The sequence below is a fragment of the Platichthys flesus genome, chromosome 19, assembly GCF_949316205.1.
Source record: "Platichthys flesus chromosome 19, fPlaFle2.1, whole genome shotgun sequence".
NCBI lineage: Eukaryota > Metazoa > Chordata > Actinopteri > Pleuronectiformes > Pleuronectidae > Platichthys > Platichthys flesus.
In genome coordinates this window covers 14796900-14941078 of record NC_084963.1, presented here as the reverse complement: position 1 = coordinate 14941078, position 144179 = coordinate 14796900, and the positions used below count along the sequence as shown (strand labels likewise).

Here is a 144179-nt window from a genome sequence, read left to right as displayed (position 1 = left end):
CGGAAGAAACTTTATTGCAGAGATATTGAACCCCCCCCCCCCCCCGAGAGAGTTTACCACTGAATACAGGATGCGTTTCCTGAGAAAACCTCTATTAACAGAAGCTTTAAAACGGAAAGTAATCTGTACTTTTGTCAGCAGTTGGGAAAATATAAGGGAACATTTGCATAACACGGTTATTTGTATTGGCTTTGAGTGCTGTGTCTGACACTTTTAGCTGAGATACCTCGTGAATACTACACTATGGGATTATTGCATTGGGTTGGTGGTGCAGGGAGTGAGGGGAGGTGAGCATGACAAAGCTGATGTGAAATGCTGACCCTTGTAGACCTGCAGCACTGGGCCTCGACCTCAGGCTTTGCCGGTGGGCAGGACCAGATAGAGCTCAGGAATCCAAACACTCACTGAGGTGAACAAGAGAAGAAGAAAGAGAAAGTCTATGGATGCATTATAAAAAAAAACATTCTCTCACGGTGTTTGCAGCAAGAGATAAGAGACTTTCACAAGATTCTTTTTTTTTTAAGTCTGGTCAGACCCACCAAGAAAAATACAATTCTTGGCAGCCCCAATGTTTCCATAAATCAGATTTAATGTCATGTCACCTGACACCTAAATTGAGTGTCACCTACCAAAAGCTGTAGCTCAAAAAAAAAAAAGGCAGCGTCGTGGCCACATCAGTCCTGACCTCAGCTGCAGAGCAGGGATAAAGATGGACGTGATTTAGAGCCTGGTTTGATTCCAGAAGCTAAAAGTAGTTGTAGTAATGAACTTTTACCTCACACGGGTGCGGTATTCCCCCGTCATGTGCTAAATTTAAAAACAGATCTTAAATACAGTAGATGAAGGGTGGTTGTTCTTTTATCATAAACGTTAGAGGGTTAGGGTTACCACTTGTTTGTCTATGACATTAAACACTTAAATGCAAAACAGCCAAAGCAAAGATTGTTTGGGGAAAAACCTCCTAAGTTTTTATTTATTAAGAATTGGAAATTTACAAACTTTAGTAGTGATTGATTAGGACTGCTAGTGAGTGGCTTCATCTACTTTGCTGAAAGTCCTGGTAACATAAGCTAACAACCCAACAGCTGTCATCACATGTTGAAAACAAATGTGTTGTTACATAAAGGGCCATTTATGCCAAATTTTTGATAATATGAAAAAAAAAGCTCACTGCTCATTTCGTCTGAACTGGTGCACGCCTCTGAAAGCTTACTGGTACACGAAACAGATGAAATGCAGCAGTTCGGACAGAAATCTTGCAGGGGGCAGTGTAGCCAATACTTCAAGCCAGATGAACATAGCGCCCAAGGAAGTAATTTCAACAATGTCAGAGAGAGACGTTGCAAGTGAGTACAATACAAGGCTGTCCTTGCCTCTGTCTGAAAAGAAACATCACCCACTATCAACATGTTTGGTGCAAGAAACTCAACTCTGCACCACCCTACAGTGGATGTAAATTTTAACAAACACGCTGACATAAAGGGCGCATAATGCTGCTTCCCATTAAACCTCATAAGTTGCAACTGGAACGCCCCCTCAAGTTTGAATTTCGACTTGTTAGGTCGTAGGAATCTCACCACTCCGGACTTCAAAATGCTGCATAATGCATTATTGTGAACAGATTTTTGCTAACAATGGCTAGCTGGCTAACGTATTCATTGTTCCTGTGCAACTGTAAGGAGCTGATTGGGATCAAATAATTTCAGGGGCTTTCGTACCAAAGTCTCCTTCTTATTTAACACTCACACATGCACTAATGTCTTGTCTTCCACCTTTGCTTACTGATCAAGCCACTTTGCAGGTACCCACCATGGAATGTGCATGTGTTAAATCAGAAGAACCTTGAAATAAGATTTATTATGGAAGAGTAGACTTTGGCACTTAGACCACAGCAGGAAGTATAACACCATGGAGACAGTGCTATGAATGATGGGCTTTGGATCTAAGGAGACTTTCCCCAGAAGCCTCAACATTGGAGGGGATGATGAGGAATCAAGCACAAAGTTGGGAAGTCTCATGAAGGCTTCTGACCTGACGTCCAGAGTTGAGGTGATGTAAGGGTGGAGCTTAGTTCACCCAGTGATCAGAGTATTGAATGTCAGGTGAATGACAGGAGCAACATTGCCAGATGAGAAATGTTTAAGCGTCGTAGCTAAGAGGCTTAAAATATGCATATCTTGGGAATAGTTATCGGATAAGTCGTTTATCAAAGAAAGCGATCATAAAGCATAAACAATAACTAAATGTATAAATTATAAATAACTAATACTTTAATAGAAAACAAAGCAAATGTTTAAATGCACGAGTATTAGCTGGAAAGATGTCATGTTAGATCAGATGGGTAAAAAAAAGAGGCATAATCCATATTCACAGACATAGCATCGATAGCTTATTTTACTATACTGATTAATATAACTTACAACAATGTGAATAGAAGATGGAGTTATCGTATATTATAGAATTGTTTGTATTATTGATAGTACATTGTAGAAAGAGCAAAATTATCGTATTATCTGGCAAAACTGGAAAGGAGAGAAAGAGAGCATTTTAAAGTTTGACAGCTTACAGATGATAGGCTCAAGAGAAGCCTCTCAGGTTGTGATTGGATGAAAGGAGAGAACGAACTGGTGGAGACTATGGTTGACGGAAACTGTGCATGTGATGTAGGAGGCATGTGCAAGGTAAATACCACATGGTTATAAGAAAATCAAAAGAATGACATGTACATAGCCTACATTGATTGTGTGTATTGGCTGCAGGTACCTCAGAAAAAAATTGTCCAGTCTGAGCAGAGAATGATAATTAAATGTTCAACACAACATATGATCAAAACAATACATTCACAATAGAGGCCACATGCTGCCAGCTAGACAGTAGTATACAAGAACATGCCGTTCTCTCTTCAGAACCTCTGTGCTGCCTACAACACGCTGTCTACTCATGCATGCTTATATACGCCTCAGTGCAAGTCGGTTCAGTTCTCCTGTCGGGGCTCGACACACACAGACATCCCCCTTCAGCTACTGAAAGTAAAACAGGTATTTCTGATATCAAAGAGCTTCGACTTCTTCTTCCTCTTCCCCGTGGACATTCAGAAATTACAGTCTGATGCATTATGAAGAACATTTATCATAAAAAGGGCAGTCATGTGGTAATAACTTATTGGTTGCCACCACATTTAGCTTGTTTAAGAGGAAGTCTTGAAAAATGATGACACACTCTCGTAAAATGCTGCTTGTTTACATTCCCCCCTGGAATGAATGTTTCTTGTCCCAGAGACCAGAGGTGTCCTCCCTCTTTTTAGTAAACACCCGTGCAGCCAAAAAGTATACACTAATGAGACAGGCTTTAAAGAGGGGAAGCTGCCATTGAGCTACATCAGACGTATCTTTAACAGGTGTTACTCCAATTGATTGAACATCTATCGTCAGTCTGTCCATCATTATTATTGATACCGGTTTCCTCTCTGTCTTTAAAAAAGAAATTACAGTCCCACACGTTTTATTTTCAGAAATGACAAGAATGGGTAGAGATATAAGAAGAGAGGGACGTGGTGCGGAGGGATCTGGAAGGAGGGGACATACAGTAGGGAAGAAAAGAAGGGAGGGAAGAGAAGGAGAAATGAAGGAGGCAGGAGGGGAAAAAAATTGTCGGAAAGAGAAAACGTGGGAGCAGTGAGAACGTGAGGCAGGCGGAGCAGCGAGTGATGCAGAAGGGTGGGATGGAATTTTCGCAAAAGAAGGAGCCAAGGCGAATGTGCAGCTGTCAACGACTTTTGTTCACCTCAAAAAACATCAGTCTTTTTGCGACTTGTTTTAAAACACATAGGGCAAAAGCTGAGACTGTCAGGGAGGAAAAGAGAAATCCAGAGAAGAGAGGAAAGGAAAGGAAGGAAGGCTGCTTCATAGCAAATGGAAAACAAACAAAAAGGATGAGACAAGAGGCAAAATGAAGAGCAACAAGTTTGGTTAGATATGGAACGAGCTAAAGGTGGGGAGGGGAAAGTGGGAGATATTGTGCATAAAGTAAAAAGTGAAAAGAACATCACAGTAGAGAGGAACTTAAGGGGGGAAACAGAGAGAAAAAAAGGGGAAGGAGGACAAGAATTAATTGTATTTTTGCAGTGCACCATGTATCCCTCACCCTCCCTGTGGACCCAGGGCCTGCGCACATGTCAGCGCACCACTGCGCATATGTTTCTACTATTACATGATAGGCTGTGGAGAAAATATATGAAAACCGTATCTGTGTGTGCATTGGGAGGGTGCAGGGAGAGAGAGGGAAGGGGGTGGAGTAATATCGACAAAGCTGCCTCTCCAACAATGAGCTCCACCTCCCTCTGGATGTGTATCTGCTCGCCTGAAGTTTTCCAGTCATGGCTCCGGAGCCTGGCCCCGTCCCACCGCCTCTCCCCTGACTGCTTTTTTCTTAACAGTGACAGAATAGCATTACACATCAGTGCCGTTAACTCGTGTTCTCTCTCAGATCTTGACGGCCCGACCTGTCCAGACCCCAAAAAACTCATACAGAGTTAAAAAAGTTTATTTCTGTTTTGACAACATGTGAAATGTGGTTTAAGCAGACATTTCAAATGCCTCTGGGATGTCGTCAAATCCGTGTGAGAACAATTTAACCATCATTACACTGTACATCAACAGTGTGGTCCCGGGGTGAGGACAGCGTGGTGATGTCATTACATGGAAGCCTTTTTAGTATGTGTCATCCGCATGTCAGTCCCATGATACTGGTGTTTTTTCACTGCTGTGTTACAGCCCGTATGTATGTTGAGGTAAAGGAAAGACAAGGGGCTCACAAAAGTGCTGCTGTGATGTCATTCTATGAGATCATCTATGACCTTATGCAGTGGTTGAACAGATGTGTTGAGGGGGCATCCTGGTGCCGCAGTGGTAAAACACATACTGTAATCATAAAGCCCCCGTTTGGTCCCCAGCACTACATTCCTTTGTCGCTACACAACGTATTACCAAATTTTTACAGTAACTCAAACTAGTTTCCAATAGTTAACTTATATGAAAGTCCCCCTTCAGGGAAAATCAAGTTTAAAAACATTTGATCAAGTCTCCGTTGTGCTTTTTACATGATAAAAAAAAACGAGTAAACATAATTTTCATCTTAACATTGCAGTAAACAAATCCACGTCTGAAAAATGAATTCAGACAGTGAGGTTTCGTGATTCCACAAAACTAAGGGAACCAATCCTGTCAACCTATGGGTGGAGCTCAATATAAAAAAAAGGGCTCCTACTGCAAGTGAGCTTTGAGGGTTGGGAGATGGGGAGCAGGGTGGGGCAATAGTGGCATATTCATACATCCCTGTCACTTAATGAGGAGAGAAGGTGTCAAGTTACATTTCAGCCATTTTTAGGCCACGAGAGGACATTTTTAATGACAAACTTATACTTACTTTTGAATGTATAAATCTGAGGAACAGAGTTTTAGGGGCTGCTGGAGTAGGTATTTAAGTTACAGTAAGCTAAATCAGGTACATGTGAAAGAACGGATCGTTTATTTCAAAATTCTAATTACAAAGGTGCTACATTTGGATTATTAGACACAAACGTTATGTTCAATTTATACATTGTATTTAGTGTGTCCACTTACACATAGAGGTTCAACGGTACACAATGGAACAGACATTTAGCAAAAAAAGCATTCCATAGGAATCAGGACTGGCCATGATGTATTTAAGTCCAATATTTGAGTTTGACCTTGGTCTCTAAAAGGGGGAAATACCAGACTCTGTAGCTGCTAAATACTTCACCAGCAAGCCGGTTACTTCTAGCGTTTGTTTTCAGGTGCTAATCAGGTAGAATACAAAATGGATTGTAGATCTTGGGGGGAACTGTAGAGTCTCTGCAGTTTCCTCACTGCAAGCAACTTATCTTATCTCAAACTTTGGGTTTGTATATGTTAAATCATTAGAAGCAGCTGATCTTCAATACGAGGAATCCTTCACATCCGCTACAAGGGCTGAATATTCCAGAGGCAAAGGAGAGGAAATAATTGCATGCACTTGTGGTTGATGAGCCTGTCAAACACACTGTGTGTGGGACTGGATGTATACAGAAGAGTGAAACAAAAGTGTCACAGAGCAAGCTGCAGAGAAACGGAGGAATTCCAGATCTTGGGATTTATACTACCACAATATAGGCTTGTTGTGCAAGAATACACATTTATTCAACTGTATAAGCACAAAGAACTTTTCTATTAACATTTGAAAGTTTGAAATTTGGGTAATAAACATACTGAGCGTTAGTGTGAGTGTTTGAAAAGAAGTTGGCAAAGTTACTGGGGGACAGTAAAACAGAGCTGCATATTTGCACTTTTGTTGTTTTATTTTCTCCTCAGCTGTTTATATATATATTTAGATATATATACTTTATTTGATATTCTATTTTATACTATTTCTATTTTATTTTATTGTATAGGTTGTAATTACTTAAGCATTGTTAGAAGAGAGCCTGAGACTCAAGCATTTCACTGCCAGCGACTGTTATTGTTGTGCATTTGACAAACAAAAATCTTGAATCTAGAATCTTGAATCTTAAGGGTGTCCCATGTCAACGGGCTTTATATTAACTAGTACTTTGTATATAGTGTACAGACAGACCATCTTAAACAAATCGGAGCCAACTTCGCTATTTCTCTTCATCTGTCTTTCTCCTCCACCAGACAAGCAGCACAGGTGGAGTCTTATCATACGATAAAGGGCTTGTCTGATCTATGATTGTTCCCAGGGATGTTTTGGCTGTAGTCGGATCTCTCTGTCTTCAAAGGACAGACGAGCTGAAGGCGTCAGAAGGTTAGACCAAAGTTAAGGTGCAAGCAACCACTCCCGACATAAGGTCTCTACTGCATACTTTTAATGTAGCAACATATAGGCAGCAAAATTGCATCATCTTAACCACAAGCGTGTGAGGCTGGATTTAGGCTCAGTTGAAGCGGTGGAAGCTGTTGTTTAGAATTAAAAATTTAATTCCTTTTTTGACTCCATTTTGAGTCTATGACCGTTATGTTCACACTAGGTTTACATGGCTGACCAGTGCTGTAAGTACATAAAGTCCACTGCCATCAGCACGGATGTGATCATGATTTAAGTGGTGGTGAGGCAGAGTGTGCAGACTGACCGCGAGCTCTTTGAGCCAAAAAGACCACTGCCTACACACAGTGAGGCACACCGGCTTTCCACAATGTGTGTTCGCTGTTTAGAATCAGAACAGGCCTTCATACATGAATGTGTTCTATTTGACACTTTATATATACTTCAAACAAAACACTTGAAGCTTGTGGAGGCCAATGCTTAAGTCACAAGATGATGCATGGATTTAAAGGAACCGTTTGTTGGATGGAGATGGACTCATGCGTTTTTATTAAATTAAGCTTGAGGGTAGGCGTGTAACGCTTAGCCCCGGTTAGATGGTCCCAACAACAAATGAAGCTTCAAACGCATACATGTGGCTTCAGCTTTAGGCCATTTGCTTTCTTGTCGAGAGTTAAATGGGATCAGTGGCTTTCTCATACACACAGTATATGTCAGTTGCTGGCTGCGGCTATGTTTTTACCTTTAGACAGTGCCAGACAAGCTGTTTCCCACAGCTTCCAGTCTTTGTGCAAAGCCAAGCTAACCAGCAGCCAACTGTTGCTTCACGTTTAGTGTACAGGTATGAGAGCAGGTATGATTCTCTGGTCTACCTCAGCAAGAAAACTATTCTAGAGCAGTGTTCTTGTTCTCAAAAAGCAATGCAGAAACTATAGAAATTGGTGAAACCCTTTGTTTTGGACTTGTACCAGTTCTTGTAGAACCGATGCTTGCACTCATAGTGGATTTGGGTAGTGTGACGTAGTGGACAACTTCAACCACAATCATGGGAAGTGTCTCCGCAATGATCACAGCTTCACTTACTTCTTCTTTACCTTTGATCCAGGTCTGTCACCCTCATGGACGATGTGGATGGAAACTACTTCTCCCATTTTGACAAGCTATCTGCCATATTTTTGTGCAGCTTTGACCCTTCCATTTCTATTTGCACTTTACCGAACCAAACACCACTCACAAGGTGACTTCCTATAACATCCTTGCATGTAGTCTACAAGTAGTAGAAGCAGTTGGATACAACCACCATAGCAAGAACATGAAAACATGAGAGCCCTCAATTTGCCATATTTCCGTTAGCTTTCTGATATGCATTCCCACTCCACTCTTACAAACAAAAAATAATATACTCCTACTGAGGGAACCACCCATCCCTTCTGGCTACAGCAAAGCATTGGGACTATTGATCTTACTTTGATATATTGATTAAAGTGTCAGTTTATGTCGAGAAAACCTTTTGCTGAAATCTGGGCTGATAAAAAAAGGCCCGAAAAGTGAGGAGTCACAAGGTTGTGGTGCCAGACATATGGTTGTGTGAATAAACCGGTTGGAGCAGGAGAAAAAGAATTATCCAGTTGGCTATTGCTTTGTAATTCCTTGGTCCTCTTAATGCCATATTCCTGATGCCTCTATTGATTTTCTGCTAGGTTTGCTCTATTTCCTGCTGTTCCCAGCTGCCTTAGCAACAGATTCTACTTTTGACCGCCTTTGCTTTCACATAAGCTAGAATCAATGTCGGTGGCTATTTCAGGGTGATGGACCACCTCTTCAAAGTGACAATTGACACAGAATTTAGTGATCCCATCAAGAAAAAGCCGACTGATGCCATATCCTGTGCAAGAAGGGGGCTGCATTCCTCCAGCAGAGGTCCAGATGGTCAGGGAATCAGTGCCAGTGTGTGCTGCAGGTTTCTGGCAGTCACAGCGGCTCACAGTCTTATTAGTCCCCTTTAGATTGTTGTGGCTGTGAGTATTGTGATGGCTACCTGCTTGTGTTTAGATAATGTGGTGAGAGACACAGTTGTGTTGGTTCAGCTTGAGTTCAAAATTGTGTCACCAGAGTTTATTTGTGGGTCAGTTTTGTGAGAAGGGTCAATGTACCACATAGGAATGTGGACATTTTTTCAAATATCGCAAAGCAGGATCACTACAGTGCTTTTACGATCTAACTAAAGCGCCACAACAGACATCCTGTCACCCAGCACATAGCGGACATTGGATGATGAGTTGGTAAAGCTGTGAAGAAGATGAGCGTTGCACGCTTCACGTCTTTATCCCTTTAACTCCCAAAAGATTAGACTTTATATGCCAGGATAATTACGAACAGAGGTTTTCTCTTGGGTTAGCTAATCGGTGGTTAATGTCTGACGGAAAAAGGTTAATTTACAACAGATTTATCATCCGGGGGGCAGATAATAATGTGGGCCAGTCCCACAAGCACACAGTCCTTAAATTGGAAAAGATAGAAGGTGAAACGACAAGACAAATAATATAAAAAGGAACTTAACACAAATCTTTTTTAGCCCATATGTATCCTTGAACTTTCCCGAAACAATAATGTGGTTACTCTTGATAATAGGGAGACCCTGGTATGGACAACTTTCTTTAACACTGCCTTCTTTCGAAAGAACAAGAACATATTTCCCTACTCCTTAGCGCCTCACCTGCAAAGCACATGATTTAGAGAAGAATATCTCAAAACCTGAACACCAGTGTTGGGAGTAACGCGTTACTGTAATTCCACTACTTTTAGCGGTAACAAGCACGTAACAAAGTTTTTTTTTTTTAATCAAGTAACGCAGTTACAATTTCTGAAATTTAAATGAGTTTGTTACTTGTGTCACTCTCTTTTGTGAAAACTTGCAGACAAGAAGACAAGTGAACCAGATCCCCCGAAAGATTGTCGAGACTTAAACTGATGTTCTGGTCGTTTATTTGAGCCGTCCTTGTAACACCGTACACATTAATACAACTTTGAAAAACTTAGAAACACCTTACAACAACCACGGACACCGTAAGACATTGTGCCTCTTCGGAAGGTCGCTAAAAACATAAACCTTTTCCATAGCGCCTTTGTAGTCATCACAGGACTCTACCGGAACCGTTTCAAAATAAAATCATGTAACATTTTTACAATAAAACATTTTCACAATAAAATAACAGAAAGTAACTTAAAAGTTACTTTCCCTAGTAACTAATTACTTTTGATATACAATAACTGGTGAAGTAATTCAATTACTTTTAAAAGAAGTAACTAGTAACTGTAACTAAGTACTAATTTTCATTAACTTGCCCGATTCTGCTGAACACACACAAGCGAGACTGTGTGCATGTCAGGTGTCACTTAAAGGGTCCAAATTATCTGTTAATTAATAAACCCATTTTAAAATCTCTGACAATATTTTTACATTCTTGCTTTCTTTCGTATAAGTACATGGTAATGGTAAAGGTTAATAATTATGTTTAAATCTGCAACATAACTTATTCTTTGGCAACTAGGCATCAGCCGAACAGGTCCACACTGACATCACCTTTTGAGTTGATACGAAGGAGGAGCCACAGTCTAGATAGCCATCCGCAGATTGAGTGCGAGGTCGTGGAAAATCGTGCTTGATGAATCGTGTGTCAATCATGACGTTTCTTCCTGTTTTCATAACATCAAATAAGTAATGAAAGCAAGACTTGAACATTCATAAGTGTAACAGTAACTACTTTATCGGACAGTAACCATCTTCAAGAAAATAAAAATACTTAGGGTTAGGGTTGGTGTAATTTTGAATTTAGTTTGGTAAATGTCCCATTCATTAACATTGAGGAGGCTGGTTTTATCACTTATTCGGCAGCCTACCACCAGCTGGCGATCAAGTGCTTTAACTTCACTTTTAGGAAACCATCAAGTTGTTCTTCTTCAATCTGTAGTTTCTGTACCAACTCTTGGGGAAATATCTGGCTTTCGAGGCTAACAACACTGCTGCCTGGGACTGAAAATGGCGTTTTGACAATGGGTGAGACTGAACCAAAACAGTGAAGCTGTGGGCCAGTGGTTTATAGAGAGCTTCAGCTCTGGATGAACCCTCAAGTCAACAGGAGCTTGGCATCATAATTCTCTGCAGGTTTAACACTATGAGCAAACCTTTTCACATGGTTTTTACGAGTCACACAGTTTGATTGTTGTTGTCATAAAAAATATTGATTATAGCTGCTTTGAGGTCTTGGGTTAGGCAAATACAAACTCAAGACTTTTGGGAAAACATTCAGTTAATTGCAGGTCTGTGAACTCCCCTCTACTGGATGAAAGTCTGACTTTTAACTTGGCATCCAACATCTAAACCTCCAAACCTTTAATCTATGTTCTGCCTCTTCACACACAGCTGGGGGGATTATACTTCCTGCATTTGGACTGAAATGTTGGCCCTCATTAATCATGGATTGTGATTTTTGATACAAATGGTTTAAACATGGAATGACAGCTCATCTCCCTCCTTTTGAAGAGACTTGCTTTAGATGTTTCAGTTTGCCAAATCTACTGCATATAGTCTTTGACATGTTGATGAAAAGGGATGTTCTTAGACTGAGCCAAACTGGAGGTGGTGGCAGGGATTCATTTCTCAACAAAAAGACGGGCATGTTTGACTCAGTGACTCCCTCCCTTCATGCCATGCTGTCAATGTAATGAAGCTCATTCAGTTTCCAGCTAATTCCACTGAGGTGTGCCAGGAAGCACTTGAGGTACTGATTTATGCCAGATAGAATGACTCTTAAAACATGATACAACTGAATATTCAACTATATTTATAACCACTCCCGGTTGTCTTTAATTAAATCAGTGCCATCCCTTTTTTATTATCTGTAACTACACATGATTTATACTTCTGAGTCATCTCTGACTCATCAGTGTTCCACAGGGTATATATTAACTCCTTTATCCATTCTCCAAAACTGTGTTCTGACATCACATCACAACCCCTCAGTTGTGGGACTAAATGCTGACAGGCGCAGACGCCAAACTACAACAAAAATGACCGCAGGAAATGTTAAGTCATCTGAACATCACACACACCATTTTACCGCACACCCAGAAACAGCCAGCAGCTCCCGCTTGAGAAGACAAACCCTCATGTTCCCCTCCCTTTCTTCTACCGTCCTCCCACTCTTCTTGTAATTTTCGGAAGATTCTGGAAAGTGCTACCTCACTCTCTCTATAAACCCCCCATTAAACAGGGCAATGCATTTTGTGTGACTTGCAGAAATGTTTCCACCACTTAAAAAACGAGATTGTAAAAGACCCCTTTCATTTCTCCAACTCCAGTCCTGTGCTGAAGTTATTTTCCAACTCTTTTGTAGCAATGTCAGAGTTAACGTTATCAAAAGAGATGTGTAAGCCTTATCTTTACATCTGATCAAAAGTACAATCTATTTCTGTCTTTCACACACATACTCCACAGTGTGTACGTGCACACATCCAACATCTGCTTGGAATGTAGTGGGGGCCAGCGCTGCAACGAGGATGGAAAATGGCGTGAGGGAGGGAGAAGGGGCGGAGGGCATAAGAAGGGAAAAGAAATACATTGGAAGGGATTTGATTGGATGAAGAAGAAGACGAGGGATCTCAGTGCGATGGGCTCAGAGACTATAAACCCTGAGATGATGGTCTAAAAAAGACCTGAGGATCTGTAGTAAGCCTCGTCAGAGCCCCGCACATGTGCCCAGAGAGTGCAGCACGCATCACTGACACACACTTCAAATAACAGAGATCAGGCTGACTAGGAACAGTCTAGACACGATTGTCCCATCACACCATCCAGTCCCCTCTCAGTTCATTTTTGGCATCTCGCCGCCTCACTTAAATGTATTTATTTTCCATCTTTGTCCACTTTTAGACTGTGTCACTGCTTCCTGTCCTCAGTGACTGATCTGAATTATACTGTCTTGAAGCTCCCACACTTGAACTGGTCATGAAACAAGCATCTATGGTGCCGATTGTAGTGACTGCCAGTGGATAGTCTTAAAAGGTAAATACACAACCACCATGGTTGAAATAAACCTTATCAGTCAATCAATCAATCAAATTTTATTTGTATAGCCCATATACACAAATTACAACTCATCTCATAGGGCTTTAACAGGGTGTGACATCCTCTGTCCTTAACCCTCAGCAAGAGTAAGGAAAAACCCTTTTAACAGGGTAAAACTACGTAGAAACCTCAGAGAGAGCCACATGTGAGGGATCCCTCTCCCAGGACGGACAGAGGTGCAATAGGTGCCACGTGTAGGAGAACAATAGGAATAATCAAAGTCTCTAGCAGCATTTGATGAGGGTAGACATCCCGAAGGACAACCCCAACGTGACATGCCAAGCAGTACCGCTGCAATCACAGTCCATGATCAGCAACCATCCAGACCACGATCCACATCTAGACCAGACGCCACTCCAGTCCTCAGTCACCGTCCACCGCCGCCCACCAGGACCCACCACCCGTGCCCAATGCCAACGCGACACAGGGTCTGCCACCAGCACCACGATCAGCCCACATGACTCAGAATCCGCCACATTGGATCCAACACTGCGACCCCCGGTGCGCGATCCACAATCCGCAACCCATGGTGCGGCCACAGAGGCCCTGGATCTGCGGGTGATAAAGCAAAGGGATTCCGGGGAAGGGGGATAGGGATGGAGAAGAGGAAGGAGAAGCTGGAAAGAGAAGCTCCGTGTGTCATGTGTCATAAAATAGAACAAGTAACGTTCTGGCGCACTAATTAGCTCTAACTATAAGCTTTATCAAAAAGGAAGGTTTTGAGCCTACTCTTAAACGAAAAGATGGTGTCTGCCTCCCGAACTGAAAGTGGTAGATTATTCCACAGCCGAGGCACTTGATGGCTAAAAGCTCTGGCTCCTACTCTACTTTTAGAGACTTTAGGGACGACAAGTAGGCTTGAATTCTGGGAGCGGAGTGCTGTAGTGGGTTTATAAGGTACTAAGAGCTCTTTAAGGTAAAAAGGCGCTATATTATCAAGGGCCTTGAAGGTGAGGAGGAGAATTTTAAATTCTATTCTAGATTTAACTGGAAGCCAGTGTAGCGATGCTAATACTGGAGAAATGTGCTCTCTTCTCTTATGAAGAAACCATGACCTACTTCATCCCTAACCATATCCTCTAACCCCAACCCTGAGCCATAGGTCCAAACAAATACTAAATACGAAATATTATAATTAAATTTGGTTTCTTTATGGTAGAATATTCTATCATCAAGTGCGACACTCTGGTGTTTAGGGTTTGGGTCTGACATTGACGCTTCAACCATTAGTCGGTCCAATTGAAAACCATCCATGGAGTTTGATATCAAATTACTATTTCAATAACTGCATGCTGGCTAACCTTTGTACTTGGCATTCGCTGTGGGTACTTGATCCAGGAAGACCCACAGAATCTGCATCTATCTCTACAGCTTGTAGAGATAGATGTTGAGTGTACTAATTGTAAGTCGCGAGTGTGAATTGTTAGTGTACTAATGAATGTCTGTAACATATTTTGGTCAAAATACCACAAGGATCATTTAAAACAGCACCCTTTTTACCCTGTCTAAAACAGCCATCCTCAGATTGACCTGTTTTGAGTGCCACCCCTCCCCCTCTCCCCCTCCTCCACGAGATACAAGCAACGAGTAGAGCCCGGCCCGGCTCCGTCGGCACCATCTCCCAGGGGAGAGGGTGGAGCGCTCGCCCGGAGCGCTCGCCTGGAACACTAGCGACCTAGCGTTAGCTCGCTGCTGCTACCCGTCAGACATCTAAGTGGCCGCATAAACATGCAGATCGTCGAGGCGGAGACCCCGGGACACCTCTTAATGTTGACTCAACAGTGTGGAAGGATGCTGCTGCTGAGCCAGGCTTCGGCCCGGGGGGGGTGGAGCGCGAGCCTTGCTAGCGAGCCCGGCTAGCGTTAGCGCCCGTTAACTCGCGAGCTAATGCTAGCCGGGGAGCCGGGCCGTCTCTCCCTGGAGCCGGTGAGATGATGGTGGGGGGGGGGGGGGGGTCCAAGGCCATGTAGCGAGACTCCCTACGTGGGCATGGTTGGAACATGACGTATTTTTCGGTCATAACCCAATTCTACGCCATCTAGCGTATTGTTTCTGACAAGTTGTCTTTTTCCAGGGTTTTTGGGATGGTGGACATGCCAGATACCCAAATTAACGTGTAGAAGCACTACAAAAGTGGAATTTTCATAATATGTCCCCTTTAATATTAAGCTGGTTAAAAATTTACCATGCTCTCCATTTTGATTAGGGTGGTATCATATTAACGTGCTAATTACCACTGAACACAAAATACACATGAGGGTAATGTGAAGGTCATTAGTTTTTTTCGATTAACCAATGAGCACATAATGGAATTCTTGGTCCCTATTCTGAGGGTACCATGAATACCAGTAAAGAATTTCATTGACAGTTCATTCAATCCAAACCCCATAATTTCCACTTTATAGTGATGCAAGATGAAATGTCAGATGATCACCATTCTGTGGTTAATCATTTTTCCTCTGTAGAACATGAGTACCTTTACCAGATATAGCATTAATTTACAAAATACTTGAGATATTTCACGTGCTAATTAAAAACGTATATATGTTGAAAATTGAAGTCACAGAATTCATCATCTTGGGACCATAAATATCAGTTCCAACTTTCATGAAAATCTATCCATAAGTTGGTAATTCAGTCCATATCGAGCAATGGACTGACAGACAAACATGACCACCCCTTCTTCCCCACTGCTAGTTTGGCTAAATGGTAGACGTTAAAGCCCATTAGAACAAGACAGTGTGAAGGCTGTTAGAAAAGAAAGAGAGAGCAATGGAAAAGGGAATATAATGTACAAAGAGAGGATGAGTAGTTCCCAGTGAGCAGTGGGAAAGTACCACCTCTTCGTTCCTTCCTCACTGGAGCTCCACCTCCTCCTCTCCCCCGCCCACACCAGTGGTTCCGTTCCTGAGGGGCCTGGTCTGAATGGGAGCACTGGAATAAATCAAAGTAGGACTCAGCAGGCAGAACTGAACACCACCGACACTCTTCAGGATAGTGTTGACTCCTTTATGCCATTACTATTTTAACATCTAGTCTGTCTAGTTTATGGAGTAAGCTACTCCATTCTGTGTCATGCTATTGTCTTCTAGAATTATATTAGGAAAACCTTCAGGGAGAGTTTTTTTTCATTCTGAGTTTTTTGGTTTGGACACGTGTATTTGTCATCAGCCACATGACTCCTCCACCATACCTCCTCACACTGGGATTTCTGACGTATGCTTTGCCCCCACGGTGCCACTCGCTCTTCAGACCGGCATGACTTGTGGCTGTCTGCATATTTTCAACATCGTTTGTGCTCATCTGTGTTTGAACAAAGACGTAAAAACACTTTTAAACCATATGTGCTTTACCACTGAGCATCGTCCATCTTTGGAAAAACTATCCCCTAACAACCCCCCGAATGGCGGACCTCCTCTCTTCCCTCCCTCTTCTGAAAAAGGTCCTCCTCCCATTCCTTTTTTCCAACTTTGCGCTCGCCAGCAAACATCTGGATTTCAACTGCAGACCATTACATAGTAACTCCTACAGCGTTTATGATTTTATGGAGAGAAGTGGCAAGTAGCAGCCATTAAATGACAGACATCCAAGGAGTGGCATTGCTGAAACAGCCGTGTGATGAATGGACAAATTATGCCCCTTATGTTGTTTTCCTCTACACTTATAACTCAATGTTGATAAAAAATGTTGATTTAAAAATACACCAGAACGTCAAATTCACACATAAAAATCTGCACCGTGCTGCGATTCCCCTTCTCAGACATTATGCTACAATTCAGAGGAACAAGGACGCTTGTCTAAATGTGTTATCCCAAGAAATCCTTACTCTTCCTCAAATCTGAGTAGTTCATGTCCTCCTGTCTCCATGCAGCTCCATCTGGCTAGTACTGCTCTTTTTAAGACGTTCATCCCTGCATAAAATAAACACAATAAACATGGGATATTCACCCTCTCACCTCACTCCTCCTGTCTGCTTGAGGACTGAAGTGAGAGGGATTCCTCCCTTAGGCCTAAAACACCACAGGGAAATAGTTAGAATATCTCAGACGGGTGCTCCTGGAATTCAGAAAGGCCCCTTAACTGCAGCGGACATATCCGTATTACATATGGGTGGGGACTTTTTCTCGTGGTGTGAATGTGAACATCTGCCGGGCAGATCTGGGATGGGATAGGTTGAGAGGGAGGCAAGGCTCCATCTGTCCCTGGTCTCCATGTACTTTATACTTTTGGTAAAATTCGTTGCTATAGTCATATCTTATGGTGGAAGGTAAAAGTCATACATACTAGATTCAGTTTTATAGGCAGGGGCTTTCTTCTGGGGAGAAAGACGAGACAGAAATGTTATGTGGCATTTGAATTGTATATACAGGGTCTACATTCAAACCACGAGATTTTGCCGTCTTAGTCAGAGAAGTAACTGAACCAATGACTTCAAGACCACTTAAGGGAAAAAGGATGACCACAGGCTGCTTGAGTCAGCACATCTGTGTTTAGAGCATTTCCTGAATATCTTTCAAGGCTTGATACATAGACGTCTAATGAAGCTTTGAGTAAAAGGTTGAACTCTAAGCGAGGGGAATTATAAACAAGACCAAGCATCTACAGTCATGATAGTGAGTCTCTGTGAGGCTGCACTTACCATTTAGCATAAAGCACTGGGCCTTGATGTGAACTATCAAGGCCCAGTCAATCTGATGGTGCTAGATTGAAACATGCGATTACCATAATCAGACAGATTCATCCTCTGGTGACCATGCACTGTGAAAATCCATATTTGTATTCTGTAGCATGATTAAGGATTATTAGGTGTCTATGTCAATTTTAAGCATTAAAAGTTACATTCCCTAGTAACTAAGATTCAACACAAAAAAGAAAAGCCAATTGTGAAAGGTTGTGTTTATCTCATCAGCACATCCCATTATGCACTTTCTGTGGTTTTTATTTTACTAATTTGCAGAAAGTCTCATGGTCTGATCAAAAGGAGAAAACCTTGACAAGGCTTCATTCCAACCATCTCCTGTGGTCTTCCTTCAAGACACATAGCCATGATTAGTCATTATTGTTTTAACAAATCTTAGTGTTTTGAATGTCTGTAAGATTTCATGACAATCCAACAAATAGCGCCACAGATTATTTTAAGAATCAATCTGCTTTTACTTCAATTTTTTCTTCAAATTTGGTCTCTCAGAACATCAAAGATCATCAAAGCTACAATAAACCAACAGAAAATGAGAGCGAAAAAATATTTGATCCAGATTTCCCCTTCCTACTTCCAGGTGACATCACTAACACTTCAGTCCCACCACTTAAGAGATGTAATTTGGGCATTTTGTGCTGAACACAGTGACACCCACCCAGACTCCAGCTGGCCTCTGCTCTATCAACACTGTAAAAACGTTACTTCCATCAGGGACTATTTGATTAGCATATCCTGCTGGCTCCTAATTATTAAAGCCTGTATGTGATGTTTAATTTATGACATCAGTTCTCTAAAGACTACAAAAAAATGTGTGCGGGACAGAGAACAGCAGGACGTGTGTGAGCCAAGAACAGGGGCTGCATGCCACATGTGAGACCAGGGTAGGGTTCTCGAATGGTGGACTGCAGATCCGAGTGTACTCTCAGTTCAAGGGTACAGAAGAATCCAAGCTGTTGCTCGGCTGCTGACAGAGTCATCGGGGTCGTTCAAGTGATGCAAAAGTAACCTTGACATCCTCCAAGTAATTGGAAATTTTTTTTTTTTTATATTGGTCTTTGTTCAAATTTGTGTGTCTTGCACATATAATAGAAGTATCCGTCCCACATGGGCTAATAAAACACCAAATGTACCAAAGCAGCGGTGCAACAACACTTTTCCGCCAAGGACATAACAACTTGTATAAAACATGACTCTCCAAACAAAGGACTTTCTCTTCTCTCTCAAGCTCCACAGATATGAAGACTAAACTACAAGTCAGCAAATATAAAGGACATTTCACAAAAAATACTTAAGAGTCATGAAACATAACAAACGTAAAATGGAGATTATCCTCACCCAAATGATAGCAAATCAATTAAAAAATTATACAATGTACTAAATGAACATACATGAAAAGTATGGATAATTTGTGGTATGTAAAACAACCTGTATGGTGACAAGGGGGTCTAAGATTTTGAAAGCAGTCTACGAAGCAAAATGTGTTGAGTTAAGACACCAAAAATGAAGACTTCAGTGATGAGGTAACATTTCTTCCAGTTCATTTCAGTCTGTAAAACCTCATCATAAGTTGAATGCCCTGCTACGTTGCTTAGCATGGGCTCCACTGCAGCGTCAAGGGAGGGGTTTTCCTCCCGAGCGCAAACATCCCGGCAGCGGGATCCCTGCCAGCGGGGGATTTGCACTCAATTGATAAGTGGCAGCTGGTGAGTTCATGACAACGTGTCAAGTGTGTAGGTGGAGTGTAGATGTTTGTGTTGGTTAGGAGAGTGTGAGACTGCACGTTCGAGTCTGTCTGTAACCGTTTCTTTTATGGACTTGTCTTATGTCTTCCTCTCTTGCGAGCAGCTGCTGAAGACTTTCACATGCGCCCAAGTATTATGTTCTCATGATAATATTTACATGAGCTCAGTTCCAACTGTGGGTCAATGGAAACTCTCGGTGTCTTGTGCGCTTGTATCATCATCAAAATCTTTAAAAAAAATACCAAAGAAGGGGGTGTACATTTGGGGATTTTGTCTTTGCCCATAGGTGCCTTTGTACACCTTCGGTCATAATCAGCAATCTGTGTGTCTGCATGCAAGCAGGAGAAACATCACATTCTGCTTAATTCCTGCACTGATACTTATTTCCACACTCCCTTCACTTGTCACAAACTATTTAGAACTAAAGCAAACACTCTCTAATTATATACTAGCATAAAGAAGAAGTTTAAAATTCTAAGATGTAATTGTGTGTTTTTTTCCCATTTGATGTTACAGACATCAGCTGACAAAAGCATTTCAGATGGCTGGTTTGTAGGCTCGACATGACAGGAGGCGAGTCCTAACCAAACCACGGACAACATAGTGATTCTTTGCAAACTTTATTTTGGAGAGGAACCAGAGAGCAGAGGTAAAATACACAATCCCGTCTCACTTCAGTTGTTTTGTGAAGTATAATGTGCCAACTTTATGAAATAATATGCTAAAAGGTTTGCCTTCATTCACAAACATAAAAGATCCAAAATATATATTTGCCTGAAAAAAGGGAATATGCATTAAACACTGCAAAATTAGCTTATTTATATTAAGTTATTGTGGCTGCTCTAGTTAATCTCCTGAAGTTAACCAGAGGGACAGTAGTAAGCAGGGGAAGAATTTCTCCGGCCAGCGCTGAGTAAAAACTTGATAATGTCCGAATGAGCAAATGCAAGAATACAGCACCGGAAGGATGGGTAACAAAGGTTTCTAACACAGGACGCAAAAACCTTATCACCAAAGAGCATTTGGTGATAAGGGCCAACGCCTGTGTCGATGTGCCACATATAAAAACACATGATCCCAGCAGCGGAATGTTTACGTTACGTTATGCCTCCTACATGCTGCACCAGCCTTCACCTGAGTGCTCTGAAGATATCTGTGGTGCTGTTAACACATCTGAGCAGAGAATCTCTTGCTGCGTTGTTCCCATGTGAAAAGTAAACTGCAGAGAAAGTCCAGACTCGCTTGTGCTGACATTTCCTGGAGTTCATGTCTGAAAATGGCTTTTGTTAGTTTTTGCTTCACTTGCTGGAACAAGCAGCCAACTCTGCAGCCACAGCACTGCCTGCCTCTTGTCTGATGCAGTCTGTGTGCGGACGTAACCAGGACAAGATGGTTGGAGTCATGGCATTGAGCACAGGACACATTTTGGGTGGTTCAAAAGGGAAGAAAGTCTACAATGTCAGCAAAAATCTAAATACGTCTCATTCAGAATACATTTCCATGTTTTCCTTTTTTATTCAAGCCCGATATCGACTGACTGTGCCACAGGGTGCAGATCATCAAACACTGTGGGCTCCCCTCACAATGGCCGGTGGCTAGTTTCGAGAGGCAGCCGGCCTCATAAAAGACGACACTGACCCCGCGCTGTCTCGTTTGAATGCATCCCTCAAGCAGAGAGAATGTGGATGGATTGAAGGGAGATCTAACTCATGAAACAGCATATTGAGGATACTGTGTTATGTAACAGTCTACAAGTTACAAGCAGCACTTTGTCATCAACACATTCATTTAAAAAGGAGCCCCTGCATAGGGGCCCAAGCACAGGTTATAAGTTAATTTTCTCTTCTACTGCCAACGTGTGTGTGAGCCTATGATGCAATTGTACATTAAAAGAAATAGTTATTGCATTAAACACAAATTCATTGACAGATCTTAAGGCTTTTTGCAGTATTTTAATTGTCACAGAGTTTTTAAGAAGCTGACCAAGTTCGTGCCGGCTTTGGGTCCAAACCAAACATTTATTTTATATAGTAAACATATTTTTTGCATTATGGAAGAGGTGGAACATCAATGCTTATCATCTGTTAACTCTTATCAGTCTTATAAACTTATTATAATAATCATAACAACTTTATTTGTTTATCATATTAAAAGAGCCATTACACAGTGCTTCACAGAACCAAAAAAAATACTTAAAAAGGCAACAAGCTAATTAATACAGCAGCATTTAAACAAGACAATGACATCCAATGCTATATTTGGTTGGTTTTCATTTAACCTAAGTTTTGGAGCCCAAACAAAAATAAATTACAGAATACAACTTGTATTATTCGGATGAGATGTCAATCGTTACTTTGATTTGATGTGTTTCGCTACAGTTTAGGGCTCTGGTGTAAATTCACAGATGTTTGTAGAGGCTTCATGTGAGCTGCCAGGCCTCGCCCACTTTGAATTTGAGCTGCCAGGCCTCGCCCACTTTGAGTTTGAGCTGCCAGGATTCGCCCCCTTGGAGTGCGATCGAATGGGAAACGCTGAAAAACAAACTGGTCCACATTTTTCTGATTCTACTGCGTTGACAGAAATATGCCATATTTCAATTTCTAAGCGTATTTTTAGTTTCAAAGACAGCTTTGAGCCCTGAGTCAAACTAAAGATCAATTACTAATATGAATTTCAAACACTTTTACATAATCTTTAAACGTTGCCATGTTGAAGACACTCATTGAAGAATGTCTGGGTTCAAGCATTCTCCTGAGAAAAAAGGCTTGGCAAGTTCCAAAAAGACAAATTTTCAGACCCATGCATGGATGGATGGGTTCCCTTAAAGCCTCACTGGGCCCCTCGTCCAAACCCTGTGTATGAAGTAACTGTTAATATTTCTCATCTGAAAGTCATAATGCTCAGTTAAAAGACACCAAACAACCGGAAACAGATGGAAATCAAAAAAAGAGATGTTAAACAACCATAGATATTCAAACTACATTCAAGAGACAAAGGGAGATGATAAAGGACCAGGAAGGAACAGAAAACACCTACAAAATACATAATGATACACTAATAATAACATTTCTTTTTTAAAAGTCAAAAAACTTTGTTTAAAAAAAATAAAGAAATGACCACAAACTGATATAAAACAATACCAATGTAAAGGAAAACAGCTACAAAAGGTCCCAATGACAATTAAGACAAACAAAATGAAAAAAGTGATAGAAATGTCCACAGTAAGACACCACACAACTACAAAGACTAGAAGACCATGAAGAGATACGGAATGATGACAACGCGACACAGAACCACAGTACAACACAAAATGACCACAAACAGATCAAAATGTAGACAGAGATGGAACATGACAACACCTTGACTTAAAATACCAAGAAAGAGACAATAACTACAATACACTCAAAAAACTGGTCATGAAGAAATGACAAGACTAGAACACACACAAAGATATATAAGGTCAAAGAGAGACAAAAAAGTTCAATAGAGAAAAAAAGACCGTAAAGAAAAAACACAAAGACACACAAAGTAAATAGAAAGAGATCCAACAGGACCACACAGACTGAATATAGCAAGAAAGAGACACAAAACAACTACATATGCCACATCTCTTTCAATCTGTGGGTCCTTATATAGGAGGTTTTCCGGGACCCATTTAAAATTAATCAGTTCAAGCTTAAAAAGTAAACCACTGCTTCAGTTTTACAAGAACACCGTTTTTATATTAGTTTGTTTGTCGATCGATATAACAGTATTGTGCCTTTTACAAAACCTCTAAAAAACATCTCTACATGAACATAGACCAGAATCTCGTTTGCACAGTCTCACATTACGAGCCACCTTCAGCAGCAGTGAGAGAGTCACATAAGCAATGGGTCTTGTTGAAACACGTGGGTAAGAAGTGCCTTCCATAATTACAGCCACCACTACAAACAGCCGACAGGGTGGAGCTGAGCTGGGGCGGGCGGGGAAGGAGACATGGTTAGTTTATTCTTTAGACGACAGGCGACAACTTTGGCACTTTTGCTCCCACGGCTTAGGTTCGAGAGATTCAACTTAACTGAGCGTAACGTCTGAATCTGTAAAGAAATCTGAAACAGCAGTTTACTGAATGAAACAAACCTTTCCTCTTCCAAATGTCCCACAGTGGATGGTTAAAACTGATGTTTGGGGAAACCTTTGCCGGTTAGATTGTCCTCTTCATACTTGTTTTGATAAAAAGTATAATTTAATCATTATGTTATACATTTCTTAATAGTAGAACCCCCAACGTCAATTAGTACACACATCAAATCAAGTGTGAAGCCTAATTAATTCAAATGTTCTGCTCATCATCTTGAATGTTTTTGCAAATCTACCTCATTCGTTCAACAGTCGTCATGCACACAACGAGTCAGTGCTCTATAGGCATTATCAATGTAATCAGACATTATTAGTTTATAAATCTCACTGCTGTATAAACCTTGCAAATTCTAATGAAGCAAAACAAAGTAGGAAGTCACCTGATTGTAACCTTTATCCATCCATCAACTATACTGCTTTTCCATTCATAGGGGTCACTGGGCCAGTAGCAAATCACAGGGGACATTTGGCATAAGTTGTGGCAGATACCAGATGTACATGATAAAGCTGCTTTCAGTCTTGCACTGAACTTCCGGAACATTTCCTAACAGTCCATAAGTGAAATGTATGGAAAAAGTCTATGTGAGCCAAAGTGATATTAAAGGAGGAAAATGTCAGTGGGTGATTGGGCGTGTTAATGATGTGAGGGATGCAAAACTGAAGAAAATACCTAGAAGACAATATCTCAGGATTAGAAGGAGAAGCCGTACACGTAGAAAACACCAACAAGGACGCCAACTTGAAAAGACAACGAGATTCGCCGATGTTGATGTGCTTTCCACAGTGGAATTTAAATGTCATGTCCTGCCTCCAACCAGGCCCCAACTCCTCACCTGCATGTTGTGGACCATCTCCTGCTGTGTTCAGTTGTTAAAGGCAAACTTAAAACTTCATGTTTGAAAATTACTTTGGAGCCAACAACCGTTTATTCACATCAATGCTCAATTTAGAGTCCAATCAACCTGGCCAACAGGAGTTTGTACTGTGGGAGAACCCAGAGAAAACACATGGATACACAGGAGAACATGAATCTCCAAATGCGTTTTCCTGTGCTGTTCACTTCAGATGTTACGACAATAAAAAAAGTAATTGCCTCATGCCAAATGCAGCCTCTTTTAGAATATGGACAAAGGGCAACATAAAGAAAGAATGATGGCTGTCTCTTGAATCTACATCCTGAGCTGACCAGATATACTGTACTGCAAGTAGATGCTACATGTCACAAAGTACAATGTGGTTTTTCAAACCAATATTAATATTCCTGATTATATTAACGATATAATAACTATTAACATTTAACAAGAACAATATGCAGTAACTTCACACTGAGAAATAACCGGAATTTTTCAAAGAGGGTAAGCAGATGTTCTGCATTTCTTGAATAGCACAGGTTGTTAGACAGGGATAAGGTTGCAGCCTTGAACTCAAGGCTCGTGGAGAACACAGGCTTTTACCACATGGGTTATGAACTTAACTCCTTGCTGCTCTCTGACAAAAGAATGTTGTAGCCTCTGGAACAATGAGAGCATCCGAGCACCAGTCCGATGTTAGAACTGATTCAGTGTGGGAGGAAATATTCAAACATTTTATCTGAGTAAAAGTGTGGCAGTAGACCATGCCACGGGGCTCTCACCAGAGACGAAGATTTGTTGCTGCCGTGTTAGCTTTGCAGCTCAGTGTCTCTGTCTGTGCGTGTCTCTGAGTTTTCTCCAGTTAAAACACTTGTTGATCCTCCAGGGTAGGTGAAGGTGCTCTCCCAGCTACTTCCACAAAAGGTATAGACAAAATTGTACTCAAGTAGAGTAAATTTAACCGACTGACTTTTCTACTTGGCTAAAAGTACTTGCTTTTAATAATACTTAAAGTGTTAAAAGCAAATTTACTTGCAGAGTGGAGCCTATAGACCCTGAAAATAACAGCCCACTGTAATGGCTGTGGTTCTGAAAGTGATTTTCAACTCTTTGGACTTTTCCTCTTGTGATGCAATGCTGAATTATCTGATTGTAGCTGACATGATTTTCCTGTAATAAACATTTCCGTGTTAAAGGTGAGCTCCACCAATAACATACGTCTCTGTAACAGCTGAGGATTGTGGGTAGTCTAGTGCTTATCCAAGCGGGGATTAAATACAGAAATGTGGCCTCTACAGGAGCATTGAACATCATTTCATTCAAACTTGTTGGTGGTCTAACACTACCTTCTGATGTTGATTGGATCAATGGAACAATTCCTGTCTGATTATTGATCACTTTAAAAGAATATTTTAAAAAAACAATTTAATTTTTTTTTAATGCCAATTGATTGATTCATGTCTGGCACGACAATTTGTTGGCTTTGATTATCTGTACAGGAGGAAATATGTGCTTGCAAATCTTTTCCAGCATAATATGTCAAAGTGGGGAAGGGCTGCAGCTGGGAGCGTGAGCAGACAGGTGAGACTGACTCATTAACCACCCGAGTGTTTTTTCTTCTCTGATGAACAGGCACCATTTAGTCATGATCCTAAGTATACGTGGACTCGAGAGAATTTCATCCTCTCCAGACTCAACTCTCCTATTGCTGCAGATTTCCCTCCACTGTGCTGTGTTAGTTTTGCCATGAACAAAAAAGTACTGGCACATCCTGAAATGGAAAATATGGTGTCATGCCATCGTGCGTCGTGCCAAACAGGCTTTAACGATGCCACTGGGTTCATGTTCTGTCAATGGTTCTACTGCTTTCATCAAGATAACAAACACTCCTACTTAAAAAAATGTCAAGTTTTTACAACCTGCAGAGCTGTGATACCTCACTTAGAAAAACATCAGCGATTTGACCTGAAGAATTGATATCGTCTAAATTAAAAAACCCTTTGGTTGGGATTTCAGAGCCTAAAACTAGATTAGTCTGACTCATTCTTACTTTTTCTTTTTTTAGGAAAAGACAGTGAGCTCCTGGGTTTCCCCCTCGCCTCTTGCCTCTTTTTTATCGCAAGACTTGCGTCTGTGCCAGCACACAAAACAGAGAACAAGGCACGCAAATGTGCACGTGAAGTATACACACAACCACACACACACACACACACTACAGTAAAACATCCTTTGTTGCGTAAATGTCTAATCTGTGTTTGGAGCTGCCAGAAGCTGCTCCTCAGAGCCAGGATCCACAACTTATCTGGTCTTTTGGTTTCATGTTTTTGAATTTCCTATTTCTGGCACACTACGAAGCTATCATTTGAGAGAAACGAGACTTTACTCCATCACAGCACTGTTGAGCGATGTTTTGACGTAGGAACTGTGAGAAATTATTGGGTGTTGGGAATGATTGAAAAGGTTTAAATATGTATAATTCAGCATCTACAAAGTTTACAAGATCCTGACAAACAAAATGTTTTTGTTTTCAAGGAAGCTACAGAGGAAGTGGATGTGCTGATGCAAGCTCCTGTCTGTGGTTTTTCCTCCGTCTTGCCCACAAAATGAATCCCTCTGAAACCCACAATTGTTACTGTCAGATTAACGCAATACATTAACGTTTATGACATTTGTTTTTGTACAAAGAAATAATAAATATATTTCAAAAATACATTAATTTCAAGTTGATATTCAAAGTTTTAATACAAGGATTGTAGGCCTAATTGTGCTCCGATGTTTAAAAACACAACTCCCATATTTTGAGTGCTTTGGGGGGATGTAAACAGGAAGTCAAATCTTGCTGATCATTTATCTGTGGCCAACAAACTGAGCCCTGGAGCTGAGGGTAAGTATTTAAAATGTAAAAAAAGAGCTTTTCATTAACGCATCAGTTCCTTTGTGACAAACTGATCGCATCACATTCTAAATGTGATTGTGTTGTGCAATTGGTTTTACTGATTGTGTAAATCTATGAAAAACCAAAAGCTGACATACTGGGTGAATTTAGAAAACCTCTGGTGCAACAGCTCCTTTCTGGTTCAATTTGTATTTACGAGTTCATGACGAAGGAAATCATTGTGTATTACTATAAATTATGATTTACCATAAGTTTTTACCAATCAAACCAGCGTTTTCTAACCTTAATTTGCTGTTACTCTGACATCCTTTACATCTTTTACAGGTAATTTTACCAAAAAATCTGAGTTGCACCACTGAGTGATTGTCTCTGGCTGTCATATCCAGCCTGCCACTTGATGAAAGCGGATGCAGAAAAAAGGGCCTGAAGAAAGAGCACTGAGACAGAAACCCTTCTCGGCCTAAAGCTCCTTGTATTTGTCTCACTGGGGCGTCTTTAGTCAAAGATTATTCTGCCCCGGAAAGCCCTCATATGTTACAGAGCTGCCGGCTTCAGATACATCACCATGTTTATGGTTAGCCGACACTTTGAGGGAGCGAGGCCTCGTGCAGGAGTTGTTGTGAGATTAGTGCGGTGTAGGTAAAAAGCCACACTAAACACAGGGCTCAGGCCATAATTTGACCCATAGATCTGACCACGTAACCACTATATGGCTAAGTGGTCAGTTTAGAGTGGTGAGTTTAGTCTTGATGTAAATATCTTCTTACCCTCTGAGGAGAAGCTACTTATTTGGCATAATAAAATTGGAACACCTTTCAAAGTGTGCACATATGGCGATGAGGGTAAGCTGCACACAGCTGCACACTGAATGCACCAAAGAGGGGAGATTCTGCTGTGCTATTTCTTTTTGGTAAATGCTCATCACAGAGAGACGCCCCTGTATGAGTGTTACATAAGGATCTGTTGAAGTGTGAATGCTGATATGGACCATGTGGTGTCACAGGTGGTCTTCTTCTGCACGTTGTACCGACTTTTTAACAATTTTTCCAACTGACCACCAGGAGATTGACGAAGCGCCTCTCGACAATAGCTCACTCTGAACCAGCAAAGGTCACCGCCTGTCGTGTATATCCGAGACGGTCCAAGTTTACAGTAACCACCGGGCGTCCACGTTTAAACTCGTCTCTCACACAGTCAGATGTGTCCACAACCACTGTGGCGTTTGTTGACTGGGTTTAAAACTGACTTTTACTGGGCAGTTAATGGAAGTCTGCACCCCCCCCTCCCCCCCACACACACACACACCGGAGAAGCCATGTGACACATTATAAAAGCCATTTTTGTTTCTTCTTGAGACAACGGCAGCAAAGGGTAGGGTCTGAAGCTCACTGTGGATTGAACAAAGTTTTTATTTTGTTTATGTACATAATAAAATAAAGACGACAATTATGGTTGATTTAACAAACACCTGATTGCTTAAACAAGACTGTTCTTATATTCATATTTCCTTTCCTTAAAAAACTCAAGGTGCACATACTAGTTTGTGCAGACTGAATTAGTTCATTGAAGCTGAGCAAAACATCAAGTTATTAACTTAAGAATTACATTTCATGCTCAGCTTAGTAACATTTTGCCCAGGGACACAGAAACCACTCTCTGCTGGAATCACAATATTATTTTCTAATCATTATTATTTGTCAGCTCATTTGCATGGTATCAATAATTATTTATGGATATGGACCACAGCCTGAGACTGAGGAAGATATATGTTAAAGTGACACAGATCTCCTTTTTTAAGCATCTCTATGGCCAAAGGTATGGTAACATTACATGAATACATGATTATATATCATTTTGAATTTTTCTGTTTTCTTCTCCATGTAGAATTAAATTATGATGAGATGGCAAAACTAAAAACAAATGCTGTTGGTGACGTCAATTTTATCAATGCAGAACAAAATCACCAGGCGTTTTAATCGCTATGGCATTAACCCCATCTATATTTTATAGATTAATTCAAAAAAGTGAATGTATGTCGACCTGTGAGTTGTCCAAGGTGTCCTCTTGCCCATTGTCAGCTGATGTTGGCTCTGGGGTCCCACTTCACCCTCAAAGGATAAATGTTAGGGATAATGGACGGGTGGCGCAAATTCTCATAGCAACTTGTAAATTAATCAAGCACTAAAAACAGAACTCAAAAACACAAAAAAATCAAGAGAATTTATAGAGCTTTTGAAGGCCTTTGCGGGTCCGGGGGCTCAGCGACAGTTACCAGCACTTAAAATAAGATAAAATAATCCCTTAGAAGTTCCACAAATTAGACATTTGCTTATGACTAAATAAAAGAGAAGGTAATTATTAAAATCAGTTCATGAAAAAACAAGTAGCTATTCCACATTTTAAATAAATAAGTTTTAAGTACAGGCCTATAGATTGGTTAAACAGTGTTTAACAGGATGCTGGTTCACATACATTATAGCCACATTATATTTATATATAATTATGGGCAGGCCCCCCCCCAGCTTTGAGAAGCAGTGTTATCTCTGTTATCACCCCAATACATTTACTTCAGGACTTTCCCGCTCTGATCCTCCTCTGGTGAAACAGACTCCATGTAAAACCATCGAGAAGCAGTGAAGCTGGAGGCGTGAAACTTTCCCCAAACTTCTCCTCCCTCCCTCGGCCAATAACAGGGCTGCCTCGCGTGCAGGGCCTCCTCTGATTTGTCCAGGCCTCCTGTCCGCAGTGTGACTGACATCCCGGGGAGGGGAATACTTTTTTTTTGTGTGTGTGTGTGTGTTGCCCCGTTAGATTTGAAGCTGGGGGGGCTCTATGTGACGACTGAGGGAGGGGGCAGCACTTGTGATCGCAGGGAGCAGCGGTGCAGGACAGTCGAGAGGAGCAGAGAGGAGAGGAGCAGTGCGGGAGAAGACGGTGTCAACCATCCGTCAGCCAGCTGGAGGAACCCCACACTCACAAACCCCTTATGGCTGCTTGAGAAATAACGATACACCCCCCCTCCCCCTTTCTCTCTCTTTCTCTGGGACTTTTTCGGGACTTTTTTTCTTTTTAGAAGTTGTCCAAGAAGTTGTTGCGCTTCAAAGTAGTTGAAAGTTGAGGAAAACAGTGAATCCACTTGCCGTGGACGTCTCTGGCGGTCATGGATACCCATATAAGATGGAAAGTTAAACGGAGGTTAAGGGACGTCCTGATCACTTTAGCGGTGGTTCTGCTTTTTGTCACATCGCAAGCAAGTTCAGGTAAGACGCAGCTGGGGCGGGTTTGTGGATGCAGAGTGTTCTGGAGACGCGCTGCGCTGTGCGTAAAAGTGTGTCTTTTGGGTCACAGTGGACCCCCCCCCTCTCCTCCTAAATCATCTGTGTCTTTTTTAATGTATTCAACATGGTCTGCACCAAACCAGGGGGATGTAGTGTTAGTGTGAAAATACTGCAAGTTACTGGGAGAACGCTCTTTCTTTTAGGATTGAATTGGCTTCTTCTGTCTGTGATCATATGGAGCACCTCTGCAGGGGAGTGTGCATTTGCAAAAGGTTAAAAAAAGAAAAGATCTGCAACTGAATAGCTAAAAAAATCAACTTGCTGTGGCAAAGTTTACAAACATAAGAAAAGTTAAGTTCAAAACTTTATGGTTCAGCCAGACAATACAATGTATCTTCAAGATGTCACTTTTTCAACCTTTTTTATTTTTCAGTTTTTCTTTTCTTCTTTTAACTGATGAGAGGGATGAGCACAAGAGGGAGGGGCCAGAGCTTGTCTGAAGTGGCAGGGTGGAGCTGCCTTTAAGGACTCCGACACCAGGATCAGGACGCACAGCCTCTAGAGCAGTGGGCCCCTTATGCTAAGCCTTCAACAACCGCATATATCACAAATGTATTCTATAGAAACTCCACATGCTTCTCGGTGACGCATATGTAACAGAATATAAACGTAAAAGTTTGGAATTTGTAACTTAAAAAGAGTTCAAACCCAGTCCGAAGATAGGATTGATGGAAGAAGGGATTCTTAAAAACCATTACGTACTCGTGTGGGACTGTTGTGTCCCATACTTGCTCAGGGGCCAAGCCGTGCTGTGACAGTGGGGCTGGGGTCTGGCCTGCATGTATTATTAGCACCTTAAGACCGCCTGGCATGGTTGGTGGTCCGCTGTGAGTCTCTGACACAGGACTTTGAGGTGAACAGGTGGCTTCTTCGGTCTGTGCACGACAGTTTGAAAGTGTCTGTGCGGAGCGTGTAATGCTGCTGCCTGAAGCCGGAGAATTTGAAATAATTATTATGAAAAACAGATGGAGCTCAAATGGTTTTACTGGCTCATATTGTTGGTGCTGTCAAATGTATATGAGGGAATTTGTGTAGCTTGTTCCCACGTTGCCTGTAAACACTGGTTGCAAGCTGAGCAGAAACTTGTTGAGCATAAAAGGTTAACGGTTGGTTCCATTTTTGATGACAGGGGGGAGTTGGAGAGGAATATAGTTGGGACATTACAGAGCATGGAAATGATGTGATGCTCCAGGCTAGAGTTCCAGGCTAGAGTTAATCAGCTCTTAAAACTGACACAGAGCAGTCAGGGTCTTGTAAGTGATTTTCAAGGGGGCTGGTACACTTCCTGAAACACTTGATGACTGAGCTTGAGCAACGTGCCAACGACATGACAAGTTCTATGCAAACTAATTAAATTGAATGTAAATGAGCAAAGCTTTAAATATCATGGTGTTGGCTTGAATTAGAAATTGTATGCTAAATTTACACGTGTCTTCCCCATCATTGTGGAAAAAAGTAATTGCTTATTATTAGCCAGTTTGCCAGCAGTACAGATTCATCCAGACCCAAACCAGATGACCTCTCAGCCTCAGGAGGACCTGGATTTACTGTACAGGCATCTGTACATTCAGCCAGCCCATTTGTATATTATTGGTTGTATGGATTTGTCAACCATACAGTATATACGATTTAAAAGTATTGAACAGAGTATTATGATTGAATTAAATATTTTGCGCATTACAAAATGAGAGATTTGGCAACTCAAATAACATTCTTCATTTACTATATACTTTGTGTATTGGGTCCAATTATTAGTTCCATTATGGATACAATCAAAAATGGTCAAAATAACCAGTTTTGCTAGCTCCAAGTGTAACGAATGCCTCAATCAAAATTAGTAAGTTTAGTTTGTTTTAGCCAATTCAATTGTTTCGGTTGATTTATTTTTAACCACCCATGGCAGTAAAAGGAACTGAAAACCCAACACACAACTCAACACACTAAGCTTGAATTTACAGCAGAAATTACGAAACCTTATTGGTCATTTGGATTCATGCTTCCTTCAACCTATCGAATGTATAAATATTCACTCTCCTTTTAGCTCTGCTTTGGTCTCCACCAACTTTTTAGGCAAAAATCTCAAGGTCTGTAGTTTGCTAAATGTTTCACCGTGCTAAGACGCTAGTTGCTAACTTTGCCTGTACATCGTTTGGTGTTGGGCAGCTTGGGCACAGTTGGTTTATATCTGTGGTGAACATCTGCTGTGGCCCCGTCACTATGTCTCACTCATTTAACATCAAGCAGCCATTTATTAGTATAAAACATAGATAAGTGCAGTTTTAAGGTTGTACCGACCCTCAGAATGACTGACTGGTCTGCAGGGAAATGAAGCCGGGCCTGCTCGCCCGCAAAGTTCTAATGGAGAAGAATGTAATACTCTAAGATAGTATTTTTGCCACCGATAAGATAAATACTAAAAATGTGCCTCTAACACTAAAGCATATTCTCAAAGTGTATTTTTTGCACACAACCAGGTAGTTTAGAGTTCACAGCAACCTGAGTTCAGAGAGGATCCAGACAGTCTAGCTTTGTTAGAGAGAGTGAGGGAAGTCAGAGTCCATAGTCTTTTTAGGGAGGTCATCTGACTCTGGTATGAATGAGGAAATCTCATTTTAAACATGTGTGAAAACTGGTAATACCAGAAGGCTCATAAGACATGGAGGTTAGGAATGAAATGAGGGGTCGGAGTTCACAGGTGAAGGTCAGGACGTTGGTATTGCCACTGCTGTCAGGTTTACAGTTTCAGGGCCTGAAGATACAAATTCTTGCTGTAGCCCCTTGTGTCAGCAAATCCTCCTTTGACTGAGGTCAAAGAGAAAGATAATGGGTTGATTGGTTTTCTGTCAATGTTTTATTGTGCTTTGTATAAAACAGTCCCATTGAAATCAAGAGTTTTTAACTATATACCAAGTTTCAGATTTCCCAGTGTGGGACCTCAGTAGTTGAGTAGATTTACGATCAGCATTTCTTCTCTGGACCAAATCTGGCTTCCTTTTCCAAAAGGTTTCCTTCATGTTTCTACTGAGTTGATTTTCTCTTAACTTCTTTCAGATCAATGGACTCTTTTCACCAGTCTCGGAACCTCTGTTTTCATTCTTTTTTTTGCTGTGGTTTGTTATCATTAATTAACCAAAACTTTTTTGGATGGTCTTCATCCATTACAAACATTCACACAGGACCAGAACCTACTTGTATAGAGTACTTTAGTCATCAAAAATACTGAGAAAACATTCTTTGAATGCCATGTGCAAATGAAAACAAGGATGGATTTTGGCCAAAGTCACTGATGGTACGGAAGCTGGCATTAAAAAGGTACGCAAAAGAAATAAAAAAAGGGATTCCAAACTTTAGGAGTTGATATTTGTTTTATCCTCATGTACGTTTTAATGGGATAAACAGAAGAAAGCCTCGCTGTTTCACCGATCGCCTTCACATCTGGATTCGATGAGTTCCATTGTGCTGTCTGCTAAGCCCTCTAAAAAGCCAGAGAAATGTCTTCCAGATGTTTTCTTCCCATTCTTGGTGAAACAGGGGACCATGAAAGAAAAAAAAAAACGTTGCATTTCTCTAAAGAAAATACACCGTTCTGGGCTGGTTTTAGTGAAAAATTCCTAATCAAATAACATCTGCAGCCCTATAGCTGAGTTAGTACCTTTGCGATTCAGCCAGGTTTGCACACACACTTTCAGGGTCATTAAGAGGTTCTTTCTGTTGAAGTGGGTTGACTTTATGACAAGGTTAAAGGTCGGATACACCTGGTCCACAGCTGTTTCTATATTTACAGTCTCTTTATATCTGGACAACACTCTTTCTTAAGGAATTTATAGGGCTCAGCCAAGTCAGCCTTTTTTCGCCACCATGTGTTAAGTTCTTCATGTGGCCAATTTAAAAAGCTTAAAGATGTGATGCATTCTTACAGAGCTCACAGAACTTTCCATGTGCTAACATTTACTCTTCTTTTTTAACACAAAGCTAACAGCCAGTTAGCCCCAAATGATTTTGCAGAGCTCCTATAGTGAGAGGCAGACAGGGTCGTACCTTTGCGTTACCATTGCTTTCAGAGCCAATACTACCGTTGTTCATTTCTATCGGCAATCATCTTTCAGTCAGACATGTAAGTCAGTTGGTATTTCTGTGTGTGGTTTCTTAATCACCTTTAAGTGGCGATCCCGAGGTCAGGTCCAGCTCAGTCAGATAAGTGGTGTTGAGAAAAGAAAGTGGCGTCTTGTGTGTGCCTACATCGCCGTGGCTCTGAGGAAGGAATCGGAGCTCGCTGGACTGTGGAAAGAAGCAGTGACCCTGCAATCGCATGTGCCACTTCACCCTGCAAATGCAGACTTTGTGGAAAGGACTCTGTAAATAAGCCTCTAATGCCTGATAACAGCATTGGAGATTGAACAAAATATGCAGGACAAGGTTATGACCCCGTGTTGGAGTTGAGGAGGTTCTTTGTTCGCCACGAATAGTGCATTATTTGCCCTATCCTGCACAGGATATCATCTATCCCTTTCCAGACTCATTAAGGGTGAAATAATTGTTTTGCACTGCTCAATGGTCCTCTGTGCTCAAGACACAGTGGATTTGAAGCCAGGTGCAGATGGTTTTATCTAAAATGTGTTTCTTGCAAAAATCTTTATCTGCTAGAGACACTCAGACAAAGATGAATCATTTCAGCTTTAGAAAGAAAGGGCTGATTTGCTCTTTACCCTTACAAAAATGAACAAAATGGGGATCCCGTTTGAAATGTCAACACGGACACATCAGTGATGTAAAAAGTTGAAAGTGTTACCTCATGATGCAACTTCCATCCCTGCAGTTGATTTTTTAACAGTATGCTTTGTATAGAGTGCATGGCTTGAGTTAAACGTCAAATCTGGTCCTGGCTCACAAGCCGACTATTCACTTGAGCTGGGAAACAGTGCTTTTCTCTGTAATGGGGTATTATAATCATTGAGCATGGAAAGCAATGTATGACTCATCCTTTCCAACCCCATTCCCCCTTCCTCAGCCCGAGCTTAGCCACAGCCTGGGCAGCAGAAATCCTGAGTGTAAGCACTTTTTTCTTCCAAAGGGAAATACAATGGTTTCTGGTCAGAACTTTATTGAATTAATGAGATCTATTTATAATTGTGACTTTTGCAATTTAGCAATTAAATAATAATAAAACTTTGTAATGGTTATGTTTGCAGACAGTGCTTAGTCAAGTTTGGGAAAGACTGCAGTCTTGGAAGTTATTAGGATTTCTCCTGTAACATAGTTTGCAAAGTTAATCGTTTTTTTTTCTCCAATTTAACCTGGGACGTGGAGTCAGTGGCTCATTTCGATTTTGTCTCAGGTAAAGTAGACTACCGTCAGTCAAAATCATTTCTGTTCACCCACAGGGTTGATGTTGCTCAAGTTCGACACTAGTTAAAGTGTCAGCAGGAGATGAATTGATGGTTGACTAGGCTGTCACTGCAGCTCAGGCAGATTATTTTGCACTACAGGAGATGGTAAGCTTTTCCTACCCCCAGGGTACATTTACAGTGTCTGTTATCACAAGAACATTACCCTCCTTATGGTTTTTCCATTTCAGGGTTTCATTAATCTCTCCTATGGTTTGGGTTAGGGTTGGTTTCAACCCTCAGGTGTGCACACTGAGCTGATCAACATCTTTCATTGATGTCAGCAAGTTTTTCTGAAAGTTGCAGTTGAAAGAAGGTATTTTTGCTGGCTGAAATTAATTTCCATAAAGCATCGGCCTGAATTCCAGTATTACCATGTATTTTATGGACACTGTTGGAATAATATTTCATGCAGGTAGACTTAGTTGTTTCATCCTCGCCTGATAACATGCATACCTTTTGCTACTCTATGTTCAGTCTGTTTAAAACTTGTGTTGGCCTGCTTTTTTCCATATGAGAAATTTGTCAGGAATAAACAAGTGTAAGCAGTCATTTTGAAGCTTATAAATTCCCCTTGCTACCTTACTGGTTGGTTTATCTTCCCTTTAGACTTTGTGAGCATAACTATCTATATGCATCTTGAAATGATGTTGCTTTTGATGCTTGACTTGCATCGTCCATCTTTGAGTCTCAAGAAATCAGTATTCCATTCACACAAATCTAAAAGCATAACCTCCGTGAATCTGTTTTTGGATGTTACACTTTGACGGGGGATTAATTAAAGCATTTCTTTGCACATGTTGACAGGTCACTAATGATGATGAAACTTTCTTTGTCAGAAAACACTATGCAGTATTTGGATCTATTGCCATCATTAGCTAAGAGGCACAACACCTCAGTGAAAAAAATGGTTGGAAAAATGGTTGGAAAATGGAATTTGTAGGTTTGATAGGCCTGGGTGTGTCAGTGCTGGAATGCCTTAAACAAGGGGACAGATTCAGTGCTATGCAGGATTTTATATTCATAAGATTCAGTTTAATGATATTTTTTTGGTTGTCAGTGTGTTGGTGCTGGAATAATGGTTATCTGGGAGGGTGGTTGAGAGGAAATGGTTTTGTAAATTCAGTGCAGCAGGGCCTTCTTTTATCATAAATTTCTCAGCAGGCAGCCATCAAAACTATATCTGCTGTGGGAGAGACAGAATGAGGGAGAGGCAGGAAAAGATAAAAGAGGCAGAGGGGTATAAAGCAAAAGGAGGTTTTCAGATGAAGCTGGTACAAAAAAAAGACAAAGCCACAGAGGGTGGAAGGCGAGATAAAAGAAAAAGATAATGGTGATAGCACATTCCTAAAAAAGGGAGCATTTGGTGTCAAATGTGCATTCAGAGGTGCACCGTGGAATCTTGACTCGGTTTTTCCATCGTTGTCTGGTGGACGGCACACTGCGATTTATCATCAGCGCTGTGAGCTGCAGCGTGGAGACAGTGAAGTAAACCATCTGGTATTCCCTCTGTTAAAGCAATAAGACCTCGGCTGGAGCTCACAGAAGAGTAGCTGTGGTCAGAATAACTCTCTGTTCTCTGGATCATCTTTCACATCTCAGTGCCTTTCTTCTTGTGTCTGTGTGTGAGAGACGGAGACAGTACATCTGTGTGAATATGCGAGACTGTATCTGCAGATCATGCTGGGTACATTTTGTCTGCATGAGTCTCTGTCTGACTGACTGCCATTTCTCGGCGTTTCCTGTCATTTTGTGATTGGACGTTAAGGCTAATCTATCTCATCATCATGAGCTGGTCTTCAACGGGGAAATGAAGCCATTAAGTGCATAAACAAAAACATGTCCCTGTTTGCATTTCTTCCTGTGCTGCCTCTTCTTCCCCACTGCGGCGTTCACGTGCCGCTCTCAGTGGAGGTCACTGGTTAAGTGTCATGTAAAGTCGAGATGGAAGTCAGCCGATTAAATTAAACTTAATTGATAGTGGCACGTGAGGTCATTCACAGACTTTGTTTGGCTCATGCTGCTCAAAGTCGTGACCTAAAACTCGTTATTTAATCAGCGATAACTGCAGGCTTTCATAGTTATAATAATAATCTTTATTCAAATCAAAGCTGGGGACAATGTGATTACTGATAATGCTAATAGTTAAGCATGTTTGGAGATGTGACCTTTGTTAAGCTGCACCCACTATGGCAATAAGTCGTATTGAACCGACTCGTCAATGTCAGTTACATGGTAATATCTACATTTTAAAGTTGGTGTCATCGTTGCTAAGAAAGAGTGAGTGGGTTTTAATTGTAGAATTTCTATAAACTTTTTTTAAGAGTGAGTATGCTTAAATTCCTTTCAATCTCACTTCACACCATCTCCTCTCATTAAACCATATTCTCAGGCAGATCTGATTGCATTTACTCTACTCAAGATTGATTTCCGGTCAAATTACCGAACCTTGGTAGGGTTTTACAGATGTTTACTAAAGTATAACTCACTTACAGCCACTCAAGCCATGACTTTTTGCCGGGCTCATGTCCTCAAAGCTGTGCATATGTGTGAGCACAGCACGTCGTCCGTGCTGGTGCAGTGTTAATTCAGAGCGTGTGGAGGAGGTGGAGATTGCCAGGAAATCTCCCTGGCAGTTGTTAGGTAGTAGTCAGTAGATTTAATTAGGCTGCGGTGCTCAGGTGTGTGTGATTGCTTGCCATCTTGCCAACAAACGTCTCAGTGGCGCTTGCATTAGGTTACTCATGTGCGACGTGTCCAGTGGTACCACAGGGTCTCCATGCAGTGTATATAATGTGTTAAATCTAGCAAGCTTAATACCTGCGGTATGAATCCCAGGTCTGGTCACATGAAACCCAGATGCAACAACTCAAGGTCAGTTTTGATGAGTGTGTTATGAGAGGTTTTCTGCAGTAATAATCCTGGAGTGTAAACCTTGATGCTTTTGTATTTTTGCCAGAATTCCATTGTAACTCCACCACAACTGAAACAAAGACCTTTTCCACAGATTTGATAGATGCTGAAGCACTTTTATGAGGGGAGCCATTTACCCTTAAGGGAGAAAGGCACTATTTCAGATTATAAATGTCATGTATTTACAAAGGGGTCATCATCTCAGCTAAACAATCCTCCCTCCTGATGCCTTACAAACTTTTGTAACTTTTGCTAAACTGTGGCTATGGATGATTGGCTAATATCATGTGTAACAGTAGTGCATATAGAGATTGATCAGTTACACTGTGATATCAATATAACAGAGTGCTTCAGTTGCTTATGAATTCAACTTTTAATTGGAAGAAGAAGATGAAGAATGTTGAACTCATTCATTCCTCAGAAACTTACATAGTCTCGCTTTAAGTAATTAAAGTCAGGGCTTTAATGATAACCCGCTGTATTCACAGTGAGACTCCAGCCTCACAACAGTTGCCTTCAGTTAACTTTTTATAACAGCATCAGGTGGAAAGAAAAAACTCCTACACCCTCGCTGTCGGTGATGCGCTCTAGGAGGGGGAAGTCTTTCATTGGACATTCTTGTTTTTCAGCTGTGCGTGGTTTCTAAGAGAGGCAGGGTCCTCCTTATGGCTGCTAATTACTCCTTGTCCTCAGCACCAGGTCAAGCATGTGCCTAGAGAGTCAGGCCTCACCTCTGGAAGGGCCAGAGGAGGAGGATAGGGGGCAGTGGAAGAGGGAAGAATGTTAATCCCCCCCCCCCCCTATGTAAAAGTCCTAATTCACTGGTCCTACACCCCTCCTCCTGTCAAATGAAATGGTGCCGTTTGGAGTCAGTAAGCGTTGTTACAGACAGAGTGTGTGTGTGTGTGTATGTGCATTTGGGGAAATCAAGGGTAGATGGATGAGTTAGGGGAAGGGGATCCACCACAGTCTTGGCACTGAGCCGAACGCAGGATTATGAATCTGGCACTTGAGCTACTGTTCAGAGAAAGGTTGCAAAAAGGTAGAAAGAAAATGAAGTGAGGTAGGGAGGGGAAGATACTTGTAAAATCACATCGTGCCCACTTTTCTCTGTAACTGCTGTAATATAGTATGTTTCATCATGCTTTAAAAAAAAGTAATTCACATTTTTACGGCATGTTTTATGAATTCATTAGCCTTTACGGTGCTGTAACCTCATCCAGACCCATGTCTGACAAACAAACCCATAAAAGGCTTTAATCAAAGTTAAGTGCTCCTATTTTAGCACATCACTTCAAAGATACAGCACTAATTTCAAAATTACACTTACATTTTCCACTGCATACATGACCTTAGTAAAACCCTAACAAGGGGAGTAGAAGTAGATACCGAATACCAAAACTCGTGTATATTTAACGTATCAGATAACAAAACAAAAAATAATTAAAACCAAACCTACAGGAAAAATAAGCACTTGAAAGTACATCAGTGTGTTAAGAGATATCTACTATGACCAACAATAGTTGGTGTGTACTTTGACATTTTAGTTTGATGCATATCCCATCCATCAACACATGGGAGGCAGGGATTATGACCTGTAGTGCAGCCAGCCACCAGGTCGTGATCAAGACATTTTGGCTTCACTTTTGGCGAGTTGTCATGTCATCCATCTTTTACTAAAGTCAAGGGTTTGGACAGTCTGAGGAAGACAACTGTACTTCAACCAGGACAGGATGAGTGAATCCTTTGTTAAGTTTTTCAGCCAGACCCGATCCCCCATTTTCATTCACGAATTTTGATTCTTGCGTATTTGCAATTGTGTTGTAAATGAATTTCTGTGGACAGTAGACGGTTTGTGCATGACGCAAGCATTGTTGAAAAGTAGAATAGTGCCCCTGTCTGTTGTGCTGTTAATATATGGATTAAATGAGATTAAATGACATAAGGGGTTTTATTTATACATAAATGTATTTCGAAGGAATCTAGAGGTCAAAGGATGCTCTGTAATTACAGTATAACTTTTTTGTATCATGTTCCATTGCATGAGAGCAGTTTACGCAGCAGAGGAGGGGGGGGGGGCTGACCAGCGGTGTGCATATGTACACAAGGCCGTGCCATGTAAACAGCTTCTATGTACGTGTGGAGGACCTGCCATCGAGGATGTGAAGGGCTGTGGTCGCAGGGGAAAGTATTTTTAGCATCATGTGCCAGAGGTGTTGGCCTCTCGAGGGAACTGCCGTGTTAAGTGGGTAAACATCTCAGCTTAACAAGGTGGGACATAGACCCGCACCTGTGGCTTAGGATGTGGTCAGGAGGGCTTCCGCTGGAAGGTCGATTGCCGGTGACAGACGTCCATGAATGAAGGTGTGTGGGAAAATAAAAGAGAGGGAGAGAAATAACGTTTTATGGTTTTGTTTGTAACTTTCTAAAGTGTCCGATTTCCTTTAATAAAGGAGAAAATGGTTCATTGCTAAATCACGTTTGTGTGGAAAAACTTTTGGCTTGTGCGATAAAAGAAACTAGTCGGACTGTAAATTGTGTGTGCTGAACGGAAGACAGAGTCTTGGCCTTAATATATGCTGTCTACACTAAAAGCCAAAATATATGGTCAGTTGCCCAGAGAGGCTATAATTCGGATTCAGACGATAGCCAATGGGCTCCGAGATTGATTGTTTTGTAGTTGGTGTCTGGATACTGTATCATGCTATCTCTTCACCTTCCCCCTGCTAGCTGGCCCTCTCCACCCAGCTCATCTCTCGCTAAAGAAGAGGCCCTGTAGTTGCTTATAGGGCCTTGAACTCAACAGATTACACATGAGGAAAAAAGGAAATGAGAGAAGAGAACCGTTTGATAATAGAACTGACTGACCGACGGAGGGGAAGAGTGGTTAACAGGTGTGGAATGGGGGGGCATCCTCATGTCAATTGCTTCCTTCCTCAAAAAGCTGCTGATCTTCATGGGATTAGCTGGTGTCAGTGTGGATTAGCAAAAGCAACTCTCCTCAGCAGGGGTCGTGAGAGACTTCCCCCTCTTTCTTCCCTCCTTGTGTTGCTGTTATGATGATGTTGTTATTGTAATCGTGACATCCGCATTGTTATGATGAACTGCCAGAGTGTTGGCGGCTGCAGCCCAGAGGAAGAGCTTTGAATCATTAATCACTGTTTGTGTGTTGTTGTCATCTATAAACTAATAAAACGGATGCTGCTTGTTGGAACCAACTGATAATTGTTTACCAGTAGTCCCTGTTTGTTTGTGTGTGTTTAGACATTCTGGTGTGACGACAATGAAGTGATTGCTAAGGGCTAATGCGTTGCCATGTTGATGAATGAATGCGAAGTTGTCTAACATACAGGGATATAATTGTTGGCGTTATTACAAGAAGTAAGATTTGAGGCGAGTATTTGTTCGTGTCATCACCATAGTGTCAGGCCCCAGGGCAAATGTAAATTTGCGGTTGTGCGTCCTTATAAGGTCCTGGAGTGAGTGTGCGTGTGTGTGTGTTGTGATGAATTAAGAGGCGGTGGAAAAGGGATGCAACGGCTGGATGGTTTGTAACAGTCTGAGAATCACAGACTCACTCGTCATAAAAGCGAGCGTCAATGTGGCAGCTTGGTTCTAATCCGACCACTTCAAGCTCCGTCATTTGGGCAGTTAAACACTTCATGGCATTAACCAGTCCAGTCCTTGTATGGATCTCTGCGTAACTATCAGTGACTCAATTGATCGGTCCCACAAGGGATGATGTGAAGCAGGATGCTGGCAGGTTAGAGGGAATCACTGCAGCAACAGAGGTTGACTGTGGTTGTCTGAGAAAAAGGGCAACGATTAATAGTTGCCTTGATTACTTGTTAAAAACAGTATTAAATTAATGCTTTCTCTCTCTGAATGTCACTTATCGCTGCAAGGCACTAGCAAGGTGTAGTCTGCAACAGTGCAGTGTATAGAGAGATTTTACTTAATTAAAATCTAAGCTTCATAGCCTGTTATGTAAGAGTAGGTGCAGACGAGTTCCATCATATCTGAGCCTCATCCCACTAGGACAAATTACAGCTTGTTGAAACAACCAAGGCGTTGAGGCGCCTAACTGCCTACAATAAACTATCAAAAAGTGAATTGTAGGCTGTTAAAACGGTCTCTACAAGCAGTTTAGTTTTTGTTGCCAGTTTGATGAATACATATAACATGTTCAGTGCAAAAATGTTAGACGCTGTAATTAAACAGCCATAGCTCCATCTTGCTTCCCTGGTTGCTTGTCATGTCTTTTATCCTGAATCTTTCAAACCCTTCATTTCAGAATCATTACAACACAATCTCGTCTTTCCCCTGAAACAGGACTCCCTCTGCTTCAATTACTGTATCTCGATGCTCCGAGCTGAATAAAACACATTTAATTCAACCTTTCAGATGTTGATTTTAGGCATTGAGCCCTCAGTTGCTAAGAGACCAACTCTGCAAATAAAGAGAGATTTTCATGAGCATCCATTTTCTCATTTTTTAAGATTAGCTCTTAGTACCCTCCATTTGTAAATGATAACAATGCAGAACACAGATTTTGATTAATGGCAAAACTACATTTCCTAACCTCTCAAAGTGTATGTGTATATATATATATATACATTTTTACTGACCTTTAACAAACAGCAGCTTTCTTGTTTTGGCCTCTGTGGCCGTTTATTAACAAAGTTTTCCACAGACAACTGGCAAAACCACATTAGTTTGAATCCCTTTTGTTGCTGCCATCACCATGGTTACACAGCGCTCCTTACCGGAGTGAGTGACAGTGCAAAACTACCCATAACCTCACAATATGCTGAGCCCATGCCCAACAAGCTTCGGTGAATCATGTGAACGCATCCCATTTCCTGTGGTGCCTGGCGTGCTGCAGAGTTTTGGAACCCGGAGACTTGAGTTTGAAATGATGATGCTGTCACTCACACTCACTTCCTAATTGGCTCTCATCAGTCAAGCCTTGAATACCAGCTGTTAATGCAAAGCGTTGCTCACATTTAGTGTAAGTTACAGTTCCAACTCGTTGTTGGTCCAAGCAAAGAAAATTCCGGTCTTCGTTATAGTAATTTCTCTTTCTTGTTTGTTGCCAACATGACAGTAGAAAATCTGCTTCCCGTTTATATCGGCATGCACATGACTTGTGCCAGAACACTGGCTTTTCTCCAACTGCAGCTACACCCCCTGATCAGTATAGGGGGGCCATACTTAAAGAGATTACTTCTCCTGGCTCCAATAACACGATATTGCCAAGATCAGGTGCAAAATCAAACAAAATCGTTACACCTAATTATACTTCCTGGACTCTCTACGTCCAGAAAGAACTGCCTTCATTCTACCTAATTGAGGAGCTCATTAAGTGGACCTCTGTCATCATGGTGAATGATAGAGATTTTCTGGCCCGTGGTTGAGTTTCGGCCTGTCTCTTCATTATGACATGATGACAGACAGAGCTTTCTCTTTGTTTATACCCTTCACTTGCTTTAAAGGCTCTGTAAGCCCCTGGTATGCACATCCAGGAATATTAATGCAGTTATCTGTTTGACATGCTTAAAGGAAGGACTAGATGGCTTTTTTTAAACAGCTGGGTGTGGTGCTTGGATTGGTGTACTCTGATTAATACGTCCCCTGAAGCCATGTTATATTCTGCGGAGTGCCACGTTTGTGTCGACCTCCTGCATGAAGGAGGAAAAAGGCAGAAAGATTGAGATGAGATAGGAAAGCACCACTCAGCACATTTATATGAATAAATAAACTCTGTTCCGCTGAAAGAAATGTCTTCAAACTCTTGCTCCAGACTGCGATGGTAATATTTATGCAAAGACAGGTATAAACTGGTTGACCTTTGTGCACATTCACTGTGGAAAACGCGGAGGACACGCTCACACACAACAGAGTGAAACACAGGAGAACTGCTTTGATGCCACATATGGAGCTAAAGCTTTGAAGTCTGACGGTCTGCGTGGATGGTAAAAACCTTATGGACCATACCCCTATCCATTGTTTGAGTTGGATTGAATAACAGAAGAGATCTACATGAAACATAGGCGAAGAATGTGATATGTGTCAAGGATGACCCCATAAAGGTTTGGCGCAGATCTGGATCAGGGGGCGGATCAATTTCAATCAAGTTTTTCAATAGAATATCTCTTTTGGATTTCAATGCTCTCAGTAAGCTTTCTTTAGTTTAAGCTTAGCATACCCTTTTGATACGATAATAAATGCTAAATGGAGGAAGCTTTGTTTCCACAATTGCTGCACAGCTGTAGAGGAACATTTGCAGCCAAAGTGTTCTTAAACTGAGACCTCTGTCTAAGAATGTGGATTTTTTTTTTAATTGACCTGATCTGCATGTGAGTCATGAGTAATGACATCCAGCTGGAGGTGGCTGCAGGGCAGCGCACAATGTACAAACTCTGTTTTTTTGAGCAGCCCACTTGCCTTTCCGCTTTTCCCAGCAACTCTTTCACTGCCCGATGGATGGAGCTATTGAAAGTTTATTTCTTAACTTGTTGTGTGGTCTTTGTAGCCTGACACTAGCACTGCTGTACCTGAGTGTGTGTGTGTGTGTGCAAGCTTTTATACTTGGCCTTTGTTGCTCCACAGAACTGCACAAAAAACACCCTAAACTCCTGTGCCATAAAATCCCTTTATTGTCTTGTGTTTAGTTCTCTTGGACTTTAGTATTTGCACTCCTCAAAAGCATCCTTACGGCCCCTCCTTTTCCTTATGAGACTTGTCCCTGAAGATGTGACCCGTTGTCCTTTTCTGGATGCTAATGTGTGTCATTGTGCAGCTTGTCATGTGTGGTTTTGGCGTGCGATTGTGCGGTCCAGGGTCAAACCCTGTGTCACATTGTTCTGAACCAGTGTAGTCCTGTGGTGGCCTGGTGACAGCCGGGACGACAGGCCTGAAAGTGTGTTAATTGCACGGTTGTGACCATACGGAGGCAGCCGTAGAGTCAGCGTAGCAGAGGAATGGAGGGAAGGATGGGTTTTACTGCAGCTGCAACCCATGATCATGGTGATCTATAAACGGGCCCTACTCTGTTTAGTGTCTAAATGGATAACAAAAAAGAAAATTCTCTGTTAACCAAAATAGCAAAGTCTAGTGCTTCTGAGTCAGCAAAAGACAGTCGAAGGCAAACCTTGTTCATAATGAAAGCTTTTCCAATATGCATTTGGTCAAAATGTGGGTAATTTGTGCTTTAATGATCTTAACCTTTACTTTTCTTTGTGTCTCTTTTTTTTATTCCTGTAGCGGAACCAGCAGACCTCTTGAAGATTTTAGATTTTCACAGTTCACCTGAGGGTGTCACAAAAACAACGGGTTTCTGCTCACATAGGAGGTCAACACAAGGACCCGATGTGGCTTACAGAGTATCCAAAGATGCCCAGCTCAGCGCCCCAACCAAACAGCTGTATCCAGGTGAGCATGTGACTCGGCCCACATACCACGGCCTCTTTTTGTCTCTCTATTTAATAACATCAAAGGATCCTCAAAGCCACACAACCTTCTATCTGGTCAGCTTCATGACATGCTCTCACCTAGTCTGTTCCAACCCCACCCAAACCCCCAGCTGGAACAATTTATTGACTCCTACAAGTTGATTATTTACTGTATGTCATCTATACCTTTAGTTTATGGGATTTTTAGCAGGGGATACCTACCCCTGCAAGTGTTTCACCTCCCTGTTCATTCCCAACATAAACATATACAGTATGTCCAAATCTTTTAGCCCTGTAAAGAATTCAGAGATGAGCAGCACATCTGGAAAATTAGTCAGTCCTTAGTATCACACAATAAATTGTCAAAACAATAAAGATAATGCATGCTGACTCCTTAAACAGCAAACAATTCCAGCTCTTTAATATTTGAATCTGGAGGAGGAGCCAGACAGTGGAAAAAGCAGTGAAAATAGGGGTGGTAGAGGGGAGGGGAAGTCTGGGGTTCCACTTTCGCCCTTGTTCTATTGTGCTGACGTGGCTTTAGGCTGCTGCTCCGTTCTTTCCTCTGTCTCATCCCTCTGCTTGCCTTTCTCCCTCCTTCACGTTATTTTCCCTCAAGCGCAGTAATTTTCCCCTCTGTCATTGCTTCTAGACGGCTGCTGCTGCCTCACAGTTTACTTTTCTCCCTCTCTGTCTCTCATCTAAACAGTCTGGTGAGACATGCTGGGCTCCTTTCTCGGTACACTTTTTTTTTCCTTGCCCCAGTACAGAAACTCAAAACCATATTTCTGTGACAACCAATTTCTAGAATATAGATAGATTGGTTTCTCCGCAGCTTAAAGATACTAAAAAGTCAAAGAAAATAGATAAATACTCATGTGGTCCAGAGGGAGAAATGATAACCCTTCCTGTGAGCTAAGCTTCCGCAAAGCTTAGATTGGATGACGGCCCGTTCGTGGCTCTCTCAGACGTTGCACTGGCCTTAGTGGACCTTTCATCCATATCATAGCTCTTTTTTGGGGCTTAAAGCTGAGCCACAGGGCTGCTGCGGCCTGCGTGCCCTATCATGCTCTCCAATCAAACAAATACTGCTCCACTTTGAAGCTCTATGTCAGCGGAGCCCTCAGTTTAGATACACGTTCTATAATTACGCACATGCTACTCCGGATCATCCAAAATAACAGTCTGCATAAAACAAACCAACTTTGGAGGAGTTCATAACAGGCACTACATACTCTTTTGGTGCAAACAGAATAAGTTGCTGCCTGGAGCTCCAAGGCCTTAAAAGCCAGTCTAAGTGTCTGTGATGTGGTTCCCTCCCTCACGTCAACACTAAGAAAATGCACAGCTAATATATTCCAGAAGGCAGCGAAAAAGTGTGAGATCATTTTATCCGTCTCTTTTTTCCCCCCTAAATTAAGTTTGCTACTGAATTTTGACTCTGGCCCAAAGCCTGGGAGGTACAGTTCTCTCTCAATTATCAACCCAGCACCCTGTCTCCTGAGGGGAAACATATATTATATGAGAAAAACAAAGGCGTGTAAACTCATTCTGTTATGGCTAACTTCAGTAATGCAAACAAATATAAACCTGCAGTAGCTCCGATTGAGAACACACTGGCCCATGACCCCGTAACCACAGACAGTATGTGATGATGTGTTGGAAAACGAGCGAGTACAGACATGCAATCATTAGGCAAACATGTGGAAGGGATGATTCATGTGAAGCTACAGAGGCACTGAGAACAGAGGAGTCCTTTCTCACATTTATAATGTGAATGAGAACTAAAGAAACAGGGAAACGGAGACATAAGAAAGCTTTAATTTTTACACCACACACTTCCCATGGCTTAACAGTATAGCCTATTCTCTTAATACAGATAAGTCAATAAGAAATGACATGTAAGTGCTCATATAGTGTATACAAATACAAATTGCCACAAATTTGTACGGGGGTCTCTGCATTACCTTAAAAAGTATCAAATGTAATAATCCTTTAGTCTAAAAAGTGTTATATACGCTAAAATATAATGTGCTAGGTCTTAAATACATTTAGGTAGGTCTGTAAGTTGAACCGAAGTCTATTGATACCTACCATCTCTGTGTGTAATTATTCTCCACAAAGCCACCTCCCTTTATCTTTATCTTTTTATAGGAAGATATAAGTAATTCCGGGACTCAGATTCCTTCATATAAGTCAAATTTGACATGTGGTGCAATTTAATTTGTTATACTCCGAAAAAAGCTCTTAAAACAAATTGAACTTGTTGAGAAACCCTACTGTAGCTCAGACAATGTGAAGTTCAGAAGAGATTTCCTCTCCCGCTGTCTGTGGTGACGACTGCCTGCATCAGCCCAAACAGCAAGGAAAGATTGATGCAGCGTCCTCTCCCTGATTGAGGATATAGCTGTCACTTGGCATGTGTACTTGTAATCAGGGCCGCTGTGGCTCGATGACACTGGCCATGTGATTAGGTGCTTCTGCTTGCAGCATGCGGTGAAACTCAAACGCCCAAGCCGAGCTCAAGAGCTGTAGAAGCAATCTGGACATGGCTCACAAATGACGCAGTCCGTTAACTTCATAAAACCGTGGGTAATAATATTGATGTTATTTATCATTCGAGAGACTGTGGATGCAGAATATGCATCATGATATGTCAGTAGCAGGGAAACATGATTGTTCTGATATCCAATAGCCAGTCATTAGGTAATTCTAATGGTTATTTTAGCTGATTGAAATAATTATGGGAATAGATAATAATAAGAGTACTTTATCTTCATGTCTCTATACAGTAAATACAAGCAGCTCTATCCACTGATCTGCATGTATACAGATTAAATCCACGTTTAGTGACATCATTATAATATAACATAACTAATAAGATGTAACTCTCTTTTCAGAACTAATTCTATCAAATCCTATATTTTTGTCTCGTATCTTATCTTATGTCTTCAGGCCTTTCATTTAAATCTATCCTGAGTCCTATTATGCTCACCTACATGCAGTACACCATCCATCTTCCTCTCTGTCCATTGTCCAGGTATGTCAATGTTTTTGCACGCCAACAGTCAGCTACACATCTCTGCTGCAACGCACAATCCCACTGGAATGTTGCTTGTCTTAAACATAAGGAGGGATTTGGACATGGCGATGACTGAAAGACCAATTACTATAGGACACAAGACTTTCTACCTCATTTACCTGCACGCACACAGAGAGAGAGAAGATTGTGCCCTTTGCTCCCCCCCTGACTGCCTGTGTGTTCTCAGCCATATATTTGGTTGACGTAAAAGAGCAAATGAGGTGTAAATGTCAAATACCAGCGGTGAGAAAATTGAGAGGGGGAGGCAGGGCAGTCTCTAGAGCTCCTTTAACTTCTATATCTTAAAAAGTCAAATGTCTCACGATCACTTCTCATTGTTTACCTCAGATTTTTACAAGAGAAAATATAAACTGTATATCATACTAGATCAATATTTAATGGAGATACAAAGCCGATACTGAGGGGAAATGATGGATGTTGCCTCATTTGAGACGTTTACACTTGTTTTGGAGTCGCTGACATCCCCAGACCTTTGTAGTCGGATGCCAGTCTAAACGACCAGCCTATCCATTCCCCCACACACACACACACCAAATGAGGAATGAGTTATCTCTCATCTGGTGGCCTAAGTAGCAGTGTGAGAGACACATTCCAGAGAAACCCGAGCTTTTCTGAATGACCCCCTCCTCCCCATCCCCAATCCTCCACTCTGTTACAGGCTCCAGAGGAGAGATTGAAAGGGAAGGTTTTTCAAATTTTAATTCAGGGGCATCTCAGTCCTCGATGGCACAGGGGATAAACAGTGCCTAAGCATGACTCCACATATGAGAAACCTTGCGTTGTAAATGCTGCTACAAAATTGAGAGACAGTGTGATTTTGAATCTAAAACCACTACTTCAAATTTGGAAAAAGCAGTTCTCAATTTTAGTTTAAAATAAAAAAGTAAAATTACAATAAATTAAGTTCAATAAAAATATATATATAGTAAGTACATTCTCATTGCTTTGCTCTCCCACTTTCTCCCTCTGTGCCGTGGAGTCCCTTTTGCCCCTCAGCTGACCCTTGACCTCCACACAAACAGCCTGTCCTGAGCCAGCGCTGAGTCATTGCCTCTGCGACAGAATGGGACTCATGTGCAACCCGATGTAGAGACAAACGCTCACTCGTGGTTTCTCTTCTGATTCTCCCCACCTTTCTCTTTTTGCATCAGACAGTAACACGTCTGATGTTCAAACCCCTCCATGTTTCTGAAGGCTTTTCTCTTCTCCCCCTTTCACCGTCCCGCTGTCGAAGCATCTGTCAATTAGAGACAATGTTTTTCATATGATGCCAGGCTAAATTCCTGAGGGAGCACGCCGCCAAGGCATGTGCTCTCCGCATGATGTGATTCGGTGCCTGGCAATAATGAAGGGATGATGGAAAAGGCAGGAAGATAGGACAGGAAGGCAAACAGACGGCTTGATGCTGACCCAGTGAAAGACAGCAAGAAGAGAAGAGAATAAGTACATGGATAATAGTGGCAAAATATTTTTCTTTCCCCTTTTTTCCTTTTCCACTATCTCTAACCAACCTCAGCTTTCCACACCGCATTCCCTCTGAGTCGTCCGCTACATTTTCGGATTGGCCACCTAGTCGCTCCGATTTCACATTTTCCACCCCTACAGCAGAGTAAAAAGGGGGTTTAATGGCTGCGCGAGGTGCTACAAAACCACTGCAACCACAAACCCTGCCTCTCTTTTCCGGTCGTCTGGAAATCAGCTCCGTTCACTCTGAACAGCAAGGAGCTGCTGCTGGAGTCCCAGTCATTTCATTTATGTTAAAGATAATCCAGATAGCCGCCTTCTCATAACAATAGTGGTTTTGAAATAGTCAAGATCGCCTCTTTCGTAAAGATTAGAGAGCAGAATTTGCCTCAAGTGAAGTCTGACCTGGTCGCAAAGTCCCATACTCTTTCTGGGGTCCTGAATGCCCCAGCAAGAGAGTCTGTCTGGCAGATGTTCCAAACACCTCAGCAAAATGGAGGAAGTAGTTGAGGCTCTACCAAGCAAATGGAGGAAAATCATGTCTTTTTCATGTCTGTTCCTGTACCCTTTCATGTGTTTAAATACCAAATTAGGATTTCCATTACCAATTATGTCTTTACTTCTTTCTCCTGTAAAAAAGTTTCAATCATATTTCCTTTTTTCCTCTGCTGGAGCGTTTCAGTGTCTGTTAGATCGATCAGCTGAGGGGAGGGGTTTGAAGGATACTTCGACAAAGTCTCTCTGGATCACATGCTTTTGTCATTATGCTTCTCATCCTGCACTGTGCTGGAAGTGCTCCCACTTTGCATTTCTGCTTCAAACTTGTTTTTTTTCCTCTCTCTTCGGCCTTCATTTCAGATTAATCCTCTCATGTTACAGTCTCCGCACTTAACAAATAGTTTCCTTTCTGAGCTCAAAGGCATCACAGTTTTCCAATCTCAATTATCTTTGCTTATTTAGCAGCTCTTTCGATTAGAGGTAACAATAATAACTTTTATAGTTGCTCTTGATGCTGAAGAGCGCACTCCGTCTGCTTAAGAAAATTACACGATTACAACATTTCGACCAAATAGTCTGGGCCTAGAAGTATTTGATTCCTTTTATGATGATGAACAACTACAACTATGTCTCTAAAACATCTGTCTCTCTGTCCAACCCGACATCCGTCCTGCCAGGTGATGTGTTCCCAGAGGACTTTTCCATCTTGGCCACGGTGAAGCCCAGGAAGGGCAGCCAGTCCTTCCTGTTGTCTGTGTACAACGAGCAGGGCATCCAGCAGCTCGGACTGGAAGTGGGACGATCCCCCGTGTTCCTGTACGAGGACCACACGGGCAAACCCAGCCCCGAGGACTACCCCCTCTTCAGAGGAGTCAATCTAGCTGATGGAAAGTAGGTTCACCAGTCGCTGAACGCACATGAAGGCGTGTCAGGCTGTTTTTTTTCCTTTTGCATCTTCCCCCTGTAATCAGTGTCCAGGTGGATGTGTCGGGCTTTAATTAATGAACTTTTATGTTGTGTCTCTGGATAGTTTAGTGTGTTTGCACTAAACCCTATAATCCATCACCTGAAGCAGCTGTACCTGTTGCAATTTATATTTATGCAACATGAAACCTCTATTAGATATTACACATGATGTAGATTGCAGTATCCTCAAATGTGTATCTAGTGCAGAACCCATTCCTGTCCACAAAAAGAGTTCTAAGCTCCTTTTCTCCCCCACAACAAAATGGGATATATTTAGATTTGAAGCCAGACACAAAAGGGGCCTTCAGCCTGTTGGCGGTGTGTATCAGGGCAGCAAGTAACCCAGTAAGCGTGTGAATTAACTCCTCCTCCCTTTCTAGGTGGCATCGACTGGCCATCAGCGTGCACAAGCAGACCATCACCCTCATTCTGGACTGTAAAAAGAAGACCACCCAGAAGCTGCTCCGTAGCCCCAACCCCATCATCGATACCAAAGGAATTATAGTGTTTGGAACCAGAATACTTGATGAAGAAGTCTTCGAGGTAGGCATTGTGCTGTTTATCTACATGTTGCTGATAAGGTGCATTTAATCACCAGGCTATTAAAGGTGGAACGCATAATTCAATGTCGTAAATACAAGTTGCCGCCTCAATCTCCCCATTCACATGGCTCCACACATCAGAAAAGGGCCACGTCAAGGTTTTTGTTCTTCACTCAACCCAGAGTAGATATTAAATTACATCCGATTGTTTGGCAAACTTTCAAAACCTTGATTGAAATGGGTTTGCGAATCAATAACTTCACTTGCGCTGTTCTGATTCAAGCTAGCATAATAGCACAAAACATAGCAAACAAGCTGAAGTTATCGCTCAATAACCACAACGGCAAGTCGGCTTCTCTTCTTGGTCCTTTGGCCTCATTTATCTTTCACCAACAAATTAAATATCAATTCTTGTTTTGTTTCTTAATTTGTCACCTTCACTTATCCTCCTCTTCAATTCCTCCGACAACATCAACTTTGGTTTCTTCGGAGGCTCTGCCATGATGTCCACACTGAGAATGGCGAGTTGGCTCTTATTGCTAAGCTCTAGCTCTGGCTGCTAGTGTGCAATGTATGCTTAAAAGCAGGTTGTCATTTTCCAGCACTGTATACCAGAGTTGCAGTACCAGGCTGTGTCAGATGGTAAATAAATTATACATATATTTACCATTTATTTACCAAATAAATTATACATTTATTTACCATCAGAAGGACTTTGCTGTTGCTTGAAGGACTCTTTGTGTGTTTGCTTAGAGAGATTTTTGCCAGGTTCACCTAGTTTTCCAATCATCTTTGTCCATTTGGTTCCATGGTAAATTACAGGTGCCATAAGTGGGATGAGGGAACAGATTTATGATTTCATGACTGATGCATTTTTGTATTTCCCATCACATACTATCTAAATCTAAAACAAGTCAACAGTCTCTCTCGGACCAACTTGACTTTGATTTAAAGTCTGAAAGAAAATAAAATAAAAATAATTGTGATTCTTCTTTAAAGAACAGTACACACACATGGCTGTGGTGCAAAAGATGGTCATCACCAATCCCCGTTCTGTCTGTCATGGAGGACAGAATACGGATTATGGTGGCACCCACATCCTCCAAAGAAGTGTGGATTTAGCTTTTGGAGCCCCCAACATCTAATTCTACCCCTCGTACACACCCACACAAGATTGCAAATCAAATTTAATTTGAAGTGCCAGATATTCCACACTTTCCACAAAAGAATGTAATGTCCTGCAATTCTATTCCCTTCCCATCTGTGCTGCATTTGCATTTCAACTTTGCAGCTGTTGTTACGGTTTGAAGAGTTTTGCCTTATTGTGGCTCCTAAGCAGCTAAAAAATATTTCTCCAACTGTTATATTTCTTTTATTGTTTGTCTAAATCTTCTAAATGGGCAACATTTGTGTTTACAGAGCTTTTTAGGAAGTGATGACAGGTTTTGATTGTTCGAGTGAGGGGGTTTCCTCTTCCTTTCTCCACTTTTTATGTGTATAAAAGCTTTGTGGCAGGAGATGAGAGATTAATCATAATCTGACCAGACAGTACAGGAAGCCTTAACCTGATCTGCATCATAATATAAAATACAGTTTGCTTTTACCTAGTGTGAAGAATCAGAGTTTGTTTGGATACTGCCTATAACAAGCTTTTGTCTGTATATTTGTCGCTCTTTATCACGCACACATGCACACACGTGCAAAAATGCACAGAGAGGCAGAAGGCACAAGGAATAGTGTCGTCTTTGTCCCGTCAGAGTTTTGCTTGTTTAAAGGGGGATTAGTCTGTAAGGCTGAGGCCCTCAATAATAATTAGTAACAGAGGCTGACTGATGTGACTGATGCTGAGCCAGCTGACCTCTAACCTCACTGCTGCTCAACGAGAACAGACAAAAAGAAAGAAACATGACATCATCCCCTGTACAATCCCTAAAGTCGCTCTGCCAAGCTATAGGGGGACATGGATACATGATAGTAGACTAAGAATAAAACTTTCCCTGATTCATAACCATTAATGACAGACTAAATCCGGATTTCTACATTGAAATAAATGACGTATCTCAGTATGTACAATACTTTGTGTGCATACATTTTTCCCAAGTGTGAGATGTGGTACTGGAGTGAAGAAAAGAGGGGAATTTTTTAAGGTTATACAGATTATGTTAAAAAAAAAAAAATTGAAAATGTGGCATTCAACCATTTGATAACTTCTCGTTTTCACACAGTTTTTCTTCGTATCTACTATTCCGTATCATATATGGACTTTGTTCCCTAGTGTTCAACACACAGAAATGCATTGCGAGACTGGAAGACTTATTTTGTTGCTTTTAGATTACTGGTTTAAGCAAATTTATGTTGATAATATTATCAATATATCTTTTGATACATACAAATTCATGAATGTGTATGAATCTCCCATATCTATGTAACTTTCCCATTTATTTTTTTGTAGCAAAATAACATTATTGAAATTAACAATTTGTAAAACTGATTGCTCCTCTTTAATTATACAACTACGCAGTTTCGCTGTCAGTTAGTTTTATGCTAATTTTGTGTAGCACAAAGTGCACATGGTTTGTCCAAAATCCAACGCGAAAAAAAGGTCCCAGACTGAAAAAAAAACAGATGGGAGGAGCTTTACAACACATGAGATCACAGAGGTTGCCATAGGAATGCATACGAATTTGCATATGGACACGTTGAAAAAGGAGGCTTTAGGCATAAGTCCAAATTTGTATGCTTGTGCCATAGCTATTATTTAATCTACAGCTCTACTTTTTCCTCTAATTTTATTGTTGCCCAGAGAAAACTGATCTCAAAGTTAAGACGACACAGGAACACTTTAAATCACTAGGTAACAGTCCAATGGTTACTGTGGGAACAGACGAATATTTTGGGAGAGATGTTTAAAGCCCTCCTGCTGAGCGTCTGCCAATTGGGAGACAGGACAGGCTCCAGTGCGTGCACAAAATGGAAAATATGCCACATAGTTTCCAAATTATGCTCAGCCTGTACTCTTTTCACTCTCTCCTCCCCTCACTCCCTTCTCCCCTCTGTAGTTTAGTCGGATCCCATGTTGACTTTTGCCAGAGTCAGTTACCACCAGGAGGTGCTGAGCATGAAAACACACACACATGCACACACACACTAAAGAAAACACGTTTGATTTCACCAGCAGGCCGATTAGTTCAGTTGACTTGAGAGCCTGCAGTTTCCACTCAGTCTCGGAATGCAAAAGAGGAAATAATAAGACCAGACAGAAAAATAATATCTCAAAACTTCTCATAGAAAGAAGAGGATTTTCTGTAAAGAGGACGTACCATTAATAGTCAAAGGCAGAGATAAAATGATGTGACTTTACATCTTAGAATTGGAGTAAATGTAAAGTTCCGTCTGTTTGTGCATCTCTTTACTCGCCTGGGTCTTTTCTTTCCATACCGCAGTCAGGAGAGACGTATACTTACTGTATGCTGAGGGTGGTTTGTGGTGTGGTTCCTGACATGGTTTTTGTGGTCGCAGAGAGAGCATCTGGCCTCTAACTACCATAATGTTATTTTTCTTTCTTAGCGGTTTACAAAAGAGTAGTGTGGCTCGTGCCAGTGAAGATCCTAAACGTAATCAGAGCAGTTATTATGGGTGAAGACGGGTATTTTACATGGTAAACACTGCTTATATATTGCAATGAGATCCCAATTACTCCATTATTCTGTCTAATACCCCTAAAATCTATCCAAATCAGTCCTCAGACTTTAAAGCAGTGCTGCTACACCTCATGGATGTGTAGAGCTTGTGGGTTTATTTTTCGGTTGTTCAGAAAGTTGGTTCCTCTTTGACATATTCCATCTGCAGAACTTGTCCCCCCCGATTTGTCTGTTTTCCTGGAGAATGTGCCAAGAAAAACTCACAGAGAACTTAATGCCCATCCCTCAGTTTAAAGTGACGCTCAGTGAAACAAATGGCTGCAGTGGGTCTGAGGGAACACAAAAAGGGATGGACGAAACACTTGGCCTCACTCAGGTAATCTGGGAGGTGGACCTCCTTAAGCGAACCTGAGCAGCCGAAGGGGAGCCATGCGAACACAGCATTGTCTGGATCTCGAAAGTCATCCCGATTTGATATGTGTGATTCTATAGCAAAGTTTGTATTAGAAAAAACACATACATTTTGTATATTAGAGAGCTTGAGGATCAGAAAAAGGTCTCGGTGTTGAGAAAACAAGAGGTTGTGGTTTTGTAGCTAAAACCTTTGGGGCCACACTCTGGAAATTGTGAGGAGATATTTTCCCACTGATGTCAGACTTGGAACAGCACACATGCCACGTGACATCATCCAGAGGTTTCCTTGGTAGCCGCTGATAGGCCGTCCCGGGCCTGAAGCAACACGGGGGATGAGGTTGTCCGTGTGTCAGGGTGAGTGGGTGAGGATATAAAATAGTAGGAGGAGGATTGAGGTTAGATGTAGAGAAATAAGAGGATTAGAGATGGAATGAGTGTGGGGGAGTAAAGGCATTGAGATACGAGTAAGAGTTGGGACTGAGGCATTTAATGGGGAAGGGATGATGTGGGGCTCCCTTGCTGCATCCAAAGCCAGGAAAAAGTAGTAAAATCCAGCAACACGTGAGCTTGGTACTTGTTAAGAGCTGCGATGTTGGCATTTCATGATGAGTTTAACACATCCTGTTTTCTTCTCGTCTTTCCTGCCTCCCATTACTTCAATTTAACACGTTTCAGTCATCTAAGGTAAAGACATATTTACCTCAGTAGCTATTCCTGATTTAGGACTTGACAGTTGTCAAGGGGAATAAACTGCAGAGAAACCCGACACCACCTTGTTCCATTTGGACGGAAGATTTTTCAAATTCAGGAGCTAATTTAAGCTCATTTGGCTGAAGTCTCTGAGGTAGAGGTAGAAACAGTTTGGATAGTGTTGACTGGACCTCTGCTTTATTGTTGTTAGATACATTCAGTAACTTAAGTTCAGTTCAACTTTTTCAAATGTACCTGACTTTTCACCCATCTGTTTGTTGGCAAGATTTCAGAAAAACAGCTCGGATTTTCACGAAACTTGGTGGAAGGATGTGTTATGGCAGAGCAAGAATACATAACGTCTTGGTGTTGAGGGGGAGGGGGATGGATCCAGGGTGGTATTATAACATGCTTTCCCAGGGAATAATTTATCAGGTATATTTAGGGAACTGTTTTGCCTTGGCTGAGCACAACTGAGTGCCATAGTTTCCCTGCAATGTTTGTATGATTTTCATTCAGACTTGATTTTTCACAAGGATAAAATCCGCTCATGGGGGAAGCGATGCATCTGACATTAATTTAAGAGGAATTCAAACCCCATATGCGGACTACAATGTGTCCCATCTGGGAAATATACTGTGATCCAAATGTTTCTCGACGCATACCTTTTTAAAGAAAAGTCTGTAATTGATAGTGGGTTATTACAGATCCAAGTGGATTACCAATGAGGATTTGGCCATAATACATTTATTGTATTATCTTGTACAAGGCAAACGTCATGCTTCACTGTCAAAGCACACTCTATACATTTTAAGCAGTGAAGCAGACTCCAGTAGCCTCAGGGATGATGGAGTTTCCACCATGGATAATTAAGAGAACATCCCTAATTCATGTCAGATGTTTGTCTTTCGCCACCTTTATTCCCTCCGTTCCTCCTTTACCGCGTCAGCAACCCCTGAAAGTGTACCCTCAGCACTTCCGCGAACGGCCAAGCCAAACACTCATGAGACCACGTCTGCTAGGTGAGGTGAGCCGCTCCAATTTCCACCACCCCGAGGAGGACGGGAAATGGGAATATGGCCGCCCGTGGCCTTTGGAGGCTTGGGATAAAAATCTTACACAGATGGGAGCGCGATGGGGGGAGGGCAGGGGGAGAGGAGACCTAGACCGGGGTCCAAACACAGGGATAGCATCAAAGAGGTGAGGGGATGGTTAAGGTGCTGTGTAGTGGATAAGTGGGGTGGCAGACGGGCCTGTTGCTCTTGGCAGCTGCTCTCAGCGTTGGGATTGCACAACAGTCTAGAGGCGAAAGTGCATGTGGGTGAAAATGTACTTGAGGTCTGGTGAAGGCAATTATACATTTGTTGGAAGTGCACTTCACTTGTTCTCATGTGTGTGTTGCTTGTTTGTACTCAAACAGCTATGTCTACGATCTATTTTGTAAATGTAGTTTTGTGTGTGTTGGTGCTGATTTATGGCCCCTGTTCAGTGGGCTGACCACTGCAGTGTGTATTTCTGTGGTCAGGCTGGAGAGCGCGTAGGCACTGGGACTGCGAGTGTTCCCGGTGTGGGCTGGCAGTGGGACCGAGACCTGGCCCAGAGCTCATGGGTGTAAAAAGTATTTCTCCTTAAAAAAAGCAACTAGATCTTGGACCTCCCAGAGTCTTATCCTGCCCTGTGGGACCCTCCCGTACCCAATATCCCTCTGCTGACATCTGGTGAAATGATGACAAACTTGAGACTTGAATTTTCCTTCTTTAAACCGCCGTCTTTTTTTATTGTTTGAGGTGCATAAGGTAAACAGAACCTGTATGAGCTGTCTCTGGTTTGTTTCATCTTATGCTGCTCTGAGCCAGGAAAGTGCAACATTGACATCACCTCAAGAGCTTAGTGTAATAAAAAGGCCTTTGTTTGTCTCCTTTTACTTCACGCTTGAAATATGTGAGTGTATGAAAAGAGAGAGGAAGACAAAGATGATGAGTGTGTATGTGCATGTGTGCGCGTTTGGTTCATTTAGTTTCAGCAACATTCAAGGCCGATCATGTTGTGATGATCTTTGAAAATGCATCAACATTAGTGGCTCATGCATCATATCTTTTAATTCACAAGAGGGAACAGTGAACTCAGTCTACTCTACGTGATTGTGGGTCAGGTTCAGATGTAGACAGATGTTTGTCTCTGTGCTCACTAGAGCACTCTCCTGCCACCATTTGGACACAACCAGAACATCCAGCAGGGAGTGGTGTGTGTGTGTGTGTGGGGGGGGGGGGGGGGGGGGGAAACAGGGCGAGGTTCTGTGTAATATTGAAACGATAGATTGTTATTGATCAGAATCCAGTTGTTCTGCTTCGGTAATCTTGTTACAAGTTGCAACCTTGCAATCTTATATTGTGTCTTTCACATGAAAGTGATGTCCAGTGAAGTCTTCCATCGCTCGCAGCCACAGGTGAATGGCCTTTCTGCCGGAGTGCGGCATGAGGAGAGCACTGGCCAGGAGCTGAATCGTATTTCAGCAGAGTCCAGGGAGATGCTGACAGCCGCAGCCCTGTTATTGTCTGAAAATTCCGCCTTAAGCACCACTCTGATGTGCCACATGTCACTGTCCCTTCTCAAAGAGGAGAGCTGATTGGTTGTCTTTTATAGCTCCCCTCTTGGGTTTGGATGTGATTCTATAATTCCAGGGATTTGTCTTTTCTTTGCGTCTGCTGTGATTGGGTCTGGGTTTGCTTATGCCTGTGTATGATGCACTATGTATTTTGTTTGCACACCGGCTTCCATCTGGGAATTCTGAGGTGAAAAATAATCTATAATTTCCAGTTTTTTTTTAGCATAAATGTTCTGGTCACCCTTATCACATGCTGAATCCTTGACTCTGCAAAATATAGAAAGGTAGCTCCCATAGTCTCTAAGGGAGTATAATGCCATGCTTCAAATGTGCTGCTGTACCGTGTTGACCATTGACTGCCAGAAGACTAAATACTTAATAACAAATTAATATATTTGCATTAGTATGCAGTGGGTACCGTATAGGAATATTTAGTGTTTCCCTACATCTGTCAAACAGCATCTTATTTAACATTTTGGCACCACGGTCCGTCTAGCACCCTGCGGTGAAAGGAGCAGCTCTGGCTCGAAGGGAGGAAATCAGAAGCAGCTTCAGCGGTTGTCGGGTGGCTCAAGACTTCGACAATAGTTTCACTGTGAAGGTGTAGCAGCTTTCATTTGAACAAATGCACTGTAGCCTGTGCCTTTTATATCATATGTGTGAAGATGATGGATAGAAATGAAACAATCAGGGAAAACTGATTGACTACTATGTACTACTTTTGCATCTTTGCATACACTGCAGACTGCATCCTTCGGAGCTACTTCAGAATTATTCTTCCTCATTAGTGAGTCCTCCTCAAACACTAACTGTGGTGTTGTCATGTGTTTTGCTTATATAAGTTCAAATGATTTACTTAATTGTTGCGTTCCATCTACAGACAGAGACGTGTGTGGAATTAGTAGGTAAATAATATTTTTAATTATCTGCGGAAACCTTTAGGTGTACCATTGATTTAACCGCCTTTGAAAAGACAATACATTTCAACAAGAGAGAGACTGTGTGTGGAGGTTGATAGCATTAGCAATTAACATGAAGGGAAGCTCTAATGAAGAGTCACTAATAAATGACATTAAGGGAGATTAAGGAGCCCATGTTCTTGGAGATTAACCCACGTTAATTGAAAAACTGTGGATATCTCTGAGTCGGCTGCATCGATTTTGACCGATTAAATCCAAATGCAATCTTGTTTTGTATCCGTCTGAATTTGGTTTTGTGCAGTGTTCAGTTCTTTTTCTAGTCAAGAACTTTTAACAGAGCAAAACACCTCAGTACATTGTCTATCCAGCATTTTCTCATCCCTTTCCCCCCTTCTCATATACCTTCAGCCTAAGCCATCAGCTTTCCCAGCGTCAATATGACCCATATAACGCAACACTTCTTTCTTTTTCGGGCATCCGCTTGCCTCATTCCTTCTCTTGTCACACATCATTAAGCAAGTTCTTCCACACTGCTCCCAGTGTTCCTGGGATGTTCTCATTAATTCTTAGGTGTATGATTAATTATCTCATCTTGGTGAAATTAGGATCAAACTGCTTGTGATCAGGATCCACGCTGACATTCCCCCGGCCCCTGTGGGAGATGAAGAAAAGAAAAAAAGAGAGCATCGGGGAAAAATAAAGGCAGAAGAATGTTATGTGAATAGGGTAACAGTCGCAGACGGCAGGCCTGTTTTGTTGTACACGGGGCCTACTCCTAATTCAATGTGACCTCATTTCAAACATTGCACTCCCATCGTCCCCTTTCTGTGCAGCTGTGACACACGGTCGCGCCAGCATGAGGAGGACAGACTGTTGAAAATGATACCAAGTCTCTGGCCTCCTCACACATTGTGTTTTTTGGACAATTGGCTGAAAGGTAGCCATTTGAATGTTTCCTGGGAGCTCAGGAGTTCCTAGCTGGGGGAGTTGGGTAATGGCCAATCCAGCCCTTTGGGTCTCGGAGGAAGTAGTGGGATTTGTTTTCTTGCATTCACCGTAAAACCCCACTGATAACATAAGCCAAGGACGGAGCAGGAAACATCGTCTTGTGAACCGTTTTGCAAGCTTTTTCTTAAGGATGCCAGACACAATGTTTTGTGTGTTACCTCCTAGCGAAGCGCCAGGATTGGTTGTTCATTTATGAACTGTCACTGGTTCGACCACAAATGCAATCAATTTCTGTGTGTCAAAAAATACGAGAGCCATCCGTGGAGAATTGCAGCTGGGAAGACATGTTGAGCGATTTCAGACTCTTGGCAACAGCACATAATAAAAAACACTGCGAGCTCTGCATCGGGCTGTTCCAAGAGTTAAGCCGCTTCATGATCCCCCCCCCCGGACGTATATTCATTTCAGCTGAGTAGACCCTGTGATGATCGATGTGGAACAACATCACTGCATTTTTGAAGTGTGATCAGAACATGTTTGGAAAGATACATTACAGCGTTTTTGGTGCCATGAGCTTTCTGTTCAGAAAACATGTGGCAAACACACATACCCAGCTCCCCATGTTGCCCGGGGATCCTTCGGAGCCCTTTTCTCTATTTCTCAGTTGTTTCTTTTCTGTCGACCTCCTCTTTTCCGTCGCTTATTTTAAACCTCTCACCTCTGCTACTGTTCTTTCTCCCCCCCCTTGCACCTCCACTCAGTACACACACACACATTTAAGTAAAACGTCTCGGGTCAGATATCTGTATCTGCAGGTCTGCTCATGTTCTCCTTGTCACTTGAGCTAAGTTTATCCATTCGTCTCACAAAATCAGCTCGAGGGTGGAAACACTCATGTCCCATTCAGATCTCCGGCTGGGCTTATTTGTCTTGTTTAAACTCATTCATCTTGTTGAAGATCTGCTCGGAGTTTGTGTGTGTTTTATTGTGTGAGTTAGTCAGTTGTTCCATGTTCTGCTTGTCTCACTCCTGGACCTCGGACAAAGTTCTTCATCATGCAGTCACCCTGAGATTCCCCCTGCCTCGACCTAGTTTCAGGCCTGTTCTGGATGCGATAATGCTGCAGGCAGATGTTCTCCCTCCTCTTTATTTCCTTTTCTTTCTTTTTTCATCACCGCCCTCCTCCACTGGTGACCGATTGTGAGACCGCGATGTCTCTCACTAATGACTGTTTGCTTGTTTATTTACATGCATGACTTGTAACTGCGCCCGGCAAGTCTCTTGACTTCCTGTTCCCTTGTGATTTCCAGGGAGACATCCAGCAGCTGATGATTGTAGCAGACCATCGTGCTGCCTATGACTACTGTGAGCACTACAGCCCTGACTGCGAAGTGCCAATGCCCGATCAGCCTCAGGCCCAGGACCCCAACACAGATGAATATGTGAGTAAAATGTCTCATCTTAAGTTTAACTTCTTTAAGCTCTAAACTTAAAGTTCAGCTTTGTAAACACAATACAGACCATATAGATCAACAGTGTGGTTCCAGAAATAAAAACTCCATACATTTTCAGAATTTAGATTTTTATTATTAACCAAAATGTTTTGACCATCCAAGGTAGAATTAGCACAAGCTATGAGAATGTGAAACAAAGTTATGTTCTCCTGTAGAAGCCACAAGTCTGCATGAATACCGACAGTCGCGAAAGATTGGCTTCAATCGAATTGTTCTGTCACTACACAAGGTTACTACATTATATTAAACTCTATATGCAAACATAGAAGATACATATTACAACACTCTTTAAACAACGATGTTCAATTATAGGAAGCGTGTTAGAAGTCATTGGAAAGGTTATATCCAACGGCTTATGGGATGCGTAGTTCCTTCACTGTACATAGACTTGTACCTCTGATGTCAAGCTTAATCTGAACCCTAACCCAAACGGAAAATGTTTAATTGTCACGTTCAATTCATCTTGTAGCTGGTCAGCCTGGTTCTAGTTTTAGATGTGAAACTCTTTCTGAAATGGCAATAGAGAAAATCAATGGGACATTTATGTGAAGGTACTAGATGTAGTTTTGGTGAAATTTGCATGTAGCAAAATACAATACACTGTAAAGTCAAGATAAAGAGACACATGAGCACTCATGACTGACCCTGCTCAAGGAAGTTCATTTCCCTTAATCTATAATTGTCTCTAAGGCTCAGATCTTTGCCAGAGGAAAGAACTGAGTGGAAGAATGGTGCTCCCAGGCTTTGCATTCACTTAATAATGTTCAGGAATGATGACAGTGCCTGCCGAAGCCTGCAACGCGCTGTTTTCCACATTAAATACCAGCACACTGTGCGCATGCTAATTAAAGGCGTGTCAGAGAAGTGTTACAAGATGGACAGGAAGCTCTTCCTCTTCTCGTTTTTACTCTTGTGCTGGGGCCTGTCAATATGGCTGCAAGCTACACAAAAACTTGACCTGTTGTTTCCTTCTTTTCTAAAGATGGGTGACATATATACGTTTAGAAAAATTTCTGTGGAAAAGTAATTTGTCATTCAGTCGTAACATGTTGCAACAGGGAGATAAAGCATGAGGTTTCAGCATGTGTAAGGCATTCCTGTGTGCTACTGATCGATGGGCTGCCTGGTGCACATGCATCAGCCAGCCGGCAGCCGCAGAGCAGTGGATCATATTTAAGAAGTCGTGTTTTTAATAATTGATACTGATTCTTTCTCCCTCAGTCTCTTTGTCTCAACCCAAGTGTAATATTTTTCTCCTTTAGAACACAGAGGACAGCTACTATTATGAATACCCTTACTATGAGGACGTGGATGGCAAGCCTTACGAATCAACCGGCGATACAGAGACCACAAAAGAAGTCAAGGTAGTCTCCTGATGCACGTTTTGACCCAGATTGATTATTCTATTTAAAATGCACCAAAAGTAGCTGACAACAATATCATCTATGGCCCACAGGTGACAGGATCAGATGGAGACACAGTGGTGACCTCAGTGGAGGAGGCTCTGAGCGGCACTGGTAGTGGCATCGACCGCAAAGTCCTGACTGCCATCTCCACGAGCTCATCCGCTGGCTCATCCGCTGGTTCATCCACTGGCTCATCAGCAGGCTCATCCGCTGGCTCGTCTGCCGGCTCGTCCAGCAGCTCATCGTCCAGCTCGTCCGGCACTGCTGCCGGGGGAGGGGACGCCTACGGAGAGGAGACCAGCTACGACGGCTACGATAACTACGGGACCTACTACGACGAGGCCACGGCGACACCGGACGATGACAATACCCGACGCGTTACCGTCACCAGCATCGGCACCGGGGGTGAGCTGGATCTGGGCGCAGGCGGAAAGATCGACTTGAGCACAGGGGACGCCATCGAAAGTAGCGTGATCACCAGGGGAACTGCAGGCGCTACGACCGTCATCGCCAATGGGACAGCAGTAAGTTGACTTTAATGACACTAGGTTCAAAGATGTATTTATGTGTTCAAAAACCCATTTAAGATATGAGTTACTTTATTTTATCCTGTATGCAAGGTCTACCTGCACATGTGTTAATGTTTGAGATATTTAAGTGGAGCCCTTCATTATGGCAGTATGTATTTGAAAATCTCACCGTAGAAGGAATAAATGCTTGCATATAATTTCCTATTAAGTCAAACCTTGTGTTGCGTATGCTTTCATCCACTTATATTATCGTCTTCATTTTTATACTGTAATATTTTGCTTCTAAAATATATCTATTTTTACAGGTCGAAACCTCCTACGATAACTATGGCGATGGATATGAATATAATGTGGACGATTACAACACTGGTGGAGGTGGCAGCAGCCGTACAGGGATCCTCGATGGTGGTGACGGAGGCACCAGCAGCAGCAGTAGCACTGTAAATATCGGTGGTGGAGGAGGCGGAAGCAGCAGCACAGTCCTTGCCAGTGGTGGCGGCGGCGGCGGAAGCAGCAGCAGCTCTGTGCAGATCGGTGCCGGCGGGGGCAGCAGCAGCTCCACCATCAACATTGGAGGTGGCTCTGCTGGAGGAAGCTCTGTCTCTGTGGGAGGATCTTCCGCTGCTGGAGGCGGATCAGCCAGCGCGGGCACTGGAGCTGGGGGATCCATCGCCACCGGAAAAGGCCTTGGCGTTGAGGGTGAAGGAGACTACACAGACCAAGATGAGTTCACGGAGGAGCACATCAGCGACTATGATTTGGACAACTATGACACCAATGCCTATGGCGACCTGGATTACGAGAAAGGGCGCAAGCTGCCTGCTGAGACCGATGAGTATTACGGACAGGTGAAAATTTCATGGGATGAAAAGATCCTCAAGATGAGGAAGATTGCATGATGATGCTGACGAAGAGGAGAGAGGCTGATCATGTGTGTGCCTTTGTGTTTGGTGTGCAGGTCGATGGAGCGCGTGGCGAGAAGGGACAGAAGGGAGAGCCTGCTGTTATTGAGCCTGTGAGTAGATCGCTGTTTGAACAGCAGATGTAGGCTGCATATGGGCGGATGTTTATATCTCCAAATACATATGTGTGATCCCCATCTAAACACAAGCCACCCCTCACTTCTGAATCCCGAGGCCTAAAACCCTCACACAAGAACTTTCCCATAGTGTCCATGGGTAAGGATTGGTCATTGGGACACCAGCATAAACATCTCAAGAATGGCCATGCAAGGATTGTCAATAATCTCTAAACACAGAGTGGGTAGTGTGTAAACAGGAGAAGTCCAAGCCGAACAAAAGCTTTTTCCCCATCCTCTCTTAGCCTTTGTCTAAATACAAACAGGTGGGAAACATCCAACCCTCATTCTCACATACAGGTGACATTGTGAACATGGGGACTCTTTTGTGTGTTGCCAAACGTGCATCAGGCGCAGGAGGAATTTACATTTACATGCACAGCTACAGTATATACACAGCTACAGCTGTTTCACTTCAAACAACTGTCACCGAGCTCCACTGAGTATACAAGCCTCAGTGAGTAAGTGTCTTTGTGTTTATATGTGAGAGCAGGACGGACGGCCATATCCTCCATGACCGTTTGCTTATGCGTGTGAGTGTGTTTGAGGACTCCAACAACTTTGAGTTCACACTACCACCCAGTCTCTCGTCTCTCGTCTCTTTTTCCGCCTCCCTCGAGGTTCAGCCCATTTTCCCAGCACAGACTGCAGGCAAAATAGAGGCATAACCCAGGGAGTGTCAAAAAGATCAGATGGGGTAGGTTTTATGATGAAATCGCTCAAGGGTGCAGTAGAGCTTGGGGGTTGACTGAAAAAAAAGGAAGAAACAAAAGCTGAGATCACATAATTGACATGAGTTTGGATAATGTGTGGGTTTCTGTCCTCCATAACAAAGCAGGAAGCAAAATGTTACCACAAGCACAAACAAACAAAGCAATATGTCTGCAGCCGCAGAGCTGCGACAATGTGCCTGCAAGTCCACACCGAGCTGAGATGGCGTGCTGCGTTTCACTGCAGGGACCGTGCATATGGTGTAGGAACACTACAGTGAATGTATTTCACATAACAGGCACATGCATACACAAATTACTTACAGTATTAAACAAGAATGCCTACCTCTCCCAAGGCCCAACAGTCCCCTTATGAAAAACAATTAAATTCACTTCATTTGGATTTATTCTGCACCAAATTGCACACATTCATGTCAGTCCCCTAAACGTATTTCTTAAAATCAAGATCCATGAAATTCTCTATTAGAAACAAATGAAATGATTTGGAGCAGAGAAAGCCCCCTATCTTGAATTGTTAAAATAAGTGAAGGAAAAAAAATGTAATCCTGGTTCCAACTGCTGATCTAAATCTGCACCCACATTGTGTGGGTTTTTCCCTGACCCATATCACATCCAATCAGTAGTTTAATGCGTAATCCGAAGTGACAAACAAACACAGATGAAAACATCCCCTCTTTGGCGAGGTAACAAATTGTGCTTCACTTAGTTCGTCCAGGAAGGCGAGCTCCTGAGACCTTCTTCGTCTCGGCGTCTCTGCAGTCACTCTCCTGTTCTCCGTGGATTAATTGAGAGCATGAAACTGAAATGACAGGCAGGAATGTCTATTAAATCTGCAAAGACACAGAGGTAGAAAGTTGCCAGGCAGCTGTGTTGGAACACATATTCATGGTCATTTAAGGCTTTAACCGAAGCTGTGTGTTAATGGACAAGGGCAATGTTGAGGACATGAGAAAGTTTCAGGGAATTTTATGGTTTCTGATGATTTTTTTGGTGTTTTTTCTGTTTCAGGGAATGTTGGTGGAGGGTCCGCCTGGGCCTGAAGGGCCAACAGTAAGTCAATCTGTCACAAATTATGTCACCCTCAGCCTCTCCCTCTCCATTTCCTCTGTTTGATCAAATCCTTCTTTTTCCCATGTGTGCCTTTCAATCACTGGCATTTTCTTTGTGATCTGTGTCCATAAAATAAAAGCTGATAACAATTTACATCCGCTATTGTTTTAGACAGTTTACACATTTGAATTTGCAATTTCAAGTTTAAAGCCTTCCTCTGAAAGAAGCTCTGCCTGCCGGATTTCTCATGCAAAGGGAGTGGCCAAAGCAGTTTCCCCTGAAGAGATATGGACTTTCCGCAGATGTTGGAGGAACTTAGTTATTTATCTAGGAAGATTTTATTTTTTCCCAGACACAGTTGCTCCTGACACCTTGCAGATGGAGTCCCACAGAGGCGAGCCACTAAGGCATCGAGTTGTAAACAAATAAAAAAAGAGCGCCTCACAAAAGGATTTACAACTCGACAGGCTGCCCCACATTGCCTCATGCATTCCTTTCCCCCATGTGTGACCACTTTGCAAGATAAAGTCGAGAAATTTTAGCGGAGCGAATATGACTGTTCACTTATGTATGTATGGGAGTCCAATGAGATCTTTTGCTTGAAAATAGGGCCTGCCAGGACCCCCGGGTTCCTCTGGCTCACCAGGCAGTCCTGGAGATGTTGGAGAGAGGGTGAGTTTGAACTGTAATGTCTCACAGATTTGCAGGGTTATTAAAATACAGAATTCTTTGTCATTTCTTTCTCTCCATCAACCTCTGTGTGTGCTTGTGCTTGTTATTTTCCGGCCTAGGGTCCTCCGGGTCGTTCCGGTCTCCCTGGTGCTGATGGTCTGCCAGGACCCCCTGGCACTGTCTTGATGCTGCCTGTAAGTAAATTACAGTTGTTAAAAGTTGGTTTAAATTAGCAAAACAGTATTCCCACTCTATTATTAGAGTGGGAAAAAGCTGAAACATTTTTCATAGTGGTTTCATATCCTTGTTTGGCTGTGTTCAAAGCATTGTATGATGCATGCTTCTCTGTTTTATCAATAACTCTTGACTGTGGTATACACAGTCTCCTGGAATGAAGGGAGGCTTCCTTTGAAATCATTATTGATGGATGTTCATGGCTGTGAAAATATTGTGTAATGTAAATATGTACTTAAGCGGCCCCTTGTGGTGTGTTTAATAATTCACCTATAGTGTGTTCTGACTCCATCTATGCAAATCTACATATTATGTCTGTTTTCCACATTCCTCAGCCAAAATTTAAGCTATCAGGTGGCTTCAGGAAGTTGTCGAGCTTTAGACAGGAAGCAAAGCAGCGCAGTCCTCCGCAGCACTTACACAGACGTCCTAACTACTTCCTATGCCGTCTGCCTTCTTGCTCTTTTCTTTCTTGGAAGACTTGACACCGTCGCTGTCGGGCCTGATTAGTTGTGCAGATTTGAAGCTGGAGTTTCAGAGCTGCACGGAGCTGTCTGGCCCGAGCCATGTGGCGGGCTCTGTCTGGACAGGAACTCCAGTTGTTCTGGTGCGTCCACTGGCAGGGAGTCGCGACTTGAAACCCGATTCCTTGAGGTCCAGGCCTAATGAGAAACGTGCATTGTTGTTTCACCAAAGAAACTTTGTATCATGGAATTGACACACCAGGATTTATTGGCAAATCTTCCTATGCGTTTTTCCACTGCAGCGATTTATACAGCAGCGATGCATCCTCTGTGCTATGTGGAAAAAACATAATGTAATTCCCACTAGAGTTTTTTTTTTCTCGTTCTCTGCTTTTCCAGTTAACAACTTGCTGTGGAAGAACATTCTGTTCAAAGTTTGAAGTTGCGGAGGAACATTTTAAATGAAATGACGTAAAGAATGAGTGAGACAGAAACAATCCCACAGTTACTTCTCCGACAGAAAAAATCTCCATCGGAGAAGTAACTGTTGGATTTAGGATGCTTCGATGGGACTCAGCCCTGATGTTCTGAATCAACAGTCGTGAATTTGATTCTTGGCAACAATGCTTCACTGATTGTGAAATTCACAGTATTCCTCTGGCGTGCTGCTGTACATCTATAAACCAACCAGATGTCAGCCTCCCGAGGACTGAGCTCTGTCACTCAAACCGAGACGCCTGGTCTCTGAACATTTTCACACCACCCAGCCCTGGATATTCTCCTGTGGTGCAGTGCCTGCTCATCACCACCAGATGCCAGTAGAATGTGAAGTTCATGGGTGCAGAGGCGGCCTCTGATGCTGCTGCTTTGGGATCTGGAGGCCGATGCTCAGTTCAACATCTGTTGCATAGTTTGAGATGGGAATTACTGACAATATTGCTGGAAATAGATGTCAAAATATTCAAAGTTCAATATTTAATTTGCTGCAGGATTTGCCAGTATTTTAGTGACACCAAATGTCGCACTGGTTTTTATTTTTGTGTCTGATGTGCTTGCAAGATTCTCACTGGAATGAAGTCTTGATAAGCTTTGATTCCCTCCACAGTTCAGATTCAGCTCTGGAGGTGACTCCGGACAGAAGGGACCTGCTGTATCAGCACAGGAATCCCAGATGCAAGCGATCATGCAGCAGGCCAGGGTAACAGCTCACACATAAACACATCCTCATACAGCAGCACCCTCCAAATTTGATTATCTTGTTAAAATACTTGTCTTATTTTTCCTTATTGTTTAGATGATCTTTGCTGTAGAATGTGCTGATAAAAAATATATTTATCATTCATTTTTTTGCATCATTTGAAACTCTTTTTATAGACCTTTTCAATCATTTGATGAAATGTAAGGACACAAATACACGTACAGCACACCCAAATGGATAAATACATGATCTATTCAATTATAAACCTGCTAAGAACAGCTTTTATCATCTTATGCATGTTCCTGACTTTGTTTTTAATCCTGTTCACCTTTTCCCTCCTGTTATCAGTTGGCGATGCGTGGCCCTACAGGTCCAATGGGTCTGACTGGCAGAAGCGGACCCCTGGTATGTATTTCAAATCCTGCCACCGCAACAACAGACTCAAAATCAATAGAAATTCCTTTGTCAAAGATTTAATCAGCACCTATTATAGTCCGCAGCACAGACAAATTAATTGAACATGTGGAGGTTGAGGCCAAGCTACAAACCTATATCATGAATCTTCTTCCTCTCAGGGTCCGCCAGGTGTATCAGGACTGAAGGGAGAGTCTGGAGAGGCAGGACCCCAGGTACAAGATACTAACACTATTTTGTTGTTAAGTCTATTTCTTCAGAAACTGAAATATCCAAAGCTAAACAACCCCCTTTTGAAACCAATGAATATAATGTTGAACTATTATAGTAAAATAACAACTATTTAAAGTGGAGCAACTTTTTTTCAACATGGTTTTTAGATATATTAAATGCATAAAAATGAAAAAATGCTTCTTTGGGTTTCTTACAGGGACCTCGTGGGCCAATGGGATCCCTTGGACCCAATGGAAAGCCTGGCAGAAGGGTAAGGGTCGTCAGCAGCATAGAATGTATTGCATACTACCTTTATTTTGGAGTGCTTTAAAAGTCAGTTATATTCTAGCAATTACAGTGTATTCCTTAATACGAATAGGCCACATATGGTGAAACTTTTGTTTTGTATTTTTTGATAGGGTCGCTCTGGAGCCGATGGTGCTAGAGGCATGCCTGGACAGCCTGGAACCAAGGTAGGGTCCATCATAATCACTCCCTTAACACTTTTGAAGCCGGGACAGGAAGTTCTAACACCGTTTTCTTCCTACTCTTCAGGGAGACAGAGGGTTCGATGGTCTGGCTGGTCTGCCTGGTGAAAAAGGACACAGAGTAAGCAGGTTTTGGGTTTTTTATATCAGTGTGATGGCAAGTGTGTGGGTTTGATGTGACACTGTTAAATGTGAATGTTTGTCTGTTCTATAGGGTGAATCTGGCCCGTCCGGACCTCCTGGAGCTCATGGCGAGGATGGAGAGAGGGTAACAGAGAAAAAGCACACATTTGTTTTTGATTTATATCCATTACTGATAGAACTAACGATCTAAAGGCGTGTAAATGCTTGTGTCTGATGGACATCATCCACTATCAGACCAAATGCTTATTTTTTGTCAACTTCTAAATATATATTCCTCCAGCTCATATCCCCTTCTCCCTCAATACCCTCCTTGATATATATTTTTTTATCTCTGCACACCTTTATCTGTGTCTAATCTCCTTCTCCGCCTTCATTACCAAGATCAGCTGATGCAACCTGATCCCCTCTTCCCCTGCTTTTTCTTTGTGCCTTCTCATTATCTCTCTCGCTCCCTGTAACACACACGAACACACACATCCTCACTTTCTCCTCCATTATTCTTCACTGTCTGTTCCACATTCTGACCCGCTCTCTCTCCCTCTTTCCCAGGGAGATGATGGAGAGATCGGACCCAGGGGGCTTCCTGGTGAACCAGTGAGTGATCACATGTATTACCGTTCAGCCTCATACTGAGGGGATTGTGCGATAGAGCCGCGGATGTTGGCATATTGGGGAACGATCATGGTCTGGTGCGAACATCTATCATTCGCAGACGGCGTTCATATTCACAGAGATTTTTTTGCAGTATATTGCTTAGAGGTACATTCTGATCAGGTTTCAGCCGTGCAAAAGAATCATCGGAGGTGGTGAAATGCATGCAGCCCACATCAGGCTTGTTATAATAGGTTCCCACTCTCTCAGGCAGGCTTCTCCCAACGGAGCGGGGGAAAAGACAAGGAAGCAGAAACCATCAGATAGCCTTTTATATCCCCCTGTTATAATGGATTTTGACCACCAGGGTGTGCTACATTGGTTTGAATTTACTCTTGCCAGAACTATACGTCTTGTTAGGTAACTGTAGCTGCAAGCCACAGCCCAGAAATTCAAAGCATTGTTTGATAGGCCTAGCTGTGGGGAATGCATGTGTAGTAGATGGGAAAAAAGAAAGGGGATTTAAGCTTTCCCCAAAAAAAAATATAAATTACTCTGCAGAATATCCTCAAGGACATTTGGGAGGTCACGTTGCTTCCTGGAGTATAATTTTGAAACTTGATTTAGCCGAACATGTTCAATAATTCATCATTTCTTTCACAGGTGTGATATCATTCTCAGTGAAATTTCCTTTTCTTTCCTAGGGGCCCCGTGGTTTGCTCGGACCGAAGGGACCTCAGGGAACTTCCGGACCCCCTGTGAGTCCCCGTCTTCTCCTCTCACCTTTTCATTCCCACCGCCTGCTATCACAGATTTACTGTTTCAGAGGGCGGAATCTATATTTTATGATCTCATAGGCAGTGGGAGCAAAAGACGCAGCGAACAGCACCCACAGGAAGATACAAAACTCCATATGTAGCAGACAGTGTGGACAAAAAAAAGCATACGTTATTTAGTTTAACCTCAGTGCTTCAGACGAATGTCCACAACAATTTGTATTGTTTCAACAGATTTATTTTAACATGGACAGTGTGCATCAATACAGGGACTCTTGTCCAATTTGCCATTGCAGGATATAGATACCTCACATTGGTACAGTATGTTTGATATGCATCTGCTTAATGTTGTCTTCATCTCATCTGCTGCAGGGTGTCACTGGAATGGATGGTCACTCTGGACCCAAAGGAAACATTGTAAGTAAAGCTGGAATTGATGAAGATGTCAATTGAAGAGATACTCTCCACTTGATGTGTTTCTGAGCCATAAACTAAACAATATGACTCTTTTAATCGTTGTAATATCCAATTATTAACTAATACATCAAATAAATCTACGTTAATTGGTTGAACTTGGCTCATAACGCCACCTAGTGGTTCATATCCATATCATCTTGGACAATTTTTAAGTGCAGTCATCCGTACTTTCAATTGTATAAATATATATTTGACAAAGTCATCCCACTCCCAGCACTGCTTTCTCATGGCATTTTTGTGGATTTCCAGGCAGAGACACTTAATCCTAAACTTAAGAAAGAAGTTACACTTTAATTATACAGTAGGCCATTCATTTTCAAAATAAAACCCCAGAAAAAACTACCCACACAGACATCACAGAATCCCCAAAATACATCTCTTTTAAACATTTGCTTACTTCATCCTCAAATCTACAAAACTGCCTTATGTGTCCTCTCTAAACAACACACACACACACACACAGTATTACAATCAGAGGATACTTAACGGTTAATGATGAACAGAGCTGCTGTATTTAGATCCATTTAAGCAGTCCACCACTGCCAGTTGGATTTTTCCAGGTCAATTTCTGGTAGCGTCTGGCCGTAATGAGAAAATACCTGGCTGGAGCAGCTTGTCTGGAACAGCGTAATTGAAAGCCAGTTTTCTAACAGGGTAGGTGTTTGTGGTTCAGCAGTTTCTTTCATTAGGGAAGGTGTGAGATTGTGTACTAGGCGTTTGTGTGTATTCGTCTCCTGCTACGAGTCCGAGCAAGCTATTGTGTTATCTGCTCAAAAGTTGTGGCCTATTAAGGAACAGGAGTATAATAATCCAGTGATGCGTAGTTGGACAGCTTTTATTGACATCTCTTCAGAGCAACACCTAACTTTACATCTACCATTCTAGGCAACAGATAACCTTCGGACGTTTTGCACATATAAATACAGTAATCAATCTTTGTATTTATAATGAGATTTCTAAAAATTAGCCTCATGTCTTTTTCAGGGACCTCAAGGCGAGCCAGGACCTCCTGGACAGCAAGGCAACCCAGGTACCCAGGTCAGTGATAAACGGGTCTGTCTGACATTCCATTTATTCGTCTCATCCATCAAATGCAAAGTCCTGAGCCTTTTGTGTCCTCTCTACAGGGACTTGCAGGCCCGCAGGGAGCCATCGGGCCCCCAGGAGATAAGGTAAGATATGACATGATTTTTGACTGTAACTAATGTGAAATATGTAGTTCCTGCAAATCCACAGAGACCAAAAAACTGATTGATTAATAAAAAGTGAAAATAGGGATCCCAAAGCTATTAAATGGCAAAAGCAACTCATTCATCTGCATGAATTAAAAGCTTCCGTCTTATTCAGTTGAATATCACTTTGCTTTACCTGCTTGTGTCGCGCCTAATCACAGCATGCATTTTCTCAAGGCAATTTAGAGAGTGAGATTGAAACCTTACAAGATCAGAGAGAGGAAATCAGCAGTTCCCAAAAGAGAAAATTCCCTTAGATTCCAATATGCTTGTCACATTATTATACAAACACATCCCCTTCCCCAACGCAGAGCGTATTATAGACCGTACAGAGATTATAATCCCGATAAATTTTAATCCATTTTCTGCTTAAGTACATTCGCCAGCGGGTATTCAGTTTATTATTGAACAGCTGGAATCTGAGAATGAATAATGCAGTCGTTGTTTCTCCTGGTTATAGATGAAATATGAGAAATGTGTGGTATTTGACGTTGCCCAGGTACCATAAAAACACAGACAATACATCAATAAACCTTTAATACAAATGCAGAAGCACTGCTGAATGATGCTAGTCTACATTGTCATGTTTTACTGAAACCGTGCAAGTTATAGAAAGAAATAAAAAAAAATTACAAAAGAATATGCAACCTGTAGCCATATTGATTGATGTTTATATTCACCATGCTTGAAATTATCAATCAATCCCAGTGAATCTATCTTGCTGATTTTTGTGATCCTTGAAAGTTGAAAGTAATAGCAAAACTTGATGCTGTCGGCCTCAGTTACACATTTATGTTAATGACCACGTCGGAAACATTAGCAATCTAAATATTGAATGTTAGCATTGTTTCTTGGAGTGTACATACAAAATCCTCTTAGTGTGTAGCTCCAAGCAACATTGTGCGCTGCCCACTTTTATGACCCTTCATATCCTTGTCTCGTCTTATTTTGCGATGTCTTATTTGCGACCCAACAACCTAACAACTTGTCATCTTCTGTCCAGGGTCCTACTGGAAAGCCAGGCTTGCCAGGAATGCCAGGAGCTGATGGTCCACCGGTGAGTTTATACAACACAGCTCCAACAGAAATGTATACAAGTGGAGCAGCTGCTCTTTTTCTCCCTCTCTGACTTTTAAAAGTCAATTAAGAATCGGCATAACTCTGGTCAAACAACCTTTCTGAAGCGCTACATCAAATTGTAATGTATGAAAACCGCTGAACATGCTCAGAGAGATGTTTATTAGACTGAACCGTATGTATGATACAACAGATGTGTAACAGTGGAGCAACCCGCCCACACAGACACATACATGCAAACACGCTCCTTCCCATCTCTGCACAGGAGAAAGACACGTGCAGTAATGGCAGCTGTGTCTCAGAGGCCACAAGGTGGCACCTAAAGAGACTGGAGATTAGAGAGGCTGTGAAATAACTGTACTGGAAGAAAAAAAACACAGGGAGATGGTTTGAAAATGGGGGATTTAGTAAACGACAGGAAAGCGATAGAGAGGTTACATCCTCAATCGACTGCAATGTTCCGTCTCTCACTCTCAATGCTCTCTTCCTGCTCCTCATCCCTGTCCTCTCTCGTGTCTCTTTCCTCTTCCTCCCTCTCTCACACATCACTCAAAACCCATCAGAGGATTTGCACAGCTCCTTTGTCTCATGAGAGTGAAAATCAATTTTCCTTCCAACAGTTTTTTTTTCAGACATCCATGCGTATATTAGATGTGTTTTTTGTGTCTTGTCCCTTTTGTTTTATACAAATCTCAGAGCAGCAGTCTTGGCTTTTAGAGTCCAGTAATAGCTGCTGGCGCCTCAACAACACTGTGCATTAAAGGATGAAAATCTGAAATGAGATTGAACTATAAAAGGTTCCGCCTCCAATTTTGCGGTTTGATATGTCCTCCAGTAGTTTAACAACCTAATCCTCGGGTTATAGTGGGTGTTGTAGTATTTATGGTGGTAATTATCCTGAAATGAGATGCAATAATATTTCTTTTAATAATTCATAGGGTCACCCTGGAAAGGAGGGGCCTAATGGAGACAAAGGACACATGGTAATGTCAATGTCTTACTTTTGGAGCATTGTCTGAATTCACACAATTTGCAGTTATGTACTGTAACACTCGCATTGTGGGTGAACTTGTGTGACCTTTTTTGTGTGTGTTACAAGCTCTCACCGAATATCTTTCACCCCAGGGCCCTGCAGGACCTCAAGGACCCATTGGTTATCCTGGGCCCCGAGGCGTGAAGGTGAGTTCATCGTCTAGTAAGAAATTCATGTGTAATATTTCCCTCTCCTTGTGCTTTTGCAATTACCAACTGTTAAAGGCTAATTGTTTACCACTTTCATTGAAGGTCCTCTGAATTATTATTCCAAGGTTTGTCCAACAGACCGTGATTTTGTGAAAAGTTGTGTGACAAGTTAAAAGCCACAGTTTCCAGCTATATAACACTCCCTTCAAAGAGGAGCTGTATTAATTGTTAAATAGCCTCTTTCATTCTTAAAAGATAGTATCTCAGTGATGCAAAGATTAAGACAGGAGCATCAACTTCTCAGATCTTACATCACTTAGCGCCCATTAGACACAGACTGATAAGAGCTCGAGGCAAACTGCCCTTCTGTTTTTTGGGGTTTCGATAGAAACTGATGAAACCATGACAAAAGAAATCCCATCAAATACAGTAATTCCTTGTAGAAGGGAGTTACTGATCCGATCATTAAAAGCTTCCATATAGAGAGGGGATCCCACAAGTGTCTTGATTTGCAACTGTAGCTGATTTCAGACATGAATTCTCAGAAGGAGGGGGGTGGTGGTGGAGGCAGTGACAGTTTGTTGCATCAGATACATTTCCTGATTTTATTTTGAAAAAAAACTGTATCCATCACACTGGTGGTGAGTATCTTCATGTCACAGTTGCACTTAGTACTTTGCAATGCATTCCCCCCCCCCCCACACAGACACACACACTCAGTCTCTTGTGCACTGTCCTGTAACGTCTGTCTGGTCTTGCATCACAGGGAGCCGATGGTGTACGCGGCCTTAAAGGACACAAGGGTGAAAAGGTAAGAGTGCTCCGCCTGTTGACTTACTGTGAAAAGACAGGTCTTATGATACATAAAACTATTTGTATGAATTCTAAATAACATTAAGGTGGTGGTGATGATGATGATGATGAGGGTGGTGGTAGTTTTTCATGCCAACGATAATGTCAATGAAATCCTGTAAAACGCATCCGAGTTTCGCCGTCACACAGCAGGAAAGAAAAGCCATCAAGAGTTTCTATGGCAACAGGGGATCTTTCCAAGACTCCATATATATGTGTGTGTGTGTGTGTGTGTGTGTGTGTGTGTGTGTGTGTGTGTGTGTGTGTGTGTGTGTGTCTGCGCATGAAAACAAACCAGAAATGGATGATCAAATTATTTCTTCGTTACATCCTCATCTCTCTTTACTCTCTTGCTAGGGAGAAGATGGCTTCCCGGGCTTCAAGGGAGATATGGGTCTCAAGGGTGACAGGGTAAGTCGTCTTTGTTCATGTGTCAATCACTTCTGTCAGAAGCATCATCAAATATATCAAGCTAATTAGATAACTCTAACCTCTGCTTTGTGATTAGTTTTTGGGACTAGGTTATACTTTATATGTTAGCCCCCTATGGGGCCATGCCTCTCTCCCCGCAATGGAATTGGAGGTAATAAGTAAACACAAGTTGTTCCCAATGGCCTCTTTTATTGTGTGCCTTTGCAATGGTGTTTACGCGAGCAGTTCTCAACTCTTTTTTATTCCCACGTGCCATTTCCCAGTCAGTCCGAAATAAACAGCAACTTCAAGCACAAGTTTGACAGGTTCACCCATCAACCAGCTCCCTTCTGTAAACTGCATTAGAGGTTTACGCTGTCAAGTCGTAGCACCTTTTTACCACATCGAGAAAAATAACTTGCACTAGGCCCATACTTCAGACATCAAACACCCAATCCCTGACCAGGCTGTCTATAGAGGAAGGAGAAATCAATGCCATTTAAACCCCTTCAAGCCTAAGAGAGGGACACGGGGCTCGAGCCTGTTTTCCTCTGGCGATGCAGCAGATCCAGATGAAAGCAAAGATTTGAGGAGGCCCTCTGTTCTGGAGGAGACGCACATTGACTAGAATCTCAATGACTACGTTTTCAGCGTGCCTATGGAAAGTGTGTGTGCGTGCATGCAAGTGCTCAATTTAAAGTGTTGTCTTTGATGAGCTTGCCGGGGCGAGTCAAGCACAGTTTGCTTAACGCCGTTTCATGTCCGCAGTGCACTTGAGGGTGGGTGTTTGGCGCGAGCACTCGGGTGCATGTGTAGCTGTGCGCCAGCCCTTTAACTAGATACCTTTCATACACCACTAGGACTCCGCTGCAGAGACTGGTTGTCAGTGCGAGTTTGTACTGGGATCATTTAGCGTGTGTCCTGCTCGAAGGGGAGCACACTTACAGAGAGCAGCCATAATAGGATTGCTAACTACTTTGAGGGGCAGGCAGCAGGGGGAAATAGCCCGACTTGGCTCCATAAGCAACATCATACTCAACCATTTTAAAAAGGGGGTGACCTGAATTACCAAGAGAGTACTGACCTGCTCACTAATCAAGAAAATGCTGTTACCCAACTCCCCATGTGACCCAAGTGGATATGAATAAGATTGTGTGGTTGTAAAGGAATGATTTAATACAAAGTGAATTATATCCTGTCACATGAGGAAAGGACTATAGCCCCATATATCAACCTGATATAAACGTAGCAGTTCCATGCTGCAGAAAAAAGCTGTCATATAATCCACCTTAATTTTATAAAAATGTAAATTCCACTTCGCTTAAAGGACAATGACAAAATGTCCGCCAAGCTATTCAATTACAAATATGTGTTCAGACCTAAAGATAGCAGTGCATAATAGATGTGTTTAAGAACAAGGCATGTGATATTTGTGGCTTGTGCTCGTTGTGTTGTCCAGGGAGAGCTCGGACCAGCAGGATCCAGAGGAGAAGATGGTCCAGAGGGGCCGAAGGGTCGCTCAGGTCTCCCAGGAGATGCTGGTCCTCTTGGAACTACTGGAGAGAAGGCAAGTTCCTGTAACTATACAGACATGATATCCCACAATACTCTGACTAAATTCTACTCAGGCTGATAAAATAGAATAAAATCCCGGGTAGTTATTTTGTATCATCAGGCTTGTTTGATCAAGGATGATGGCTCAGCGGGGCTTAACAAGGAAAATTGTTTTACCGATCAGTCTGGCAACTGATTTTTCTCTGCTGCTGTGCTGAAACCAACTGGGAGCGGAAAATGGATTCAGTTCTCATAATTGTCTATTGTTAAATCGAATCGAGGAATGAAAAACATTTATTCATCTTCATATAGACAACACTCCCTCGTTTTCCAGCCTCTTTTGCACAATACATGTAGTTTTTACTACTGGAATAAAACCAATATTGTTTACATGCTCAGGAGGAGCTACATTATATGAAACTTCTTATTATTTGATTATTTCTTTCAATACCAATGCCCTGTAAAAATAACAGATTTCATATACAATGCCACACTATTAGTAAGTGTTTCATATTTTTGATGTATTCATCAAAAGCATCATATCGTATTGAGTTACATAACACAGGGACTAAACCAAAAAACGTCTCAGCCAGTAAACTCCATGGATCTGGAATGAGCTTTTTGGTGTTAAAGCTAATCTGGATTTGTGTAACTCACTAGAGTTGTTCAGTTTTTGGTTTAGGGGATTAAGTTGTTGACTTGTATTATGGGAATGGTAGGATCCAGCTCCTTTGGAGTTGGACCCTCACCATGGGTGTCAATTATGACCATTGAGTTGTATGTTTTTTAGAATTTTTCCTAACCTTCTGGAAGTCCCGCTGTCAGCAGCTGGTGTTGCCTTTCGATGAAATCTAATAACACATTTGTCATTTACAGGGTAAACTTGGAGTTCCTGGGTTACCAGGATATCCAGGAAGACAAGGACCAAAGGTAGGATGCTGCTAAATGATACTATTAATATGATATGAAACAATTCTTCATTAAAAGGTCTGAAAATGACTCATGTTATATAGTTTGACATGTCTATTCAAATTATCCAGACTAATATCCAAACTCAGAATAATCCCTAATTTTATTCAAGATATCAGGACCTTTAAATTTGTCATTTTTTGATTGTGTCATGTGTGCGATAACTTCCCCTGCAAACGTCCCAGTACGAAAGAGAAACTCACTGTTAGCCAGTAAGACAGCAATTTTTCCTTCCACTCTTTATATTGGCCATTCAGAATGGATTGCAAATTTGTATCGCAGTTTGCTTGTGGGTTCTGTTGCTGAATCTCTCCTAGTAAATTGCAAACGCACAGGAGGAACACCCAACCCGAGGAGACTGTGGTGAAACCAAATAATCCCATGAACCTGCTTCATGACATCAAACTAGGACTTTTTAAAAATAGTTTTGATTGAGACCCCCTTGTGGCGAAGCTATATATAAGGGACATAATTTACCCGAATTCCAACTACACACACACACATATTTCTGTGTGCATTTCAAACAAACTAAAAAATACACACTGTAAATGGGCCTGTGAATGCTGCTTTTCCTGAATTTCTGAGGGTTTTTGAGGCTGAGCCGTCATCTGACTGCTGGACAGGCTTGAAGCTCCCTGATCAAAGAGCCGGGGATTTATAATATGCCTTTTGGTGTCAGCACTCAGCTCCTGATACAACAAGAATAAAAACGTCGCTTTATTTCCGAGAGCAGGCAGTCCCCCTGTTGCATTTAATAAGCGGGGATGTGTCATTGAATAAACAAGGGATATAATATTTACTGTTTGTCTCTCAGATGATTAATCGCTGTCTTTCTCGCACACAGGGATCTCAGGGTTTCCAAGGCTTCCCTGGCGCCAATGGAGAGAAAGGAACTCGGGTATGTCATAGACTTCTTATTATTCCTCTCATTCCTACAAGGGCTGGATCAATACAGGTGCAGCGGTGGAGACAATCTCCTGTCCCAGCTCCAGATTTATCAACCTAGAGGAAGTCGCAGAGGATCTAAAATAAAGATTTTTTTCTTTTTTAAACCAAGAGCTGAAAGACGATTGCGTTCCTTCTTCATTACCACTTACACAACTCATTTCATACCACCAAAAGCATTGTTTATCACTTTGAGGTAGCCGAGCAATGTTTCATTTTTGTTGTTTAAGGGATGGGCCATTAACTTGGTGGCAAGAGTAATGGATTGTCACCACGGATGCAGCAGGGCACGCAAAGCTTTTAATCTTCACAAAAACATTTGTGAGGTTTATGAAACCAAGCTGCCAGACAGAAAGAAAGGAAACAGCGCTATTAAAATAAGTTTCACGGCACTTGTTTGAAACTTTAAAATCCGCACAAAGGGTCTAATAGTTTCTCTCATTAAAGTTGTATACAGCCAGTGTGATTGCAAGGTCTCTGTAGAGCTATTACATTGTGCATTAATGTTTATCAAACTGTCCTAGTAATGGATGTAATATAAGTGATGATAAATACTGATCATATTGCAACAGCTAACGTCTTAGGTTGCCGTTAAAACCTGCTTGTAAATCTTACTGTGTGATGGCAATAGAGTTGCTCCTGTAGAGGATTCCACCTCTTCGTGATGCCACTGCTTTGATCGCTTGTGTGTGTTCATTGTGTCCACAGGGTACAGCAGGGAAGGCTGGCCCACGCGGACAGAGAGGACCAACGGTTAGTCTTACTCAGCAGACTCGTGCCTGTATACAGATGGCAAGGCTTGGCAACTGAGTCAAAGTGGAGGCTCAACCGGGGGGATGCTGAAGCTCAACAATGACTGTGTACATGGACACTAATATGCTGATATTTACCTGATTAACACAATAGTGTTTTTCTTATAATCTTAATATTTTCATACTTTGAATAAAGAATAATTCACTTAAAATGTGTGGAATATTCTGACCTTAGTCGCATTATGGAGATGGTCTGTATTTATATTTTCTAGTCTGATTAACCACTAAAAGCAATTTACAGAACAAGTCACACAGCACATTTTCCATCCCACCATTCATTCACTGTCGGCACACTTTGGAATGAGGATCAAACCACTGACCTTTTGGTTAGTGGATGACACGCTCTACCTCCTGAGCCAAATCTGCCCACAATTATGTAAACATGTAGACGTCTATGTTGTATTGGAGTTTTGTATGTAAAGGAGTTACCAGCTGCTTTAAGTCAGGCATACAAGGAGAATAATCTATTAGAAACTCATGTAAACCTCATAATTAACATATTATTTTATTCAGAATAAGGTTGATTTTCAGAATATTGCTGTCCATGTTATCAGAGTCATTTTCAGATCACAATTAAAATAGAAAAAGGACCTTTTCTAGGATTTTAATTGTGTTGTATTTTTTTAATCAAGGGGCCACGAGGAGAGAGAGGCCCAAGAGGACCAACAGGAAAAGCTGGACCAAAGGTGCGTCAAATATTTCACATGCTCGTTAATACAGTCAACCATTAGTCCATAAATGCACCAGTTTAATTCATCTTTTTGTAACTTCAGGGTACCTCAGGAAATGATGGGCCATCAGGACCTCCCGGTGAGAGGGTACGTACCATCAAATAATCAGTCATCAAGGGTCGTTTCAACCATGTGTTGCTTTCGATAATAGATAAAATGATCATTGATCAGCTGTCATTTGTGGTTTGTTGCAGGGTCTGCCAGGGCCTCAGGGACCAACAGGTTTCCCAGGACCAAAGGGTCCCCCAGTAAGTCTAAACTCAAACGCCGTACCTGCTCCTCCTTAAACCCATCCTCTTTGTACTGTGTATTCATTGGTCTGGGTATGTTTCAGGGACCTGCAGGGAAAGACGGACTGCCTGGACATCCCGGACAGAGAGGAGAGACTGTGAGTGAACTGGTGTGATTCCTCAGCTCTTAATGTGTTGCACAAAATCCGCTGTTGTTGACAATCCTGTTTTTTCTCCTCCCGTAATGTACAGGGATTCCAAGGCAAGACTGGCCCTCCTGGTCCTCCAGGGGTGGTTGGACCTCAGGTGAGTCTTCGTCACTGTCCATCATGTTTACATGTGTCATCCTCGACAGGTTCACTTGAACTTTTTGTGTAGATTTGGTTTCAAAGCTTCCTCTGCAAATACAAATCTATTCATGTGGAGGTACTTGCATAGAAATTTGCACTATCAAATTTACCATAGCACATTCTCTGCATTTTGTTTATCCGACCAAAACAACATCCATCCTCATACCTGCATTTCACGAGCTGTGACTGAAGTGTAGTTTATACACGTGCATATTCGCATCAGGCTCTTCATACATAATGCATAAACGTTTAACTGACTTTCCCTCCCAGTCACCCTGCTAATGCCATTGATGATAACGGAGCCCGATGTGCCCTTAATGACTAGTAGTCCTCCCAAAGAGCAAATGCTCAGCTTCTCCATGCCATGGTTTCTAATGGCTGGAGAAATTGAAGCATCCTTTTTGTATTTAAATTATCTTCCTCCTGCCGTCCTCTTGCTGTCGTTTCCCTTCCTCACACATCCTCTACAACAGGGCTTTATGATGTGGCGTTAATGATTTTATTTTTACAAATTGTTTCCATCAATTGTAGGGACCAACAGGTGAAACTGGACCAATGGGAGATCGGGGCCACCCTGGACCCCCAGGCCCACCTGGTGAGCAGGGTCTTCCTGGATCTGCAGGGAAAGAAGGAGCCAAGGTGAAACCTGAAGCTTTGTCTATCATCTTGTGTTATTGGCAGCAATTTGGCACCCCATCACCATAATGCATACCTGAATTAGCACTTAGAATATTAATTTCCCATCGATGCATTTGTAGAACTAATGTTTTCCTCCATCACACAGGGTGATCCTGGCCCTGCTGGCCCAGCGGGTAAGGATGGTCCTCCTGGGCCACGAGGTTTCCCCGGAGAGAGAGGTCTTCCAGGCCCAGTGGTTAGTATTGCCCTCTAACTCCACTTAAGTATAATAGCTCAACACAGATTCAATGTCTTCCACAGCTTGGTTATTGCATAATAGTTCTGTGTTATTTAATCCCTGTAAGACTGTGGTGAACCTCAAGAATCAGACATGATATATCAGATCCCTGAGTGGGCTTTAGCAGAGGAACATTTTGCTCCAGGCTGTTTATTTTTTCGTTTCAACTTGACAAAGTCATGTACTAGTTGTTATGCAATCCACACTTAGTTGTTGGCAGGAGCAGCTTCTCATTTAACTTTCGGTTGCGGAAGTGATGCAATTCACACGTTTCCTTTGTAAGGTGACGGATGGTTGCAGTGTTTTTGGTAAATAACGGTTGTTCCTGTGTTCTCTCAGCCTCCACTTTGGGGACTATAGGAGATTTGTCATCTCAAGCTGAGCCTGTTTGAAGACAGGGAGTCCAGTGTAAGGCAGGATGTGTGCTTCCCAAACAGATGTTTGTTTTCTGAAGCCTTCATTTTTTTTCTTCTGCAGGGGGCTCATGGCCTGAAAGGGAATGAGGGTCCTCACGGCCCACCTGGCCCTGCTGTGAGTACAATTGACTGAATCTCTGCTTTCAACCTCACTTCTCCATACAAAAATATACCAATTTGCATTTTGCCTAAAATAGGATATTGTGATTTTGTTTTTAATGGTCTAATGTCTGATATTTCTGATAACTGATAATATTGTTGTGCGTCGGTGCTGTAGGGTTCTCCTGGTGAACGTGGTCCTTCTGGCCCAGCTGGACCCAGTGGCCTTCCTGGACGTCCAGGCCCCCAGGGACCTCCAGGCCCTTCTGGAGAGAAAGGTGGACCGGTAAGAGCATCCCAGAGATTACTATGACATATGGAGAAACGCAACTTAAGGATGACTTATAACACGGTGTTGGACTATAACGAAATAACCTATTATAGGGAGAGAAAGGACCTCAAGGACCAGCTGGAAGAGACGGTATTCAGGGACCTGTGGGTCTGCCAGGACCTGGAGGACCTCCTGGACCACCTGGAGAGGATGGAGACAAGGTAAAGTTTAACACAAATCACTAAAGCTGCATTGAAGCTTTCAGCTTTTCACACAGACACACAAATATACAATTCATACACACTTTACAAAGACTCTAAACTTTACAGCAGAGATCCAAGCCAGAAATCTTCTTGTCTCTTTCCCCGTGGCCTTAAATGCTCTGAGGAATGGAATTGGCCTGACAGAGTTTGCATCAATTAGCAGATCGTCAAATGCAATTCTGCCTCATTGCCGCTCTGTACCCTTCTGTATAAACAGGCAGAGGAGAGGGGAGGACTTTGATGGCAGTGCCAGCTTGTGTGAAAGTGACCCGTTATTATTCAGTAGCAAGAATAACTCCTCATCCCCCTCGAAAAACATTAGCAGGAAGATCAGCCATGGAGATACTCTGAGGATAATCTCTTATCCTCTAAAGAATGCTTCAGTTCTTAACCGGCCTCACAATGGTCCCTGTGGTGCAGACGGATACAGAGAATACAGAGGGTATTTGCTATGCAAAAAAAAAAGGATCTCGAGAGCTAATATTTACACATATTCAGACACTTTCTCATTAAAAAGTTCTGTCCACAGGAATGGAACAACTCCAAGGCCTTTATTTAAGACCAACGCTGCCTCACAAATAGCATTGTCTGACTTAAACCCAAAAGTAAACGCCTTTGGCTTTGCTGGTTATTAGCATAATTCCGTCATACACCCACATCATGTGGAGGTGTTGAAAGCACTGTGCAATGTTCTGTGAATAGGTTGAGATAGGACTGATTATCTATTCTGTTTTTGGCTGCTAGTAGCACCAGTGACTCAACCATCACGATAAACCCTCTTTAGATGTGAGCTATATTTACCATGGACAGAAAGAGTGAGGTAAGAAAGTGTGCTTTTAGAAGCAGGGTAAACTTGTAGTGGAGTTTTAAAGTGCTTTGACGTTTTATGATGACTTAGCCTGAATCCTATTTTATCTTCCTCTCATTTTTAATTGAGATGTTTGTCTTTACACTGTGATGCTTTCATTCCTCAGGGAGAGCTCGGAGAGTCGGGCCAGAAAGGAGGCAAGGGTGACAAAGGAGAACATGTAAGTGGCTGTTTATCTCAAGCTCATCTGATTTTCTTGTGAATGCATACATTTTGAAATTGTTGATTTTCTCTATCTCCTCTGCAGGGCCCACCCGGTCCCACCGGCCCTCAAGGACCTGTCGGAGCTCCCGGTCCTGCAGTAAGTTACAGCATTCAATTCCTGATAGACTACACCAGTTGGCCCTCCAGCGTTTGAATGCCTCTCTCGTTTGTAACCCCTTTATCTGTGGTGTTGCGCAGGGTGCAGATGGTGAGCCTGGTCCCAGAGGTCAGCAGGGTCTGTTCGGCCAGAAGGGAGACGAAGGATCAAGAGGATTCCCTGGACCTCCAGGCCCAGTCGGACTGCAGGTGCAGACAATAATGGAAAATACAAACTGTGGTCATATGTCATCGTTAAGAAAGACACAGAGGCTAATGATAAAATCCTTTGCTCACTCCCTTAGGGTTTGCCTGGACCTCCTGGTGAGAAAGGTGAAACTGGAGACGTTGGACAATTGGTAAGAGCTTACTGGAGAAATGATTATTATAAGTGGCATTCTCAATATTTGATCACAAGCAGTATGTAGACGAAATGCATTTTGAAATTAAACTGTTTTGTCTCTTCTTGATAGGGTCCACCTGGCCCCCCTGGTCCCAGAGGCCCCTCAGGCCCCCCTGGAGCTGACGGCCCACAGGGACCTCCTGGCGGTATTGGAAACCCTGGTGCTGTTGGAGAAAAGGTAAATCTCACCTGTTTGGTAACTGGCTTGCACAGATGTGGAGCTAGGGTTTTTCTGTAAGCAATAAAATGAGAGGCGGTGGTCTAGTTGCAGAAACTTGGACTATGGGCAGAGAAGGTCTCTGGTTCGTCTCTGGTTCAACTCCACTATGTCTCCCTACCCTGTCTAGTGCCCCTGAGCAAGGCACCTTACTCCCCCAACATCTGCTCCCCGAGCGGCGTACATGGTCGCTCACTGCTCTGTGTGTCCTGCACACAGATGGGTTAAATGCAGTGGTTGAATTTGCCTGCCATTGCATGGGTGTGTTGTGCATGTCTGTGCATGTGTTTGGTATGAATAAACATATCTTAATATCATTAGAGAAATTCACCTTCCATCTCTTTATCAGGTACAAGTGTAAACACAGTCATTTTAAAGTCACATTTAATTCCCCTCAGCAATGTTTTTTTTATCTGTATTTGATATAAATTGTATCTTATTGACAACTAAATGAGCCATCACTTATTTAGGGAGACGGAAACACTTTTCATACTTTAATTCCATAACCAAACATTGATATATTTGTCTAGCAAAACAATCTATTTATTGTCTCCTGAAAAGTTTGAAAAAAAGAAGATCTGCAAACTTAACTCTCATTAAAGGATTTGTTTGCTTGGGATGTTTCGGGTCGTAACAATGCATTTTGGGCAAATCAAGTGATGTATCACTGTAAAGGTTCAGGCTAAATGGCCGCAATAAATACCATCACCAACCAATAGTGTTGGATTAGTATTTGATGTGAGTGTCATTCCTTATTTTTCAAAATTTGATAGTCTCCTGGTAAGATTTCTGCCCATGTGAACAACATATTTTCTCTGCTGTATGATCATCTTTGTGCTGCCTTGTTTTTTGGGGCTGTGCTCTTTCCACATAACATGTATCAAAGGAGCTGCTGTGCGGCCATTGTGGAAATCCACTCCACCTGCTAATATTCATTCAGCCGACAATTTATTCGTCCTGATACGAGCCTGGTTTCCATGATGGCACCTCTGGAGCACATCAGAAAAATTGCGTTCATTGTCCCTGTATTTTAATTTGAGTTTTTAGTGTATGCAAATTCGCCTACACAACAAACAGGTTCCCAAGTGGGCTCGATATTACCAATCCCAGACCACAATGGCAGATAACATGTTTTTCATTGTACCCTGCACAAGCATCAGGTGTGATACAGTTTTTATCCAGCTCATTGTTTTTCAAAACACTTAGAAAGAGGCAGATTCGGTGCGCCAGCAGTTTGTTTGAGTGCTCTGTGGTGCAGGCTGTCAATGATACCTCTTTACCAGGATTTTGCAACCATTAATATTTTACATGCCTATTTATATGATACCCTTTTAAATGGGACATGATCATCACCCCCCTTCACTGCAGAGTGACGGACGTACAGAAAATCTAACGGACAGGCCCCCCCCCGACAGCACTGCTGCTGAGTGGAGGCAGGATGAATAAATACTCAGAAAGACTTGAAAGACCAAGATGATAAATCCAATATTAACGGCAGCGCTTATAGAAATCTACTCCCGCTCTTATTTGTTGCTGCTCATTCATTATGAAATGGCCTGCTTTGGCCGCTGCCAGACTGTAACGCTGTGCACCTTCAGCTCACTTTCTGTCCAGAGTGACGGTGGGATTTGTTTTTTTTACTCCTGCTTCGAGTCTATAGAATCACCTTTTGCTCCCAATATCCCAGAGGATAGCTTGTCCGTCTCCCCTGCAAACAAACACAGCGCTCTCCCGGCTAATTGTGCCTCAGCTGATCTGGCATTTTATTAGCTGGCCAAGGGACCTGGCAGGCGACCAAGCTTGGGCTTTTTATCAAAACCGCACACCCTCATATAACGGTGATGAGCTGCTGTCTCTCATGCTAGCGGATCTCCCGGTTGTCAGCAGATTCTAGCAGTGCCCCTGTGGTGGACATGAGCAGCTTGTTGTTCGTAAGGACTTAGCCAAGGCCTGAACAAAGCTTATTAGATGCAACATTTGCATAAAGTCAGCGTGCGCTACTAAAACAGAAGGATCAGTCACGTTTTTAAACAGACCCACAGACAGCTGCTTACAGTGGATTTCTTGACAGCAGCAGCAGGCGAGATTCTGTAAAACAGCCCGACGCTAATTTAGGAGCCAAACACAGACCTGTTGTTCACGCTACAGAGAATCTGGATATGCTTATCAAAAAAAAACACTGTGCAGCTCCTCATTGCAAAGTTGCAGTATCAACTCGTGCCATCCCTTCTAAATGCATCATTTTAAAACCTGAAACAGGTGTTGCATCTGCACTCGAGCCCAGAGGGCGGGAGGGTAGACTCATGTGACAGTGAGCAACGATAGCAACGGGCATATAGGTGAGTCAACAGGGCAACTATCCAATAAGGCAGGAGTTAGTGGACAAGATATATGTGCAGGGCCCGGGGAGAACAGTGAGGTCAGCACCCTCTTTACTCCAGCTGTCCAATGTACCTGCACTTGATGGATTGAAATCTCTTGTGTCATCTCTTTCCCTGCCCATTTGGGTGACAAGGGCACCTGGACAGTGCAAGAAGCTATAAATGATGGGATTTTTAGAACCGCATCGCATCAACAAATCACCGATCTGATAACGTACATCTCTGTCTTACCCTCTAATATCCCCTCCCTCTCTCGCCCTCTCTCTTACCAGGGAGATTCAGGTGAAACAGGAGAACCAGGTCTTCAGGGAGAAGTTGGCCCACCAGTGAGTTAGCTCATTTACTTTTCTCCAATTTTTCAACTTAACAAAAGTTTTCTGAATTGGATTTGCTGCTAACTGCTTTTTATCCCAGGGTTCAAGAGGAGAACGGGGAGAAAAGGGAGAGGGTGGTCCGGCTGGTGCAGGTGGACCTCCTGGCCCCAAGGGCCCCCCCGGAGACGATGGTCCTAAAGGCAGCCCAGTATGTTTTATTCTCTTATCATCTCATGAAACTTGATTTTATATGGCAAGTGTCTCTAAGTCTCAGAGAAAAGAAATTAATGCACATTTTATTGGTTTTCAGGGTCCAAGTGGTTTCCCTGGAGACCCCGGCCCTCCTGGAGAGACTGGTCCTGCTGTAAGTTTGGCATAACTTGTGAAGTGTGCAAACTCTGTTCTTTACAGGTTGTTTTTGATATAATGCAGCTTGACTGAGGATCTGTGTATTTCCTATACAGGGGTTAGATGGTCCATCTGGTGACAAAGGAGATGATGGAGAGGCTGGTCAGCCTGTGAGTGTCCCTTTTTACGGCACTATGGATATTTAGTGTTCAATTGCAAGTGGTATCATTTTGATTTAATCTTCACCCTCTGACATTTTAAAATAGGGATCACCTGGACCCACTGGAGAGTCTGGTCCCTCTGGACCACCAGGAAAAAGAGTGAGTACCAATCATTGCGCTCTCCTCCTATAGCTGCAAAAGTGTTGTGTTCTGTGTCAAAATGTTCTGTTTATATATTCTTCTATTTTAATCTTTGTCATCTATGTGTGTTTTTAAAACAGGGCCCCCATGGAGCAACAGGACCTGAGGGAAGACAAGGAGAGAAAGGAACCAAGGTAACACATCCAACAAATAATGCAAAAGACACACTTCATACCAACAGTGTCAAAAAACACAACAAGAAATGAGGAAGAAATAAATGTTTATTTGTGTCTGTGTTTCTGTGTGAAAGGGAGAGTCTGGTATGGAAGGTTCCCAAGGTAAAACGGGCCCCGTTGGTCCTCAAGGATCACCTGGCAAGCCTGGTTCTGAAGGTCTCAGGGGTATCCCCGGCCCAGTGGTGAGTAAAATATTTTGTGCCTTCACACCAATTTTTCACAGTCATACTGAAGTTGTATAATGTTAAATGTAAATGCCTGTAAAACAAGGCTACATAAAGTTTTGATAGTTAGGAAGTTATGATAAACAGCAAAATATAGGATATGTGATATATATTTTAAATGTTTTTTATGTAAGGTGGAGCTAAAATGAAAATGTGTTGTTTTTCTGTGCAGGGAGAGCAAGGTCTTCCTGGTCCTTCAGGCCCAGATGGACCTCCTGGTCCTATGGTGAGTAGAAGTCACCCCTGGCCTTCTGACTCAAGTATTTTCATATACTTAAATATACCTGATTAGAATCTGTATTAATCTGTTCCCCCTCTCACAGGGCCCTCCTGGTTTGCCAGGTTTGAAAGGAGACTCAGGTGTCAAAGGAGAAAAGGTGAGCCCCTCCAGCACCTGCTCCACAGCTCCGAATGCTTTCATGTGCAGCATATAGCTACAGTAAATACTTCAGCTATGACTAATGAACCTATTTACCTAGAGATTGATTAGATCTGTTGTTTGCCTCCAGCCATCAGATCATTACCCTAATGATTAGAGGGTGTGCCAGATAGATATAGGATAGGTCTAACGTTTGTGACTTTTCTCTCTGCCCACAGGGACATCCGGGTCTCATTGGTCTTATCGGACCCCCAGGTGAACAGGGAGAGAAGGGTGACAGGGGTCTTCCTGGTCCTCCAGGAACCCATGGTCCCAAAGGAGACAACGTAAGAAAACAAAACTAAACATGGAAAACAAAGTCTAACATCTTTATAAAAACTGCATGTGCCGCAGAAGCTTAGCGCTATTGGTGCCAACAATCTGCCCAATGGAAGTCTTCATGTTTGTAGTCTTTAATCTAGCAAAAGGCAAAATGTGGTATCCGGTGTGATTATCCCTCATGCTAATAATTACTGTTGCATCAGAAACAAACAGGATTTTCTTTGTTGTCTCACCCTCGTTTCTACTTTAGGGTATTGCTGGTCCCTCAGGTCCCCTCGGTCCCCTGGGTCCTCCTGGATTACCTGTAAGACCAAATCCATTATATATGATTGTGTCCAACTCAGTAGCATGTGATGTCGGAGCTGACATTGATTACTCTTTGAACTTTGTATCTTTAGGGTCCTCCTGGTCCCAAAGGAGCTAAAGGTTCATCGGTAAGTGTTTTTAATTAAAGATTAAATCCATCAGGAACGATGAAGAGCATTTCATGAGTCTCTAAAACTATTCAACGTTAAAGATACAGTATGTCTTCGTCCTCTTCAGGGTCAAACTGGACCAAAAGGAGAGACTGGTACACCTGGACATCCTGGCCCTCCTGTAAGTCAATGCATCGTCCGCTGGTCATTATTATCATCATCATCTTCTGTGTTATCGTAAATGCAAGTCATTATCTCATTAACCCTAATGATAATCCATACCTCATGTGTATTTTTTAATTTCATCTCTCCTCATCAGGGTCCTCCTGGCGATGTCATCCACCCGCTCCCCATGCACGCTCCCATGAAGGGCCGAGTGCGCAGGAACATCGACGCCAGCCAGATGATGGATGACGCCGCTGTGGACGCCAACTACAAGGACTACGACGACGGCATGGAGGAGATCTTTGGCTCGCTCAACTCCCTGAAACTGGAGATCGAGCAGATGAAGCACCCACTTGGCACACAGGCCAACCCCGCTCGCACCTGCAAGGATCTGCAGCTCTGCCACTCTGATTTCCCAGATGGTTCGTATCACATTCCATCTAAATGAGGGCTGTTGTCCGATCCCCACAGGATTTAGAATATTTTTTTTCTGACCTTTAACAGACCGAACATTGGAGAGAATAATTGCCAGATTTATCTATAATGAAGATAATCAGATAAAGCCCTGGAATCATTCTGCAGTATGGACATTTCAGCTGCTAATCCATCATAGCTACTCAACACTTGAAGTGTACATATGGACTAAATAATACAAGTATTTGAATTTCAACCTCAGCAGCAGGACTCACTTTTGGATGGATTTAGACTATTTTTAAGGGGTATTTTGATAACTTTCCCTTTTCTTATTTTCCAAAAATGATGCAACACACAATTGTGTATATAAAGTCATGCATGACAGTGTCAGACATGATCTTGACCTGGAGGATAACAGGATACATGCAGCTCTTCAACTGCATGCTCTGTTTTCTCCCCCTCTCTCCTCTTCAGGAGAGTACTGGATTGATCCAAACCAAGGGTGTGCTCGGGACTCCTTCAAGGTTTACTGCAACTTCACAGCAGGTGGAGAGAGCTGCATCTTCCCTGACAAGAAGTCTGAAGGGGTACGTCTGTCTGCGCAAAAACACACACACACACACAGTGAACACTTTCAGCATCCTGTTTGGGATTTGATGACAATAAATTAACTTAATTCTAATTCAATTCATTTTAAATTTCACCAAATCATCCTACATTGAGCGTCTTTCAAAAACATGTTTGTATTCTTATCCCAAATTCCTTAAAATGTATTTGATCGCATTGTGAGTTCGTATAAATGTGAATTCCAACTGTAAATATTTGAGTGAGCGTGCACGAGGATAGCAAAAGAGCTAAATAACAGACTCATTTCACGTGACTCCTAAGTCAGCTTTTTGATCACTCGGAAATTCTGAATTTAACAAGTTCCCCTTAAATAATTAGTAATACGTTTATACAAACTGTTCTTACATGAAGCCCACAATGGCAAGGTACCATACAAACATAAAAATACCTTACAATGTGTACATTGTAAGGTATATTATATTGAATATTGCTGAATGTATTTTTCCATACCTGCGACTAACTTGAACACAACAATAAATAACTTGCATGCAAGAATAAATTACCGGTGCATCTCCAGACAGTGATATTTGGAACTCTGTTGTACCTCCACATGTACTCGTATAATTAGCCTCCATGAGATTACCTTGTGTTGTCATGAAGGAAACCGCAGGAGATGAGCCACCACAACAGTGGCTTATTTTACTAAAATAGTAAATCTCAGTTTGGTTCTGACAGTCGCTAACTGCAGGGAGACAAAATCTTCAAAACACACTCACACGATCATATGAATACATCCATACTTTGGTGCCATTTTTAGATAGAATGTCATCACCTGAGAAAGCATTTGGCAGCTGACAGGCACATCGGAGGAGATTTTTGCTTCATTATGCATGGAGCGTGTAGAGGAGCAGTGGTGAAACACTTAGAACACTGTCTTTGACAAGTCAAGAGGGGAGGGGGGAGTTGGCTTATAGCACAGCGCTACAGCCATTTTAATGATCCCACTCACCAAGCCTCAGAGGAGCAAGAGTTTGCTTAAGCTCAGAATAATGAAGCAAGACTTTTTATAGCGTGCTGGTGATGGGCTGCTCTCATCATAAAAAGAAAAGCCTTTGCTGCCTTGTCTTTGCACTGAGGCTGAACACACTCACACACGTTTAGATTGGCACAGTAATTATAAGAGCACACGATCTGTTTGAAAAGCGCATTTCCGTATCCGTTTTAATCCCGGTCCATGCCCGAAAAGGCAAATCACGCGACCGCTTGCATACACTGGGCATGCATGTGTCGGTGTAAACGTGAAGGCATGCGTGTAAAGCTGGACAAGGCAATTGTCTCAGATTGCTCCAATTATAGCTCGTCTCCTGTGCACGTTCGCAGTTGTGTCTGTACAACAGCTGTTAGCTGAGATAACCACGGTCAGCAACACTTGCAATTGATTATCCATGTTGAGGGGTGCGGGTCATGTGATGAGAGCGCGATGAATCAGGGAAGGCTACATCGTGACTGAAAATACTCAGGTACATCATTGTTTGCAAACATCTCAGTTCCTCTTCTTCCATTCAGACCAAAATGCTGCGCTGAAGTTTTCAACCTAATTCTCTAAAACTGTGGAGTGGTGTAGACACTGGACTTATCCATAGCGGTGTTGATGCGTTTTTAAACGAAAATGTGGCAGTGGGGGTGCAGCAAGAAAACCTGGGGTGCTTTCATGGGTTTTACAGAAAGAGAAAGTCACTGCAAGGATACATTCCCTCCTGCGCTCCCTCCACTCCGGTGAAAACAATGTAAGGTCACCTTCAAGGCAGCATGGGTCTAATGGATGCAGACTCCCAACGATGAGTGCACACATTCCCATCATACATTCATTAATGCATTAAGCTATTGACAAGACTCATATCAAACCCTGCTATCTAATTATGGGATATTCATCATTGTCATGCCTGAGATCATTAGAGCTGTGGCCTGTTGGCAGACTCACAGCTTTTAATGGCATAACAAAGTTACGCCATGGCTGCACAGCACAAACACCACACAGCGGGGAGAGATGCCGAGACATAAGAGCTGGTTGCAGGTGATCATTTCTTAATGAATCACTGTGTATTCATGAATTTTTCAGCAGCAATTTGCTGCCAGCTTCAGTTCATACTGTACCAAATGGCATAATGGCTTCTTAAAATCTTCTGTCCTGGTCTGTTGTGGTTGATCTCACGAATACCGTTTCAGGTCTGCAGGATTCCTCAGAGGACAAACCAGAGGAGGAAGAGGGGAGAAGGAGAGAATGAAATGTGTGGATGTGTTTGTCAGACGTTTCTTTTCTTTAACGCTGCTGTTTTTTCCTTCCCCCTGCTCCACCTCTCATTTGATCCCATACCCCAGGCTAGGCTCACATCCTGGGTAAAGGAGAATCCCGGCTCCTGGTTCAGTGAATTCAAACGTGGTAAACTGGTAAGCCAGACTCCTGACTTTCCCTTCCTCTTTCCTGAACACCTCTTATATTTTGCAGAGCAAAATGGCAAAATGGCCCAAAGACTCGCCAGGCACATGGTATAGTCACTACAAAAGAGGTTCCCTGGTAAGTTCCCCTCGCCTGCGGTCCCAGAGTCCTGGTTAAGGCCCGGGCTCTGCGTGGCCGAGGTCCTGCATGTTTCTGGTTCTGCTCTAAGAAGTATGTATATGCACTGGCACCTTGCTTGTGGGTTGTTATGTGTTTGTGGTGCATGATTCGGCACAAGCTGCTCTCACGCTCGGTTCATCAACAAAGCTGATGCTCTCACGAGGAAAATGGAGAAGAGGTTTGTGGACAATGCAGGCAGGATTTGAATATGCTGAGGCAACATGTTTGACGAGTAATGGAGGTTAACCCATTAAGGCTTCAGGCGCCAAATAACTGAGACTTGGCTCATTATTTAGCAGGAACATCATTTTTTTAATCTATGACTCACTCATCACTCATCCTAAACGCTACACATTTTTTAGCAGGCCAACAGGCCTACAAACAATCGGCATTTCCCATAATGCGTTTTAGCAAATTACAATTACTCATTAGTCATTAGTCATTACATTGCGGATTAGAAGCACACATCTCATCCAGTGCTAAATAGAAGAAGCATTGAAACGTCGCACCTGGACTCAAGGTATGTACAAGCATATGTTGCATCTGGTCTTAATGGGTTAATAAACAGAACTACTTCCTGAAGAGATTCCTGGCTGGATACTCCACTCTGCCACACCTCTGCTGCATTAAGAGAACATCTCCCAAGGGTGACTGTGTGCCTCAATACTCAAGATTCAGGAAATAGAAGTATCCATAGGTGTTTTGTTCTTAATAGGAATACATCAATTTATATTTCTTTCCTACACATGAAACATGTTTAAGCTGTAGATCAACAGGGTCCAGCCTCAGTCATCCATCCTCCATAAGGGGGCAGAAGCTTAAGCAGCCATTCAGCTGCTCTCACATTCCCACCATCTCCCTTTAAACACTACTCAGATCTGGCAGAGTAGCTCTGAGTCAGGCACTCAGTCACCACCCCAGGGGCTTCTGGGTACTCAGTCACTGTTGACTTGCGGCTGTGATGGTAGGTAATGTTTTCTCTGGTGATGTCGGGCTACCTTCACAAACTGTGGGGGATGACGACTGGTGGGGGTGAATCAGGAAACGCATGGGGACACTACAGAACACTTTTCTTTTAACCTGAGCCACAGTGACAACACTCAAACATAGAAAACGGAATAAACTGTTTATATCAGGTGAGTAATTAGGCCAATTTAAACAATATTTGATTTCAAATAGTCACAAGTAAAGGGAGAAAACGATGAGTTTTCTCCATAAATATCAAGTTTGAGTGTTGGTACTCCGTGTTTCCATATGCATGTGTGCTAAGGTGAGTGTGTGTGCACAAGTACAAGTCGAGAAAGAACACTCACAGGTCTGCCGCTCTGGCTGCATGGCATGGACGCTGCATGCGCTCTACTATCAGTAAGTCCCGCTTGTCTGAGAGACAAAGCGACCGAGTGGATCTAATGGATTCCTGATGGTTGGTATATGCTGATAGTCACTTAACGGACATTAAATCTGACTGTGACCTGTTTCCGAATCTTTTGTCTTCATCAGTCAGGATTACAAAGAGCATGAAATCATTTAAATGGATATAACAAAATGAAAATGAAAAATGAAAAGTCCTAGGTTAATTATAAATTAATTACCATGTAATTAATGTATTACTGCAATGCATTTCCTATTCAGATAATTACATTTTCATGGTTTTACCACACTTTTCGCACACATTTAAACTATCACATAATAGGTCTTTATTTGGGCAGGTTTTTTTCCCACAAATCCTTCCACATCAGTGCAGTTTACAGGCATTTTCCCTGGAAATACACTTCACTCCATCTAATGTCATCGCTTGATATAATAGGTCAGTGCTCATCTTTCCCTGGAGAGTCTTATATTGTCCACAAATCTCCATTAATATACAAAAACAACATGAAATGAACAACACAATTCAACAGTATGAATACATAATATCTGTATCCTGTGGAATCCATGTGCTTAAACTGTTAAAATACTTCAGTGAGCCGCTGTTCCACAGGCTGACATCTTCCTTCATGATGATGAATGGGGGCTTTGTAGTTAATTTTGAGAGCAGCTTGCCTAAACCAGTCTGGCGATGAAAATGTTCAATGGTGCAATTAATTTATATTAAACCTGCGCTGAAGAAGCAACAAAAAAAACAAACACATTGAATGGAACTTTTTAGTAAAGTCTCCAGCAAACTATACTGTACAGTTTGTTTTAGGTAAATACTGAGCCTCACCTCTGCCAAGTCCCAACAGATCCGTTAAATTCAATCAAGCTGCACCAAAGTTCGCACACTCATAAATATCAGTCCACTAAATGTACCTGATATTTTTTCATCAAGATTCATAAAGTGTTCTCTGGGAAAACTAAAAGTTGAAATATGCCAACTCTATCGCATGCTAAAGGAAGTAAAAAAATCAGATCAATACCCTAGACTGCACCAAAATATAATGGGTTCTCCTCTGATCCTTAATGTATCCTTCAACCAAGTTTCGTAAAAATCGATCTCGCACATTTTGTCTAGTCTTGCTCAAAAACAGACCAACTGAGAGACAAACAGACGGTGTTGAAAAGATAACGTCCTTGGCAGAGGTAACTTTATATTTGTGACCTGGCTTTAAATATTTACAATGCGTTGAATTAGGAATGAATGGGCTGAAATTAATAGGATAGTTAAATCAGACGGGCAGACAAACTCTAGCATTGAAGGTTCTGGTCTTTTCATGGATATAATATCACAAATGTTATTCTTTAATAATCAGGTTAACAGTGTTAACATACACTGTTAAGTTCTGTTTGCCTGTGCTGCAACAGAGCAGGGTAGTGTTAATAAGTTGTGTGTATCCTCAGATGACACCCGGATTTCCACACCATTGTAAATAAGAAACAGAGAAATCCCAATGCAGCAGTGAAACAGGAACAGAGATTACAAGCCATAAATTAATTCAAAACGACTCCGGGGAGACAGCAGCACTGCACAGTATAGACTTGACAGTGTGTTCACTCAATCTATTGTATCTTCAGGACAATCCTTTCTCTCTGTTTACTCACTCATTCTTTACACCGCTGCCTGCCCTTGGTTTTCAGTCTACATCCCTTTATTTTAAATCGCAGCTCTCCTACGTGGACGCCGAGGGCAACCTCATCGGCCCGGTCCAGATGACCTTCCTGCGGTTGCTGAGCGCAGCAGCCAGACAGAACATTACGTACAACTGCTACCAGTCGGTGGCCTGGCACGACCAGGATCAAGACAACTACGACAAGGCTGTTCGTTTCCTCGGCTCCAACGATGAAGAGATGTCGTACGATAACAACCCCTACATCCGCGCCGTGGTCGATGGCTGTGCGGTAAGTCAAGGATATGCTTGTGGGCGTGTCTCTGGGTGGTTGGCTATAGTAACATCTGGCTACTGTCTGCAAAGATAATGGATTCAATTGGAATTCACTCAGGGGTCCAATAACACTGCATTAGACCCAAGTTTGTATCTGCTCCGGTGTCTGGAAACATGACTCTAAGGTGAACGCGCTAATTTGGTAAGACAACTAGGTGAGAGGGCGCCTCAGTTGTGTTTGCGTTTGTAGCGTTGAACATGACTGAAGAAAGGCAAACTCCTCTTTGTCAATCTCCTCTTTAGCGGGTTTGCCCTTATTTTAAGAACATGCATACACTGGTTAATTTAGGTGTGAATGAGCTATTTGATGAACACTGTCAGAAGCTGAGGTTTGTTGTACTTGTAGCTGCTCTGTCTTCTACAAAATAATGTGATGTTTAGCTTCAATGAACCAACGCTCTTCTTCCATGTGTCTCTTCGCAGTTGAAAAAGGGATACGAAAAGACCGTACTCGAGATCAACACGCCCAAGGTGGAGCAGGTGCCGTTTGTGGACCTCATGTTCAACGACTTTGGCGGCTCCACGCAGAAGTTCGGATTTGAAGTGGGCCCCGTCTGTTTCATCGGCTAAGACTGTTTACTGAGCAAATGGAGAAAAAGAAAAGCATATTTTGTTTTCTCGGAAAAAAACATTTGAAAAAGAAAAAGGACAATTCTATTTGTAAAAAAAAAATAAGAAAAAAAATGTCAACTTTTTTTTCCATAAAGCAACAAGAGTAAAAATGAAATCAAGTTGAGGATGCAGTGAAATTCTTTTAGGAATAGAGGAAAAACGAAACAACCTCAGTGGGCCTTCTCCATCACATGCAAGTTTTGAATCTGGATGTCAGATCCTGCCTCCTACGCCACATGCTCACGCAGACACACACCTAGCCCATCACTTGATTTAGACTTCCTGGTCCCAAACAACGGAGGTGACCCTGAGAGCTGCAGCATTCCAGACGAGTGCAGTTTTTTTGCCATGGACTCCATCTGATTTGGCTTTTTTTCCCCCTCATCTTTGGTTCTGATCTCTTCTTCCTTCATCTCCCTGGCTTCTTCCACTCTTTGTTGGGATTGTTTTTTGCTCTTTCACTACTAGGAGCTCTTGCTTGTGCATAATTGTCCCCTCCATTCTTTTGGAATGGATCCTCTATATAGATATATATATATATATATATAAATATATATATAAATAATTGTTATGTTTGTAAGTACATTCTGTATATTTTTTCCTGGTAATGTTTATTGCATCTGGCTTCAAAACGTGCATGTGACGTTATTAATTGTAGAGGTAGGAGGAGTAAGAGATAATAGATACAGGGGTAACACCTACAATTGCAGAGATATTGAAAGCGAGGAAATTAGACTTGTAAATTGAAAAAAACTAGGATAAAAACTAATTGGGAAGTCCTGTCTTGTTGTGGAGCACATCTTGTTGTAATTTAAGAACACAATGGAAATAAAAAGAAGACGAAAACAAGCTCTGTGATATTATGTGACAGTTGATTTGCAGAACTAATGAAAATAAATAATACATTCCTCCTTCTGTGCCCTCGGAACAAACCACCTACCTTGGTGGCAAATATCATTAATTTAATAAACGGCTTCTATTTTCCTTTTCCTGAAATACTCATCTGACTATGCAATGGGAGATGATGTCACATTTGAATGGAAACAACAATCAAAGAACCCTGGTGCTATTTTTCCTCTCGTCTGTGGTGCTATGTATTTTTCGAGTTTGTGTTTGTTTGAATGGAAGGAAATTTGTGGCAATGATACTCTGTCACCAGCAGCCCCTTGACTCGTAACCACCACAGTGGACACAGGTGGATCTGAGCTGCATCCATTTTTTTATGTTTAGTGTCCAGCAGTGGTGTTTGCATGCTATTTCCCCTGCTCGCAGATCAGTGCAGCATGGCGGCGTTATGTTGCTTTGGCGGACCGCGCACATGGAAAATATGTCTTGAACCAAATGTTGGGGTGAGAAAAAAGGAAACCAAGATGGTGCTGTTGGCTTTGTTGCTGCGTGTTTGCCTCTCGCTGCTGTCGGGTCATCTGTGCCTCATCAAACGGATGGAGTTGACGAGTGGGAAATGTTGCAATGGGCGTGCAAAAGGGGTTATGGTCCAATGTCTTGTATGGGGTATGAAACTCAACCCTTCCAAAGGTTATCTCATATTTAGCTTAAACAGGCTTGAATTTTTCCTTATTTTCTTTGTTTTGTATGGGATTGTTTTTCTTGATTTATCCACAGTAGAGGCAGGTAATGAAATCAGCCAGATTAAGCAGTTTGCTCCTGCAGCGTCAGAAAATGTCTTGTTGGTCTTTTATTTTTGCCCTAATTGTAATTATGCTCTTTGTTCAAACTATGCACTCTCTTTGCTTATGACCACTAAGTATCTACCACAGAATTTTTTTACGGCCCTTAATACATAGATTTGTTTCCTCTTTGTTTTTAAATCTTCAAATATGTGACTTGAACCATTTTCTGTCAAGACAACTCAATATGCTTGTAGATCCCTGGCTTTATCTTTTCATCGTCATGCAGTACGCCCAAATTTTAAAACACTGCTCTCAACGTAGAAGACAAACAATTTCTTGTAAATTTCCAGAACCAGCAGAAATGCTTCCATTGTTTTTGTTTTGTAGATTGTCCGTTTTTGTCCGTCTTTGTCGCGTTTGTTTTTCACAGTCTTGTCGAAACCTGTGTAAGGATAAGAGGATAGAAGATATATTGGTTTTTATGTCAATAAATTCAAGTTTACTGTGGCCATCCACTCTTGTATGTCTTTTGAAGCATTAAAACCTATCTGTATGCATGAAATTGTAAAGTTTTTTCTCTTGTTATGATTCTGTAGGGGGACATGATCTGTAGTCCAGGTTTTTATTCATCAGGATACGTCCGTTTTTTTCATGAATGAAAGATAAAAAAATATTCAAAATAAAGGTCATGTCCACGATTGTGAAGTGGAGGGGAAATTATGAACTTGTAACTCTACCAAAGCCAATGTTCGTTTGTAGTATATTTATTGTACTATTTAAAATAAAAAAATAAATGTTAAATGATACCATAGTGTAAGTGTAAGAGCCCCCCTCTTTACATGCACACCAGAAAAACAAAAGCTACTGACTAAAGGTGATGAATTCTACACATTTGCTGGTAATAGCTCCTTTCAGAATACGTCAATATAAACGGACGGATGTTTTCCTGTTTGCAGCATCTGGATTGTTTGTGTGCATGGCAGTGTGTTTTTGTGTTGTCAATGGTGTTTAAATTCTTAATGAACAATTGGATGCGTGTTTAGCTGCATGACAGGTAAGAATACACCATTAACTGCTATACATTGTGTCAGTAATGTCAAACAGTCCTAGCTCCAAAGACTCGCCCCAAGAAGGAAGTTCCCAGAGTGCATCATGGTCAGATATCGCTCCTGATACGTCCAACAGAGAATCCTCCTGACAAGAGACTTTTTTTAATGGCCAGTTAATGTCAGTACCTCCTCTCACTCTTTGCTCATATTTCAACACTGCCTGCATCACATTTATGTATTATTCACTGTATTGCATGCAAGCTTTCCTCAGCGATGATTATAAAGAAATAAACCGGAGATCACTTTAATCCCACTCTTGCACTCATTTCAATAATCTGCAAATTTAAAGATTTGATCAAATCAACGGCGGAGAAGACGGCTTGCAGAATGTCAAGTGTCTTATTAGTGGTACATGTTGCACGGTAAACTTTAAGCCTAGTGCAGCAATTCGAGGGAGAAAAAAAGCTATTTTCCATGATATGATGATCAATATTTAATGCAATGTTCACAGAATGGGTTTAGTTGAATGCAAAGCCAGAATGCACAGACCCTAACAGAGGCAGCATCCTGGGTGAGTAAAGTAGAAGCCAGAGTGAAAGAGCTAATCAAAGGATTACAACAGCAGGTAAGTGTAGTGAGCTTGTGAAACATTTGAGAAGAGGAGTCGGGATGCAGTCAGATTTAGGATGAATAACGAGGGCACTGTGGGACACGCACAATTACACAGCACTAGTTTGTAATGGAGGAAAAGTGCTGTAGACACTCTGAAGAGAGCCAGGTAAGACCGAGTAGCTGAAGGAGAACCGAAAATCAGTTCAGTTCCTTTAAGTAAAAGATACCAAACAGTAAAAATACTCCATAAGTGAGAGTAATTTGACACAATTGTAGCCTGTTGGGGTTAAAATGTATTTATTGCCTCTCAAAATGATTTATTGAGAGTTTTGGAATGAGATTGTAAATCTGTAGTGTTAAAATGTTTGAATTTAACATAAAATGTTTGTTTCCTCAACCCACATATCTACAAGGTGTTATTACTTATTGAGAAACTCTTTAGTGGATTCCAAACCCTTCGTTTCTGTAGATAAAAAAAATATATATATATAGACGACCAAACAGTGTATATTTAGGGATATAATATTTACAGATCTGATAGGGCCAGCAGGGGTGGCGGTGTAGCGTTCTATGTTAAAAGGGACATATTATGAATATTCCACTTTTGTAGTGCTTCTACACGTTAATTTGGGTATCTGGCATGTCTACCGTCCCAAAAACTCTTGAAAAAAACAACTCCCGCGATTTGTTGTGGTTCCTCTAAATCCGAAACGATACGCTAAAGTGCGTCAAATGGGATTACGACAGAAATCAACGTCAGTCACACCATGCCCATGTAGGGAGTCTCGCTACATGGCCTTGGACGAGCGAGCTAACGCTAGCCGGGCTCCACCGGCCCGGTTAGCTCGCGAGCTTGCGCAAGCTCTAGTGGCTCCCCCCGGCTAGGGGAGCCCTGCTCCCCGGCTAGTGTTAGCTCGCGAGCTAACTGGGCCGGGCCGCCGAGCTAGAACCAGCGTTAGCTCGCTGCTGTTACCCGTCAGACATTTAAGTGGCCGCATAAACAAGGGACCCCCGGGACACCTCTAAACCTTGACTCAACAGTCTGTAAGGATGCTGCTGCTGCGCTAGCTCAAGCTCCCACTGCGGGGCTTCGCTGGGGAACTGGTTCCAAACGAAATGGTTGCAAGATTGTATCTTCGTCTCCAGTAGCCATATTTCTACAGAGGTAATGGATAGCAAAAAATCTGGGCGCTTGTATCTTGTGAAGGAGAGAGGGGGGTTGAGAGGGGGCGGGGCACTCAAAACAGGTCAATCTGAGGAGGGCTGTTTTAGACAGGGTCAAAAGGTTCTGTTTTAAATTTGTTACAGACATTTCATTAAGACCCCAAGGAAGGATATCAACTGTGGCAAAATAGGCATAATGTCCCCTCTAAAAGCACTTATGCTGCTGCTATTTTAAATGCTGTATCCATCCCAAAATGCTTTGAATTCATTTCCCTAAAAATGTACCAAAAATTCCATTATTGTCATTGGAGTTTACGGACCCCCTAGTGCCCCGACTATGGCCTTAAACAACATGGCAGAACTTCTTATTCCTCTTTCTGCCTCAGAACTATTTGTTTTGGGTGATTTAATTTAGATTGGTCAACTGATGCCTCCGAAGCTCTTAAGGAGCTGTCCTCTGACCTGCATTTTACCCAGCTAATTTCTGTGCCCACTCGTCCTAATCTGAAAGACTTTTCTAAATCAAATTTAATTGATCAAATTTTTTGCAGTAACCCGGAAAAATATGTTGCAAATGGTGATTTAGACCTGGGGATTAGTGATCATTGTCCCATAATATGCATCCGTGACATGAGGTTGCAGAAATGTGGTACTGGGGTAGTAATGAAAGGGAATTTTTAGCTCTTTGATGAGCAGGCCTTCTTACACAACCTTTTTTACAGTGACATAGCAGATACTGCAGGCACCTTTTTGATAATACTGTAGATACTACTGATATTCAAGCAGATGTCAGTTCCACTTTCAGAGAGCTGACAACATTAGTTTCAGTTCAGGTCTGCAATGCCCTGATCAAAATTGATCCAAAGAAATCGACCAGTGATGACAAGCTTAACCCGTTCTTACTGAAAACCTCAGATACAGTAATTTTTGAACATATTACTCACATCTTCAATCTCTCCATAACAACTGGTGTTATACCTTCAACCTGGAAAACAGCCCATGTTCTCCCACTGCACAAGGGTTGTAGCACTAATACTATGAACAACTACAGGCCAAATTTCAAAATGATCATGTCTCAAATTATTGAATCCTTTAACACCCAGCTAGAATCATTTTTATCACTATCCTCTTTTTTGAAACCATCTCAATCACGTTTTATAAGCAACATTGTGCCGCACTATTTGTGGACCTCTCAAAAGACCTTTGACACGGTTGACCACCATCTGCTTTTACACAAATTATCACTTATCGGCTTTGATCATATGAGCCTGCAGTGGTTTATCAGTTATCTCACTGGTCGCTCCCAATGTGTAAAGGTGGGCAAATTAACATCACTTTTTTTTTATATTGACAAGGGGGTACCCTAAGGCTCTGTCCTTGGACCTTTACTTTTTATAATATATATCAATGAAATTGCCTCCACACTTTACCAGGTTCATCTTTATGACATAGTTCTGTATTGTAGTGCCTCCAACATTGACTCTGCTATAAATAGTCTGCAGCTCTCTTTCCACATGCTAAAGAGGCAGTTAAGTGACCTGAAGCTAGTCCTGAATAGTGCCAAAACCAAATTTATTATTTTTACTAAAGCTAGAAGCACTGATTTTAACAGTTAAAAACTCTACTCTAGAAATGGTACCGCTCTGGAAAGGGTCACCAGCTATAAATACCTAGGCATTTGGGTTGATGAGAAGCTTGATTTTAAACCACATGTGAATCAACTTGTAAAAAAAGCTAAGAACGAAATGTAGCTTTCTCTACAGAAATAGGTGCCGTTTCACTTTCCTTGCAGAAAACGCATTATTGAGTCGGTTTTTATATCAGTTTTAGATTATGGTGATGTTATTAATGGGAATACATCCCAAAGCACACTGAAATCCCTGGATGCTGTATACCATTCTGCTCTGCGTTTTATCACTGGAGACCGCTATGGCACACACCACTGTTCTCTTTATAACAAGGTTGGCTGGCCAGCCCTGACTGAAAAAAGGGTTGGTCATTAGAAGATCTGTATTTACAAAACGATTATTGGGCTACTGCCACTATATATCTCCTCTCTCATCAGCTAGAATTGTAATACCCTCAATACCCGCTCCCAGAGCTGGCTTTCATTATCAATCAATATATAAAGAAAGGAAAGGTTCAACATTGATGCCAAAGTACTTGTGAATTTGAAAGTGAAGGTAGTCAGCTACTGCCTGCTGCTACATATTGAACTTATGTTTGACTCATCTCATGTTAAACATTTTTCCTTTTGATTTACAGCAGCTGATAAACAGAGGAAAACATATGGGGGAACTTCAAACTAATAAGTAATCAGATTTTCCAACAAGTGGCCCTTACGAGACACCGCTTCTTTTTTTTTAAGGGGTCATTAGCAAAGAAGTTGGGAACTAACCCACACACCCTTCAGAAAATTGCACTTTCATGCCTTTTATGTTACAGTCATGCAAATACATTTCCCAAAGATGGGAAAGAATCTGACATATGTACTCAAATCCTGTGCCATGAGACTTGAAATCCATAGCACAGATGGCTCCGGTTTCTGTTTTTACTTCACTGAAATTGAAAAAGTGAAAGTAGGCGGTGGACTAGTGCCAGAAACTTGGACTCTGGACAGAAAAGGTCTCTGGTTCGACTCCACGAAGTAACAACAAAAGACTAACCTGGATGGACAACACATGGCTCTGTCCAAAAATCTAAGAGGATTCTCCCTACCCTGTCTAGTGCCCCTGCGCAAGGCACCTTACTCGCCCAACATCTGCTCCCCGGGCGCCGTACATGGCTGCCCACTGCTCTGTGTGTCCTGCACCAGATGGGTTAAAAGCAGAGGACAAATTTCCCTCAATTGCATGAGTGAATTGTGCATGTCTGTGCATATGTTTGGGATAAAAAAATAAATGTATAATGTGATTCTATACCAGGCTTTCATATCAGAACAAAAACCAAGGCAGCTAAAGTTGAGGAGGAAGCTGGAACCTGTCTTCTATGGATTCATTGACATGTTTGTTACTGTGACGCATGTTTACCAAAAAAGGCCAACATTTGCTTTGGAATATTTGGGACACATTTAATATTTTGTGAGTGGGCCACTTTAGGCTCACATCCATTTTGTTCAAGGCCCAAGAAGCCAGAAGGTACATATGCCATATTGCTGTGATTGCTTGTAGTGTTCAAAACTTGCAGGAAGAATATTTAGTGCTAATTTAGGATGTAACTCCGGATTGACCTTTAGTGTGAGTTGAGGATGAGATCCACTCTCAGATTATCCGTGTAGGTTGATTGATCTGATCAACAATTCATTTTCAAGAGGATTCCCACCTTCCTTACTCGAACACACCACAGTCTAATTATGAAATGGTACAGACTCCTGCTGTTGCTGTGTGGTCTGGGCTGGTGAGGGAAGAACTGAAGGGTCAAGCTTAAAATAAAAAGTCTGGGACAGAGCGTCTTCCATGTTAATGTGTAATTGCTCTGAGCCTGTGGAGCCCATTCATAGCCTGGCTCTGCCACCACTGACCTACTTGCATATAAATCAAATAGGAGAGAGAACGAGATAGTGCTACAACACAGGGACTGTCATACAGAAATATTAACACAAGGCTTTTCCTCTCTAATAACCTTTGAGATTGAGGAGTGGCTATAATTGAAGATATTGGGTTTCTAATGCGCTAAGAGGCGACCACCCAAGCATTACATGTGGCTGCATCTCTCAAATATGAATGTTAGGTTTCTATGTCGTATTAAGCCTCATTTGGGCCTCATATCAATGTTTTCATTTAAGAGTTAATCAATTTTTTTTTACAAAACATGCTTTTCATACATTTTCCATTACAACAAGCTAACATATACAACATTGGAAACCGTCGTCCCTCGCACCATCTTAAGATCAAAAAGAGAAACCTTCCATCTAAATCTGAAAATGTGATTAACACTAGTGCGTCGCTTGTTCTAAACCTGCCTGTTTGGATTGGATCTCTTGTTCTGTGTTAATGTTCCGCAGCTTTTTCAGAACTATTCCTTGTCAATAGTGGGTCCACCTTAAACAGTTCAACACTATGCTCACACTTTTTATTGTTTATGTGCTGGAGGTTGAGTGCAGGGCTTTTATAAACGGTCTGTGATGCATAGTAAAGTTCTCTTGAATTTTTAAATGCAATGAAGGTTTTGTAGTCAGGGTTTTTCATAAAATTAAACTGAATTATCTTTATTACTCTTCATGTGTTTGGTTTATATGTCATTTTTAATGATTTACTGAGCTGATGTCATGTTTTTGACCATGTCACATGTCCAAATCACAACAAACTGGATACTAAACTTTCTCAGGACCAGAGACATGGTAAGTGTTAATTAGACACTGACAGACAGAGAATTAGTAGGTAGACAATGAACAAAGAGGAGTTCAACCACCTTCTTCTGTCAGCCATTAGTTAGGTGAACCGAATGATGCGAGGACATTGTCTGCACTCGCGGCAAAAACGTCTGACAAACTGCACCGATAAACTTTGCAGCAAATTCAATTCAACATGTCAAGTTCTGAGTCGAACAGAGATGCTGTGCAGACGCTGTCAAACAGGAGTCACAGAGAGGAACAAGCTCTATGTGGACAAGTGAATTCATCACCCAGGTGATTGGGATCTGCATGATGGAGAGTCAGTCCACTCCACCAATCAGAGCCAGGCTGTGAAAGCACTCTCAGACACTACTTAGTTTAAAAAGCATGCCACTATAGAAATGATAAAAAGTGGAAAAATACAATAAAGAATATAGAATTCAAAAACACATTTAATCTAATACATCAAAAAGGCAAACCTCACATTTATCACCAAAATGAAATGATCATTTAAGCTGTCATAGAGAAAAAATGTGTAGGGGAGTAGAATACATGGTGCTTAATCAAATAAAGCACAGACTAGCAATGTGGGAGAATTTATATTGTTATCAGGAAATGAAGGCATGAGATAATTACTTGTGGAGAGATTAATATTCAAATCCAAATAAAAAGGAAGGATAAGATCTCTTAATTTTATTTGTTCCAAATGTTATCACTTACAAAAAAGGTTGACAATCTGAATATGAGTACCTTCAGGTCATAGGAGTAAAATCACAGATTTTGTGTTTATTGTCAATAAAAGTTTTTGTGTTTTTACCATACATTTTAATGTGGAACTAGTGATGTGCTTTAGTCTTTTTCTCTCCCTCCCAGACCAGGTTCTTCTGTTCATTTGTGAGTTCTACTTGGTTACCTCTACACTCTGAAATACACAGAAACATACATTTACTATAATATTACAATGTATTTTAATGTGTTTTTCTATAGCTATATTTTCTACCGGGGCATGCTTTTTCCCCAATATGGTAGTATCTGATCGTGTGGTGCAGCTCTGCTCTGATTGGTCCATTCTGAAAGTAGATTGAGCCTCATTTGGCAGATTGCAGCCACCTGAGTGATGAATGGGATCATCTATATAAAGCACCTTCCTCCTTGCTCTGTCTGTTTGATGCTTCCTGATCAGTCTACCAGTGCAGTGTGTGTTGATCCAGCAAATCTGTGTTACTTTAGCTTGTCGGAGACTGTGTTAATGAAACTGGTTGCAGAGCGCCAATTCCTTTTTAAAACCTTTATTATGAGCAAAGACTGAATGAAAACAGTAAAAACATCTCAGCCTGAACTCATGTTCAGTGTCCTTTTATCAGTTTGATGAATGATTCCACCACCAGCTCACTGCAGGAGGCTCTCAGGCTTTAAAGGATCAACTAGATGAAAATGAAAACGTAAAGCTGAGTAGAGATCAGCGAAATCTACTCAAGCATCAGAGCATCCTAAATGATCATGAGGCGTAGTGAGCTTCATGGTTCATCCAGTGGAGCAAATCAACAGTTTATAAACACCCCTGTTTCAAACTGAAATGTCAGACAATGCACAGAGATGAGGTTTGACAGAAAATAATCACATATCTACAATATGATCAACAGAGCGACTGCAAGGGTTCATGTGGCTGTGAAGGATTTAACCTGGGTTAAAATCATTAAAATACAAGTTAAAATAAGTCAACTTCTCCAATAAACACCAATAGTTGTATAATTTGACCTGTATTTCTTTCCTTAACTGTTGCCTTTGTAGTATTGTCTGTGCATTTTATTTCCCAATGTATTTGTTAATTTTTAAAACTGGAAAAACAAATTTGTCTTTTCTATGTCTCGTAAGAGCAGGAGACTTGATGAGAGATACTAACCTGACCTGGTTCTTCAATTGTGGTCATTGGCTTCTCAGTTTTCTTGAGTCTTGGATTTGATCACTCAGGCATGTTTCTGACAGTTTAGGCTCATGTGTAAACCAGTCAAGATTTCTTTAGGATCTTAATTTTACCTCAATCACATTAACAGTGGGAGAAATTAACGGGAGCATTTTAAGATCTTCAATAAGGATCAAGCTGAGGCCAGAGGAGCTAAGTGAGAAAAAGGACTAAATCACATATTGATCTTAACTTGACCTCAGTTATGTTGAGGAGAAAAAGAGAAGAGGTTTAGATTTTTCCAACTAGTCTTAATAATATCTTATTTGATATTAACCTGAATGACTTCTCAAGGGGGAAAAAGGACCTTATGGTGTTGCTACAGGAAAAAACAGGGATCAATAATTTAATTTGGATTTAATCTTTGGGCAACATGGACATCTGTATTGCGTTTAATAATCCATCTGATATTTGTTGCAATATTGCAGGCCAACATTACCACGTAGAACCAAAACATTACTGGAAGTCAGAGTAACAATTCATAATTATAAATAAGTAAAATCCCTTCTATAATTTTTACTGAAATCTTAAAAAGCAACAATGGGGCCTGGATTTAAAGTCAATATATGGTTAATGTGCTTTTAAACCACAAATTATATTTTGAGATTTTTCCAGAGTTTTGATGCTTTAAAGCTAAAAAGCTGCAGTTGTAGAAAAAGTACTTTAATTCTGCAAACCCCTTGGAATTGAAGCAGCATGCTCTGGTAGAGCAGGCCCTGATCAGACGAGCAGGTGTTTTCTGTACTTTTTTTCTGATCAGACCTCAGGGTCATGCTGACATGGCGGGAACCAACGTTTGGTATGAGGGGCTGAGGACAGAAACCTTCAAGCACAGAAAAACAATTACATTTTACTTTAGAATCTCAAAGGCTCAGCAAGGAGAGTGGCTTAGGTGTCACTCAAACCCAGTGTGTGAACCTGCAAGCACTGACAGATCTAATCTGCAAAGGGATGACACCTGTGTGTGTCTGTGCATGCAAAGAGAGCTTTTAAACATGCCACAGTCTCCACAATGCTATTATCGTAGTTGTATTATATGTTCTGGTAGTTGCTGGTATGTTCTCTGTAGCTCTGCAGCCTTGCATTCATTAACTCTTAAGCCTGGGAGCATGTGTACCAGATGCAATGAGACTCAAGCTGCAATCTATTATCGTTATTCAAGATAACGATGAATGTGTCTTAGGGCACCTGAGTAAATACTGTAGAAAAGGGATTCGAGATGGGGTGAAACCAGAGATAAGAGCAGATGGGAGATGATCGCAGGAGAAGTGAATTAGCGCATGGGATGAGGAAGGAGATGTTTGATGTGTAAATGCCCCACACGCAGTGAGGTTTTCCCTGCAGAAATGCAAACATGAGTTTGGTTCATATTTAGGAGAATATTCAAGTGTCGGTGGATATTATTAGCAAACGGCGAACGGGTTGGTTGAGTCGTCCTGTGAATCTGCTTTGTTCCTCTATCGTCACGAGGGACGCAAACATCTGGGATGTTATTAACTTCACTTCCTCAGAGGATGCAAGATCCTCATGGGTGAGAAAAGCTCAGATGTGTTGAGAATAAAAATGTTGAAAGCATGAAATTTAAGGAGATTACATTCACACAAATAGCACATTGTCTCAACCGATGTGTCAGAGTAGGTGGAAAACAAGTTTAATTAGTTAACTAAATAACTCTTGGCAGGGAAGTGATTTGTGGTATTCTGTGCCATAAAGGAATTGCTAACAATCTGACTTTGAACCTTCTCTCAGCAGGAGAAGCTTTGTCCCACTCATGTAAAACTTAGCACTTGATTTAATTAGATCATCTTGTTTCGCAGCCAGAAGGAAGAGCATATGGTCCTGCACTGTTTTTTTCCCCTCTTCACTCATACAGTAGCTGTGTTCTATTTTCAGGACTCCGGAGTGTCGGGTTTGAAGCTGCAGGGCTCTCCTCCACACTTTTTGCTCCCCTGCAGAGAGACAGGGTCAAAGAGACCCGTGTGGTACAGGACCCAAACAGCAGCCAAGGACGGTGCCACATTAACAGCATTAATTATTATTCCTAGACACAGTGAGGGAGCTGCTTTTTCTCCCCTTGATGTCAGTCAAGAGAGACACACAAGGGCATGGTAAATTACTATCACTTTTGAATATTTCTGCAGCCTTGTACACATTTTGCCCTGATGCCATTTGTAGGAGCAAGGTGAGGCAAATAATGTATAATTCAAATCTTGACTTAATTGTTTTGCGATACTTAAACTGCATAAGTAGGTCCACCCTGAAATTACAAGTCATGCTTTTATCGTAATTTACAAGAACATAGCCTACTTGTTATGGAGAATAATGTTATTGTCAGTATAAAGATAACATGAGGCCAGCCAGACCTTCACCTTGACCACTGCAATCAGGTTTCAATCATCCCATGATTAAGGCTAAAGTGACCTTGTTTGTGAATGTTTCTACAATATTAAGAAATTGTTTCAAGATTTTCCTGAAATGTTGTGTTCACAAACCCAAAACCATGTTTGCAAAGTCACCGTGACTCAATATTCAATCAGGTCATCCTTGAGTCCAACTAAACATTTGTGCCACATTTTCAGATCTTCCTTAAAGGTATTCTTGAGACATCTTGTTCACAAGAATGCTGTTTAAAAATGTCATTACTTGGAGACAGGATTCGCCCAGAGGCAGGTTTCGTCGAGATGTGACAGTGATTCGTACCGACTAAGCCCCGCCCAATTTAAACCAACAAGCTAAGACAGAAACAAATGATAAAATTGTAAAGTAGACAAATCTGTTCAACCTTTGGCAGATTCAGGACCAGTCACTCAAAGGAGGCAGATGACTGCGGAAATAGTTTTTTTTTAATTTGTGTACGTTGGCTTCATCCAAAAAAGCATAAGGAAGCTGTGCCACCTGGCAAAATAAGGACCTGACACCAACAAATCTTTTTTCGGGGCAGGATTCAGACGAAATGCTGGTATAAATCCTATTTGCTCTCAGATTTACTCGGGGGAATTTTATATCTTGCTCAGCTCTCCACAATTTCTCAGAATATTTCTGCTTTTTTTTTTCTCTCCCTCTTCTCTAAGATGGTGAACATGTTTCCAAATGAAACCGTCTTCAAAAGGTTGAAGACACTGTATGAACTAGCCTTTTTTTTGGGGGGGGGTGGTATTTTGTTATGTGCTCATAATTTTCAAGAATAATGTACAATATATTTAAAATTCTGGGTTTAAGAGGACATTTTATTTGTTTAAAAAAAACAGCCTCACAAAGAAGCCATTTATTACAAGACGTTAAGGAGATACAAGTGTCTGGAATTTGCTCTTATAAACACTCCACATGGATAAATATCAATCATATTACAACCATTTATTAGCAGTTTCCAACAACTGGGGAAAGATATTATTAGGAATATGTCAGTTTTATTCACTGAACGCTTCTTCTGTTTTCCCGGGTCGGAGTGTGGACCACGTCTCTCAGCTCTCCATCCGCATTGTGTGCAAGACATTAAAATGAATCAGGTGTTAAAATCATTTCAGTGTACGTGCACTCAACTGAATATTTCATGACTCTGGAAAAAGCTATCGACAACACAATCTCCCATCGCTCTCCTGCGCTTTTATTCGCTGTTAAATCATTTCCCTAAACGACAAGATCTACTCCAGGCTCTGGTCATTTGCAAATGCAAATGCAGCCGCTGAAAGGCATGCATGAATTAGCATAGAGACGTGCACACCCCAGCATGTGTTTACAGGTTCTAATACTGGCTTAACATGCATGTTTTGAGGTTCTGTTTATTAAAATCCGAAGAGAGATCCCAAGGCTCTTTCTCTGCAGCTTCCTGCGGACACTGACACTAATGGACACTAAAACAGCAAATGGCTATCACCTTGCACTTGCCTTGACTGCATTCAGAGCCTCTGATGTTTCAGGATGTATCATACAAGTGGTGGTTTAAATGATTTGTAGTCTTGTCTCTGCAATACAGGGATTGTCAAGGGAAAGAGAATGCATGTGTATCTGTCATAGGGCATCTGACTCTCGCTGTTTGAAATCCCCAAATTAGGGTAACATTTTCGCTAAATGTCTTGACTTTGATTCCTGCAATAAAATGTAACAACCTCAACTTTTTCTAACTTTAACGGTTTGTGAGATTCTGCATCCTGACATATCTTTAAAAAAAAAGAGAAGATTCAATTATATGCAAGTGAGAATGTACCACCTGAGGTCACAGCACATGGAGGTAATTCATCATTGTCATTTCAACATCAACACCTTTCCGGCAGGTCAGAAAGCTTCCTCTGATTAAACATTGAGTGGAGACAGTGATGCCAAGGAGAATCAAACTGGTGAAGCATGTTTGGCCCGCAGGCGTCTGCAGAGCAAGCTAAATCTCCAAGCAGTCCTATTAAAAACAGTTACAGAATAATGAGGTTACATTGCTCGCAGTAGTTTAACATGATGTTCTTTCTTGCGACAAAAATAAAAACACTGCAAACCCTGTGTATAATGATGCGGTCAATACGGTAAAGCCACAAGCTAGCCTGTTGATTTGGCACCTCTTCAACAAAAGTTGATCATTATAAGCTCTGCTATTAAACTTGCAAAAAGTGGTGTTCCATTTGGTTACATAAAATGTGCATTATAGTCCAATTTAGTGGTGCGATAATGTCAGTTACTCTTTTTAACCAACGACAAAAGTCTTCAAATGCCATTAGCATCTATGTATCAGTTAACATTTGGATGATGATTGTAAAACAGGGTAATTAGAGAGGTAATGGGTGGTTAATTAGATCAGGCATTCGATCTTGTGGAATTAAACTGGGACAAGATAAGTGAATGTATATTAAATTATCTTTATTGAATCGGTCAAGTACCTGTAGCTGGAATGCCACTTCTATATCTATGAGTGTTCTTTTTTTTTTTTCAACTGTATATCAAAGACAAATTACCATGGACTTGAAGTGGACCGTAATTTAGATTTAAGTGGGACATTGTGGCCCGTCAAATCAGGCTATCCATGAGCGTAATCTGTAACCTTTAATAACGTACATCATCTTGGTTAATTACATCCAGTAGAATGGTTTTATGTCTCCTTTTAATGCCATGAAAGGATCAACAGAAAATAGCTCAGCTATTTTGATCAGCATGTCTTCACAAGATAGTTGGATAGGAGAGGGGGTTTCCATCATAGACTATATAAAAATGGACTAAGTGAAGCCACTTTGGAAGTGTCTGAAACCTGAATTCTCCCAAATGACCAGCAGAGGGCCACTGGTACCAAAAAGTGACATTTTATCGAAGTCTTAGACTACTTCTCACTTTTATTTATTTAGTATCATCACAAAATTATGATTTTTGTAAATTATAGTCCCATTCAAAAAAACAATTGTGCAGTTACTGAATAAAGAAGTTAATATTAACATGCAGTCCTCACAGTGGTGAATTGGAACAACATCACTGAGAGGATTCGGTGAGACTAGGTTGGCTGTTCCACCGCTCGTTTCATCAAGCTATTGCTATCTGCCGTCTTGAGCCAGACTGACTGATGGGGAGAATAATTCATCTAATGGCGAAACGTTGACACTGTTCACTGCTGTCACCACTCGTCTCGCCTGTTACCAGCAGCAGCACAGACTGCCGGCTCTTTACTCGCGCACACACTGAATACACTTACCAATATCCGTGCAAACAAAGCCCAGTCCAGGAAAAGAAGAAAATAACTGCTACGTCTTCTGTTCCTCTACTGTCACTGTTCTATCAATCAGGTTACCTCTGACCTAAAGAACCTGCCAGTCTCACAAGAGTGAATCTATTAAACTACTTTCGTACCATTTTTAAAAATGGCAAAAGCCATACATTTTTCTCCCCCCAAAAAAGACACCCTCTCAAACGAAGTGTGGAAAACCTCTACCTGTTGTTCATGAGCAGCACGACTCTCGTCACCCTTGATTCAGTCAAACTGTTTCCGTTTGAGAGTCGACTTCATGTTGCTTTTGTCGGCACCGGGTGTCATTAACAGTTACCCAAAATGACAGCTGGATTAGGAAGTGCGGAGCACACAGCGTTATAAGAACAACAAAGATGTTTCATCATCAAAACGCTGCTGGATCAAATAAACTTGGGTGATACATCTTTAATGGCGCTCAGGCAAACATCAGGAAGCATTAAGTTTTTAAGGAATAATCCACCCTCAGGTATTCTTACACTGTTAGTTACCATCAATCCATGACACTCCACTTTCCCTCTGCCGCTCTGATTTCCTGTTTCCCCTGAAAGGTTTTCAACAAATCCTAGAGAAGGAGCTTTCATTCAAAGGTTTGAATAACATAAATGGAGCATGCTTGCTAATTACTACATGCATACTGAGTGTCTACAGTACCCTGTCCACCGTCAGGCAACAGTAAGTGACGTACTTCACGTTATCCAACCTATAGAATGTATAAAGATGGACGATATGACAACTCCTCAAGGTGAGGACAAAGAGTTTTGATTGCCCCCTAGAAGCTGGCTGCAGTATAGGTCCTAAATCTTCCAGTTAAACTGTTTTTGCTACTAGTCCACCGCCTGATTGCTTGAACTAGGCATTCTTGTTTTCCTGTGATCAGAAGATCTTGACCTTTGACTTTAGTAGTCTGAACCATGTTCATCTCTTTGTTGCAGTGCTTCCAATTCCTGTGTCTGAAGATGAACAGAGTTTTCTATGAGACAAATTTTGTCCATTTGCATCTATGATACTATTCTTTTGGTCACTAACCAAAGCAACTGATCACAGACGAGGGTTGGAAATACACTGACAATCCCCACCTCACCACCCTTGTCTGCTGCAGCACCAGCATTACATCTTGCTTACAAATTCGGAAATATGTTTCACTCGGGCAACAACTCTCACCCAGAGGGAGCAGCTCAGTGTTCAAACACAGTAGCATGTCCTCTGTCTCATATGTTGTACTTCACAAACCGTCCCATTACTCCGGAGGGTCACAAGTCACTGAAGCCAGAAGGACCACGTCCTCTGCAAAAAGCCATTCTCCCACCCCCTCCATGCAGATCAGAAAAGGTGTCAAACAACCCTCGCTGAGTCCGACACCCACTGAGCGTTACACATTCTACTTCCCGCTGAGGATACAGACACAACTGTTGATGGCTGTCGATGAAAAAAAAAGTCCTGAGTGCTGAGGCCTGGATTTTGAAGAGGGTTTCAAGACTTTCATGATAGAATTTCCACCAACATGTTTAGCTTATTTGCGGCCTGGTGGCATCACGGCACAAACGGACACACAGAAGGAACAATGGGGGTTTAATAGACTCACAAAAGCAGCTAATTTGTTTACACTGGGCCACTGTGCAGGGTAAAGTTGTCAAGGTTTTGGCGTCACAAGTTCAGTCATCAAGGAGAATAAGACAAATCTACCGTCTCACAACATATGCAACACGCATAGTAAACAGCCGTTGTTGAACATGATATTCAATCAATGCGACAGTATGTTGTGACAAGATGTTTAATGTATTTTTGGAAGCAATATGTAAGACTATAGGGGTCTACGCTATGTGTATGCAGGTAAGGCACACCTGCAAAAAGCAGTAGCATTTCTCTGGTGTATGCATTAATCATAATGGTAATTCACATGTGACATTTAGCAATCTATTTTTTTACATTTGGTGTCAGATCCTAGCTGATTTAAATGTCACTCTGCTGAGTTAAGAAGAAAATAATCTAAAGGCAGCTCAGTACAGGCGGACTTGGAATCTTCACATTAAATGGGTTTTTGTTCCTTTTTCATGCCGCGTTCAGCTTGTTCTCCTTCTCTTATAATAAATCTAACTTTTAGTTGTTTAATCTTCTTGATCCTACTTTAATGATTAACCTCTGTTTCTTCTCTCTCAGACTCTCTTGCTTACATATACATCCATGTCCCCAATTTTCTGTTTTGCCGAATGAATTTATTCCATAAATAATAAATCAAGAAGATGGATTTCTTGTTTTTCCTTTTTTTTAATGTTTTTTTTGCCCTGTTACAAACACACCAACACGTGTACACAAATCATCCCCTCTCTATTTTCGAGGGTAACTTCTTGAGATGAAAAAGGGAGATGAATCTCATGATCATATGCTTTTCCTTAACTAATTAACGCTCTAAACGTTAAATTAGGAATCCAGTCAGCCACTCGTTTGTCATGAAGTGGCAGGCTGTCACCAAAATCCCCCTCGCTCCCTTCTGCCTCTCCAAACCCCTCCTCACCATTTGTTGTTGTCACTAACTGTTCAGTTCAGGCACTTCCTTTTTTTTTTGAGGAGGGTGCAGCTATGCCTGTCAGACATGTAGATGCTGCTGAATGCAAGCACAGGTGTGCGGTTGGCATCTTGAGCGTCACGCAGAAACAGCTCTGACAGCTGAGAACTCGGCGTGATATCTCAGAAGTCACTTCACAAACATGAGTCGAAAGACTTTAAACAGCGATGAAATATGAAGCAGAGAAAATGAACTGAGCTACACTGCTGCAGGTGTATTTTATGGAGTTTAGGAAGTTTCTAGAGGTGAAACGTGATGCATAACCTCTCTGTAGCAAAACAACTAAACAAAGCTGTTTGTTCAATGTGAATGCTGGTTATGCTGTGGCCTAGTTTGTAGGACAATAGGGACCACGTTTCCTGCAGTGGCTGGTAGCTACAGAATTTACTGTGGCCAAACTGATGATGGGATGAAATCAAACAAACTTAAGGCGATTTTAATAATGAGGTTATATTGTGTGTATAAAACAGCGCGCTCAGTCATCGAGGACTTCTCTCCACCGCTTTCGCCAAAATGCCTGCGATTTGAAGCAATGAATTGAACAGCATAGGTCCATGTGAGCCGAACAAGTATTGCCATTGAACACAAAACTATTAAATGCAAGATGAAAAATATCGGTCTTCGATGTAAAAATTATTACAGAAATACACTTGCAATACAGTAAAAGTATTAAACATGGACATTTTATTTATTTCATAGGTTAAGTTAAACCATTAATTGGTTGTAGCATCAGATCAAATTGATAACACTTGCATGTCTATCCTCAAGCTTTTAGGAGCAAGAAAAGCAAATGAGCCCTTTTTTTTTAATCCCTAAACTGCTTATTCTATGAAATTTTGGAAAGTAACCCTCTCAGCAAAATAATGGCACATCTGCAGAGATTCTGGTAAGTGACCTTTTATACAGTTTTTTTTACGTGTGAACATAACCCTTTTTAATGTGTTAAATCATTTTTTGACAATTTGTCTAACCCAGAAAGCATGTGTGTAGGAGTCCTGGAAAAGGAAAATCATTCAGCCACTTTTTCTCAGTCATTTAATTATATCATAGATCCACTATCTGTCCTACTTTCTCTAGTTTGCCGTTTCCCCACAACGATGTCCACAGTGCCTGATGCAATGGGCTGGCATGCAAGCATTAATTCTAAAGTCAATGGGAAGACGAAGGGGTTGAAATGATTTGCACAGGACTGTGGGAATTAGTTGCACAGTACAGTCAGATACCCCGGAGTTACAAAAGAAGGAAATTGGTTCAGGAGGGAATGAGAAGAGGCCGTGTGATGTCATTTATTACGATGCTTCTGCGGAGAGAGGTGGGGTATATCATTACTGCGGGCAGTGAACACAGCTGAGCTGCTGCGTAACATGACAACCGGCTGCAGGAGCCCAACACTCTTAACAGTCTCTCGTATGTAGGTGGCAGTCGCTAACTGAACAGCGTATTGTGTGGGCGTGATCCACTGCCACAGCAATGAATCTGCACTGAAGATGAGCCTTTTAAAAAGGCAAGGCACTCTTCATATTGTCAGTGTCTCGGTTGTTGCAGCATTTGTCTGCGTGACCTTTCAATTTTTTTTTTCATTTTGTTGATTCCCTGCGAGAGTGGCAGCAGCGGGTGAACAATACGCTGAAGGCTGATGATTGCTGAGTGGACGCAATTTCTGCTTTGAATAAAAGGGGAATCTGTATTTGCCTTGACACAGAAACAGCTTTTGTGTTGTGGCCTACTTGGTTCTCCGAGTCGATGCATAATTGATGATGTTGTGCTGCCATTACACTGTAAGTGTCCAGCACCTGATGGGCAACGATATAAAAAATCACTTGGCATCAGGATGCTCGGGCGACCAGGCTCAATAACATCTCAATGCTGAAATAATTGTTAATTACTTAATGCTGTTTTGAGTCCACACTGAGCATCAATTTGCGTCCTTGATTGGGAAAAAAAATATTTCTTAAAGTGTGATTGCAGACATTCTGACACATTCCTGAGTTCCAAGATGCAAATTGGACCAGTACAGCTCAGCGTCAGTGTACTTGCCAGTACACTGACGTGCCAGTGTACTTGTCATCTCCATTGCATTCCATTCCACTTGCATTTAGGCATAAACTGGCCTCAGAGAGAGAATGAGGCTTGGGAACACGGAATTAGCTGCAAGCCAAGTCACAGAGCATTCTGCACCTGATTCTTGACTAGGACAGATGGCAGAATTGTAGCATGATGGCACAAATATGCAAGAGGATAGAGAGGAAGAGGGAGGATCAGAACACCACACACACACACACGTCTCAGTGTTCGCTTAGGCGTGTGTCCAAGAAACTCAATGTTTCACAAGGATTAAAGTCTCTCCATGAGTCCGAACACAAGAAATCAGCGAATGAGATGTTGGATCATCAGACCTTGCCAAAACAGCTGTCAGTCCAGTCACGTTACCGGCAATGAGTCACAGTTCCTGTCCACTGGACGTTCATTCTGTCCTGATCTGAGGATGTGAAAGAGATTTTGAATTCAGCGTCGATCACGCTTAGCCCACCATGTTCCAAATCCTCCTACAACCCAACGTCACTGGCCTCTGAGCTGTCCGACTTTCTGTGCTCATGGCATCCAGGATTGTAACGACTTTGACATCATGCCCATATTTGTGCCTGGGTATCAGCTGTACCTTGTGGAGGCGCTCCACTCTCTCCGGGGAATTGTTAATCCATCAATACTTAGACCCGTCTCCCCACTGTTCCATGTTCGAGAGGATGAGCCGAGCTAATAAAAACACAGGCAGAGACAGAAGCTGATGATAACACATTATCCCCACCATCTAATCCCCCTTCTAAATAGCGATGCTGATTTAGATCAAGAAAAAACAACAAAATTAAATATAAAAATTAGGAGTCTGTGCCAGACACCAATTGGGTTTGTTTATTGTTCGAACTAGTCGATTTAAAAAGTGCCATACCGGCAGATTTGTGTGTTTAAAGACATTAATTACACATCATTCTTTACACTGTCGACCAATTGCCGTAAACCAGAAGACTTATTTAATTCCTTCCGGGCAGACATTGGTTTCCAGACATGGGTTTCATCTCAGTATTCAAACCTACAAAATCGATTCTTCTAGGTTAGCGAGAAAAGGGGAAAATCTGACATTGTAAGATGTAGAGTGGCTGATCCAATGATAAGGTCATTTTTGGAATGTCTAAGTTTTTTTCAATCCTCTGATCCTACTCAAAGTAGTACTCAGTCTTATCTGCTAGACTTAACAATTTAAACCTTCAGCAGGTTTTTCTGAAGAAGGGTGATAATTTTCAAAATCCAAATGACTCATTGTTTCTGTAATATACTAATGTCCTAACATGTGTGGTATGGACTACATTATTAGGGAATGAGAAGTAGTCAATCCAAACACATATATATATATATATATATATACATACAAAGTTGGCAGTACAGGGGTTAACTGTGTTGGCTATGGCAGTGAGGAGCGAGGTCTGGATCGCCTGTGTCGTGGCTCAGGGCGGAAACGCGCTGCGGAGCAGGACTCTAAGTGGACTTCAGAGGCGCTGTCACTGTGTGCTCGGTCATAACCATATTTTGAACTGTACACAGAGATGCTGTCGTCGTCTTCTGAGTAGTGGTAATTTGTCTGACCTAGAATGTAAGAGTATGGCTTCTACTGTGGAAATGCCTGTCTGGGAAGTTGGTGGACATTGCGGATACGCTCTGTGTCCCCATGCTGACTGTTGTCGGTGTTTGGCACTTACTGTAGCCTTGAAAGTGGCAAGTTTCCCAAGCCACCTGTGACATCTTCCTGATCTGCTGCATTGAAGGTTTTCCTTGCTGTGTCATCAGTACAACATGTGTGCGTATACATGGATGTAAGTCACTTAAGAGCATGGACTTGAAGGTGTTCTTCTGGGCCTGGTGTGTTCTCTCCCTGAAAATAAACATGCCTCAAATGTAGAAAATAATGCTTCTGATTTTAGTGACGTGTTTAATTTGGGATGCGGCTACAATGGATGTTATCTCATCAGCAGTAGAAGAGAATTCCTCGACTAGTGCTGGACGGAAATCTGTGTTACTTGTGACACTGGAAGGAAGTGACTGAGTGAACTTGAAAACAGCTGTAGAGCTGGTCACGATAAACGCAGCCTCGGGCCGTGATGTCTCTGTCCTGTCGATCACCGCATGCAGCTCGTCCAGTGCCTGGTTGGTGTCGGCGTGTGGCGGAATGTACACCGCTGTTTTAATGGCCGATGTAAACGCCCTCGGGATGTAATAAGGTCGGCATCTGATCATGAGGTGCTCCAGGTCCGGAGTACAGCCTGAAGAAATAAGCGTTGTTCTACGTGGTCCATATTCGTTCTTCTTTGGTTTCTGCCGGTATTATAGGGCATGAAACCGGAAATGTGACTACGGAAGGGATGTAGTTAGCAGACCAATCACAGCCTTGCTGGCTGCGTGAGGCTTGCGTAGCTTTATCCTAAAGTTCGAAAAATTGGGCGATGCACGCAAGGGCTCTTGCACTTGCATGTCCCTGAAAACGCAGAAGCATGCGCCGGCCTTTAGGTATTCGTTAGGGTGGGGGACCTGTAGGCGGGGGCCGCTCCGATACTTGGAATAGTGTCGGAGCAGGAGCAAGGGAGGCCAGGGTGCTATTTTTAATCTGACGGAAGAATCGTTTTGATTTGCCTGAGGTGATTAAAGAGGATGGTAATGGATGATTGAAGGTCTGTAACTCTTGATGATATTCAAAAAAGCCAGATGATTTGTGATTAAAGACTTTTAAATGTGTGTTTTTGGAAGGATATTTTTTATGAAGGAGGGCTTGTGTGTCTGTTTTAAAATAAACTTTGGTGAGTAATTGTGTATGAGCCGGAGTGGTTGTATGTTCAGGGAAAACTGTTTGTCCAGAAAGTGTATTTGTATGGGGTCTATGGTGTATTTAACTTTGATGGATGGGTGATAGTTGAGTAAGGTGTTGAGAAAAATTGGAAATAGAGAGATTTTGTGGTGCCAGGTTCCAAAAATGTCGTCAGATATCTGAGGTATGCAAGTGGTTTATGGCTTCACTTGGCTAGTGCCTCTCACTCCCACTCGCTCATGTATCTATTGGCGTATGATGGTGCATATCGTTGACCGATGGCTGTTCCATGAATTTGGAGAAATTTGTGATTGTCAGCTCGTCCAATCACAGCCTCGTGAATGAAGCGTCTGTCTCCTGCAAACAAAAAACGACTGGCTCATGTTTTGATGAGTGACTGAAGGGGACAATACACATTACGGTAAAGGCTAAGCTACAGAGAGAAGCAATTGCCGACTGCTAAGTAACTCTTACATCTAAGTTTGTTCTCGTTAAGTTTTTCCATAAGCTTGACTTTTTTTTTTTTGTCCAGTTGTATGTGGTTTTTTTCCCTATAGATCTTCAAACGGTGAAGCAGCGAGGCTGTCTGTTTATTAATAATTAACTCATGTCCAGCTACATGTAAGACATATGAAGGAGCTTCCAGTACATCCAACCGCAGCTCTTGCAGCAGCATTGGAAATTTCAGGAGTCGACAGAAGAAAGAGGGTAAGATTAGATTCATTAGATAATTGTCCGGTTACATGTATATGAACTTAACTGATTGAAGCAGGGCAGATGACATGGAACCATCCTTCCACAGCCAGGAGCTCACCGACCTGTGGTCCACACTTCAAATAAGACTAGAAGCTTCACTGAATCTCAGGTCTACACTGGAGCAGATTTGGACAGTCCCACCAATTTTTTACAATATTTGTGCTGTGTAAATAAAGCTTGACTTAACATATACCTGGTTGTTGTTTTTTTCCCTTTACAATATGTTCAACATATAACATCAAGCATCACAGTATCTGCCGTACTTTTGGTAAAGGCTTGCTAATAATTCATATGAATAACTTAATAATTATTATTGTGTGGGAGGGGTTTACCCACAACGTATTATAATGACCCAGGGTGGCCAATAGCAACAGATCTACCAGCCAATCACAAGTGACTTTTCGTTTCCAATGGTGAAGTGAGATAACTTCTCAGAAGCGATGTCACTGCTATTCATATACTAAATAGATTACACCTTCGTTCCACAACTCCCCGGCGGTACGCCACCCAACTGCGTTACCAGGGGTATATTTGTGTTACAGGCAACCGTGGAATTCGCATCCTGTATATGGTGTTGTGCAATAGTAGGAGTAGAATTGACGTTGGCTAATTATTAATAATCATGAAATATGATTATTAAAGTAATAATTATTTCTTAAAAATAATCAAAAATGATAAAGCTATTAATTAAGAATAGTAACACAATTAATGAGAAATGATACGGTTATCCATTAATAGTTAAAATAATTAATGAAAACAATAAAATTATCAATTAAGAATAATACAAATCTGTAATCATTGCTTATTGTCGCGGGGCACCACCCTGGTTACAGGGACCAACAATTCAATCTTTAAATATCAGTCTCAATGATATGTTATATTAATAATCTCAATATTTAGTATTCATGATTATATGAAACAATGAAGGGTTTTAAGTTCGAGCACAGGCAATCATAATCCAGCTGCAATCACATACATATGCACAAATAATCACAGACTAGAGATACTTTAATTACAAAAGCATTTATTAAAGGGGAAATAAAGTTATGTTTTCAATGATTCATCATTTTAACAAGCTCCGATATTTCAAAGATAAACACAGCAGCAGCACTTATCACAATTCAGAAAATACATGTAAAACCGGCAGTCTACCTATGTATGTCTGTCTTGGTGTGTGTCTGTGTCAAAGTGTCTCTGTGTGTGTCTGTGTGTGCATGTGAAATAAAGTTAGTGTTATTTAATGGTTCATCATTTTAACAAACTCCCATATTTCAAAGATAACAGCAGCAGCTTATCACAATTTAGAAAACACGTTTTCATTCAATGTATTAATCTATGTGTGTCTGTGTCTATCAATGTGTCTCTGTCTGTGTGTGTGAGCGAGAGAGAGAGAGAAAAAGAAGGGGGCGTGGCGATGACGCAGTCACATGGTGACGTCACATCTAAGATGGCGGCCGATCATGATTCGTGGAATCAAGGCCTAAAAACTCTCATAATGGCAGATTGACTACAAAACAAGATGGCGGAGCCGTTATGACTTTAGAGCCAGAATGGGAGGAGAGGGAGAGAGGAGGTGTGGCAATAGACTAAAAATGGTGGTTTAACTTGCGTTATTCAAAATGGAGCCTATGTTAATGACACCATGTGGCCGGAGCTCACACTGGTGGTCGTCACATGAATTACACAAAAGGGATTTTCAGATAGAGAATTCTTTGTCTCTGCTTTGGCGTTGGGCCGCATGGCTTCCAGATGTGTCTCGCCTCTCTGAATATAGATTTAACTGTTACATGAACTATATTCTAAATACAGATCGGATGTGTGTATAGGTCGGTTTAGAAGGAGAGAGAGAGAGCATACAAGGAGAGCAAAGCTCTTAAAAGCACCGTCAGAGACAAGTTACATTTACTTTACCACTCAGCACCCAAGCGGCGTTGTGTGCTGAGGTTTGACCGGTAAAGTCTCTTTAAAGTTGTTCAAACGGTCACAATGAGCTGGAGACGCTGCTCACGGCGCTTAAAAACTATGGCACAAGGCCGTAACAGGAAACCGGAAGTGGCGAATCGCCACTAAACACTGGAGACTCAGCGGTCTCATACAAAACAAATACACTCAAGTATTAAAACAATACGCTACGTATTAGACTAACATCTGCCCAGAAAATAAAGCCTCTTACTGTACCACCCTCGCAGTGTGCATGCGCGTCGGGCCAGTGAATCACGTGGTCTCTCAAGCGGTGAACCGCCGCTGGACCGGACAAGCAGCGGATTTTCTCGTGCTGCCTCGACGGGATGGACGTCGTCCTTCTTCTTCAGGGATGTGGAGCTCATGCTCCTCAGCGGAATGAAACTCGCGCTTCTGCAGGGGACGGCTGTGGAAGCCGTTTGTAGATCGTTGGTAAAAGAAAAGTAAAAGTCCGTGGGGAAAGTGAAACAGTCTGAGATTGTTCCGTGTGCAATTTCCTGTTTGGTCTTTTAAAATTAAAAGAGCAAAAGTCCTTTTGAAAATAAAAACGTCGACTGAGATAAAAGACAATGAAAGAAATAAATCAATCAAATTTTATTTGTATAGCCCATATTCACAAATTACAATTCATCTCATAGGGCTTTAACAGGGTGTGACATCCTCTGTCCTTAACCCTCAGCAAGAGTAAGGAAAAACTACAAAAAACCCTTTTTAACAGGGTAAAAATATGTAGAAACCTCAGAGAGAGCCACATGTGAGGGATCCCTCTCCCAGGACGGACAGAAGTGCAATAGATGCCACGTGCAGGAGAACATCATCAATAATCAAAGTCTCTAGCAGCATTGATGAAGCACAGTCCATGCTCAGCAACCATCTAGACCACGATCCACCATCCAGACCAGACGCCACTTCAGTCCTCAGTCACCGTCCACCGCCGCCCACCAGGAGGACCCATCACAAGCCACCACTGCGGTCCTGGTCCACCGCCCGTGCCCAATGCCAACGCGACACAGGGTCCGCCACCAGCACCACGATCAGCCCACATGACTCAGAATCCGCCACACTGGATCCAACACCGCGACCCCCGGTGCGCGATCCACAAACCGTAATCCATGGTGCGGCCACAGAGGCCCTGGATCTGCGGGTGATAAAGCAAAGGGATTCCGGGGAAGGGGGATAGGGATGGAGAAGAGGAAGGAGAAGCTGGAAAGAGAAGCTCCGTGTGTCATGTGTCATAAAATAGAACAAGTAACGTTCTGGCGCACTAATTAGCTCTAACTATAAGCTTTATCAAAAAGGAAGGTTTTGAGCCTACTTTTAAACGAACAGATGGTGACTGCCTCCCGAACTGAAAGTGGTAGATTATTCCACAGCCGAGGGGCTTGATGGCTAAAAGCTCTGGCTCCTACTCTACTTTTAGAGAATTTAGGGACGACAAGTAGGCTTGAATTCTGGGAGCGGAGTGCTCTAGTGGGTTTATAAGGTATTAACAGCTCTTTAAGTATAAAGGCGCTATATTATTAAGGGCCTTGAAGGTGAGGAGGAGAATTTTAAATTCTATTCTAGATTTAACTGGAAGCCAGTGTAGCGATGCTAATATTGGAGAAATGTGCTCTCTTCTCTTTGTTCTCGTCAGGACACGTGCTGCAGCATTTTGGACAAGCTGTAGAGTCTTTAACGACTTCCTGCTGGAGCCTGATAATAATGAATTACAATAGTCCAGTCTCGATGTAACAAAGGCGTGGACTAGTTTTTCTGCATCTTTTTGTGAAAGGACATGTCTAATTTTTGAAATATTACGCAAGTGGAAAAAAGCGGTCGTAGAAATTTGTTTTAAGTGACTATTAAAGGATAAATCAGGATCGAAGATCACTCCCAAGTTCCTGACTGTTTCATTGGAAGCAAGGGCAATGTCGTCTAGCGCAGCTATATCATTAGATAATGCATCTCTAAGGTGTTTGGGGCCAAGTATTATAACCTCTGTTTTGTCTGAGTTTAATAAGAGAAAATTGCGGGACATCCAGGTTTTTATGTCCTTGAGACATGTTCGAAGTTTAGTTAATTGATTACTTTGTTCAGGTTTTATTGACAAATATAACTGGGTGTCATCCGCATAGCAGTGGAAATTTACCGAGTGTGTCCTGATAATGTTTCCTAGTGGAAGCATATATAATGAGAATAAAATTGGGCCGAGCACAGAGCCCTGTGGAACACCATGATTAACTTTGGTGCGCACAGATGACTCATCATTAATTTGCACAAATTGGGAGCGATCAGAAAAATACGATTTAAACCAGTTAAGGGCGGTTCCATTAATGTTAATTAACTGTTTTAGTCTTTGTAATAAAATTTGATGGTCAATTGTGTCGAATGCTGCACTGAGATCTAACAGAACGAGGACAGACACAAGTCCCTGATCTGAGGCTATTAAAAGGTCATTAGTGACTTTTGCCAAGGCTGTCTCTGTACTGTGATTGGCTCTAAACCCCGATTGAAAGTCTTCATATATATTATTTTCCTGGAGAAACTCACACAGCTGATTGGCTACCACTTTTTCTAAGATTTTAGAAATGAAGGAGAGGTTAGATATTGGTCTGTAATTGGCTAAAACCTCTGGGTCTAGGGTGGGTTTTTTGAGTAGGGGTTTGATGACAGCTATTTTAAAAGACTGTGGTACATAACCTGATGATAATGACAGATTGATAATGTTAAGTAACGAACTATCAATTAGGGGCAGAATGTCTTTAAGTAAGTTGGTAGGAATGGGATCTAAGATACAGGTTGTTGGTTTAGAACCTGAGATTAATTTGGTAAACTGATCACGGGTGATCAGAGAGAAGCTGTCTAAGTAATGGGTAGGATTCTCAGCCGTTTCTGAGATCTCTGTTGTTGGGAGGGTATTAGTGCCAATTGAGGGCAGGAGATGGTTGATTTTATTTCTAATAGTTTGAATTTTATCATTAAAAAAGGTCATAAAGATATTGCTATTTAGGGATGGAGGAATACTGAGTTCGGTGGAGGTGTGACTCTGTCAGCCTGGCTACAGTGCAGAAGAGAAACCTGGGGTTATTTTTATTCTCTTCTATTAGTTTTGAATAGTAGGCGGCTCTTACTTTGTGGAGAGCCTTTTTATATTCTTTAACACTATTCTTCCAGTCTATGAGGTTTTCAACATTGTTGCTGGAGCGCCACTTCCTTTCTAGTTTTCTTGATAATTGTTTTAACTCATTTGTCTGGGAATTATACCAGGGAGCTAATTTACTATGTTTGACATTTTTCTTTTTTAGAGGCGCTATTGAGTCTAATGTTAATCGTAATGAGTCTGCAGAGCTATCGACGAGGTGGTCGATCTCAATGGAGCTCAGGGTTTTAAAGAATTTGTTGTTTATATCTACTGCTAATACGGGTTTAAATGTAATTGGGATTATTTCCTTAAATTTAGCTACAGCACTATCAGGTAGACATCTAGAAAATGAATTTTTTATTAGTGGCATATATTCAGTTATTGAAAAATCAAAGGTTATTAAATTATGGTCTGATAGAACTGGATTGCGCAGAAGTACTGTTAAATTTTCAATTGCGACACCGTACGATAATACAAGGTCAAGTGTGTGGTTACCACAATGAGTAGGTTTGTGCACACACTGACTGAAACCAATAGAGTCTAGTATTGAAATAAATGCTACGCTAAGGCAATCTTTATTATTATCAACATGAATATTAAAGTCACCAACAATAATAATTTTATCGGTCTTTAGGACTAAGTTTGATAAAAACTCAGGGAATTCCATTAAAAATTCAGTATAAGCCCTGGGAGCACGGTAAGATACGGCAAATATGATTGGCTGTTGGTGGTTCCTGGATTGGCGTGGAAGACTAAGAACCAGACATTCAAATGACTTGTAGCTGAGTTTAGGTTTAGGATTAATTGATAGACTGGAGTTAAAAATAGCAGCAACTCCACCTCCTCGCCCAATTTCTCTAGGAACCTGTGAATTGATATGACTGGGGGGAGTAGATTCATTTAGACTGACATAATCATCAGGATGCAGCCACGTCTCAGTGAGGGACAATAAATCTATGTTGTAATCAGAGACTATTTCATTAACTAAAAGAGCCTTTTTTTCCAGTGATCTAATGTTTAAAAGACCACATTTAAAAGTCTGGGTTTCCTGTATTGTTTCAGAGGTTGTTTTAATTTGTATTAAATTTGTGTGGAGTTCTCGCTCTATTATTGTTTAATTTCAATAATTTAATCGGACGGTGAACAGACACAATCTCTATGGGGTTTTGTGACTGATCCAGAGGGAGCGCAGAGAAGTGTTTAGCACTGCAGCTCTGATTCCTGGTCCCAACTATGGGTTGTCATGTTATAGACTTAGTAATATTCCTAGATAAGAGAGCTGCTCCATCCCAAGTGGGATGAACGCCGTCTCTCCTAACAAGACCAGGTTTTCTCAAAAAAGTTAGCCAATTATCTATAAAGCCCACGCCGTTTACAGGACAACACCTCGACAGCCAGCGGTTAAAAGACAACATGCGGCTAAACATGTCATCACCTGTTGTATTAGGGAGCGGGCCAGAGAAAACTACTGTGTCCGACATCGTTTTAGCAAAAGCACACACCGACTCAACATTCAATTTAGTGACCTCCGACATACGAAGCCGGGAGTCGTTGCTGCCGACGTGAATTACGATTTTATTGTATTTACCTTTTTTAGATTTGGCCATTAACTTAAGTTTAGATTCGATGTCGCCGGCTCTGGCCCCTGGGATACAATTAACTATGGTCGCTGGTGTCGCTAACCTGACGTTTCTCAGAACCGAGTCGCCAATAATCGGAGTTTGTTTATCAGCGGGTGCCTCGCTGAGTGGAGAGAATCTATTTGAAACGTGAGCTGGTGGCTCTTTAATCGTGGGCTTTCTAAGACTAGCACTATGCCCCCTCTGGAACGTCACCCATCTGCCCTGGGCTCCCGGCTGCACCGGACTAGTATGGGGACTGCTCGTTAAGGCTAAGCTACGTGCTAAGCTAGGTGGCTCCGCGGCTAGCGGGAGCCGGCTAACTACAGCTAACGGAGTTTCTAAGCTGCTGAGCCGAGCTTCTAAGTCGCTAAGCCGAGCCTCCATCGCTATCAACACACTACATTTATTACATGTACCACTACTGTTAAGGGAGGCAGAGGAGTAGGTAAACATTAGACACTCGGAGCAAGAGAGAGCAGTAGAGCAACAGGGAGAGAGAGAAGACATCGCTGCTATATAGCTACGAAGGTGAGCTCAGACAGAACACAGAATCACTAAGCACGATAGAATAAGGGTTGGTATGTGCGAGTGTTTAACTACAGACCGGTGATTTTAGCCGTAGTGCTACAGGGAAACAGTTGTGTTTAGCAGCGGAGCTAATTCACAGAGTGACCACCACCAGTGGCAAGAAAACAGGAAATGACGCAGCACAGCAGAAATGAAAGAAAATAACTCTGGTTGCCCCCTTTAACAACTAAATCATCTGGAAAGACCCGGAGGGGTCTGTTGCCGTCTTCAGAACAGGGAAAAATGGCAGCGATTATTGATGTCTCAGCACTCTTATACCACCTGAGGCTTCCTGCTTCCTCCGGAAGTGGTCACAGGGTTCAGTTGGCTCTCAGCCAATGAGTGTCAGGATTCTGACCTTCGTGGGCGGGGCTTGGAACTCAGCGGGGGTCCTGAAGGCTCTTCAAGACATTTTCCAACCACCAGGGGGAGATTCTCAGGCCTGCTGGAGAATGTTTTCCCTCCAAAAGTTTTAATCCTTTGTCCTCACTGTCGGCTCCAGGCTGTCTGAGGAAGTTGTGAATTAAGACTGAAAACTGGCCAAACTGGTTTCAGCTTGGCCTAGCAGGCCCCAAGTATTTACAACCCACTGTTTGGTCCTCACTGGGGAGTCTACCCCAACAATGGGCTGTAACTGCCAGGAATTAAGCGCGTTTGCAGTGGGGAAATTATGCTTTTCGTGCAGTGCTCATTGGGGATGGTCCATGTTGGGGTTTTCTATGGATTTTTGGGAGTTGAAGAGCAACTTCTTATAATTAGTCATCAGGAACAACGACTGGAGAGGAGACGGAGGCGTAGGTGGTCTGTACGGCCACTAAATGAACCGAGGCCGAGGACGGGTGAATATGCATCCCCTGTCCGAATTTCTCATGCTCTTGGAACGGAATTAAACCTCGTTCGTCTTCTTCGACAGAATTTTGCCTCGTCACTTCTGCAGGGATGAACAGCTGTGGCGCAGTTTGTGGATCGTGGAAAAGAGTCTGAGCTCGGCTTGCGAGTGGGCTTCCTGTGCGCGGCCTTTTCAAGTTAAAAACAAAAATAGTCTATCAAAGTAAAACGTTGACTGAATAAAAATAAAACAAACGTTTGTAATTGCTCCCTAAAATACCTCTTGATCAACTAACTGGAAAGGTCAGCTCTATCTTCAGGGAATTGGGAATGGGCAGCATTTTTTTGGGGAGACCCCAGAGATTTTTCCACAACCAGGAGATACAATCTCCATGCTTGATCTTAGAAAGAAACTTTAGCTGGCTTCATCTTGGTACACAGGCCCTCACTTTTATAACCTATTTTCTTGAAAATAGGTTATAAAAGTATCTAAATGTGTGGTCCCAACAACGACAGATATAAAAACAAGGCAGGGACTTTCTTGTCCCCTCCATCGCCACTGCTGCTCCTCATTGCCTTCCTCTGGCGAACATATTTGTCCCTGATCCTCCTTCAGAGCTTCGTGCACTCCTCAACTGGCAGACCGACGTTAACCGAGATCTCCTTCCAAAAATTGGAGGCCATCTCAGCGTCCTTGTATTCTGACAACGACTGGTTGTAAATGTATTCATATTTGCGGACCTCTTCCGCCAGGAGCTCTTCACGGTTGTCCATAGTTCTTCTTAAAATCATCCATGCTTCCTTCCGCTATTATAGGGCATGAAACTGGAAATGCAACTCCGGAAAGGATGTAGTTAGCAGACCAATCACAGCCCTTGCGGGCTTGGGAGGCTTGCAAAGCTTTGCGGTAAAGTTTAGAAAAAATTGGGCGAGGCACGTAAGCGGCCAAGAAGGGCGCTTGCGTGCGCCGGCCTTAAGTAAAATTGTCTAGGGCAGGCTGATCGGGGCCAAATAGTTATTTTTTGTTGTTTTTAGGTGATTTTATTGTCATATGAAATTGATAATACTGCAGAGTTATGGTTTAGGGATAAGGTTTTGGTTAGACTGTCCTGAGTGGCTTAGTGTATCAAGAGGAGCATGGGAAAAAGATTGGCATTATATTTATATTCCTTTATATGTTTATACTATGGGTTACATATGAGTAGGTTAGGGTCAGTAATAAACTCTGCCTTAATCTGGACTTGAACACTGGCCCTTTGGTTGAGAATCCCCAGCCCTGTTCAAAACATCTTACTGGCTGGATCTTCCTAATATGTAAAAAGAGAATTTAAAATCCAACACCTGGTTAGGGTAGGAAAAGGGGGACATCTTTAGTGTCTAGAGCAGCCCAGGTGACAAATTCATATATTCAACTATAAAGGCTGTCCGCAAGGCTTTAGGTTGACAATGAAGTCAATTCAGTGTCCTTACACGAATGGCTGCTCTGTGTCTGTATCTGTCACTTTTTGAGAAAGAGGGGGAGAAGTTAGAAAGATGCTGCGGTTGACACCTCCTCTCATTCAGCTTATCTTTGTGCAGTCCCTCCTCCCTTTTCTTCTGGCTCTTGTTTTTTCTCCCTCTGAACATTTATTGCTCTGCTGAATTTAAAACTTCCATGTCTCTACTTCCCTCGGACTTTGTTTACTTTCCCTATCTTAACGCAGACCACCAATTTTCTCTCACTCTTCTATAATCTAGTGCTCGCTGTGATTTTCCGCCGTTTGTCCTCCTCTCTTTATGTGGTCGGACATCATTGTTGTGTTGTACAGACAAGTATAAGCTGAGCTAGGTGTTTTTATTTCTCAGGCGGCCAACACGTTAATGATGGTTTAATAAGTCGGCACACACACAAGGTTACAAGAGAGATCAAAACTGCAGAGAGAATTGTAACTGAGATCTTGTTCTGTGTTTTAAAAACAAACTAATTAGCCTTATGAAGTGGGCTTTTACCTCTGAGGGGACAGATTCAGAATAGCCACAAAAACAGCTGAGTTGCGTTAACGTGACCTGGAAAAGCATTGCAAGGGTGGCAGGTACATTTCAAAAGTAGCTTCTCTGCGAGTTTCAGAAGTTAACTCGCCCAAGCTGCTGATGTTGTGCGGATACTTTGCTGAGCCAAGAGAATAAATTGGTGGTGGGACACGGCCTAGTAAAGGCTTTATGAGACGTTGCTTTAGCATCCCTCGCTATCTGAATGCATGTCCTAGCACTCCGTGGGACAAAGTGCAGCTCATATACTCGAGGTCGAATTCTCGTCAAACATTGTGACCGACACCACGATTGAAGATGTAGATTTGAGAAATTTCAGAAAAAAAGACATCTCTAATTGGCTTTGCAGCGGAAGTACTCCCAGCTACTTTTACAGCTTATGGAAAAAAAGAGATCAAAAGATTTGAGGCTAAAGTTGCATTACATTTATCTGACGCTTTTATCCAAAGCGATGTGCATTCAACCCCGAGGGTACATACCAAGTACGCCAAGAATCAAGAAAGTACAATTTCTTCAAAATAAAGCAAAACTACAAAGTGCTATAAGTAACTTGAAATGATTTCTTTGAACGCTTTTAAATCTACGATGAGAGCATTTCAGACCACTTCTTTTACTTGTAGATGTTTTTTATCATTTTAATTTCTGTTTATATGTTGTGAGTGTAATATTGTGAGTGTACATATGTTATTTGTTGCTGCCTCTTGGCCAGGACTCCCTCGAAAAAGAGGTTTTTAATCTCAATGGGACTTTCCTGGTTAAATAAAAAAAAAAAGTAAGTGCTACTAAAGTGTTAGTTTCCAAAAGTTGTTAGTGTATATATATATATTTTTTTTATTCAAGATATAGTCGGAAGAGGTATGTTTTTAGTTTTTGGCGGAAGATCTGTTGACTTTCTGATGTCCGGATTTCAATGGGGAGCTCATTCCACCATTTAGGAGCCAGGACGGCAAACAGTCGTGTTTAGCTCGCAGTGAAGGAGCAACGAGCCGATTAGCCGAAGCAGAGCGGAGTGAGCGTGCTGTGGTGTAACGTTTGACCATGTCCTGGATGTAGACTAGACCGGATCCGTTCACAGCATGGTAAGCAAGTACTAGTGTTTTGAACCAGATGCGAGCAGCCACTGGTAACCAGTTAAGGGAGCGGAGGAGAGGAGTAGTGTGAGTGAATTTAGGTTGGTTAAAAACCAGTCGAGCTGCTGCATTCTGGATGAGCTGCAAAGGTCGGATGGCAGTAGCAGGTAGACCTGCCAAGAGGGAGTTACAGTAATCTAGGCGTGAGATGATCAGAACCTGCACCGCCTTCTGAGTGAGAAGGGGGCGTATTCTCCTAATGTTGTACAGCATAAATCTACAGGACCGTGTTTTTGCGGGAGAGTTGGCTATCAAGTGTCACGCCCAGGTTCCTAGCCGTCTGAGTGGGGGTTAACACAGAGTTGTCAAAGTTAATAGTCAGGTCGTGGATGGGAGAGTCTTTCCCTGGAAGGAAAAGTAGTTCAGTCTTGTCAAGGTTAATCTTCAGGTGGTGTTGAGACATCCACTGAGAGATGTCGGTCAGACAGGCAGTTATTCGTGCTGCTACCTGTGTTTCCAATCGGGGAAAAGACAGGATGAGTTGGGTGTCATCGGCATAGCTATGGTAGGAAAAGCCATGTGAGTGAATGACAGAGCCGAGGGAGTTGGTGTACAAAGAAGAGGAGAGGACCAAGGACAGAACCTTGAGGGACCCCAGTAGTGAGAGGACAAGGTTCAGACACAGATCCTCTCCAAGTTACCCTATAAGTGCGTTCATTGAAGTAGGAAGAGAGCAGAGCCTGAGACACAGAGGTCCTGTAGGGAGGAAATTAGGATCTGGTGGTTCACTGTGTCAAATGCAGCAGAGAGGTCTAGAAGGATAAGGACAGAGGCTGCTCTAGCAGTGTGAAGCTGCTCAGAGACAGAGTCAGCGAAAGGGAGGGCTGATAATACAGAGGAGGCTAGAGAGGCAGGAGAGAGGGAACAAATGTTGCGAGAGGGCAGCAGGGGTGGATGTGTTGTCCGGTGTAATCCAGGTCTCAGTGAGAGCAAGGAAATCGAGCGATTGCTGTGTAGCAAAGCTAGAGATGAATTCTGCCTTGCGGGTAGCTTCATCCAGTTCCATAGGCCCCCTGTGACAAGGTGTTGGGTATGTGTGGAGCGGGTTGGATAGATAAGATAGGAACGGTTACAGTGTTAATGTGAACGAGTGAAAGGCCTATAGTAACTACGATGAGAAATTCGCACTGAAAGTTTACACATATTAAAAATGCAGCTTTATACTCAGCCTCCCATGAAAGAGTCCTTTGTCTTCATACGATGAGTTTTCACAGACGCTGAAGCTGATGCTCCAAACAATTCCTGGTTTTAAACCAGAGTTGACGATGGTTGGCTACAGCTGTGCTGACCACTCCCCCTGCTCATGAGCCAATCAGAACCCACCTGGTGTTAATGGCCCAGCAGGAGATACTTGTTGTGCAATAGTAGGGGGAGTCGGCGTTGGCTAGTTATCAATAATCATGGAATATGATTATTGAAACAGTAAAGATTATTTATTTAAAAATAATTAGATAATTAATTGAAGATGATCAGTAATCAAATAACAATAAAAACATTAATGAGTAAATAAGGAAGTTCAACAATTCATAATTATTAAATCATTAATTTGAGAATGATAAAGTTTATCGATTAAGAATAATTAAATGATTAATGTAAACTTAAGACTAATCAATCAATGAATAACAACTAATGAAAAACAAGTAATTATCAATTCAGAAGGTACAAGCTATCAATTAACAATAAGATTATCAACCAAGAATAATGAAATAATTAGTAAAACACAATAAAATCGTCAATTTAAGAATAATACTATCTATATTAATACTCGAGAAGGGGCACCACCCTGGTTACAGGGACCAACACGTCAGTCTATAAAAAAAATATCAGTCTCATCTGATAAAGTTAAATTAATAATCTCAATAGTTAATATTAATGATTATATAATAAACGATGAAGGGTTAAGTTAGAGCACTGGCTATCGTTATCCAACTGTGTTCACATAAACATGCACAAATAATCACAAGATTCAAATACTTTCAGTATAAAAGGATTTATTAAAAAGATTAAAAAAATCAATGTTGTTCCAAATGATTCTTCACTTAACACAATCCGGTGTGTGTGTGTGTGTGTGTGTGTGTGTGTGTGTGTGTGTGTGTGTGTGTGTGTGTGTGTGTGTGTGTGTGTGTGTGTGTGTGTGTGTGTGTGTGTGTGTGTGTGTGTGTGTGTGTGTGTGTGTGTGTGTGTGTGTGTGTGTGTGTGTGTGTGTGTGTGTGTGTGTGTGTGTGTGTGTGTGTGTGTGTGTGTGTGTGTGTGTGTGTAAAAAGGGGGGTCGATGACTCACGAAGTTTAAGAGGGCCGGCTTAACCCTGGGGGTTTGACTACAAAATTGGTGATGTAATATACACCAGGACTACAACCCAAAATGGCGGAGTCGCCTAAGGAATTTAGAGTCCGGTTCACACAGTGAGGCCGGCAAACCAGCTACGTGAGAGGTGTCTTAACAGATGAACGTCTTCTGTGAGATCGGCCTGACGGAAACATGAATCAAACAGGAAGCGCCGGATCGTCACCGCGCGCTTTTCACAATAAGATCGACACTGCGGTCTTTCTATAAAAGTACAATCAAATAAAAACACGCTAAGTATTAAACTAGACTCTGCCCAGACATATGTCTCTTACTTCGTGTTGCTTCGCGGGGTTTCGTGCACGACCATAGTAGCGCGAATTCCGGAAGGATGAAGTGGATGATGTCCTGGCCTCAGGACGCTGATCGCGGAGCCGCGGCGATATGACGCTGGGCCGAATCGGAGAGAATGCTTCTCGTTCTCCTCTGCAAGGTCTTTGCCCGTCTGCAGGAAGGAACAACCGTGGCCGGATTGTCCGTGGATGGCGGGGAAAGTGTCTCTGTGCTCGGCCAGCGAGTGGGGGGAGTTTCTGCCGCGCTCTATTCGAAATAAAAGCAACTAAAAAAGAAGCTATTCAGATTAAAAGCTTTAAGGAAAAATAGGAAGGAATAAGCTTACGATGTACTAAAAAAAGATAAATTAAGCTTAAACTGGATTAGAAAAAGTAGCTTTAAACTAAAAGTTAACTACAAAAAGATAAGTTTAAAATAAACTTAAGAAAGATCACACAGCTGTTGAATTTGTTTCCTTTGTCTCCTCTGGATCACTTACAACTAAACTGGAGGTGCTAGCTCTATTGTGAGTGGAACTTGAAAGAACTATTTTAGCTGAGTCTGAAGTTAAATAGTACCTCGGAGGTGACTCCCGCCTTCTAGCAGGGCTAAGGGTCTCAGGCCAATAGGAAGGTCAGATTTCAAAATCTGAGGCGCGGCTAGAGACACAGCAGGGGTCACTGACAGTTTCGACTGTAGCTCGCCCCCCCCAAAGTACTTTAGGCTGGATCGGAATTTCCCACAAGGCCTCATTTTTGCAGTTCTCTGTGGCTGTAGGTCCCAACATCCCCCCTTTGGTCTGGAGAGTGGGACATTGATCGCGGTTTTCAGAGCAAACAAGGGTCGACAGTCCAATTATAATCCATGGGATAATCCTTGAGTGAAGTGGGAACAGTGAAAGTCAGTTCATTTTACATGAGGTGTGTGTCCTCGGCAGAGAGAGAGCATATATGTCTGGGCAGACTGAGGCATAATCTTGACAGAGTGAGAAATTTATGTCTGGGCAGACAGAGGCAAAATCTAGGCAGAGGGACTATCTACTATTTCTAAAAACACAGCACACAATTTCAGTTTCACACAATGTTATCAGCAGTAATTGTAACATACCTATGAATTGATACCAAAGGTGAAATGAAAAGAAAGGAAAGGAAAAACGGCGCAAGAGAGACAGAAAGAAATTTTCTTAGATTAGTGGGATGTCTTGGGTAGACCGGGGAGCTATCTTAGCCTTTCTTTTGGGAACGAAAAGGAGTGAGTCCAATTTCGCTTGGAGTTTCTGAATGTATCTGTGCAGAAAGAAAGCCACACCTATCGTAATAACCCATCCACTAAGGAGCAGTACCAGCACGACCATGCTAATGGGATGTTCTGTAATTGTTGCTGTCCGATGAAAGTTTCTACCAAATTAGGTGGTAAGTCCAAATGATCTACCGTTGAACTTTACCTCCTTTGTTCCTTCAGCTAAAAGCTGTTGTTGGATAGTGGTATCAATTGTGAGGTTGTGACCCTGAAAACTGTCCATGATCTCAATCTCTGTGTAGTGTCTGTCGGAGTTGAGGTGATGGAGGACAATGTCACCAATATGTACAGTGGCTCCTTGAGGAACCACCAAGAACATCGTCTGGTTTAACAGCTTTAGTTTAGTGGATAAATCATGACGGTCATAGGCCATTATGGCTTCAGTGGCGGGTGTGTTAACCAACCATTTGTCACCAGCTCGCTCTACTCTTGTAGGAGTTTCCTCATTCCTGGTGGACATGCTGCCTTGGCACTTTTGTTCTGGGGCATTGGCTCGCAGACCACAGAGGTAATTAGTAACATCCCTGATAAAGGGGGGTGCTGGGACAAATCCAATGTATGTCCTTCGTTTTTGTGCACAAACTTAAATTTGGGATGAGAGAGCGAGGGGTTTTCGTCATGGTAGCGAGTAATGGTGGTGCTTTAAGGTTAACATGTGTGTTTCCCTGCCAGAATCCTACAGTGAGAACGGACTTTAGGTGGTACACGTTCTGTTGTTCAATGATAGGTAGGTTGACTATGAATCCTATTTCGAGGTTCTGTGGATCTACTGATATAGGGATTGCACTGCCAAGACTAAATGCCAGGTGTACCTGAGAGAGCTGCACGATCGTAGTGGTAGCTGACTGCAAGATTCTTTCAACAAGATCTAAAGACACTAGATAAGTGGGGATCCTACCGGCACTTAAGCTGTTGATAGTGGAGCCAACTTCTCTTAAGAGGTCCTGCATTAAGTCTTTCACTACCTGAACATATGTTATATCGTCCCTCACGATAACTGACAGAGTGTCTAAGGCAGTGGTTCTCAACCTTTTTTCAGTGAAGTACCCCCTTCAAAGAAAAAATTCTGCCGAGTACCCCCTAACCAGCGCAAAGCATTTTTGGTTGAAAGAAAGATGTAATGTGATTTATTAAGCGTTGTAACTAGACACATTCAAATTTAAAACTCCATCAATGTCCATAACATTGCTCATTTGTAGTGGTCTCTCTTGAACTATTACGAAATAAAAAGATATAAAATAACTAAAGACTTTTATTATTATCTCAATATAAATAAAGATTTGTGCACCTCAAAATAATTATCAACTTAAAGTGACCTCTTTTGGGATCATAATAAAGATATGTTCTCAAACTGAACTCATGAACTTAATTATAGCTAAACACTTCTTCCTGAAAAATAAATCATTAACTTAGTTTTAAATAAAAGATTAGCTCAAAACATATTTTTTTAATATTCATCATCTTAAAATATCTTCTTTAAGGATCGAAAAGAATACTGACAGGTAGCTTGTTTCCGTTTGCTTTGGGGAGGCTTTTCGCATCGTGTCTTGAGATGACCTGAATTCAGAAAGTTTCCTCTTAAAAAACTCAGGTGGCTTACCAACATGACTTTCATGTTTTGTCTGGAGATACCGCTGAAGATGTGGTGGCTTAATGCCACTGTTGGCTAATCTCTCCCCACAGAAAAAACATAAAGTGTAAATAACCCAATCTATGTTATTGTTAATATTATTGAAGTGTCTTTCTGTTATTTTATTGTGACATATTTGCTCGCTTTAGGGTCATACAATTTCATTTCCGCTTTTGAATTACATGCTTTTATTTTGAAAGGGTACCGGTAGAGACGCGGACTTATTGTTATGAATCATTAACTTCACAACGGAAAACTTTTCCATTTTAGCGCCCCTCCGAAGAGGCACTAGCTCTCACGGTGTTGTTTAGGGAAGGCTCTCTGCTCTGGTTTCGCCATCTTTGGTACTTGTCCCTCCGTGTTTCAGCAGCATTGCTGCTGCACTTCAACTCGACTCCATTGTTGAAAGTTTTCAAGGCAGGTGATGACAGGTGATGACAGGTGGCGTGTGCCAGGTTGGGTCAAACCATCGGTATGGGGGAGACTCTGTTTTTTTAGGATAATTAAATTGAAAAGCCTACTGAATATAAAATTTAGTTCATGAACTTACACTTATATTTTATTGAATATTTGTTAAATAACAATTTTTCAAGGATTTTTGAATGGATGCTAATTTTAAATATATTTAAAAAAAATCTCAAGTACCCCCTGGAGTACCTTCAAGTACCCCCAGGGGTACGCGTACCCCCATTTGAGAATCACTGGTCTAAGGCATGCCGGGTATTATTTAGGAGAGCAGAGTGGAGGTTGACAGCCAGTACGGTACCCTGGAGCATTTTTCCCAGGTCCTGTAACTGGTTTTGTTGGAGATTAAGTCTCTGTTGGATTTCTGGCATTTCATCGTCTAGTTCACTCATATGCCTTTGGAGTGCATCGACGCTGATTGAGTTGGCTGCTGACAGGCCAATAGAGAAAAGTGATCCGATAGCGGATGCGGCGAGAACTAGGGCCCCTAGGAACCTTTTTGGTCTCTTTTGGTTACTGAGGTCTTTCTCAGTGACCAACAACTTTTGCAGTTGCTCGAGCATATGCCTAGTGGTCTGCTTGGCATGTCCCACTGTATCATGCGTTTGGATTGCACTTACCCCCCACAGTCGACTGAGGGGAGGTTAACGGATGTGAAGTCTATACATATCCCAGGGGTCAAGTCGTACGTAGACTCATTGAGTATAAAGTCCGCAACGCGTGATGAGGAGTCCAGGTGTGTTTTGGAGAACAATCCCGGTTGGCGGGCCTTGCTCGACCACCTGAACCGGTTGAACCATTTTGGGACTGAGGAATATGCCAAGGATCCAAAGGAGCATCAACCTGAAGCAAATAAACCCTAGTTAATACTGAGAATGGAATGAAAATTTATACTAATGCATACATGCAGGTTGAATTTAACCCATGCGACTATTGATGCTGTGAGTGGTTCAGTGGTTTTCATCTAGGAGTTGGGCTGCCTCCCCCCTCTCTGACACCCTCCGTGGGGGTGGCCTCTGCTCCTGAGATTGGGGAAGGTTGGTATGGCTTAATCTGGTTTGAATGGACCCATTTGTACGTGGGGGGTCTTCTCTGTTTCGGGATCCTGATTCGGTATGCTACCGGTGAGCGTTTCCCCACGACCTCAAAGGGACCTATCCAGCTGGGGAGGAATTTCTTGGAGACCCCCACCGGTCTTATGAATTTGAAATAGAAAACCTTGTCACCCACTCCGTATTCACGGTGGGAGGTTTTCCTGTCATAGCAGGCTTTTGAAGCTTTCACACTGGCCTCCAGAGTTTCTTGTGCCAGTGCAAAGGTCGTCTTCAGATGGTCACGTAGCTCTGCCACGTACTGATGTGCAGTGTATGCGATC

At 42.0% G+C, this 144179-nt stretch overlaps 1 protein-coding gene across 2 annotated transcripts; it reads left to right on the top strand.

Moving 5' to 3' along the window:
* Positions 1 to 30154: 30154 nt before the first annotated feature.
* col5a1 (procollagen, type V, alpha 1) lies at positions 30155 to 103031 on the top strand. Of its 2 annotated transcripts, none has more exons than XM_062412594.1 (66): positions 30155 to 30537; positions 46179 to 46346; positions 52109 to 52322; positions 52778 to 52940; positions 63468 to 63599; positions 64934 to 65035; positions 65128 to 65601; positions 65913 to 66455; positions 66566 to 66622; positions 68425 to 68466; positions 69076 to 69138; positions 69258 to 69332; positions 70942 to 71034; positions 71383 to 71439; positions 71610 to 71663; positions 71879 to 71932; positions 72081 to 72134; positions 72217 to 72270; positions 72364 to 72417; positions 72843 to 72887; positions 73589 to 73642; positions 74033 to 74077; positions 75122 to 75175; positions 75265 to 75309; positions 76373 to 76426; positions 77385 to 77429; positions 77572 to 77625; positions 78395 to 78439; positions 78838 to 78891; positions 80351 to 80458; positions 81322 to 81375; positions 82259 to 82312; positions 83068 to 83112; positions 83804 to 83857; positions 83945 to 83989; positions 84097 to 84150; positions 84237 to 84290; positions 84385 to 84438; positions 85014 to 85121; positions 85267 to 85356; positions 85876 to 85929; positions 86092 to 86199; positions 86298 to 86405; positions 87422 to 87475; positions 87563 to 87616; positions 87718 to 87825; positions 87921 to 87974; positions 88089 to 88196; positions 90889 to 90942; positions 91031 to 91138; positions 91241 to 91294; positions 91395 to 91448; positions 91545 to 91598; positions 91721 to 91774; positions 91891 to 91998; positions 92213 to 92266; positions 92364 to 92417; positions 92638 to 92745; positions 92991 to 93044; positions 93139 to 93174; positions 93284 to 93337; positions 93476 to 93743; positions 94210 to 94322; positions 96809 to 96877; positions 100004 to 100237; positions 100705 to 103031. In XM_062412594.1, exons 1-66 carry the CDS (start codon positions 30438 to 30440, stop codon positions 100849 to 100851), a joined length of 6093 nt encoding a protein of 2030 aa, XP_062268578.1. In that variant the 5' UTR covers positions 30155 to 30437; the 3' UTR covers positions 100852 to 103031. The 2 variants fall into 2 exon arrangements, with proteins under 2 accessions (XP_062268578.1, XP_062268577.1); XM_062412593.1 differs by lacking the exon at positions 96809 to 96877 and adding an exon at positions 96682 to 96750.
* The last annotated feature ends 41148 nt before the right edge of the window (positions 103032 to 144179 follow it).

Coding starts and splice junctions, on each gene's coding strand:
- col5a1 (XM_062412594.1), top strand. CDS start 30,438: ATGGATACCCATATAAGATGGAAAGTTAAACGGAGGTTAAGGGACGTC. Junction 90,943..91,030: donor AGGGAGAAGTTGGCCCACCA/GTGAGTTAGCTC, acceptor TTTTTATCCCAG/GGTTCAAGAGGAGAACGGGG. Junction 91,139..91,240: donor ATGGTCCTAAAGGCAGCCCA/GTATGTTTTATT, acceptor ATTGGTTTTCAG/GGTCCAAGTGGTTTCCCTGG.